The following is a 144,179-nucleotide window of genomic DNA, read 5'->3' as shown; positions in this document are numbered from 1 at the left end:
TGAGTTAGACAAATTTTTGATCAGCAAGGGAGTCAAAGGATATGGGGAAAGGGCAGGAAAGTGGAGTTGAGGTAAAAATCAGATCAGTCATGATCTCATTAAATGGCAGAGCAGGCTCGAGGGGCCGAATGGCCTACTCCTGCTCCTATCTCTTATGGTCTTATGGTCTAGGTTTCTGCTTTTGACCCCGGTCCAGAAACTAGCCCTGAAAGAGTGGACATGGGATAAGGACATGACTAAGCACAACTGTAATGCCCTTGGTTAAATACCTTGCTAACATTCTCTGTCGAGGTGCACACATGAATAATGGCCATTTAGGTGAGGTACTGGAGAGTAACTGGTGCCCATGAAACCATACCCCAGTGAGGAGTTGATATCTGCAGCAGAGAAGGGGTATAAATCGTTGAGGGAAAAAAAACTTAAAGCAATCTTTTGTCTACTTCTCCAGTCTACCAATTGTGTCAATCCATTTTGCCTTTGAATAAAATCCTTTGTCGCTATCTATATCAATATTGCGTTGAACATGCATTTTATCCATCACACCACCCTTCAGCATCACACAGGTACATATGGAAATGTTTTGCAGTTGATTGCCTCAAATTTTGTATTTAAAAAATAATAACCAGTCAGAATTGACCAGGTGCAGATATACAAATCAATTCCAAGGAACGGGGATAGATAAACTATGAATGAGGAACTAACAAGGACATATGAAAATAATGAATCAAGCATGAACAGTCAGCAATACCTACAAAATTATGCTAAATATAATTTTTAAAAAAAATTTGTATGCCATTCTTTTGTATGCCATTTTGCTTCCTCTGCTAAGCTGAGCACTTACTATTGGAAATAAAGTTTGTAACATAAAGACACAAATTACAAAATTTATAAGAAACTTATTGAAGGTATTTTTACAATAGGATTTTCTGCATTTGGTATAATTGTAGCAATGTTTTCCATTAGAGGCCTGTGACGATGTCTTGAACTCATGCAACCTTTCAAACCCATCACTTAGTTATAGGAGGGTAAAGCTACCAAATTCTAGATTTTTTTTATGATCGACAACAAGATTGCCGATTCAAAGAGCATGCCAGGACTTAGTAATTTTCCATTGGAGAAGGCAGAATTTATAAGAAGTAACCCCTCAAAGAAACCATTTTAAGACAGAAAGTAAGTGTGCCTTTTTTTAAATTCCTGACAAAAAATAAATTACTATACTCAAGCAGTTGTTTACAATGCATTCTGAACAGTTAGACCAGCTGTCATTTGTCTCTATTGAGAACTTAAACAATGATTTTTCATATAAGCAGATACCAATTTGTGGAAGGACTAGACAAATATTCAAGTTTGGAGGGAATTCTGAATAAAAGTTCTGAATTTAAAATGTTTTACTAACAGGCTCTAATTTATTTGGTAAAAAAGGAGAAATACAAATAAAAGATTAAATTAAAGTTCTATATATTTCTTGACCTTCCCCATAGAAAGGCACACCCTAAACAGGTGCCCAATAAAGGGCTGCTCCCGCATATTATGTGCAGACATTTATTTAAGTAACTGATATTTATATCTTTGTATACATGCAGACCATTTTTTAAAAAAAAACTTATTTCATTGCCTCTGAGAAGGTCTCTTATGATTTACTTTCTAAATTCTTTTAGTCAAGATGTGCACCCCTCCCATACTTCCACATCCCAGAACATTTCCTTGTAATCCCCATTTCACCATGTGCAATGTCATGTGAGATCTTTCAATATATTAAAAGGGTATTGAAAGAAATAGGTGATGAAATTGTAGTTGCATTAGTCATAATTTTCCAAAGCTCTCCCAATTTGGGAATTGTGCCTATGGAGTGGAAAATTGCTAATGTCACTCCATTATTTAAAAAGGAAGGATGGGCAATACTAGGTAATTACAGACCTGTCAGTTTAACATCAATTATGGGGAAGTTAAACTGGAATCTGTCATCAGAGACAGAGTGACTGAGCACTTGGATCAAAGAGTCAGCATGGATTTGTGAATTGTAGGTCATGTCTGACTAATCTAGTTGAATTTTCAGAGGCGGGCACGAGCGTGTGGATAGGGGAATGTCCATATGGACTTCCAGAAGGCATTTGATAAGGTTCTGCACAGAGATTTTCAAAAATGAGAGTGCACGGAATTGGAGGTAACCTTGTGACATGGATCAGTAATTAGGAGGTAGGCAATGAGAGTAGGGATAAAGAGTTTGTTCTCTGTTTGGCCTTGGTCAGATCCTATCTGGAGTACTGCATAGAGTTTTGGGCACTGAACCACAGGAAATATATAATGGCAGTGGAGGGGGTACAGCACAGTCACCTGAATGATACCAAGGCTTAAAGTGTTAAATTACGAGGACAGGTTTCATAAATTTGGCTTGTATTCCCTTGAATTTAGTAGGTTAAGGGGTGATCTAATCAAGGTGTTTAAATTATAAATGAATTCGATAGGGTAGATACAGAGAAGCTATTTCCTCTGGTTGGGGGAATCCAGAACAAGAGGGCATAATCTTAAAATTAGAGCTAGGCCATTTAGGAGTGAAGTCGGGAAGTACTTTTTCACACAAAGGGTAGCAGAAATCTGGAATCTCTCCCCCAAAAGGCTATGGATGCTGAGCCAATTGAAACTTTCAAGACTGAAATCGATAGATTTTTATTAGGTAAGGGTATCGAGGGATATGGAACAAATGCAGGTAAATGGAGCTATCATAAGAAATAGGAACAGAAGTAGGCCATACAGCCCCTGGAACCTGATCCGCCATTCAATAAGATCATGGCGATCTACCTTAACTCCACTTTCCCGCCCTATCCCTATATCCCATTATCTATTGATCATGTTCGAGGGGCTGAATGGCCTACTCTTCCTATATTAAAAAAAATGGAATCTGTCACACTTATGGTGTCAGGCTTCAGAGTGTCAAAAGTATATTAAAGAGAAAACAAAATAGTCATTTGATGCTGGTTTCTTATGACCTGGAGCTGAGAATTTACAAGCACCTGCCAATCTGCAAACTTCTCTCACCAACAGCAATTAACCATGGGATTCCTATTTGCAGCAATTAGATTTTGAAGCCTTAAAGACAAGTCCAGTTCAACACAGATCTACCTTAGCAGCAGAATAAAACATTTTGTATACCATCTGACAAACTGTGAATAATGCCAGAGAAATTCTGCTCATGAAAATTCAAGAATTTCTGTATTTTTGTGTGCAGTTGCAAATGATCTTTTAAAATATCTTAGGCCCTTTATGGACTATTCAGATGGAGAAAAATCAATGGTTGCTTAATGATTTTTTAACACTAATTTTTCGCCACCAATTTTCTCTCTTCCCTATCTGAAGATATTGTCTCTCTCCTGGGTTATGCTTGACTCAATTTGTAGCACTCTCACTTCTGAGTCAGAAAGTTATGGGTTTAGTCTCCCACTCTAGAATTTGACACCAATGTAGTACTGAGGTATCATGTGATGAAATATGAGCTTTGTCGTTATCTCAGACAGGAAAAATTCTGTATTTTATATGACTTTGACAGTGTAATTTGAATTAAAAATTGGCTTCAATAAGCTATATCTTTAAAAGAGAATTCCTTGCCTTTGTTCAGTGGGTGGGCAATCCACCAGACCTTTAAGATATTTGTTCTTTTATGAATGTCATTTGGCCAAACTGGTTTTCCTTGTTTGATGTTGGTTCCTGTATCCAGGAATAAATTGCATTGGAAGATTGCTTGATGTTTCAAGATGCTAATGAGAGTTTGCAAACTAATAGAAATAATTCATTATTGCTATTCTGTCCCATCAGGACACATTTTGCAAGAGAGACAATTGGATGTCTTAAATTTAACACCTGTACAATGTTAATTGCCTGCCCTTTGAGAAGAATTTATTTGATTTTCAAATGTGCCTGCTTAGGCTTCAAAGAAAAGATAGGGGTATATCTGAGTTAGTTCCCTGCTTTGCACAGCCTATTCCATGTATGACAGTTAAAGACTGGGTCACACTCTGTAATGTTTCATTAGAAACTTGGTTAAAATTTACTGAAAAGAACTACTAAATTTTTGGATTTTTCATTGCTTTGGAACAAATTATGTATCTTGATCTGTTCTTGTGCTTCTGTGTAATTATCTTTCTTGTAAATAAATATGGCTATTTGTTTTAGCCTGAATGTATTAGTTTGACAGAATGGTATTTTCTGCCTTTTGGAGTGGACAGCACATTATGTTGGACAGCCAACGTGGTCACCAATGCATAATCCTGTGGCAAAATTGGAATTGCTTGTCCTATGGCATTCTGTCCTATTGTGTCATCCATAAAGGTCCAAATTTCAGTTCGGATGAGATGCAGAACTGCTTATGAAAACTGCCTTTTTGTTGTTAAACAAGTTAAAAATGTGAGAGCGCTTAAATAATAGCAATACCATATTTTGGATGAGGCATTAAAATGAAGCCCCAACTACTCATTCAATAGTTCAGGTCATGTTAAAGATCCTATCACATTACTTTGTAAAACACTGGTTCGGCCACAACTGGAGTAATGTGTCTAATTCTGGACACCGCACTTTAGGAAGGATGTGAAGGCCCTAGAGAGGGTGCAGAAAAGATTCACTAGAATGGTTCCAGGGATGAGGGACTTCAGTTACGTGGTTAGACTGGAGAAGCTGGGGTTGTTCTCCTTAGAGCAGAGAAGGTTAAGAGGAGATTTGATAGAAGTGGTCAAAATCATGAAGTGTTTAGATAAAGTAAATAAGGAGAAACTGTTCCCACTGGTGGAAGGGTCGAGAACCAGAGGACATGGAATTAAGGTGATTGGCAAAAGAATCAAAGGCGACATGAGGCAAAACGTTTTTACGCAGCGAGCGGTTATGATCTGAAATGCACTGCCTGAAAGGTTGGTGGAAGCAGATCCAATCTTGGCTTTCAAAAAGGAATTGGATAAGTACTTGAAAGGAAAAAAATTGCAGGACTATGGGGAAAGAGTGGGAAATGGGACTAACTGGATTGCTGTTACAAAGCGCCGACACGGACTCGATGGGCCGAATGGCCTCCTTCTGCACTGCAACCATTCTATGATTCTATGATTATTTGAAGAGCAGAAGGTTCTCCTGGTATCTTAGACAATATTCCTCTCTCAACTAACACCACCAAAAAACACAGGTTAGATGATTATACACAAATGGGGGAGATTGTGGGATGTTACTTGGGATGAGGATCCCCTTTCAGTACACGGCCGGTGGGGAGGTCCACACCCTTGGTGTCACCTGCCTTTTTGTTCCACCACACTCCCAAGCCACTGGACCCTTTTCTGCTTTGCCAGATTTTCCATGCTTCCATCCCCCTCTACTATCCTGCTTTAACTACAAACACATTTTCTGAGTCTCATATACATCTTTTATTTCTCTAATTTCTCTCATTATTGTTTCCTTTTATCTGGCACCATTATCACTTCTGTCATTTAATCATCTGTTTTCTACCTAATCACAAGCCATTTTTTCTCCCCAACCCCTTTCCCTAGCTCTGTTCTTCCTTATAAGCTGTTCATCTGCAACATCTCCCGGTTCTGACAAAGGGTCATTGACTTGAAACATTAACCCTACCTTCCTCTCTCCACACATGCTTGACTGACATGCTGAGTGTTTCCAGTATTTTCTGTTTTTATTTCAGATTTCGAGCATCTGCAGTATTTTGCTTTTTATAGTCTCCCTACTCCTGGCCTGCCTGAGTTTAGCTGATGCAGCACAGACTGGGGGTCAATACTCAGATTACCTCGTCTGCATGACCAAACTTTGATCATCTTTACCGAACCCACATCCCAAAAAGAAACTTCAAGCGCCTATTTTTTAATGTACTTAGAGATTCATGTAGCCATTACCTTTAACTGTAACTATTTTACTCTCTGGCTGAAGAAATACCAAAAAATGAATGGTGAAAAAAGCATTTATGCTTGTGGAAACACCATGCATGTGATAATTATTCAGCCAATCTGCTGAGTCGCCAGAGGAAATAGGGGAGAACTGTGTGGGAATGTGAAAGCAGTTAGAAAAAATGACTGCTATTTTTTTTCAAAGTGTGCAAGATTTGGGTGATGTGTACACACATTTGTTTTCCTCATATCACTCAGAATTGGTTCAGACCTCGGACGTAAGGCTAAGATAGGATCTGAGCCAATTTGGAATTTGGGAAATTCCATAGCTTAGTTTACAAAATCCAGTGTCTATTTTGTAAATAAAACAACTCATAAGCTTTTCATTCATGGACCTCTTTCTAGTCCAAAGTCAACAGTTAAAAAGAAAATCTGTGTCTCCTACTGTCCATTGTAATGGACATGATAATTAACTGCCTGTTTTAATATTTTTACTTGTTCTCAGGATGTGGGCTATGCTGGAAAGGCACATTTATTGCCCATTCCTAGTTGCTCTGAAAAGGTGTTGGGGGTCACTTAAAAGGGCCTTTAGAGTCAACCACCTATTGTCGGATACGTAATAACTACCGACTAACCCACCTACCACGTTCTTGCTTGCTATTTATTTAGATAGCTTCACTTATACGGAGTATGATTATCTCACAATCATGGAAGGGATATGCCCTCCTGGAGTCACATGTAGGCCAGGCTGGTTAGCAGTGACAGGTTCCCTTCCATGAAAGACATTAGTGAACCAGTTGGGTTTTTTCAACAAAACAGCAACTTTTCTTGGTTATTCTTTTGGTACTAGCCCAAAAGTTACCAGGTTTATTGAATTCAGTTTCACAACTTGCCATGGTGGGATTTTGAACTCATGGCCTCTAGGTTACTAGTCCAGTGTTATAACTACGAGGCTATTCCACCCTAATATTGTTCTATTGGCAATGTTATAGTCCTGAGAATGATAATGTAGAATTAAGCATGAATTGGGTAATAGAATTAAGAATAAACTAGTTTTTTTGCTTTGATGCTCAACCTCAACTGCAAGGGATTAAAATAAATCTTCAATGATATACATATATGTATTCTGTTCAAATTCATGTAATTGTTCCAACAATGATAAATCAATTTAGATTATTATACTAATTTGGTAAAATGTGAGCAAAACTTTAAGAATAACTTGCATCACACTGTCAAGGAACAGGGTGATTTCTTTTCTGATGAGTTATATTTTTTAAATGTGGAAAACTGAATATAAAACTGTTAAAGAATAAGGTTTTCGTATCTTGAATGCTTTAATACCTATATATTTCAAATGACCAACTCTTCTGAATAATTGAAAAGTGCTTCAATAAAATGGTTTCTTTAACCACATTTACTTCATAGGCCACGTGTTGTGAACCCTTTCTGCACAGTATTATTTTGCAGAATGCGTTCTAATGTGTGTGCTCTAGTTTTACTCTGTTCAAAGTATGAACGCTGATGAATAGCAAAAGTAGATTCATTTCTTTAACACCCCCACCTCCCCCCCACCACCAAGAATTTTCTGCAAGAGCCTCACTGGCATAACCCATTCCCACCTAAACTGTTAAGTTAGAAGGGTTTAGAGGGTGTGAATACAACAAATTATAGGAATCTGCAGCATTATTTATGAAGATGGATTCAAAATAATGTGCTGAGTGTGGTTTATATCTCTAGTTCCTGTTTAACAAAACTCACAATGCCAATATCTGTAGGCCAAATTTAGCAGGTATTTTGCAGAATATAATAAAATGCTAGTTAAACATTGCTGGTATTTTTTGCAAGCACTGGACATTAAAATATTACTTTTATGTTTGATGAACTGCCTGATTGTTTTCTCCTTCACATTATCACTGTCCTGCATTGATATTACTGAATGAATGTAGTATTGATGTGTGGTAAATTATTTAAGTTGTCCTCTAGAGTAATTGAAGATATAATTTATGCAACTTTCTCAAAGTTTGTGAAACAACTGATGTCCTTTTTTAGGATATGAATTCCCTCAGTGTATCCATCGCCTGCAGCTGTAAGGATGAGTGGCAACTTGCTCCCAAGCATCTGTCTTCGGTGGTCTGAGCAACCTTCTTGGAGAAGAGTAAGAATAGTACAAGCATAATTCTCTCTGAAATGTTTTCACTTTCCCTTCCTGAGATGACAATAGGCCTTCTGGAGGAAAGTTCATAGTATTGTGTTATCATATTTTAGTATAACAGATATTTTATTAGTAGTAATTTTAATATTGTGTTACATGGCAGTTACTCAGAGTGGTTGTAAATATCAAATCAATTTAGTAACCACAAACATACTACCAATTTATCAGCATTACACCTGATATAAGTAGAGGATATATCATTTCCACCATTGTGAGATAATCATAAAAGTGATACTATCTAGATAAATTGCAAGCATGAACATGGTAGGTGGGTTAGTCAGTAGTTATTAACCATAGCTTATTGCTGGATACCACACATTTTAACCATAACACAAACATTTTCAACAACAATTTAAGTGCTAGCTTGGTTCAGTTTGTAGCACTATTATCTCTCAGTCAGGTTGTGGGTTCAAACCCTGCTCCAGGACTTGAGCATGTTATCAAGGTCGACACTTAAGCATAGTACTAAGGGAGTGCTGTATTGTTGGAGGTGTTATATTTTGGATGAGATGTCAATCCAAGGCTCCATCTGTCTATTTAGGTGGACATTAAAGATCCCGTTGTACTACTCAGAGAACATCCTCCCTCAATTAACACCACCAAAAACACAATAATTAGTTATTCACCTCTTTTGCTGTTTTGCAGATCTTGCTGTGTGCAAATTGACTGCTATATTTTCTTACATAACAACGGTAACTACACTTCAAAAATAATTGTACATGAAGTGCTTTGGGATGTCCTGAGGAGGTGATAAGGTGTTATATAAATGCAAGTTCTTCCTGACAGAAACAATACTACTTATTTAACCCAAGTCACTGTGGTAATAGGACAATATAACTGACCTAAAACTTTGAAGTCTTACCTCATTGTTTACAAACGTTTATAGAGGAAATAAATTACCCGGTTACATATTTACTAGCTCTGTATGAAAAAATCATTTTAAAATACGATGTGTAAAGCATTAAATTAATGTGGTTCTTTAAAATACAATATTATATATTACCATCTCACTAGCATTCTGATTGTGAGGGTCTCTCAGGACTGACAAATAGAAAATAGCCTCGATCTCCAGAACTCTCAATATTATATTAATGATATGTGAACGTTGAATAGCAACCATTGATTCATTTAACATTATGTTAATAACGTTTAATTTATTACTACATTCAAATTGCAATATATCCTTTTCCATGTTCAGTCATTACAAAGGAAGTTACTATTAATTATTTAATAAACGTATTAAGCCGAGGTACAATGTAGTATATAGAACTGTTCAAAACTGAAAGAAATCCTGCAGAAGTACAACTAAAAATGAAATACGCGCCGTCAATAGATTTGTAAAATGTACACACTGAACATATTTTAAATGAGCTAAACTCACGTAAATTATATGGTAAGCTAATGAAAATACGTTTATCGACAATTTACTACTGATACTGAGCAAACCTTATTCCAGGAAAAATATTATATTAGATGCAGTAGTAAATCTCCAACTCCAAATGATATATCATTATGTAGAATATGAGAAAGTATATTTCACTTGCTACTATCTTTGCAAAGGAGAGTAGGCTCAAAATCCTAGAGCTATTTTATCCACACTTCATGCGGATACGGTAATTCGAAAATCATCTGGAAACCAACCGTGATCACAAACTAATGTGCTAGTAAATCCTGTATGCACTCTTAAGAAAGTCACAATTTTGGGTATTTCACGCCCGATTTGAGACGGTGAAGTACCTATTTGTTAGTTGGGGTCCCTTTTCAAGGGAACAATTTTCCTTAAAAGTATGCATTGGTTTCTAACCTGAATTTAGCAATAATATATGGAGCACTAACGAAATGTGTGATGGTGTCACAATAGGATGTTATAGCTCAGCCTTAATCTAACACGTGGAAACTGAGCGAGTACCGGCAACTGCTGGCTTTTCGAACTCAAACTGTTGGCAGAACTATCACTGTTGTAACACAATTTGCAGGTTTGAAGATTGTAAGATTTATTACCCCCATAATGGGAATTTCTTAACATTAATGTCAGGGAGAGACAAGTACCAGCACATTTCGGCGAATGAATGGACTTAGTTGCACAAACCGTGAAAAGTCTTTGCCGAACGTTTTCTATTTAACAGAACTTTAAATTCTTGAAATGTCTTTAATCGTTTGAGGCATAGATTGTATTAGTAACATAAAGACAATGATATAATCATAAGTAACCTGTTTGGTGCTAGAGTGGAGTTTATGTTCAAAGGAATCTCGCGGTTTTACTCATTAAAATCGAGTTGTTGCTTATTTTATAACACGAATGTCCCCTTCAGGTTTTATCAATAAACGTCTAATTATCGAAAGCAGAACAACGTTCTTGGGATTTATCCTTAGTCTCGTGTATAAAACGGAATCGTGAAAGAGAGTAGGATCCTGCAGATTTAAATTATTCGTTTTTCTCTAACGAATAAATTATAAGATAAATCCGCAGTTCAGAGATATAGCTTGAAATGTTGGAAAGTGCTAATCCTTCAAAACTGCAACAAAGTAGTCTCTGGGTTAAATCATCAAACCTAAATGAAGTCTAATGTATCGGCATGTTCCGGCGTTAACCTTCGAGTCATCCATCGCGTTTTATGTATTATTTTAATGATAGTAGTGTTTTATTTCTATTAAGTTAACGGCGGACAGCTATTTAGCTAGGGATGAACAACCTGGTAAAAGTTGGGGCAACATAGGGCAAAATCTGACGTGCTCTATCGGGTTCATTGCCCCTTCAACCGTAGAGCACGAACTTTGATCCGATCAGTTTGGATTCGTTCGGTGTTCTACGGTATACGGCAAATTTGTTGCCAGCATATTCGCATCTTTTTTTTAGCATCTCTGGTGAATTTTAAAAATCAGTTTAAAAAAACTGTTTACATAACATACGTCGTTATAAGGTTTCTTTCAAAAAGCTTCCAGTTGTTAAAAACGGTATTTAATTATTGTCACAGAACACTTAGAAATGTCATATTCTGTATATAACTATTGCGCCAAGGTCATTTGGGCTGTTTATCATATAAAGTGTATTGACGCTTAAGCAACAGAACTGAAGTAATTTTGTCCATTTGTCGGCGGAAATCAAGCTGATTTCCCAGGTTTATCAATCGGACTTCGTCATAAAACATAAAAGCCCTGAATGGTTTAATATAAAAATGAATTAGAACCACAGTATATAAAATCTGTCGTGATAAATAATGCCCGTCCCCATACATTAGCTTCATTATGTTTTATTTAACACTTATTTCGCTTAGTCACAATTGTGATAATATTTGGTGGTGAAAGTAATACAGTACATAGGAAGTTAACTGATTAATGTACAAGAATAGGAATTATATTCGGGTATGTCGTGTACCTAATGCCAAAGAGTACCCTTATCCCAGTCCATTGTCAATTGGGTTACTATGTTATTGATTGAAAACATTAATGTGACACCAAACATTTTAAGGCTTATTATTATGTTAACATTTCGTACAGATTGCCACACATATTCCACAGTTCCATCGTAAGGATCGAGGAAAGCGGCTTGTAAGTTATTATTAGTATATTGTCAATACTCGCACCTTATTATTTACTGAGAGGAATTTGAGCACAATCAGAAGCTAGTTTTTCTGCCTATTTCTCATGATGGTAGGAATACGAGGAATGGAGCACTGAATCCTTCTGTTGTGTTGAATGTAAGTTTCCTCAGGAGTCCCATTTTCCCGCGTCCTCTCAGTATGGTTGGTGGTAACCATAGAAGCAAAGCTTGTTTGCAAGGTTTTCTTTTTTTGAGGCGGTACAATGAGAGATGGAGGTAGAGACAAAAAATGGAATCGGGAGAAGCAGCAGGCTGATTACGAGGTGTCAAAATTGCCAGGAGCAAGAAGGTGATAGCAATCAGGAGCTACAGCGGGGTGAGAAGACTGCGGCATTCGTGCGGGCAACTAATTATACATCTCATTTATCGACTCGATCAGCAGAGCTGGGGAATAGTGACAGATTGGTGAGGCAGGATCGGGAGGTGTTAAAACAATGGGGCCGGCTCGGCTTCATTACGGCATGCTAATCAGTGCGGGCTGCGTCTGTGAGAGAGCCTAGATATGTGTATCTAGATAGAGAGAAAGAGATGGATGGATCTGTGCTGTTCAGAGCTGCCTGTTCCTCGGGTGGCGCGTCGCCAACAGGCGCTTCCCGCGCAATCAGCTGGGCGCCAAATACTGTAGGAGAACTTTTATCACGATCAGTAGAAACTAAAATAAAATATACCCTACCTGAGATCTGATCATCTGCTACAGCAATAATTCTCCGATTCATCATTAAGCTTTAGTGGCTTTTAAGTATTTAAACTGGCAGAGGTACCACATCCTGCATTAGTATGGAGAACGTTTTTAATTGATTTTTCACTTTCACTATTAGACTTTCAACATTCAGATCTTAAAACATTTTCGTAGGGGTGCGGACAACACTCTGCAAACACCAATGTGTGTGACAACATAATTTAGTCTTAATACCAGAATGAATTCAATCAGCTGGATGTTTGAAATCATGTGCAGGAGTGGTAATTGCACGTTGCAAACAATAATCAAATATAGTTAAAATAATTATTCAGGATCCATGAGTTAGCATGACACTTCTGAATTTAAGTGATATATAGATAGATAGATGGATATGGTGTTGCTAAATATATACTAAATATATATATATAATTTTCACATTTTTACTGTATTCAATTGCTTTATATAAATTTATATTTTAATTATGTTTCCCATATACTCCGTCTATAAATGTATTTATATGCCTATACCATTACATTTAAGGCTGGCTGCATACTTATTTTTTAGACCATGCATACAGTAAAATCACGACAGAATTGATATGTAACCCTGGTACATTTTATGCAACATCTTAAGTCCAATGTTGTGTTGTGCATTTACTGAATGTATAATGTCATAATTATATGTCTATACATGGAGATATATATATATGAGCATATATATATATATATATATATTCACAATGAGTTCACTGCACCTTTAAAATCGTACACTGAAAACATGACTGCGAGGTAAAAATCGGCATTGCATGCTTATTATACATATAATATATGGAGTTTAGTTAAACTAGACTAAAATTAACATTTCGAAATTCAAATAATCTAACAAAAGGATTGCGTGATGCAAATATGATGATATATGATTGTCTGCGTTATAGATTCATTATCACATGTTTAGTTTTTTTCACTTAAAATAACAGATCTAGGCCGTCAATATAAACAACATTTTTTTTGCATTTCACTTAATTGTTTAGATAAAAATGCTTTCCCATCGTCACTACGACAATAGCGTAACCGCTTAGAATCAGGGATTTATCATTTATTCAATTGTCTTCAGATTCCAATTTATAAAATACAATATATAAGGAACTCTTTCATTCAATTAAGAATGCTAATATGCTCTGAACTAAAAAAAAATGCCGCACTAGCACTGTAGATGGATAATAAATGAAAACCGTCGTTTTGTGCACTAGCAAATCATATTTTAAATCTTAATTTATTTAAGGATAAACACTCTGTTGAAACAGCCGACAGGTGCCTGATGACATTCTGATCATGTTTGTTTTGAAGGTAGTTCTTTGCACTAGAAATGCACAGGTAGAATCGTGCAATTAATATATGTGTTAGATTGCTTTTAAAACAAAAATGATTAAGACTGGAAGTAGAATACACCCCACAAAAGGTCACAGTAGCAGTGGACTTTCTTTAGCCGTGTTTATTTCAGGCGTTTACGGTTCATGGGCCCATTCTCGTAGATTTTAACAGTTGAGACGTCCGACTGACATTGATTACCCACACAAACTGAAATATAAAACCCGAAAATACCTACAGATTATTCAATAAAGAATCGTCTGACAAAAATCGCACTTCGTTGTCGCCCTGTTATTAAATGTAATTTGATTTAGGCTTCTCAAATTTTCTAGCTCGCAGTAAACTAATTACATAACATTAGCATATTCAGACGCCTATGGACTATTTTGAATTAGGTGTTAAATAGACCTAAGTGAGCCAAACTGCCTTTAAAAGCACAGCATGACCATGTAATTCTTTTTCCAGTTTTCTGGAACGAAACGACAAAACTTCTTTCCAAGTAGCTATCACCCACATTTAGTGTGAAAAGTACTGTAATTGTAATTCACGCTGTCGGGTCTGTCAGATGTTCTCGAGTTGCTGAAGCTTTCTTTAAAATGGGAAAACTGCCAAATCCACTGTGATATCTCCATCAAGCATTCCAGAGTCAGGTTTGATCTAAGGTAGCATCTGCAAACGCATGTAAATTGCCAATTAATACATTAGCATCTCCCAAAATTTAAAAAAAATCAAAAAATCTGAGATTCCTAGTAGCAACCTTAACAACATAATGTGCCTCTTGCCTAAACAGACGAACACTAATTACACTCTGGGGATTTTTGAACACAACACGGGTTCGCTGAGTATTGTTTGTAAAATATGTACCTTTATGGATTTTCAAATTCGTTTTTTCAGGAATTTATTAACTGCAATGTTTCTTATTATCAAACATTTACTATTTTAGTAAACTACGTTATTGCTGAACCTTTCAACAGCCCGTATACTTTGTTAAATTAGTTTAATAAAATAGAACGATTAACTATATATACCATAACTTCAGAAAACTTTTTTTTAACACTATGTCTGCTAATTCGAGGGTGCAAATGTAAGTTATAGGGTTATATGGTTTCAAAGCGCTGCGCAACATGCGACATGCGTTGTTACATTAGTTTAATAAATAGTAGAATCATGAACTAGCAAATGCAAGAAAAACAGATGTTGCCCATTTCTGGGATCCAGATACAGTTTGTAGGGTCAAATTATTTTTAACGGCATTTGTTTGCCTAGTCCAATGTAAATATTTTAAAATATAAATGCTCCAACTGAAAATTAGGTATGTTACCGCTTTCAGGTTTTGTTTGAAGACCGCTGAGGAACTGTTTTCTCTTTGGGTAATTGGAATCGCTTTTTCGATCAAAACTTAGCACAGAACCTCAATAAGGGTTCCAATACCCTTAATATATGCATTTTATCAATTGTTTTAATCGGAAACGTGAAATGTTGTTTCGTTCCGATTTAATAATGCCATTAAATATATATCCCGTAGAGACAGCATTGTATGAGACATTCATTCCCATTTTTAGTTCTAAATACAATTTGTAAGCTATCAAAGTGCAACTTTTGGAAACACGACCTTTTTTAGTGCCTTTATACTTCGTGGTCAAGCACATACCCTCACCCCATGCTAAAAAATGTTGAACACTTTAAATCTTCATTTTCAATTTACTCTTCATGTGTAATCAGTGGTTGCTGCTACAGCGTTGATATAATTAAACCAACCATCTTGTTGCAGAGAAAAAAATATAAGAGCAAAACAGTTATCTTAAAGCCGTACTTATTTTGTACATATTAAGCTGGTCTTACTCAATGAAAGGTTGCACAAGAAGTACTGAGACTCAATTTTGCTTATTTATTTGGAATTTAAAGTGTAATACAAAAAATACATTTGTATTACTAGTTATTTACTTAAGTTGACGTGTGGTTACACAAACCGATTCAAGTGTTTGAGCTGTTCTGGTTATTTCTATGTACATTACAACTTTTTCTTCAAGTGGCTTTCAAAAGGTCCATGTTTATTCCGCAGAAAGAACGTTCGTTATTGAGGCAGACTTTGTGATAGTTCCGTTCAAAGCATTTTCTTATACTGTAGCTGATTACAGCACAAGCTTGTCACATATATATTCCCTTTAAAAATATGTTTTATACAACAGATGCAGAACAGCTACTCTAGGCAATGGGAATACATTTTTTGTACAAAAGCAGTACTAGTGGTTTACAAAGTAGAAATATATCTTAAAGCAGTTTATAATAACGTCGATAGAAATAAATAATATCAGATTAAATTGTAATTTTTAAATAACATAACATTTTTGTTAACCTGTTTAAATATCAATGCAATTCTTGATAAACATGTACCAGCTCCATCTCACAGCTTTCAACTGATGCTGTACTGTGTTATTGTGTAAAAGCTATTAAATATTATTTTTGCCTCTGAATTATTTGTCATAAAATCAATTTAACACGACCCAAAAATATGTATATGTTTATATTACAGGAAGACCGACGCATATCAGTATTGCACTTATTTCATTGTTCAAAGGCAGTTGGTGTTTCTAGTGAATAGAGAATGCAGACACATTGCAGTAATTAGTCCCAGGGTTCTGTCCAAGTTATGGGATAATTGCTTTTGGTGTAGTTGGTGACAGAGAATTGTGACCCAGTTAGCATTTTACAGGATACCTTCAATGTTCATATGAAGAGCATATCGGGCACTGGGGGCATGGATTTAGAGGCAAAAGGGCTATCTGGTGGACATAATTTACTTGAATTTTTGAAACGCACTCGATAAGGATCTGCACCTGAAGCTTTAAAGATGATGAAGGCTCAAGGAAGTAATGACAAATTAGCCAGCTGGATTGAAATGTGGATGCACAATGAAAAGCAGAAGGCAATGATACCCCACAAGGCTCTATGTGGAAAAAGGGGACATTATTCATGACTATTAAGTAAGGGGATACTTCTGGTAATGTTATAAAGTTTGCTGAAACATGTGCATATTTGCTGAAACAATATTTGGCTAGGTGAACAGAGATGGAGAAAGTGGGAACATTCAAAAGGATCTAGCCAAATGTACAAACAAATGGTAGGCATAATTTGAAGTGGATTACATATAAAGTAATCCATATTGGTACAGGAAACAGGCACATAATGGATATTGGCCCTATTTTGTGCCTCTTTTATTCAAGCAGTCTCCTGCCAAACTGTTGAACAAGCCTAACTCTGGGATCAGACACATCTAGAGTGGTATGGCAGTAGACAACTAATAAAGGAAGCAAAGAAGACTGGTATTCCTGACCATTTACTGAAAATATCCAGTTAATGAGCTGACTCCAACCAGCTAATCCTGTGTTTGAATACATTTTGAGGACTTTTGATTATGAGCTGAAACAGGTTATTTTATCTTATATAACATATCCGGAGAACCAATTTTTAATATTGTATGGAGTTTTGAGCATCTGACCTTCAAAAGTCATTGATGTTGTTCACAGGAAAGCAACAAAGATGATCTCCTGCCCTCTAACCTGTTTCACCTGAACACTACACTTAGTTTTGACTCCCCATGTGCAACATTACAATAAATCAATGTGTATATTGTAATCAGGTTATTCAGCTTAGGCTTTAAACACAGAACTAGAGGGTATTAGTATAAGATTTGCAAACCTCAAGCAAGACATAAAGGTTTCCCCTCCTCCCATAGCATAGTAGATATATGGAATGAACTCCAATTAGAAGCAACTAATCCTATGTGGATTAACTTTTTTAAGAAGGACATGGACAACTGCATGGTTAAGAACAGGACTGAAGGTTGTGAGGATAACTTTATGGATGTAATTGATCAAATAACCTATGCAACTCAACTATTCTAGCCCTGTATGAATTATAGGAACATCCTCAATTGAGTGCAACATATTAGGGATGAATAATATAGGGAGTAATGTTATGTCATATTGTGGCATTTCATGAGGTTACCTTTGGGGATCAAAGAGAAGTTTCAGCATTTTATTTTCTTGGAAGTTTGACCTGTAGTTATTCACTTCCCTTCAAGGATTAAATTAGTTGGAAAGGGTTTCTGGCAGTGCAGATTGTACATGGTGGAAGCAGTGGGTTTGTTAGAAAAGAGTCTGTTCTTATTTCATATTTTCTTTAGATCATACGACTTAAATCTTCTGAGTTGTTTCAGTTAACATTTTATAAGCAAATATTTCATGATAAAATTTGTACACACAGATGTTTCGATATAAGGCAGATTTTCCGATTGGCTGTACATGATTGATGCATGCAAGGTATGTGTCACTGATTAGAAAATGGGTGGAGATCTGTTCCACCAGATGTTTGCCATTTAGTGCTCTATTCAATTTTCTGGTTGGGTTTGATACCGGCACCAGAAGTGTCTATCCGTTTGCAGTTTGCAGTTAAAATTAGCCCCTAATGATATTACTTAGATGTCCATGCAATTTCCTGGTTTTTATGCCCGTATGGCACTCAGTCATTTACCAACCCATATAAAAAGGGCATCCAGGGCCTGTAACATTTTGGGACTTTTACCCATGTGGCCTGGAAGGAATTTTATTTTAATTTATATTGTATCATTGATATAAGGTCTGATTCACCTTAGAAAGAGTTAACTCTCAGAGATACACAACCAAATTAGAATATTGATCAGGATGGGATACCAGAAAGGCCAGCCATCATAAGCATCCAATTGTTTATTTTACATGTTATATAAGATTTGAGACAATGAAGGTCATTCAGGTCTGGTCCTAGGTATCTCTGGCCATTATGAAGGTTTTCATTCATTATGCCCGGCAGGGTGCTTAGCTGAACAGATGTACAGGTGCCACAAGCTTCGACACCAAGGGGACAGTTTTTCATTCAATGTGGTAACTTTTAGGTTGCTCTCTCAAGTAAACACAAAGTGCATAATCTTGGTGTCCTATTTGATTGAACTGAGCATCAAACCCCATAGTCTACCATCTCAAAGACTGCTGATTTCCACCCAAGTTAAATCTGCCACTTCCATCTGCACCTCACCCCCTTCACTGTTGAATCACTTATATATGCCTTTATCATCTCTAAATCTCTCCTCTGCCACCCCTACCCTAACCTGTACAAAGTCCAGCTTGCCTATTAACCCTGACCTCACCAACCTCCATTGGTTCACCATTCCCCAATTCATTGAATTTAAAATCGTCATTCTTGTTTACAAATCCCTTCATAGCCTTACTAATCCTTAACTCTGCCCTATGTGCCAGCGCAAGCCCTTTGCTCTTCTGATTCTGGCACCCTGTACTGCATTTCTCCTTTTACGTACCTTCAGTGACAGAGTATTCAGTCATCTTGGCTCTACACTCCAGAGCCCTCTCTAAACCCCTCTGTCTTAAATACCACACCTCCGATTTTCAAAAGACTCCTCAAAACCTATGGGTCTGAACTTCCACATGGTGAATTATGCCACATTTGCACCAATGCGAAATGAGTTGTGCCCACCGATGATTTGCCAAGCTGTCTGCACCAGAGTTTTGTGGGTCAGCTCATTTGCATATCCATTGGAGGATTTATTGATCTATATCCCATAAAAAATGGAAGTAATGTGCTGGGTGCTTGAACATTAGAGTGCAGCATTTAAAGAGCCAATTCTGGCTGAAAATTGCAGGAGCATGCTAGGGAGCAGCAAATAAGTGCCAAAATGCTGACTCACTGAGTTCATTGTCAGCTAGCTTGAGTGGATACCTCATGAGTGTTTTTGGACCACTTTTTAAGAATGTCTACCACTGAAACATCTGACAGAGACAGCCAAAGAAAGGAAGAGGGTGTGGCACAGAGGCATGAAAAAAAAGCCCACAATTTTATTGAGTTGAATCTGCAACCCTTCCTCAATGAAACCAAAGGAGACAGCCTGCTTGATCTCTATGGGAGGAAACCTCAAAAAATATTTCTTGTGCCATGTGAAGGGAGGTGGCATTGGTACTGACTGCCAAATCTCTCACCCACAGGACTACAGACCAGTGCTGGAAAAAGTTCAATGACCTGACCATGGCAGACAAGGTAACACACCATATATTCTCCCAATTCATACTTAGGTAGCCTGGGCACCAGTACAATTTTCACCCTCTAAAATGAACAGCTACGCAAATAACCCTTCATATTGATTAATGGGGGCACTAGCTTGGGATTTTACAGTATGGCTGCTCATCTCTCCAGCAGTAATTACATCCATGCACAACATTAAAACCCTTTCCACCTAACAGAGTGCTGCCACTACATCTCTTACTTCAGCTGTCCCATGTCACATAGCAGACGCTCCTTAATTGCTAGCCTTCACCTAATTCACTCAATCTTGTTGCCAGAGAAACTTTTGCATAATGCTTGTGAGAGGCAGGGGGCTGGAGGGGACATTTCCAACTTTAAAGTGTTCATTCCCTATGAAGAGCAGGACATGGAATTGATTTGGAGGCACTCTGCTCTTACCGTAGGAGATGGTAAGGTTGAGGGCGCAGAGTCAGCGCCAGGTTAGTGACACCTACACAGTTGCTGCAGCATCCCTGTGAAACACCACACAACCACAAGTTTCCATTCCCTTTGAGTCTCCTTAATCCCAAGGTGATAATACACACTCTATCTTAGCTTCTATCCTCCTTTCCTGCAGATACAACACAGCAATGGGGTCAGAAAAGATGATGATGATGATATGGAGGAAGAGCGATGGAACTTCTCCTTGTCAACTATAAGGATGTCAAAAACAAGGATGATGATCTGAGGAGGGAGAGGAAGTTAAGCTCATGTCCACCCATGAATCCCTGGACCAACATTCTCTGCCACAACCTCCTCAATCTCAACTCCTGAGTCACTTGCTTTTTCACTCTCATGCACCAGCTCAGATATTTTCACTTGGAGGGAATTAGATAGTGAAAGTCAGGCACTGGGTGATTCACATAGCACATGGGAGCTTGGGAAGTGGTTGAAGTCTTGTCACCTTCTCAGTGGAAGCAGAGCAGAACACTATGCATGGTTTTGGAGCCGTAGGATCCAGAACTGATGGTACTCACGGAAAAGAAGGAATTTCAATGAACATCACACTTATTTGCAGACGTTTCCGAAGATTTGGGGCAAGTGACAGCTGTAACTCTAGAGTCTACTGCCCTCATTTGCGACATCAGGAAAGTTTTTTCTTTGTTGCAGTAATCAATGGAGTATATGGCATTGTAATCTGCAGCAGACCCCCACCTAAGAAGTGACCTGGGATTAGCTGGTGCCTCCACCTCCACGAAAGCACAGGCTACTGCCCTTGTGGCAATAGTGTAGAAAGTACCCTGCAAACCTGCTTCCCAGAGGCCACCATGCATGCTGTCTTTCAGGGCTTTTAGGATCTGATAGCTACCTGTAGACCAGCCGCCCTGTTGATCAGTAGGGACACGGATCCAAGGCCCAGTGGAATAGAGATGGTTGGACTTGAGCTGCCTGATACTTTCTCAGGACAGAAGCACATGCCACGCCTTTAGCCACTCCCTCAGAGTACCACACTAGTGGCATGTAGGGGGTGAAACCAGGCTGCCCAGGAACAAGCTTCAGAGGTGCAGAAAGCAGCAGCTCCCTCCTAGGAGCAAGCTGTGATGAGAGGAAGGCCACCTCATTCCCATGAGCTTTATGCAGTGCAGGAGCTGCCAACCACCTCTTGTGATACTGACCCTCAGGTTGAACCTTGGCGAAACACTTGAATAGGAGATAAAAGGCCCCTTTAGTCACACAGGGAAAGCACAGTGGCAGGAAAGAGTATTTAGGCTTCTGTTCACTTTGGAGCTTGTTGCATCTAAAGTGGAATGCACACTTATGCCGTGCTTTGTATTCATGGAGATTAGAGTCATACTGGAAAGGGTGCACTTATTTTGTGCTGACTTATTCAATCAGGTGATTATTATTGGCATGTTCATGTAGGGGGCAAAGGGATCTGATGTGTTGTACAACAGTGACTACACTTCAAAAGTAATTAATTTGTTGTAAAGTGCTTTGGGATATCCTGAGGTTGTGAAATGTGCAATATAAATGCAAGTCCTTTTTTCTTTCTTCTGTATTAGTGCTCTTTCCTAAAACTGGAGTGCCACTGGTAGGTGATTTCACTCTGCTTTTTATTTTTGCATAGTTCTACTGCATGTACTCATGTCTTTGATCATTTTAATCTTCTCTATTATACTTTCACTCGCTTCCTCCTTCCAGTTAACTGTCCCTGTTTTATTTTCTCTGTGTGCTTTACCACTTTATTACTTTTCTCCTCCCTGCTGCTTCCACTTCCCACTCATTCCTTTCCTATGTTACTTGTGGTGAGGTGATCTTAACACATTGTTTCTCATCAAGCTGTTGCTGCTTTCTCTCTGGGGCTTTGTTCATCACTCGGATCATGTTGACTTCCCGTTTCTTAGCTTTGCACTGGTCCAGTATTCACCCAGTGCCACTGTCTTTGGAGATGTTTTCATTAAGTTCTGTGTTAGAGGAGCAGAGTGTGCATGCAGGGACATAGGCAGGAGTAGATCTTTAAGATAGGGCGGAGCGAGGTGACAGAGAGACTTGGAACACAACATGAGAACTTTGAAATCGAAATATAGGTTCACAGGGAACCAGTAGAACTTGGAGAGGACAGGAGTGAGGGAATTAGTGTGGGTGGGCACATGGGATGTGTTTTTTTGACTGAGTTGAAGCTTAGACTGGGAGTGGTAAGGCAAGGTGAGGAGTTGGTCTGGGAATGGCAAGATTAGATGCAGAGTTGGTCTGCCTTTTCTTTAGAAACCCATAAGGAGACGTTGGGTTGCCCCAGTGTCATCAAACCAAAAAAATCTAACAAAAGTGCCCTCTTTTTTTAGAGGGGCACAACTAATAGAAACCCAAATAATAAAAAACGGGAACTTATCAAATTAAATGATAATGTTGTCACCCGTGTCCAATATGCCCCCCAGTCCCAGCAGTGCCCACCAGTCACGGAAGGCCTCAAACCGTACTGGCGGACTCCGCATGCAGAGTTGGTCTGGGAGTGGTGAGGCTGGGTGGAAAGTTAGTCTGGGAATTGATGCCACTAAATTTAAAATGACAGGAGCAATGTTAGTAGCAATCAATAAAAAAAGTTTATCAAGGAATAGTGAGCAATGAAAAGAGGTTGCCAGGAGCAATAATGACGGAGATTTCAGTCATGTGGTTCTCATGCAGTAGCAGGCTTGTGATATTCAGATATGGCAGAGCGAATACTCAATTTTAAAAATATATACATGGAAATTGCCTGAGCCGTTGCCTGCAGTTAGTTGAGGAGTGTAATTTTTTTTATATGGAAGATTGCAACAGAATTGGGAGAGGGATTTCAGAAACTTGCTTTGCTTAGCCAACGAATAGCCAGAGCCTGCAACTATATGAAAATTGACATTACAAATTTGAATGGGAAATGTTGACATAACGATTTAGAGTGTGGAAGCATGACCAAAGATCATAACAACAGGAAGTAAGGTTTGTTTACAGGAAGTACGTACCTAGCGCAAGAGTTTTAATAATATATTAGTCAACCTGCTGGGTAGACTTCAGGTGAAGTGGGATTAGAGAATGGGGATAATTGGACAAGGGTGCACAGATGTAATTCAGTCCCCATTTTAAAGCCATTTATTCTGTCCTTATTTTATGTAACATTTTTATTATTTATACAATTAAATAGCAAAACTTATGGCAACTTGGGCAGCCAAGAAGTAGGGTTGGTTGGAGCTGGGGAGGCTAAGGTTACACATATTGGGTACGGTAGCATAGTGGTTATGTTACTGGGCTAGTAATCCAGAGACCTGAACTAAAATCCGGAGTTATGAGTTCAAATCCCGCCACGGCAGCTGGCGAATTTAAATTCAATTAATTAAATAAAAATCTGGAATTAAAATACTAGTATCAGTAATGATGGCCATGAAACTACCGGATTGTCGTAAAAACCCATCTGGTTCACTAATGTCCTTCAGGAAAGGAAGCCTGCCGCCCTTACCCGGTCTGGCCTATATGTGACTCCAGACCCACAGCAATGTGGTTGATTCTTAATTGCCCTCTGAAATGGCCGAGCAAGCCACTCAGTTGTAAAATCTCGCTACGAAAAGTCATAATAAGAATAAAACCGGACGGACCACCCGGCATCGGACCACTAGGCACCGGACACGACAACGGCAAAACACCAAGCCCAGTCGACCCTGCAAGGTCCTCCTTACTAACATCTGGGGACTTGTGCCAAAATTGGGAGAGCTGTCCCACAGACTAGTCAAGCAACAGCCTGACATAGCCATACTCACAGAATCATATCTTTCAGCCAACGTCCCAGACTCTTCCATCACCATCCCTGGGTATGTCCTGTCCCACCGGCAGGACAGACCCACCAGAGGTGGCGGTACAGTGATATACAGTCAGGAGGGAGTGGCCCTGGGAGTCCTCAACATTGACTCTGGACCCCATGAAATCTCATGGCATCAGGTCAAACATGGGCAAGGAAACCTCCTGCTGATTACCACCTACCATCCTCCCTCAGCTGATGAATCAGTCCTCCTTCATGTTGAACACCACTTGGAGGAAGCACTGAGGGTAGCAAGGGCACAGAATGTACTCTGGGTGGGGGACTTCAATGTCCATCACCAAGAGTGGCTCGGTAGCACCACGACTGACCGAGCTGGCCGAGTCCTGAAGGACATAGCTGCTGGACTGGGCCTGCGGCAGGTGGTGAGCGAACCAACACGAGGGAAAAACTTACTTGACCTTGTCCTCACCAATCTACCTGTCGCAAATGCATCTGTCCATGACAGTATTGGTAGGAGTGACCACCGCGCAGTCCTCGTGGAGATGAAATCCCGTCTTTGCACTGAGGACACCATCGTGTTGTGTGGCACTACCACTGTGCTAAATGGGATAGATTCAGAACAGATCTAGCAGCTCAAAATTGGGCATCCATGAGGCGCTGTGGGCCGTCAGCAGCAGCAGAATTGTATTCCAGCACAATCTGTAACCTCATGGCCCAGCATATTCCTCACTCTACCATTACCAACAAGCCAGGGGATCAACCCTGGTTCATATGAGGAGTGTAGAAGAGCATGCCAGGAGCAGCACCAGGCGTACTTAAAAATGAGGTGCCAACCTGGTGAAGCTACAACTCAGGACTACATGCATGCTAAACAGCGGAAGCAACATGCTATAGACAGAGCTAAGCGATTCCACAACCAACGGATCAGATCAAAGCTCTGCAGTCCTGCCACATCCAGTCGTGAATGGTGGTGGACAATTAAACAACTAACGGGAGGAGGAGGCTCTGCAAACATCCCCATTCTCAATGATGGCGGAGTCCAGCACGTGAGTGCAAAAGACAAGGCTGAAGCGTTTGCAACCATCTTCAGCCAGAAGTGCCGAGTGGATAATCCATCTCAGCCTCCTCCCGATATCCCCACCATCACGGAAGCCAGTCTTCAGCCAATTCGATTCACTCCACGTGATATCAAGAAACGGCTGAGTGCACTGGATACAGCAAAGTCTTTGGGCCCCGACAACATCCCAGCTGTAGTGCTGAAGACTTGTGCTCCAGAACTAGCTGCGCCTCTAGCCAAGCTGTTCCAGTACAGCTACAACACTGGCATCCACCCGACAATGTGGAAAATTGCCCAGGTATGTCCTGTCCACAAAAAGCAGGACAAATCCAATCCGGCCAATTACCGCCCCATCAGTCTACTCTCAATCATCAGCAAAGTGATGGAAGGTGTCGTCGACAGTGCTATCAAGCGGCACTTACTCACCAATAACCTGCTCACCGATGCTCAGTTTGGGTTCCGCCAGGACCACTCGGCTCCAGACCTCATTACAGCCTTGGTCCAAACATGGACAAAAGAGCTGAATTCCAGAGGTGAGGTGAGAGTGACTGCCCTTGACATTAAGGCAGCATTTGACCGAGTGTGGCACCAAGGAGCCCTAGTAAAATTGTAGTCAATGGGAATCAGGGGGAAAACTCTCCAGTGGCTGGAGTTATACCTAGCACAAAGGAAGATGGTAGTGGTTGTTGGAGGCCAATCATCTCAGCCCCAGGGCATTGCTGCAGGAAGTTCCTCAGGGCAGTGTCCTAGGCCCAACCATCTTCAGCTGCTTCATCAATGACCTTCCCTCCATCATAAGGTTAGAAATGGGGATGTTCGCTGATGACTGCACAGTGTTCAGTTCCATTCGCAACCCCTCAGATAATGAAGCAGTCCGAGCCTGCATGCAGCAAGACCTGGACAACATCCAGGCTTGGGCTGATAAGTGGCAAGTAACATTCGCGCCAGATAAGTGCCAGGCAATGACCATCTCCAACAAGAGAGATTCTAACCACCTCCCCTTGACATTCAATGGCATTACCATCGCCGAATCCCCCACCATCAACATCCTGGGGGTCACCATTGACCAGAAACTTAACTGGACCAGCCATATAAATACTGTGGCTACGAGAGCAGGTCAGAGGCTGGGTGTTCTGCGGCGAGTGACTCACCTCCTGACTCCCCAAAGCCTTTCCACCATCTACAAGGCACAAGTCAGGAGTGTGATGGAATACTCTCCACTTGCCTGGATGAGTGCAGCTCCAACAACACTCAAGAAGCTCGACACCATCCAAGATAAAGCAGCCCGCTTGATTGGCACCCCGTCCACCACCCTAAACATTCACTCCCTTCACCACCGGCGCACTGTGGCTGCAGTGTGCACCATCCACAGGATGCACTGCAGCAACTTGCCAAGGCTTCTTCGACAGCACCTCCCAAACCCGCGACCTCTACCACCTAGAAGGACAAGGGCAGCAGGCGCATGGGAACAACACCACCTGCACGTTCCCCTCCAAGTCACACACCATCCCGACTTGGAAATATATCGCCGTTCCTTCATTGTCGCTGGGTCAAAATCCTGGAACTCCCTTCCTAACAGCACTGTGGGAGAACCGTCACCACACGGACTGCAGCGGTTCAAGAAGGCGGCTCACCACCACCTTCTCGAGAGCAATTAGGGATGGGCAATAAATGCCGGCCTTGCCAGCGACGCCCACATCCCGTGAACGAATAAAAAAAAAACTGAGGTGTTATAGTATTACCATTGGTGGGAGGGTGTGATTACAGCATGATAAGTTTTCATAGGCAGTTGCCATTATAAATGTGGACATAGGAATTCAGGTTTTTAGTATATAGTTTATCATTTGTTATTCGAACATTTAGTCTGAAGATTTTAAAAATGCTGCATTTATGATACAGCAGTGCTGCCAATGGCAGCCCTGACTTTAGGTGCAGTGTTATGAGGTAAATAATGCAGTGCAGGTGTCGAAGGAGCTTTGCTCACAGACAAAGGAGCAAAGCTCCGAAAGCTTGTGATTTCAAATAAAGCTGTTGGACTATAACCTGGTGTTGTGCGACTCCTTACATTTGTCCACCCCAGTCCATCACCAGCATCTCCACATTATATCGATCAACTTCTTGATCACTGGCATTTACCCGATGGCCAAGTTATGCCCTTAAAATATCTGCAATTGATTTTAGTTGTTCCAGTGTCCAGCAATATTAATGGAGCTGATTCCACAGCACCATGTCTGAGGCATAACACAGACCCATTTCAAGAAACAAATATTTTTATTTACAGAAGTGTAAAGTTTTACTGTTAGGACAGATACCGTGACATTCTGGGCCACAGAAGTTGTTCAATGAGGCACACTCCAAATGTTAACTGGTCTGTTCTCTCAGATGCTGCCTGACCTGCTGAGTGTTTCCAGCATTTTGTGGTTTTCCTTTCACATTTTCAGCATTTACAGTTTGTTTGCTTTTTGTTCTCAGGGTTAATAACTTCATGACCTGCCAATGAAAGCGGATGTGATAACTTGACCCGGAACTGGAGCGAGCGGTGAGACCGGCTGATTCATTGGAGAGGCCCCGCTCAGCGCGCACGGTGAGTCTCGTTGTTTTTAAATTGTATTTAAATAAAAGGGCGGCGGCGGCGGCGGTGGTATCGGGTTCCGCGGGGTGACGGTCGGCAGAGCAGCAGGCGGCGGGCCTGGGTCGGTCGCTTGGTGCGGCGCCGGGTCCCGGGTGGGGGAGGGGAATGAGCAGGTACCCGAGAATCGGCGAACTGGTGTGGAAGTTGCCGGAAATGTAGTTCGGTCACTTGGCCGTGGCCAAGCGGCCGGGCCCGCAGTGAACAGGCCCTGAACACCAGGACTGCAGGCGGTGTCTGTCCCGCCTCGCAATACTGTACTCGGGGTAGTTCAACGTGAGTCAAGGCCTTGGGGCCCCATGTGAGTGTCATGAGGATGGTGCACAGCGATTCCCAAACACGGGATCTCGGTTAAAAAGAAATACCAATCAGTGCACATTAACATCAGCTTAAATTAACACCCCGCTCCTCGTGTGCGGGAAGATGGGGACACCGAGGATAGGAAAAGGGGAGGCTGATGGAGGAGAGGGGCGGGGTGGGGTGCGGTGCAAAGCACGGTTGCAGAGGGGGGTTTTGAAAGCGGCGAGGGAGTTGCCAGTGCGGAGGGGATCAGGTAGAGAATTTCAGAGGGTAGAAAGCGTAGCTGTGGAATCAGCAGCTCCTGTCAGGAGGGAGCGAGGAGTGGAGAGTGCACGTAGGCGGGAGGAGATCATTAAGGTAGGATGAAGCGGCGCTACAGCCAGACTTGGGAAAATAAGTATGACAGTTTTGAAATCAAATTATGGGTTCACAGAGAACCACTGCAGCATGTAGAGGACAGACATGGTTTGTGCTTTTTTTTTGGATGAGTGAAGTTTGTGGAGGGTTGGTGCAGTTAGGCGAGCTGTGTTGGAGAAATTGAGCCTTGAGGTGTTGACGGCCTGGAAAAGGGGCAGAAGGGGAAGAATAGGGTTATAAGAAAAGAACTTGTACTAACATAGCGGCTTCCATGACCTCAGGATGTCCCAAAGTGCTTTACGGCCAGTTAAGTACTTTTGAAGTGTAGTCACTGTTGTAATATAGGAAATGCAGTAGCAAATTTGCACATAACAAGCTCCCACAAACAGCAATGTGATGATCATGGTATCATAATACGATAGAGCACAGAAGGAGGCCATTTGGCCCATCGTGCCTGTGCCAGCTCTTGGGTGGAGCTATCCAATTTGTCCCACTCCCCTGCTCTTTCCCCATAGCCCTGTAAATGTTTTCCCTCCAAGTATTTATCCAATTCTGATTTGAAAGTTATTACTGAGGATGACCAGGTAATTTGTTTTAGTGATGTTGATTGAGGGATAAATATTGGCCAGGATACTGGAGCTAACTCCCCTGCTGTTCTTCGAAATAGTGCCAGGGGATCTTTTGCATCCACCTGAGAGGGCAGACGGTGCCTTGGTTTAATGTCTCATCCAAAAGATGACCTCCAACAGTGATGCACTCCCTCCGTACTGCACTGGAATGTCAGCCTAGATTTATGTGCTCTAGTGTCTGGAGTGGGAGTTGAACCCACAACCTTTTGACTCAGGTCGGAGGCGATAGTGCTACCCTCTGAGTCCTGGTTCACAAGCAGGCAGTATTGCAGAGGTAAAGGAAGTAGTATGGTAGGGGCGTGAATGTGGCAGACGAAGTTGAGTATGCTGCCAAGGTTCCATACTTACTCAGTTTGAATGGCAGCCAGGGACATTGATGGACTTGAAGCCAGAGGTTTGGAGGTGCTAATGGAAGCCTTCATTTTGCTGACGCTTAGCTAGAGGAAGTTTTCATCTGTCGAGGTCTTTACATTGGCTGTGCACTTTGTGAGGGTGATTGGAGGAGGCAGCAAGGATGATACTGTCGAGGGGTTACATGTAGATAGTGAAGAGGAGAGAGCCAAAGATAGACCTCTGGATAGGAACAGGTGTAGACCATTTAGCCCCTCAAGCATGTTCTGCCTTTCGATAAGATCATGGTTGATCTGTGACCTAACTCCATATACCTACCATAGCCCCATATCTCTTAATACCTTTGGTGAACAAAAATCTATCAATCTCAGATTTTAAATCTAACAATTGAGCGAGCATCAGCTGCTGTTTGTGGAAGAGAGTTCCAAACTTCTACTCCCTTTGCGTGTAGAAGTGTTTCCAAACTTCACTCCTGAAAGTCCTGGCTATGTCCCCTAGTCCTCTCTATCTACCCTATCAGTTCCCCTTAATTTTTTTAATACATTCGTTCGTGGGATGTGGGCATCGCTGGCAAGGCCAGCATTTATTGCCCATCCCTAATTGCCCTTGAGAAGGTGGTGAGCCGCCTTCTTGAACCACTGCAGTCCGTGTGGTGAAGTTTCTCCCACAGTGCTGTTAGGAAGGGAGTTCCAGGATTTTGACCCAGTAACAACGAATGAACAGTGATATATTTCCAAGTTTGGATGGTGTGTGACTTGGAGGGGAATGTGCAGATGGTGTTGTTCCCATGTGCTTGCTGCTCTTGTCCCAGGTGGTAGAGGTCGCGGGTTTGGGTGGTGCTGTAGAAGGAGCCTTGGCGAGTTGCTGCAGTGCATCCTGTGGATGGTACACGCTGCAGCCACAGTGCGCCGGTGGTGAAGGGAGTGAATGTTTAGGGTGGTGGATGGGGTGCCAATCAAGCGGGCTGCTTTGTCCTGGATGGTGTCGAGCTTCTTGAGTGTTGTTGGAGCTGCACTCATCCAGGCGAGTGGACAGACTGACCAGAGGTGGTGGTACAGTGATATACAGTCAGGAGGGAGTGGCCCTGGGAGTCCTCAACATTGACTCTGGACCCCATGAAATCTCATGGCATCAGGTCAAACATGGGTATGGAAACTTCCTGCTGATTACCACCTATGCCCTCCCTCAGCTGATGAATCAGTCCTCCATGTTGAACACCACTCAGAGGAAGCACAGAATGTACTCTGGGTGGGGGACTTCAATGTCCATCACCAAGAGTGGCTCGGTAGCACCACGACTGACCGAGCTGGCCGAGTCCTGAAGGACATAGCTGCTAGACTGGGCCTGCGGCAGGTGGTGAGCGAACCAACACAAGGGAAAAACTTACTTGACCTCGTCCTCACCAATCTACCTGTCGCAAATGCATCTGTCCATGACAATATTGGTAGGAGTGACCACCGCACAGTCCTCGTGGAGACGCAGTCCCATCTTCGCACTGAGGACACCATCCAACTGGGCTCAAAATTGGGCATCCGTGAGGCGCTGTGGCCCATCAGCAGCAGCAGAATTGTATTCCAGCACAATCTGTCACCTCATGGCCTGGCATATTCCTCACTCTACCATTACCAACAAGCCAGGGAATCAACCCTGGTTCAACGAGGAGTGTAGAAGAGCATGCAAGGAGCAGCACCAGGTGTACCTAAAAATGAGGTGCCAACCTGGTGAAGCTACAACTCAGTACTACATGCATGCTAAACAGCAGACGCAACATGCTATAGACAGCTAAGCGATTCCATAACCAACGGATCAGATCAAAGCTCTGCAGTCTTGCCACATCCAGTCGTGAATGCTGGTGGACAATTAAACAACTAACGGGAGGAGGAGGCTCTGCAAACATCGCCATCCTCAATGATGGCGGAGTCCAGCATGTGAGTGCAAAAGACAAGGCTGAAGCGTTTGCAACCATCTTCAGCTAGAAGTGCCGAGTGGATGATCCATCTCAGCCTCCTCCCGATATCCCAACCATCACAGAAGCCAGTCTTCAGCCAATTTGATTCACTTCATGCGATATCAAGAAACGGCTTAGTGCACTGGATACAGCAAAGGCTATGGGCCCCGACAACATCCCGGCTGTAATGCTGAAGACTTGTGCTCCAGAACTAGCTGCACCTATAGCCAAGCTGTTCCAGTACAGTGACAACACTGGCATCTACCCGACAATGTGGAAAATTGTCCAGGTACGTTCTGTTCACAAAAAGCAGGACAAATCCAATCCGGCCAATTACTGGCGCATCAGTCGACTCAATCATCAGCAAAGTGATGGAAGGTGTCGTCGACAGTGCTATCAAGCGGCACTTACTCACCAATAACCTGCTCACCGATGCTCAGTTTGAGTTCCGCCAGGACCACTCGGCTCCAGACCTCATTATAGCCTTGGTCCAAACATGGACAAAAGAGCTGAATTCCAGAGGTGAGGTGAGAGTGACCGCCTTTGACATCAAGGCAGCATTTGACCGAGTGTGGCACCAAGGAGCCCTAGTAAAATTGAAGCCAATGGAAATCGGGGAAAACTCTCCAGTGGCTGGAGTCATACCTAGCACAAAGGAAGATGGTAGTGGTTGTTGGAGGCCAATCATCTCAGCCCCAGGGCATTGCTGCAGGAGTTCCTCAGGGCAGTATACTTGGCCCAACCATCTTCAGCTGCTTCATCAATGACCTTCCCTCCATCATAAGGTCAGAAATGGGGATGTTTGTTGACGATTGCATAGTGTTCAGTTCCATTCACAACCCCTCAAATAATGAAGCAGACCGTGCCCGCATGCAGCAAGTCCTGGACAACATCCAGGCTTGGGCTGATAAGTGGCAAGTAACATTCGTGCCAGGCAATGACCATCTCCTACAAGAGAGAGTCTAACCACCTCCCTTGACGTTCAACGGCATTACCATCGCAGAATCCCCCACCAACAACATCCTGGGGGTCACTATTGACCAGAAACGTAACTGGACCAGCCATATAAATGCTGTGGCTACAAGAGCAGGTCAGAGACTGGGTATTCTGCGGCGAGTGACTCACCACCTGACTCCCCAAAGCCTTTCCACCATCTACAAGGCACAAGTCAGGAGTGCGATGAAATACTCTCCACTTGCCTGGATGAGTGCAGCTCCAACAACACTCAAGAAGCTCGACACCATCCAGGACAAAGCAGCCCGCTTGATTGGTACCCCATCCACCACCCTAAACATTCACTCCCTTCACCACTGACACACAGTGGCTGCAGTGTGTACCATCCACAGGATGCACTGCAGCAACTCACCAAGGCTTCTTCGACAGCACCTCCCAAACCCGCGACCTCTACCACCTAGAAGGACAAGAGCAGCAGGCACATGGGAACAGCACCACCTGCACGTTCCCCTCCAAGTCACACACCATCCCGACTTGGAAATATATCACCGTTCCTTCATCGTCGCTGGGTCAAAATCCTGGAACTCCCTTGCTAACGGTACTGTGGGAGAACCGTCACCACACGGACTGCAGCGGTTCAAGAAGGCGGCTCACCACCACCTTCTCAAGGGCAATTAGGGATGGGCAATAAATACCGGCCTTGCCAGCGACGCCCACATCCCATGAACGAATTTAAAAAAAAATCATACTTTTTAGTGAGATTGTGCAACTGAGTGGCTTGCTAGGTCATTTCAGAGGGCAGTTAAGAATCAACCACATTGCTGTGGGTCTGGAGTCACATATCGGCCAGACCAGGTAAGGACGGCAGGTTTCCTTCCCTAAAGGACATTAGTGAACCAGGTGGGTTTTTAAGGACAATCTGGTAGTTTCATGGCCACCATTACTGATACAAGTATTTTAATTCCAGATTTTATTTAATTAATTGAATTTAAATTCCCCAGCTGCTGTGGCGGAATTTGAACTCATGACTCCGAATTATTAGTCCAGGCCTCTGGATTACTAGTCCAATAACATAACCACTATGGTACTGTACCCTCTCAGATTTTAAATCTAACAATTGAGCTAGCATCAGCTGCTGTTTGCGGAAGAGAGTTCCAAACTTCTACTCCCTTTGCGTGTAGAAGTGTTTCCAAACTTCACTCCTGAAAGTCCTGGCTCTAATTTTTAGGCTAGTCCCCCTAATCCTCTCTCTCTACCCTATTAGTTCCCCTTAATATCTTGAAAACTTCGATCAAATCACCCCTTAATTTTTTAAATTCCAGGAATACAAGCCTAGTTTGTGTAATCTCTCCCCGTAATTTAACCCTTGGAGTCCAGGTATCATTCTAGTAAATCTATGCTACGTTCCCTCCAAGGTCAATATATCCTTCCTAAGGTGCAATGCCCAGAACTGAACACAGTACTCCAGGTGTGGTATCGCTTCAGCATAACTGCTAGCCTCTTGTATTCTGGTCCTTTGAATATAAGGACCAGCATTCCTTTAGCCTTTTTGATTATTTTCTATACCTGTCCATGACATTTTAATGATCTATGTACATGGACCCCTAATTCTCTTTGGACCTCTACTGTTTCGAGCTTTTCACCATTTAGAAATTACTCTGATTTAACCTTTTTCGGTCCAAAGTGGACGACCTCACACTTGCCTACATTGGGCAAAACTAGCAGATGGATTTCATTCACTTAATCTATTAATATCTCTTTGTAATTTTATGTTTCCATCTACACTGCTTACAGTGCTGCCTATCTTTGTGTCATCAGCAAAGTTGGATATGTGGCTCTTTATCCTGTCATCTAAGTCGTTAATAAATACAGTGAATAGTTGAGGCCCGAACACCGATTCCTGTGGGACACCACTAGTCACACCCTGCCAATTTGAGTACCTGCCCATTATCCTTGCTCTCTGTCTCCTGCCACTCAGCTATTTTCCTAACCAGGTCAATAATTTGCCCTCATTTCCATGAGCTTCAACTTTAGCTAACAGTATCTTATGAGGGACTTTATCGAATGCCTTCTGGAAGTCCATATAAACAAAATGCATCGACATTCCCATGTCCACTATTTTAGTCACCTCTTCAAAAAATGCAATCAGGTTCGTCAGGCATGACCTACCTTTTACAAATCCACGCTGGTGCTCTCTGATCAGCTGAAAATTTTCAAATGTTCAGTCACTCTATCCTTAATTATAGATAGACTCTAGTAATTTCCTGACAATAGATGTTAGGCTAATTATAATTCCCTGGTTTCCCCCTCTCACCTTTCTTAAATAGCGGAGTGACTTGTGCAATTTTCCAATCTGAAGGAACGGTTTCTGAATCGAGAGAACTTTGGAAGATTATAATTAGGGCTTCTGCAATGTTCTTACCTATTTGCTTTAAAACCCTGGGATGGAAACCATCTGGTCCTGGGAACTTGTCACTCTTTAGTGCTATTATTTTCTTCATTACTGTTGCTTACGTTATCGGAGGTTAACATGCAAGCTGGTGGGAGAGAAGAACAGCAGTTCCTTGGGGTAGACCTTGGAGGAGGCTGGAGTAGTCCATTGTGTTGAAGGCAGCAGCAAGGACATGAACAGATAGGGAGACATCAGATGCCATTGGTGGTTTTGACCAATGTAGTCTAGCTGCTGTGGTTCAGGTGAAAACCAGATTGAAGGGACTTGAATGAGGAGTGGTGAGAGGTAGGACTGTAGTTGCATAGCAGCAATACATTCCAGGAGGAGGAGAAGATAGATTTTTGTTAGGTAAGGGTATCAAGGAACATGGAGATGAGGTACAGATCAGCCGTGATCTAATTGAATGGCAGAGCAGGTTTGAATGGCCTACTCCTGTTCCTATGACCTCAGGGCAATTGCTGGAGAGCATGGAAGGATTTAGTGTGGTTTTCTTGAGAGCAGTGACAACAATGACAATGAAGGAGACTATGCTTAAGGAAGAGAGACAGGTTGATAATGTTGAGAAGCATAGAGATGAGAAAGTGATTAGTGGTCAGAGGGTTGAGGGAGCTGGTGGCAGGTTTTGTTATCTAAATAAGTGGGCTATGGAGGGGAAAGGACAGAGCTGGAAGACTGACAGCATAGTTAGGTGGAGTGCTGCAAGATTGGGGGAATGCAGTAGCCTGGGCAGAAAGCTTCCATTTTGTATACAGAAAAGTTGAGTTCCTTGCATTCTGAGTCCAAGATGAGGTAGGGGAAGGAGGTCTGAAAAGGCAGTTATTATTGGAGAAAAAGGATGATGTAGTAAATGGATTTGGCTATGGTGTCAGAATAACAGAACAACTTGAAGGAAGCCTGCCAGAGTTGGCAGTGGACAGAAAGATGAGATGAATGACAAATGCATTGAAGCTTATGGCCTTCTGATTAGCTGCTGCAGAATTGTCTGTTCGATCAGGGGAGTGGTGGGGCTTGGATATTGTATGAGGTAGAGGCTACAGTTACGGAGATATAATTGTTGTCGCGGGTGGTAGGAGAGAGGCAAGGGGGGTGGTGGTGAGAGTTGGTGAGGCCGTTAGAGAAAGAGTTTGGGGATAGTGTTTGAGACGTGGGAAGTGACGGCAGAGGTGCTGGGATGGGCAGAGCAGTGTGTAGATGAATAGTGATAGAGGTGATTGGATAGAGCTTAGTCAGCAATAGATATCATGGTGAGATGGCGTTGGTTGACTATATTGAGGAGGTAACCTTAAATGTGGGTCAGGCAGTTGATATTGAGAATAAGGCTGAACGTGGTGAGCAGGGTAAGGAAGTCAGTGGATCAATTGTGGGGGGTGCGGGAGTTAATTCAAGTGAAATCACTGAGGATGAGTTGTGCGTGCAAAGGCTGAGGTGGAATAGGAGTAAATTTCAGTGAGGAATCTGTCTGTGACCCTGGGGGAATCGTGACAGAGAGGAACAGGTTGATTTCGGGTGAGGTATTTGAATAAGGAAAAGCAAACAGCAGAATGGGGAAAAGTTGAGGTGGAATGTTGATGTGAGCACCAAGCTGCCACTGTGCTGATTTGGGACAGGGACAGGGAGTCATTACAATGGCTTGGTGACATCCTGAGCCTTCATGAATGATTTTAATGGTGTTGGGTCACACCTACATTGCTATAAAGTACTGTAAGTATAATTGATATAAATAATAGTGTAATAAAATGAGTTTTAGACCCCTGAAGGTTCAGATAATATTTATGTTCTTTCACTCAATACTATGTCATGTAGCAAAATATGTGTGCCATGTTCCAGTTGGAATTTGTTGTAGGAAATTTCCTATAGGTTACTATAAATGAAAAACTGAATTTATTTTTTCTTATGAGATTCATTTACGTTATACAGTTGGCATTATTTCAGCTTCATTTAGACAAGTTCCGTGTGGTGTCTTTCAGGTGGTGCTAGGAGATAGCATTGTCGCTTTTGCATTACATCAGTTAAGTACAACTGAAGTATACAATATAAGTCTGTAGTGAAATTTGAAAAGTTGGATCATTTGGAAACTTGTTCAACTTAAATTTTCACCTTTTCGATCTTAGAAACTGTCTTGTTGGACATCAGAGTATGGCATTTCATTTTCACTTATCCAAGATCAGTGTGGAGTTGACTGTATATCTCGTGACTGCCAGCTTTGCATTGCTCTAAACAGGTGTTGCCTCCAGCTGGCACTTGCAGTAGAAAGTTGTCCTTTGTCACTCCTGAGTTATGCATTCTACTTCATATGTTTAGAAATGTATTATACAAAGCATTTCCAATACTGACTTGTATAAGTAGCTTATTTTTATTGTAGTTAAGTTAGGATATAGAAAGTCTAAGAGAAAGTTTGAAGTTAAGCACCAACAATTTTGTTTCATTTTAATAAAGACAATTCATACTGTGTCCCAATGAGTTATTTTAAAATATAGTAAAGATGAAAATTCAATTTCTTGCATCTCATTAACGTTTCTGTCCACATATTTATGCTTGCAATTAGCTCATTTGAGTTGGACTAAATTTGATGCAGCATGACTGAGGTTGGATTGCATTATAACTTTTAAATTATGACTCAGCTTTATTTTATCGATCAGCGTTTGTACACACCTGAACATTATGGTTGCAATGATTTAATTTGAATTTGTTTTTATACTGTGGGACTACCTTCACCACATGGACAGCAGTTGTTCAAGAAGGCCCACCACTACCTCCTCAGGGCAACTAGGGATGGGCAATAATTTCTGGCCTTGTCAACAATGCCCATTTCCTGAACATGAATTAAAAACATTTTCCATGTGTATGTACTGTGTGTGTACTTATTCCCTCTTCCTCCTGCCCATTCTTTTAAAAAAAAAACATTTCTCTACCAATTTTTTCCTCTTCTCTCTTGAAGTCATTAACTCTTCGCTGAGGTATGGTTCGTCATTCAACAGGGGCCCTCCTAAACCTCATCCAAATAGCTTTAGTTATGTGTGAGCCTCAACGATGAGTACCAGCAGTCTAAAGTCCACACACGTACACAAACACGCTCCCTAACTCTGGGATCTTCAGGCCAGTTGTCGCCCCCTCACTGCTGCCTGATGTGAGATCAGCTAACTGAGCAAACGCATGACTACTGTACCAGATCAAAACTAGGACATTTCTAGTCTGTGGAGCTCAGTGGCTTTACTGCATTAACTCCCTGCGTTGGCCGCCAGAGCTGTTTGCCCTATGTTAACCTAGCTGTGTTACTGGCAGTCAAATGTAGGTTGTCACACCATTCCTAATTTACTCACATTCTGAAAAAACATGCTCACTTGATGCCTTGACTGCTGGCAGCATCAGGGATTTCTAAACTTCCTGGGATGGACATTTTTCTCAAAGTTTTCTTTTACACCCACCATGATGTTGAAACTATAACGTACATTTTTATAACAGCTTTAAGGTAATAAATCATACCGACATGCTTCACACATGAGAGAATGGACCAGGAAGTTGTAGAATTAGATTTGAAAGTGCATGTTCATAAAGCTTTACAGGCTTTTAAAGGCACAGAGAGAAGTAACAAGGTGGGTGTTTTGTGGAGGAAGTTCCAGAGGAGAGCACTAGAAGGCGGGGATGCACAGAAGGTTTGAGTCAGAGGATGGTTGGGTACCAGCTCCATTAAAAGGCTGGAGGAAATTGCAGAGTTAGGGTGGAACATGGATTTTGAAAGTGCATTAGGGAATAGGGAACCAGTGGTGGTCAGCGAGGTCAAGGGTGATGGATGAGTGGCACATGATACAGGTGGTTGAACTTCAGATGAGTTAGAATTGATGTAGGCTGCGGAAAGGAGGGTGTTGGAGAATCAAGTCTTGAGGTAGTGAAAGCACAGATAAGGGTTTTATTGACGAATCAGGTAGGAGTGGGGGTGGCAATTCAGGGAATCAGGTAAGAGTGGGGGTGGCAATATTGTGGAGGGGTAAGTAAAGTGGTCTTCGTGATAGGGCATATGGTTTTAAGTTCACTTCAGGGTTGAACAGGACAGCAAGGTTGCACACTGGTTCCACCTGAACAAGCAGACAGATGGAGCAGAGGGCAAGGGTGCAGAGTTTTTGCTTTAATTTTCTTGATCAATTTGAAGAATGGTCTGCCTCACCCTCAACTTGATGTTGGGTAGTTGGATAATGCAGAAATAGTTGTGGAATCAAGGATGGTGTAAATGTAGAGCTGAATGTCATCAGCATACAAATGCTGACTCCATGCCAGTAGTTAATGTCACCAATAAGCAGCTTGCAAACAAGGAACAGAGGAAGTCTAAGGGGGTACTGAGGAAGTGATGGGTGGAGGCAGAAGGAGAAACAATTGCTGGAGATTAAGACTCTATTTTAAGGAGTTGAACCAAGTGAGAAAGGAGCGATGGTGAAGGAGGATGGCACAGCTGACTGTAGTGAACTCTATGGACAGGGCAAGGAGGATAATGCGTCATGGTTGCAGTCACAAAGGATGTTGTTTGTGTCTTTGACTAGATCTTAATGCTGTTGACAAGACAGAAACCAGATTGAAGGGATTTGAAAGGGGAACTTTGGGCGAGGTGAGTCTGGAGCTGGGTGAAAACAAGCATTCAAGTACCTTGGAGAGGAAAGGGAGGTTAAATACGCATCAGCAGCTGGATAGGATAGAAGGTGGATGCTTTGAAGAGCAGGGTAATAGTGCCTGTGCAAAAGGGGGCATTTATGATTTTGGTGAGTATTGGGACAAGGTAAGAAGAGGCGGGTCTGAAAGAAACAAACCCGATGAGTGCTGGGGGAAGATGGAGGAGAAGTTGTTGAGTGATGTGGGGTCAGGGGACAGGCTAGGAGGAAACTGGGCGAAGAAGGAGATGTTGGCCACAACAGGTGTTCTCGATCTTTGAGACAAAGTCCAAAAGCTCCTCACGCTTGGTGTTGGAGTGAGGTTGGAGAGGGTGGAGGCGGGGAAGAACTGGGATTTATTTAGTCATTGCAGTTCTTGGTGTGTTCCAAAGTGCTTTCATGTACAATTAGGATTTGAAGTGCAGCCACTATTGCTGTGTGGATAAGGATCATTAAAATCAGTTTTTATAGCTTTGATTTTAAGGCATATTTCAGGTTTTACTTTCAATGTCAAAAATGGGGAGAAAATCAAAGGAAAAAGAATCCCAAATGCCTGGGCAAATTTGGAGAAAATGAGTAAATTTAAAAAGATCAGTTTTTATTTGGAATGTTGCTTTAAAAAAAATCAAGAAAACGAACAAGTGACTAAAATATACAGTTAAGCTAAATGACAATCCATGATTATTTATGCACATTTACAGGCCTTAATGGTAACCCTCCAGCATCTTGCTGAAGTGGCCATTCCTCAAGTGTGAGCCTTGACCGTAAGGGGCATCACAGTTGAGCTTGTTCTTGTTCCAAAGCAATGTCCACATGTGCAAATTTGCGGCAAGGTTCACAGGATATGATGGCTAAATTTGCCTCTTCCCCTCAGCCCAGGAATGCTGTGTCTATTTGTAATGCCCTTAATACTGAGCTGACATTGCTTCATTCATCACAAACGAGAGATCAAATTCAGGATCTTTCTGGTCTATACCATAATACCATAATGGTGCATTTGCCCATTGAGTCATTAGGGAAGCTATTAGTGTGGGGGTCGTGCAAATCTCTTCTCCAGAGGTTGAGGTGACTAGACTTCAAGAAGGACACAAGCAATTTGTAACAATTGTCTGGTTCCCAAGATGACATGGCTAGGAAGTCACTATCAGATATCCGTTTATTTATTACTATAAATGTGGAGTTGATGAGCATTGTATTTCATTTTTGCTCCTCTTGTTCCCCATTGGTGGAGGTGAAGGCATTCTAAATAAAATAAGCTAATCATTACAAATTTATCAAGTGTTAATCCGCTTGATTACCAGAAAATAGATCAATAATCAAGTGTCTGATTCCTGAAATGTTGAATAGAACTGCAGGCAAGTTAGTTGTGTTGATATTTATCGTACAGAGCAAAATAATTCTCCCTCATTGTAAGTCCTTTAGATTTTCTCCAGATAGCATAGTACAAATTGGAAGTACTTCTTTTTTCCTTGTGAGCAGACTTGAAGGGCAAAATGAAATAATGCAAGTGGCTGTTTGCATTGGTTGCTGAGCCCTGTAATGTTATAGCTCCATAATGTTCCAAGCCAACCATTCTTTTCACTTAATTTTGTTGAAACGTGCATGATGAATACTCCTAATGTATGTCATGATGTGGAGATGCCGGTGATGGATTGGGGTTGACAATTGTAAACAATTTTACAACACCAAGTTATAGTCCAGCAATTTTATTTTAAATTCACAAGCTTTCGGAGGCTTCCTCCTTCGTCAGGTGAACGATGTGAAAATGTATGTGTTCATTCCAGTCTGTCTATATAAAAGCTTTGATGTCATGCTTCAGAGTGTTAAAAAGCATTAAGAAAAAAGACAAAAAAGGTATGTTTTTTTTTTCCCTGACCTGGAGCTGAAAATTTGACCTGATCATCTGCAAACTTCCCTCACCCAAACAGAATTAAACTGACATCAGGATGTATTTAGAGCAGTTTCCCACATTAAGTACCTGATCAATGGCATGAAAGGGATAGGCCAGATTACCAACTAACCTAGTTTAGAACCCATATGACCTGTGAGCATCAGCCAGTATTGTGAAAAAAGACAAGCACTTAGCAAAACCATTGCAAATAAGTACTATTCCTTGACCGATTCTATAGAAAATAAACCTGGGCAGAATTATTTACTGTGTAAATTAATCTTTATTCAGTTGTGATGTCTCTTACCGATAATCCTCCCTGTCCTAGTTTGTACTCATGACTTGTTTATCCTGCAGCCTTGAATTCCAGAACCATATTATGATAAACAAGTCTGCACAATGGGATTTAGCCTTGATAAACTGGCAGCCTTGAATTCCAAATACAGCATGACACCTTCAGCATGGTGGCAGACATCTAGATTACTGTGTGAACTGGCTTTGACAAACCAGCAGTTTTGAAATTCCAACCACACACCACAAAGCACTCACTCACAAATTATTTTAGGTTTATAAATAGTGTCAGCAGCATATGAGAAAAGAGATTTACCACTCAATTGTCCATTTCTAAGATATTTCAAATGAAATTGTACACACAGAATTTTAATAATGGTGGAGCAATATTTCTGTTGTAGCTGTGATATTTACATAACACATTTTATTTCAGCCATCAGATAGCTAGGTGTAGGTTGTTTTTGTAACTTCAGTAATAGTGCCTTCTAAGTTGTAATCCAGCAATTTTATATGTTGACAACATTTATTCATAGCAAATCTCATGTTAAGATGTAGTAATTCTATAAATTACAAATGATTGCTTGAAGAACTATGAAATGTATTTTTTACTCCATGAGTTAGAAAGAAATGATAGTCTCACCTGTGAGGTTTTTTTTGTATTTTGTACAAATTATGCCATCATAAACTGATACTGAGGAAACTAATTCACATCAATTTGTTTTTAAAATTAGCATTTCAGTCTATCTTATTTTTAATTTTAATGCCTAATGTATGGCACAAATAGAAGACACAGTTTACATTCCACTTGTCACACTAACCATAACTCATTTAATTGATTTTGACTTCCAAGCTATCTGGTAAGCTTTTTGTGAGATGTAAATTGTATTTCATGGCTTGTCACAGTTTATCTTCTGTTTATACTTTGCAGGCTAGCCCAGGCTTTGCATCCCTCATCCCATACATGTCCCTCTGTCGTTTTTCCTGCCTTTTGCGCTGTTCCAATACTGAATACCCTTAGGCTCCAGTATCTAGCGTTCAGATGTTCTTGGAAGGGGTCTTGGGTCAAATAAAGGAGAAGGGCCTACACAAGTGTTTTGAGCACTGCCATGCCCATGACCCACCACGAAAAGTGACATTTCAGAATTTTGGAAAAATTATTTTTCTACAGGCTTCCTGTTTCTCCTGATGTGACAACCCCCGGTCACTCATGTATAGGAATTCCATGTTCACCCTTAATATAAGCAAAACATGCAGTAACTGGGTGATGCTGTGGATTAGCACATTGTCCAAGAAATTGTCGGCTTGGCTCCCTTGGTAGCACAGTTGCTTCGGAGTCAGAAGGTGGTGGGTTCAAGCACTGGGTTGACGTTTCAGTACGATACTGAGTGAATAATACATCTCCCTCATTTATAGAATCCCCGAAGAAGCGGTGCAATTGCTTGTGAAATGAGAGTCAACGAACAGGTGACAAAAGAAACAAAAATTCTCCATTACCCCCCCACCCACTAAGATTATTAACATCTCCACCTGTGACCTGGAACTCTTCTCTGCCCCCAATCCCCATCCCAGCTGCTCAGGAATTGTGGACCCCACACCAAATCACTAAATGGCTATCAATCCTTTCCCCCCTCCCCTCACCAACCCCACTGACTGCAGTTTCCCCATACATGGTGCCCCATCACTGCTTCATTTCCCCTTTTACATTTACGTATTCCTGACTGCGTTTCCCATCCAGAACCTCCCCCCAAATGGCTTTTATTCTCTCCTGTTAGCTGGTTGGCTGTCCCTTTATCTCCACTGATCTGAATTACCTTTCCTCCCTTTCAAAATCACCATTGTCACCCACTTTCTTCAAAAAACCTACCTTTGACCCCTCTGTCCTTGCACACAACTGCCACATCTCCACCCTCCCTTTACTCTCCATCCATGAACATGTTGTCGCCTCCCAACCCGTGCCCATTTCCCACAACACCCATGCTTGAATCTCCAATCAGATTTCTGTGCATTATCCTCCTTGACCTCTTCAGCTTTTGACGCGGTAGACCACACCATGCTCCTTCAATGCTTTTGCTCCGTTCTCCAGCTCAGTGGGATTGCCCTTGCTTTGTTCCACCCTTAGCTATCCGATTGTAACCAGAACATCTTCAGAAGTGGCTTCTCTTTCTGCACTGTTACCTCTGGAGTCCCCAAATATCTATTCTTGGTCCTTTCCTCTTCCTCATCTATGTTCTGCCCTTTGGTGACATCATCTGCACATACGTTCATTGATGACACCCAGCTCTACCTCCACCACCTCTCTTGACCCTCCATTGATTCTGTGTTATCAGATTACTTATCCAATATCTAGGCATGGAGAGCCACAATTTTTCCCAGTTAAACATTGGAAGGACTGAAGTCATAATCTTGAGCCACAGTCGCAAAGTACATATATTTGTCACCGATTCCATCCCCCACTCTGGCTATTGTCTCAAGTTGAACTAGATTGTTCGTAACGTTGGTGTTGTATTTAACCCCAAGCTGAGCTTCTGACCTCATATCCTCTCCGTCACAAAGACCACCTACGTCCACCTCCGTAACAGCCCATCTGCTGCTGAAACCCTCATCCATGCCTTTGTCACCTCCAGATTCACCATTGCAATGCTTTCTTGATCGGTTTGCCATCCTTCACCTTCTAAGCTTTAGCTAATTCAAAACTCTGCTGCCCCTTTCCTATCCCACACAGGTCCCACTTGCTTGCTGACCTACATTGGCTCCTCATCCCCCAATGCTTTCAATTTAAAGTTATCATCCTCATGTCCCTCCCTCGAACTCTCCATTCCTCTGATTTTGCCCATTTATGCATTCACTTCTTCCCACCATTGGAGGCTGTGCCTATCTGCCATCTAGGTTCCATGCTCTGGAATTCTCTCCCTAAAACACTCTGCCTCTCCACCTCCCTTTCCCACTTCAAGACCCTCTTTAAACCCCACCTCTTTGACTTAAGATTTTGGTCATCTCTACTAATAGCTCCTTCTTTAGCTCGCCATCCATTTTTGTATGATTATGCCTCAGTGAAGCGCCTTGGGACATTTTACTACATTAAAGTTGCTATATAAATGCAAATTGTTATCATCGGCATCCCAGAACAGAATCCTGTGGGACTCCGCTTCCCGCTTCCAACCACTCTGAGAAACTGCCGTGAACTCCTATTTTCTGATTCATTCCTTCTAACCAATTTTTAGTCCAATTGACTTTCTTCCCCCTAATTCCCCGCCCGTTGATCTTCCCAGAATCTCCTATGGTACCTTGTTAAAAAGACTTTCTGAAAATCTATATATACCACATCCACTGCACTTCCACTTGCCCCGCCCCCCCAATCCTCAATCCACATACCTATCAATCTCAAAGAAAAACTCAGTCACTGAACAGAATCCCTTTACCCCTCTTTCCTTTTTTTCCCTTTCTCTTTCCTCCTTCCACCTCTACCCCACTACTTCTCTCTTAGCCTCACACACATCTATTAGGTGTAGAGTCCCACTGGGCAGTTACTCCCGACAAGAATCTTGAGACTGTGTCCATTATTTTTTAAGATTAAACCGCCCCGGCGCCACAAGCAGGTGAGGTAATTTTCTGGCAGCATCTCCTCCTTTCCCTCCTCCCCTCCCCCCCCCCCCCCCCTCCCAACCACCCAAAGGGTTGGCCCTTGGCTGCCCATCTTTTTTTTCCCCCCAATCCCTCTCCCCACTCCACTCCTTCTTCATTCCCGTTCCTTGTCTTGAATCCTCCTCCCTCTATCCCGTACCCTTACCTCTCCCCAACCTGTTAATTAATCCTGGAGGGGATTAATTAACTTAATAAAAATGCTTTTCGATCCCATAGTAGCAGAATAAGAATTCATTTCTTCATCCCAGGGATATGCCTCTGGATCCTCCTATACAACACCTATCTGCTTCAACGTCCACTGGCGTATCAGGGTGGCTGACTCGTGAATAATCCTTACTGATGCCCCCCCACCCTTCCATTGACCATGAGGATTTATGACTGGGTTTGCAGTTTACCCCAATTTTATCTCAGTAACTGAAAATACTAATGTCCAAAATAAAATAAATTAAAGAAAATAAATTTAAAAAAATATTTCTTAATAGCGTGATTAAGTTGTCCCCTGTTTTTTAATACCTTCATTGAAGTTTTTAACGTGAAGACCGTAGTCTCTTTCATAAGCTTGCACTTGAAACTTTTGGCCATAGTGGTGACTTGGATAGTTCAAGGCAGATCTTCCAGTCTGAATATATGTAGTATTCTCAGATTCCCAGGATACATCAGTTAAGTTCAAGCTAGCCATATGTTTGTCAGTCTCTAATAAAATCTGTTTGTTTGTTTTCTCAAAATTATTTGGAAAAAAAAGCTAGAGGAAAAAAATTGAGTGCTTTTTGAAGTGGAGAAACTATAAGATAGAAGGAATAACAAAAAATGATTCCCTTGGTTAAATACTTGTAGGTCTAGTTGATCAAATTATAAATACCGTATAAACATTAAAAAGTGTATTCAACAGAGAAAGAGACACATGCACACACTGAGTGCCTAACCCCTAATTTGAGCTCTTAAGAAAAATTAGTTGAATTTTGAATGCAAACAGCCTTTTATTATCACTTGTTTTGTTGATGGTTAGAAAATGTAATCATTCTAATTATTGACACGTGTGTGTGTTTGAGAGAGAGAGAGAGAGACAGACAGACAGACGCACACTCCAGGAATCAATCACAAAACATCAAATTTAATGTTTGTCGAGGTTTGTTAGACAGTTATAAACCAGTACTGGCAGACCTGGGATGCCCCAATCTCCTCATCCCAAGTGCTTGCAGGTCTTCCCACTCTCCTCACTGCTGATGGGCACCAGAAATCCAGCAGAGAACCAAACCCCATATTTCATCATCCCCAATTCTGCCAAACTTCAGATTCCCCTCCACAGTTCCGCCACGCTTTACAATCACGCCAGACTGAGGGATCTCCCCATGCTGCCAAGCTCCATGACCATCCACCCAAGGCTGCCAGAGCCCAGGACTGTACCAGTGCTACCAAAGCAAAGGACCACACCCATTGCAGTTAAACATAACTGTTTCTATCCAGTATTACTAAATGCCAGATCTTTAACTCTAACTGCTACATCTTGCTGTGTTTTCTCAGCTTAAAAACTTAAATAGGTTTTATGTGTGTGTAGAAAATCTTATGCACGCATGTACTTCCTACCCACAAAATCTTACTTCATGTTCTGTTTTTGTCACACTTTTGTGTCAACTTTTTCGCATTTTAAATTCCTATCTTCACATTTATAATGGAAACTGCCTACGTATACTCGTCACAATGTAATTACACCCTCCCACTAGTGATGGTCCTGTAACTCCTCAACCTATACTGCAGAGAAATTTCTTTGCTCCAATCAACTTTGCTTCCCACATTACTGTAAGTTTTACTATTTAACATTGAATAATATAAAATCATAGTATTATATAAAATAAGGACAGAATGTATGACTTTAAAATAACGACCACATTAAGTCCTGCATGGCCTGCCCCATTTATCCCTTGCCCTCTTAACTCCGCTTCACCTGAAAAATAAACTTGATTCCTGGTGTGCAGTGCCATGGGAAATCTTCTAGTATTATTTGTGTGTGTGCATGTATTTAAAAGTGCTGTATACCAGAGCAAAATGCCAGGTTTACTTTTGTTTTCAGTATATATGCCTGATGTAGACCTGGGTAGAGGGAACACAATCTCAAAAATTTGTTGATGACATAAAAGTAGGAGGTTTGGTAAAAGACTTTGGGAGGATAAAGACAGGGTAACATAATGGAGAGACATGCATATGGAATGTAATATGGGTACAGTTGAGATGTTAAAAGGATTTGATAGGGTAGATACGGAGAAACTATTTCCTATGGTGGGGAAATCAAGAACGAGGGACCATAATCTTAAAATTCGAGGTAAGCCATTCAGGAGTGAAATCAATTCCTCATTGGTGGGGGTGGGGGGGGGGGGTCTCTGAGATTCTTGCTCGGTGTGTGGGGGGTGGGTGCATTTCTTTCTCTGCAGGTTTGGGGAGGCCCTTTCTTTCTTGCTGGTGTCGGGTGCAATTTTTGCTCAGTAGGGGGTGAGTCATGCTTTGGGATGAGGCGATGGTTGGCTTGATTTGATCCTCCTTTATTGCTCATTTTGCTTGTATGCCATTACTGATCTGGTTGCTTTAGGTCTTCCACATCAAAGATACTCATCATCTATTCTGACTTGGGGTATTCCATTCTTTTCTTGCACTAGATTTTAAAATTGGTCTGTTTTTGTTTTAGCTGCATTACCCTGGAGGTAGGAGGGATTGATTCAGCATATCTTGTTGAATGGGGGCAGGTTCTATTGTTGCCCAGGGTGGAAGGGGCAATTCCTACTCTGATAATGTGGGGGGGGGGGGTTGGGGGGCACCATTCCTACTCAGTGGTGGAATGAGGGATTGGGGTTCATCGTTTGTTCATCAGTTGGGGCGGTTTTTAATAGCAGCTCACCACTCGCTTTTAATTCCACTCGTTTCTAGCTTTGTTGCTACGAAGGCAAAGACTTCAGAGGTTGTCTTCTTGCATGGTTTTCCATTTCTCAGCTGCTGCTGAATTTTGCAGGCCCGTTGTTATTGTTTCTGGTTGAATGAGTCTGGATGGAATTTTCTGTTCGCTGTTTTTGGCTTTAAATTAATACTCTAGTGTCGCCATTAAGGAATTCTCGCGTGTACTTTTTTTAATAAACGGAAACTGATTTCTGAGCACAAATATTTAGTTAGGGTACTTTTTTTCTCTATTTAATTGCTCTTGGAAGGTCACAACCATTTTATATTTTAAGAAAGGAGTTCATGAGATCTGTTAGTTCCTGCCCCATTGTTTTCCATTTGTCCTGTAAGCGCCACTTACTGGTGCAGTACAATTGGAATTCTGAGACCACTTGCTATTTTTAATATAATCTATGAGAGACCTGAGGTACTAGGGCTATTTTCACTGGGGCAGAGAAGCCTAACAGGACATTTAACAGTGTTTTGAAGGGTTTTTGATAGTTATTAGATTTTTGGGGATTCAGTGGCAAGGGGCCATCAATTCAAAATGATTAATAAGAGGGCGAGGAGAAAAGCTAGGAGAAATTTCGTCAGTGTTTTTGAAGCATAGAACGCTTTACCACAGGGACTGGTTGAGGAAGAGATCATTGCATCTTTTAAGGGAATATTGGATAAAAATTTGGAGCAGAGGAAGTTGCAGGGCTGTTGGGTGGGGGAGGGAGAAGACAAAGGGGAGTGGGGTTAGTTTTGGATTGCTTTAGCAAAGAGCTGGCACAGACACAGTGGGCCGAATGGCCTCCTTCTGTGCTGTAAACTTCTATGATTTGTGGAATTCAATCCCTACAGCACCAATAAAAATCACGGTGGCCCTCATATCCCTTACATGCGATAACCAACCCCTATTGGTACGGGAGCATTGCTACGGGAGATGTGCTAGTTTATCAAATAAACTGTATGTCTTAAAATTTGAAGCAAAATAAAGAAATGGTTGAGGGAACGGAGATGCTTTTGTGCTGCAGGGATGCGTCAATAGAGCAATGCCAAAGCACTTGGCGTTACTGTCATTATTAGCTATATGCTGTAAAACTTTATCCTAGCAGTAGATGTGTGCAAATATAGCCGCTTGAATGCATATTGAAAGATAAACTGTTGAATCAAAAACCCAGATATTCCTGATTTGTATATTTCAAATATAAACTGCAGGTTCTGCACTGTCAAGTTAATTGTCTGCAAGGTATAAGGTGCTTTAAATATTTGCAAATGTATCACAGGAGGAGGATCTGAATGAATATGCATCAATTAAAAAGGTTTTCTGAAGTTAGCATAATTCCTATGCAACAGATGGATGCACCAGAAATTGGAAATTTAATTTTTGGTAGTTTTGTCTTGAAGAAAGTCATGTAACTCATCTTTTGTTGTATCAAAATGGCTATTTTGTGTAGGTTGGTACAAAAGTGCTGTTAATTGATACTAGAATATCAGTAGTATTTGGGTATAAGGTTGTTGAACTATTCATTCCACAAATTGCTTACTTTTATTTTTAAAATAGCAGCTAAAATATATACTCAACTGTCTTATCTGAAATACTTGAGTTAAACAGAGAATGTTTTCAGTGGAATCAGATATCCTCTCATTGATATGGGTGTATTTGTACTTATTTGATAAGCTGGTTTGAAAAGGCTACATTTGGGAATAATGGCAATATTTTATAAAGAAACAGATTTGCTTTATACTGTCTTCAGATTTTATATGCTCATTCTGGTGAAACTGAGGGGATTCAAAGTAGGTCAGAACTTGACGTTTGTCAGTGTAACATAGTCTTAATGTGTTTAGTAATATTTGTGTGAGTAGTAAAGGTGTTTCTTTTGATAAGGTATTTTTATAAAGAATCATCGAGAGAAATCTGTTTTACACAGTAAAAATTCCTTTAATGCCAGTTTGAAAGCTTTTGGACTTGTGTATCTTGAGACTCATATCTGATCACACCATCACTTGCACGCAATATTGATGATAACTGACAAGCTGTAAGTTAATTAGCACAGAACTTACTAATTAGATGTACAATTTTTAATTTGAAAGTGACGATTCCTATTTGTGCAGACTGTACAAGTTGCCGTAATACATTTAGTACTTGAAAGGAATGCATCAATTAGTGAAAGTCTGCCTTTTTAGTAACATGATTTAGCTACTACAGTCAAAAACCCAGATCTAATATTTGTGATAGCAAGAATAAAAATCATCTCTGCGTAAGAACTTTCAGAGGTGGATTTTGAGTTTGTGAAATACTGTTATGAAATTGGGGATAACCCAACAAAAAAACAAAAGCGGTGAAATTGGGTCTGTTAATTAGCAAGGAAGACAGGTTCTTGAATTAGTATGTGGTGCTAATTAACAGGAAATCTGATGTTGTGTTGTAATTACCACCAATATTTTTGACATAAGGAAAGATTGAAGGTGAATTATATAGATGATAATTGAGTTTAAAAAGTTTCATGGTTAATTACTTTTGTGTGTTTTTGTTTTCAGAAATATGGACAGACTTTTGCGACTAGGAGGTGGTATGCCTGGACTTGGACAGGTTGGTGAGCCTTTCCTCCCATTAATTAAAATTAACTTCTTAACTATGAAGAGTCATAGACCGTATCAGATCAATTTCTGCTGAAATATGCTGAAATGAGTTTGAATTTCTCGGACTAAAATTTTGCCAGAACACTTGAGCATGCACGTAAATCACTAGCGGTGTGCAAAGCTGAACCTTTCTGAAGTGGTATCTCAAAATGTATTTTTGACGTATTTTTGAAGTGGTATCTCAAAGTGTATTTTTGACATATATCTTTTGGATGAAGCTCATTTCATTTACTGACTAACACTTAACTTCAGGCCGCTTTGAAGTTCATGTTTATTCTGTGCATCCCAGCAACATGATTATTCACTGCATTGAATAATTAACGAATGCCTAAATCCAGAATACATTAAATACCTACAGCTGAATTGCCTGTGAATAAATAGAATTTTTCACCATTCATGATGTATTACTTTTGTTCTTTTACTTGCATGGAAGACTTTGATAAACTCACTTGTAGCCATTGTGTCACAAGAATTTTTGTGGTGCACGTGCTCAATGATGCCCATTATTTACTGACTGGACTTTTAAAAAGTAATCTTGGTTTGTAATGCATCATGATATTGGCTTGTTTAGATCCATAAAACAAAAACAACCAAAATATAGACTTTAATAGAGACAAAGAGTACGAAAGCAAGTAAGTCATGCTGAACCTTTATAAAATACTGGTTAGGCCTCAGCAGGAGTATTGTGTTCAATTCTGGGCACCGGGAAGGATGTCAAGGCCTTAGAGAGGGTGCAGAAGAGATTTACTAGAATGGTACCAGGGATGAGGGACTTCAGTTATGTGGAGAGACTGGAGAAGCTGGAGTTGTTCTCCTTAGAACAGAGAAGGTTAAGCGGAGATTTGATAGAGGTGTTCAAAATCATAAACGGTTTTGATAGAGTAAATAAGGAGAAACTGTTTCCAGTGGACCCAAATTTAAGGTGATCAGCAAAAGAGCAAGAGGCGACGTGAGGAAACATTTTTTTATGCAGCAAGTTGTAATGATCTGGAATGCATCATCTGAAAGGGTGGTGGAGCACATTCAATAGTAACTTTCAAAAGGGAATTAGATAGATATTTGAAGAGAAAAAAATTACAGGGCTATGAGGAAAGAGCAGGGGAATGGGATTAATTAGATAACTCTTTCAAAGAGCCAGCACAGGCATGATGGGCCGAATGGTCTTCTCCTGTGCTGAACCTACTATGATACTTGTCTGACCAGGTGACTGAGGGAGAGGCCATACCATTCAGTTCAGATACAAGTATCTAGTAGTGGGTTTTTTTGTGGACGGATTTGCTTAGCAGCTCTTTTTTGAGTTTGCATTGCATATTTAAGTTTCTGTAGCCCTGGTCAAATTTTGAAAAGCATTTTCAGTCTTCAAATTGAGTTTCTGTCTGTAACTACCAGAGAGGGAGAAGTATGCTCGGGGAGACTTGGTCAGCAACAAACTGACATAAAGGTTCATGTCCAGAAAGGTGTGTGGTCAGTTTATATTGCAGTTTAGCACAGTTATTTTGCTATTTTCTGAGGAGTGTTATTGCTTCTTCTCACTTCTCCATTTGCTGTTTAATAAATCTGTTTGGTAGTTTATAACTTAAATCACAGTTTGGTGAAGGATTTATTTTGCTGTTTTCCAAATCAAGGAACGTCACACACGGACACAAGATGTAACCATCTAGGATTTTCTGTTCAATTCCTGGGCTTGCTATAAATTCCCTAGATATTGGGCAGGTAAAAGCACACTCTAAGTCAAGGGGTGTAAGGGCTCACCTATGGGAGTTGTTTGAGATGCTTAATCGAGTAAAATATCCTAAGTAAAAATCCTAAAAATGTAACTGGAAGTTAATGATGCAAGAATTCAGTACAGTGAAGTACTGCAATCTACTTGAGGTACTAAAACTACATCTTGGCCAATAATTTTTCAGAAGCTAACCCATTTATTTTTCTACAGGGAAATGACCTGTTAATGTTTGTTTAAATGTTGGGATCGTAAGTTTTGTCGTTTATTAGGTGAGGTTCTCTGCTCTCCTTCCTTTCTCACTCACCGCCCACAAATATTCTCAGTTGCATACAGAATACAGTTAATCGTGCTCCTTATTTGCTTTATTTCAATACTCTACTTAATGGGTGATAATATAAAATATAAATATATTTGGTTTCTCAGCTGCCTAGTGGAAAACAAATTGAGTATTTAAGGGGTTAAGGCAGCCTGAAAGAATTCATTTCCACTTTAATGACCTAGCCTTGCTGGGCTAGGACGACAGGGAACATGCTCCTGACTTGTACAGCATTTGCCAATTAACACCTCCTATAACAGGTTGCCTCAGCTCATCATTGAACTAGGGACAGCAGAAGTAGTTTACATTCAGATGATATTAAGCCAGCCTGTTTTTCCGATTTTGATTTGCTGCACTAAATGGAGGTTTTAATGTTGATTTGTACCTAGCAGTAATGGTAGCGTTAAAATGCTTTTTAGAATCACATATCTTACTGCAAAAATTCCCATTTTTAAAAATTTGCTTATTGAACATTTAAAGGTACACTTAAATATCAGGTGAGACCTGGTTGGTTCTCAAAACTGCATCTCATAATGGTTTAAAATTGAAATCTGAGACACGTCACATTGAAACCAGTTGCAGTTACATGCATTAGTTTTGAGATATTCAAATTTGTTACATTAGATATAAATCCTAGGCTCCCTTTCTACATCTTACCCCTTGGATTATTCATGACATGCAATTCAGTGGTATTACATTGGGGATCATGTTTGTTAGCAAGAAGAATATCAGCAAAAAATAAAGGTATGGAAAATGTTGAAATTAAACTGCAATATTCACAAATTATTGTGAGTCAGTGCTTTCACTATTGATGTGCAGCAGACTGCAAAACTGAACAAAGCAAAGATTACAAACACCAAAATCTATAGTGTTGCTACATTAATACTACTGCTAGAATTACTGATCTACTGTAATATTAACAGATCTAACATTCCATTATTTAATGCATTAATAAGTTAAATTATAGAACTTCAAATTTGTCACTTAGTGAGTCAATATTGCAAGAGATGAGCATTGGCGTAGCTGTCATTGGACGTAAAATGGTTGCTTGTACCTTTCAAAGTCATCTTTAAATTGTGGAATATTCTGTACTGCCATGCTGAAATTAGCAATTTAAGGAAGCAATTAAGTGGATACTTTACAACATTAGAATAGAGGATAGGCGAAACATCTTTGCACAGAGAATTGTGAAACTGTTCAATTCACTTCCAGGGTTAGTGGTTGAGGCAGGAACTGTCAACATTCAAGTTTAGATTAAATGAATACAGTGTTAAGTAGATGTTTTAATACATTGTAGTAGATATCAACTGTGTCTCAGTAATCAATAGTGGCTATCGTTATGAACTTGCAGCCATTACATTGTTTCCATACTGAAGTATTCTTGACTACAATTATTCATCAATCATACAGAATGCACTGGCTGTAGGCAAGTGCTATGCTAGCTGTTAGTGGAAAACCAACTCAAAATAGAATAAATCACACGTTTATATATAATAAACACATAGCTGTAATTTGAGTTCAGATGACAGTTAAATTACTACTTATTAGTTATTGCTAGTTATTCATTATTCACTATTTATTAGAATTAGGATTGTGATAAACCTATGATCTCCCCTGCTGAAGGGCGGGGGGGGTGGTGGTGGGGGGGTGGTGGTTGAGAAGAGAATAACAGGGATCCAAGCTTTAAACACTGTTACATCAAAAATTCAGCCACCATAAAGTTATGGCTGGCGAGGTTCAAACATACGTTAGCAATTGAGAACATAAAGATGGAGTTTGCAGCTGGCAGGAATCCACTGAATGACAAGAAAGACAAGTTATGTAGCTTTGAACTTTGAAACAATGCTTCAATATTGTTCTAGTTAATGTTAAATTACCTTTACGTAGCAAAAGTTACATGCAGTCAAAACAGTAATGTGAACTTGTGTTTGTGTCGTTTACTGGTGATTTTAAATATACATAATCAATAAAGTGGTACAAAGTTTTTCATTGATGAAGTATGAATCCATTTTGGGTTTTCTTCCATAGAATTTAACTAGCAAATCCTGGTAAAGTTTTGGATGTCAGCCTTGGCTCAGTGGTAGCACTCTTGCCTCCGAGTCAGAAGGTTTTGGGTTCAAACCCCACTCCAGAAACTTGAGCGCATAATGTAGATTGACACTTCAGTGCAGTACTGAGGGAGTGCTGTACTGTTGGAGGTGCCATCTTTCGGATGAGATGTTAAATCGAGGCCACGACTGCCACCCCCCGGTGAATATAAAAGATCTCATGGCACTACTCGAAGAAGAGCGGGGCAATTCTCCTAGAGACCTGGCCAACATTTATCTATCAACCAACGTCAATAAAACAGATTGGTCATTAATCTCATTGCTTTTTGTGGGACTTTTCTGTTCGCAAATTGGCTGCTGAGTTTTCCTACATTACAACAGTGACTGCACTTCAAAAGTACTTTCTTGGCTGTGAGGTGCTTTCAGACGTCCTGAGGGCGTGAAAGGCAGTATATAAATGGAAGTTGCTTCTTTCTTTAAACGACTGGTACGTGAGGATTTGGCAAAGTTTTGCTTCTCCCTGATTTAATGATAACCTATAGCTGGTTTTGTTTCATGTTAGTTTGGTTATTGGCAGTTTTTCTTCTGCTTCCTGCTCATTCTGTTATACAGGGTTCTACTTGATTTCATTTGGGCTAACCACATTTAAATTTTGCCAGTGCATTTTAATACAGTAGTTATATAACACTGTAACTGTGATACAGGAATGCATTACTGTCTGTTATGATTTACACTGTCCTACTTCCATACAGAAATAAAAGGACTTCTACTAGTGCATACATTTTTTTTTCACAACTTCTGTCATCACAATCTTGCACCAGCTTCTGACTGTAGCATTTACTTAAGCTAAAATAAATAGTGTCAATGTACTGTGTAGCACAAAGTGACACTTTGGAATATGTTTAATCAGCAGGTATTTTATTAACATAGAATAGAATTGGCTAAATAATTGATACCGGTTCACACCATGGAAAAGGTGGAGTAATCTAACTAATAGTGTTAATAAATTTGCTAAAAGGACTGAGCAGCTAACACTTTGAGGTGTTAGCTTTATGCTGTTATAATGGCAAAAGCCTTTTTTAACACTTTGTCAACAAGAGCAGCCCAAGTGAAACTGGAGGTTTATATGGGTTCACATATTACTGTAACTGAAAGAGAGCTGATGCTTGTGCTTTTGTATACCTTAGGATACACAGAAAGCTAACTTTCTATAACAGCTATGAAATCATTTTGTTTCTGAATGTAGCAAGGTTTGTCGGGTTTCAAATCAGTAGTCTTAATTATGACATTGCCATATTAATACTCCATAATTGTGAGGGAGTTGATTTTCCCCCTAATGATGAAGGAAAGCCTAGAATCAACTATCTATCTGCTGTGGTATTATTGAATCGCCAGATCTGGACAGGGTTGAGATTGCCCTGCAGGCAGGTCAGTTCACTGACTAACAGTTTGTGACAGTGATATGTGTGTAGTCAGAAATGACTCAGCTTTACAAGCCATACAGTGATGTTTAAATGCCTTGCAGCTAGGCTAATTACTGGGAACAACCTAATTTACAAAATCATGTACTAAGCAGCTTGAACACTTTTTGGTAACCTGCAGTGCTTTGGGGGATGGGGGCGAACAAAACAAAAGGGACTACAGAGTTGGGTTTTATCGATGCATTCTTAATCCTGCTTTTGTGTAGTTAAGCAAGATGCTGCATATAGTTGAATTATTTTACGTATCTATACGAAATAGTGGTGGTGTGAATCACTAAATGAAAAACCATTTTATATTCAACATTAGTGTTTGAGAAATTCCATTTTATTGCACCTACATTTAAATAGTACTTGGATGCTAGATTTGTGTTTATGCAATTTTACATTTGAATTATGTAACTTTGTTGAATATCAACGTTAGTTTTCTGAGATGGGTCAATTAGAAGGCAAAATTTAGGATCTAAACTTTCAACACTACTTCATCCACTCTACTTAAGTCAATGAAGGATACTGCTTCCGAGTAATGTTTTTTTCACCCTTTTTTGAAGCTGATGTTTCCTACTGGGGTGCAGATCCACAATTACTGTCAGCCCTCCAGTACCGTACCCATGTGGCTATTCTTTAAATGTGGGCTTAGTGAATGGGTATCAGCAAAGTACACGGTTGTGCCTGGGGGAAAGGGAGTATGGGCAAAATCAAACCACAGCCCATAAAATCAAATCCCTGTTCTTGTTACCTGCACAGACATATTTTACAGTAGGGGCTACTGTGTAACAATCTGGAATGGAAACGCTGGCATGACTTTCCTTCTGCAAAAGCTTTAGGATGAATTGTGGTGTCCCACATTAAACCAGCTGAGAGCAGTTACTTCAATACAGACCAGAGATGCTACTAATCCTTATGGATTAGTAGCATGTCACACACTGCATTTTTCCATCGATTCATTATGTTAAGAGGATAATATTTTTTTTACAGATCAGTATTCTGTTAATTATTGGTGATTATACCACAATGAGATCAAACTCTAAATTTGCTGGTGGACCGGAGTGGCACAGTGGCATTAAACTACTTAAAGGGATAGTACTAATTGTGAAGTATCTGGAAAGAAAATGCAATGTTGCATTTGCATCGCTGCAGATTCATTTATTTTTAACCTGCTAAAATTGTATTGCAACTGCTAACGATCACAACACAAAGCTAGATGGGAAAGTAAGCTGTGAGGAGGACACAGAGTCTGCAAAGGGATATAGACAGGTTAAGTGAGTGGGCAAGAAGGTGGCAGATGGAATATAATGTGGGGAAATGTGAGGTTAGTCACTTTGGTAGGAAGAATAGAGAAACAGAATATTTTTTTAAATGATGAGAAACTATTAAATGTTGGTGTTCAGAAAGACTTGGGTGTCCTTGTACAAGAAACACAAAAAGTTAGTATGTAGGTAGAGCAAGCAATTAGGAAGCCAAATGGCAAGTTAGCCTTTATTGCAAGGGGGTTGGAGTACAAGAGTAAGGCAGTCTTGCTGCAATTGTACAGGGCTTTGGTGAGACCACATCTGGAGTACAGTGTACAGTTTTTCTCTCCTTACCTAAGAAAGGATATAGTTGCTTTTGAGCAGGTGCAACGAAGGTTCACTGGATTGATTCCTGGTATGAGAGGTTTGTCTTATGAAGAGAGGTTGAGTTGAATGGGCCTATACTCTCTGGAGTTTAGAAGGATGAGAGGTGATCTCATTGAAACGTATCAGATTCTGAGGGGGCTTGACAGGGTAGATGCTGAGAGACTGTTTCCCCTGGCTGGAGAGTCTAGAACTAGGGGACACAGTCACAGAATAAGGGGCCGGCCATTTAGGACTAAGATGAGGAATTTCTTCACTCAGAGGGTTGCGAATCTTTGGAATTCTCTACCCAGAAGTCTGTGGATGCTCAGCTGATGAGTATATTCAAGACTGAGATCAATAGATTTTTGGACTCTAAAGGAATCAAGTGGATATGGGGATCGGGCAGGAAAGTGGAGTTGAGATCGAAAATCAGCCATGATCTTATTGAATGGCGGAGCAGGTTCGAGGGGCTGTATGGCCTACACCTATTTCTTATGTTCTTATTACATGACATTGAAATTCTTGGAGGAAGATACAGTATTTGAAGGACAGTCATTGTGAATTAGAGGCTATTGATTTTCTCTTGGTGAAAAGATGCATATTCGTGTGAGATAACTAGAAGTTATGAGACTGCCAGTAATATTTAAAACTTTTTTGTGAATTTTTATGCTTAACAAGTTGCCAGTCCTGGAAAATGGAACATTTACTATTTTGTGCACCCAGCATCAGCATCAGCATCAAGTATTCTTAGGTTAGGCAGTGCAAAATAAATCTCCCTGTATTGTGCCCCAACAAATAGGGCCTCAGCCTTCAACTCGGAAGAGTGTGATATTTTTCCATTTGCCATACAGACCAACCAGATTATAATTAGTGCCCTTTTGGAATTGGATTCAGATTGTCTAAATTTCTTTTCATGTAAGATCCTTATAGCATTGGTTCGATTGGAACCCAAGTTTGAGATACAGTGTTTATCCCGCTGCATCATCCAAATTCCCTTCCTGTAGTATTTTGCAACAGCATTTGTGATATCGCTGGTACAAGGCAACAATGGGAATTTAAGAGTACATTAAAATTTTTATATAGAGACAGCTTGAGGACCGAGAGTGAACGTCTAACGGAGTGAAGTACTAACAGAGTGACGACTGTCAATTGGGAATTTGGTGAGTGTGGGAATTAAGTGCAGAGGGGGAAGGGGGCACTAAGTGATTTAAACCAAAGAACTATAGACTAAGATGAGCGGAACATAAAGGGAACCGTGCGAGGATTCAAAAATCAAGAAAAAGTCAAAAAGTGAGTCACAAAATGAGGAGCGCTGAGGGTAAATCGGTAACGATTTAGTTCATTGGTTAGTGTTTTTCGTGGTTATTGTGGTTATTGGGGATATAAGGAGCAGGACGCCCGAGAGCAGAAGGAGTGGGACCGGCGACCGAGAGCAGAGCACATAAAGCTGAGACCAACACAGGCAGAAATTTGAAAGAGTGGACAGCTGGTTGGTGAATAATATGTTTTTTTGTTCTCTAAGCCAGGGGAGTGGCTTAAACTAAGAACTAGGAACCTATAACTTACTAATACTTAATTAAATTAATTACTCAAACTAGATAAATTAATTCATTTAAACAAAAACTAAAAATAAACCAAGTGAATTAATTACATAAAACTTTAAGTAAATAATTAAAACAAGGTTAGATAGAGATGGAAGTGCAGGTGGTGTGCCGTAACTGCAGCATGTGGACATTTGTGGAGAGCAGCGTGATCCCAAGCAACCACATCTGCAGGACGTGTCTGCAACTCAAGGAACTTTGACTCAGAGTTGTTGAACAGGAGTCCAAGGTGCAGACATTGTGATGCATCAGGGAAGGGGAGAGATACCTGGACACTTTGACCCAGGAGGCAGTCACACAGTTTAGGTCGTGATTTAGATTTGGTTAGTGGTCAGGGACAGGAGGATGTTACTGCGAGTCTGGCAAGTAAGGGGACCCCAGAGGTGGAGGAGCCTCAGTCTTTACCCTTGTCCAACGGGTATGAGGTACTTGCTATATGTGTGGATGAGAACAAAGACTGCAGGGAGGATGAGCAAATTGACCACGACCCCGAAGCCGATGCTGCCTGTCTGGTGCCAGGGTTAAGGACATCTCCTCGTGGCTGGAGGAGAACTTGAAGCAGGAGGGGGAGGATCCAATTGTCGTGATCCATGTAGGAACCAAAGACATAGGTAGAACTAGGAATGAGGTTCTGCTGAGGGAGTTTGAGGAGCTAGGGTCCAAATTAGAAAGCAGAACCTCAAAGGTAATAATGTCTGGATTACTACCTGAGCCACACGCAAATTGGCATAAAGACAAACAGATTAGATGGTTAAATGCGTGGCTGAAAGAGTGGTGTGGGAAGTAAGGGTTTCAATTCATGGGGCACTGGCACCAGTGCTGGGGAAAGAGAGTTGTTCCGTTGGGACGGGCTCCATTTAAACCGGGCTGAGACCAGTGTCCTGGCGAATCGAATATCTAGGGTGGTAGATTGTGCTTCAAACTAATAAGTTGGGGGTGGGGGGTAAATTTATAAGTTTAAAGAGAAAAGTCAATGCTGTGGAGCAGAGTAGTGATTTGGGTAAAAGCAAGCAGAGTGTGGCAGGTAGGGACAGAGTTCAACAAAGGTAATATAGCATTAGTGACTAAGGTCACATCAGGGAAAAATAGTAAAAAGTTAAAATTAAAGGCGCTATATCTGAATGCACGAAGCATTCATAACAAGGTAGATGAATTAATGGAACAAATAGAGATAAATGGGTTTGATCTCGTTGTCATTACTGAGGCATGGTTGCAGGGTGACCAAGGTTGGGAACTAAATATTCCAGGGTACTTGACTTTTAGAAAAGATAGGCAAAATGGAAAAGGTGGGGGTAGCCCTGATAAAGGATGAGATAAAGGCAATAGTGAGAAAGGATCTCAGCTCAGAAAATCAGGATGTAGAATCAGTATGGGTGGAGCTAAGAAATAACAAGGGGCAGAAAACACTGGTGGGAGTAGTTTATAGGCCCCTTAACAGTGAAAGTGTTGGACAGAGTATTAATCAGGAAATTGTAACAAGGGTAATGCCATAATCATTGGGGACTTTAATCTTCCTATAGACAGGGCAAACCAAATTGGCAAAAGTAGTTTGGAGGTAGAGTTCATGGTATGCATTTGAGACAGTTTTCTAGAACAATGTCAAGGAACCAACTAGGGAACAGGCTATTTTAGAACTAGTATTGTGTAATGAGACAGGGTTAATTAGTAATCTTATAGTTAAGGACCCTTTTGGGTAGAGTGATCGTAATATGATAGAATTTCATATTGAGTTTGAGAGTGATGTGGTTAAGTCCGAAACTGGGGTCTTAAATTTAAACAAAGCTAATTACGTAGGTATGAGGGGCGAGTTGGCTACAGTAAATTGGGAAATTAGATTAAAAGATAAGCAATGGTGAACATTTAAAGAAATAATTCATGATTCTCACCGAACATACATTCCCTTGAAGAATAAAAACTCAGTGGGAAAAGTGATCCAACCATGGCTAACTAGAGAAGTTGAGGATAGTATTAGATTAAAAGAAGAGGCTTACAATGTTGCCAAAAACAGTAGTAAGCCTGAGGATTGGGTGAGTTTTAGAAATCAGCAGAAGACCAAGAAATTGATAGAGGGAGAAAATTGAATATGAGAGTAAACTAGCAAGAAATATAAAAACAGATTGTAAGAGCTTCTACGAGTATGTAAAAAGGAAGAGATTAGTGAAAGTAAACATGGGTTCCTTGGAGGCAAAGATGAGAAATTATAATAGGGAATAAGGAAATGACAGAGACATTAAACAATTATTTTGTATTTATCTTCACAATAGAAGACACAAAAAACATACCGGAAATAGTAGGGAGCCAAGGTTCTAATGAGAGTGAGGAACTTAAAGTAATTAAGATTAGTAGAGAAAAAGTATTGGAGAAATTAAGGAGACTAAAAGCCAACAAATCCCCCTGACCTGATGGCCCAAATCCTAGGGTTTTAAGTGGTGGCTGCAGAGATAATGGATGCATTGGTTTTGATCTTCCAGAATTCCCTAGATTCTAGAGCAGTCCCCATGGATTGGAAGGTTGCAAATGTAACCAAGTTATTCGTTATTCAAGAAAGGAGGGAGAGAGAAAACAGAAAACTATAGGCCGGTTAGCCTGACATCAATTGTAGGGAGAGAGAAAACTATAGGCCAGTTAGCCTGACATCAATTGTAGGGAAAATGCTAGAATCTATTATTAAGGACGTAGTAACAGGGCACTTAAAAAATCATAATATGATTAGGCACAGTCAACATGGTTTTATGAATGGGAAATCGTGTTTGACAAATCTATCAGAATTTTTTGAGGGTGTAACTAGCAGGGTAGATAAGGGGGAACCAGTGGATGTAGTATATTTGGATTTTCAAAAGGCATTCGATAAGGTGCCACGCGAGAAGTTGTTACACACGATTGGGACTCATGGAATTGGGGGTAATATATTAGCATGGATTTGAGGATTGGTTAATGGATAGAAAACAGAGTAGGAATAAACATGCCATTTTTGGGTTGGCAGCTGTAACTAGTGTGGCGCTGCAAGGATCAGTGCTTGGGCATCAGCTGTTTACGATATATATCAATGACTTAGATGAGGGGACTGAGTGTAATGTATCCAAGTTTGCTGATGATACAAAGCCAGGTGGGAAAGTAAGGAGGACACAAAGAGGTTGCAAAGGGATATGGACATGTTAAGTGAGTGGGCAAGAAGGTGGCAGATGGAGTATAATGTGGGGAAATGTGAAATTATCCACATTGGTAGGAAGAATAGAAAAGCAGAATATTTTTTAAACGGTGAGAGCCTAAGAAATGTTGATAGTCAGAGGAGTTGGGTGTCCTTGTACATCAATTGCAGAAAGTTAACAAGCAATTAGGAAGGCAAGTGGTATGATGACCTTTATTGCAAGGGGATTGGAGTATAAGAGTAAGGAGGTCTTGCTGCAATTAAATAGGGCTTTGATGAGACCACACCTAGAATACTGTGTACAGTTTTGGTCTCCTTACCTAAGGGAGGATATACTTGCCTTAGAGGGGGCGCAACAAAGGTTCACTAGATTGATTCCTGGGATGAAAGCATTGTCCTGTGAGGACATATTAGGTTGAATGGGCCTATACTCTCTGGAGTTTAGAAGAATGAGAGGTGATCTCATTGAAATGTATAAAATTCTTAGAGGGCTTGACAGAGTAGATGCTGAGAGGCTGTTTCCCCTGGCCGGAGAGTCTAGAATTAGGGGACGTAGTTTCAGAATAAGGGGTCAGCCATTTAGGACTGAGATGAGGAGAAATTTCTTCACTCAGAAGGTTGTGAATCTTTGGAATTCTCTACTCCAGAGGGCTGTAGATGCTCAGTCGTTGAGTATATTCAAGACTGAGATTGATAGATTTTTGGACACTAAGGGAATCAAGTGATATGGGGATAGGGTGGGAAAGTGGAATTGAGGTAGAAGATCAGTTATGATCTTATTGAACGGCGGAGCAGGCTCGAGGGGCCATGTGGCCTACTCCTCCTATTTCTGATGTTATGCTACTGTTAGAAAGTAATCTTAAAGCAGAAATAAGTTTTAAAATTTATCAAAGTATTATTGCAACTATTCTGTGTCCATTTCAGACTAAGCTTACAATGTAGGGAGGAACTGAAACACACAGACCTAAGATAGTAGAATTTGAGTGCAATACTCTCAGCAGTGGTCTAATATTTGGATTAGACTGTTGCATCATCAGGATTAGGCATAAATGGAGCTGAAAAGCAATGAGGAAAAACCTGAAGCTGTGTGGTGTGTTGGACAAGGAGTTTGCAAGCTTTTTGACTTCATGGGTAGCTTAGATGCATGTTTTGATTATGGACCTATCCATCAGAGTCATCCATGTTAAATACAACCCTTTCCAAACCTCCAGGCCCACACAATTAACTACAAATGAGTGAGTAAGAAATAAGGGTGCAAATAGAACTGAATTGTCAGAGCTTGGCAGACTACATATGACCCAGGAGTGTAGTTTGGACACTTAAAGTGTTAAAGAAGCATCATTGGCTGGTGCCATTGAGTGGTGGTGCACTTTAGTTTTACTCAGTCTGAGAGTTTCTGCTTTTTTTATTTGTATGAGATGAAAGAAATTGTAAAATTCCTGCTTATTACTTTATCCCAACAAAATTTAGTAATGGAATCAGTGTTTTTCAGTTCATTCACTGATAGATTTAATATGTGACACAATAAGTTGGTCTGATTTCATTAAGGTTTTGTTGTGAAGATTGTCTTTGCAGTGACAGACTGAGCTGTTATTAAATAGTAAATCAATTTAAGAATTGTTACACTATATATAGATTTTAAATACTCTTCCTTTTTCCTTGAGTTATAATGGTACATACAGCGTCAGTTTAATCAGGTATCTGTATCAGATGAGTCCCATTATGTGGATGTCTATGAAATATGAACAGATGAGAGCTTTTTGAAAAGCCCATGTACGATGTATAGTGCGTGACATGTTGTTGAAGCAGAAATTCTTTAGAGCTTGATGGTTCTTAAAATTCTTAGCTGTTCAAGTCTTGCAGTCATGTCTGATCTTGAAGGATTCCATGCCAGGTTACATTTTAAATTATAAATTTGATCCTCATCTAGGAAGGCATTCTGTGTTCTTTTGAATCTTGTTTTCTATGCATAACATTTGTATTTAGATTAAAGTTTAAATTAGTTTTGAACTGATTTCTCTGCCATTACACCTAAAATTTCATTTAAACCCAATGGATAATAAATACTAAGTGAGCAGATATACTTGTTTTCCAGTTTGAACTGTTAAATATCCCAAAACAATTGGTTGATTAGAAATGATAGATAAACCCTCTCTAACAAATTAATATTTCTAGTGTTTGATTTCTAATGATAGATGTTGCATAATTTTGATCTAGTAATCAGTTTGTAACACCAAAAAGATTGAAGATGTTGAACTGGGCTGCTGGTGAGCAAGTCAGAATTTTTCTGCAGCCTAATGTATCTTTTGGCAATCCTGGTTCAGCAAATTGCACTGGGGCTCTGCATTTGAACTTCTGCATACATGGGACAGAATTCTAGGCAATGATGTTGACTGCTGGTCTTAGAGATTTTTGCTGTACAGTTGAATAGGTGACTGGTAATGGGTTGATTTGATTGATGCTTTGCAAAAGCTCCTTATATGCTGTGGTTTCTGTGAACTTGGACATGATGAGCAAAAAAGGTAGAGGTGAGTAGTTGATCCCACTTTCATCATTTCTAGCAGATAAACATTCTACTTCCTACACTCCATTTGAATTGAACAATGGTGGTTGACGAGAGATAATTGAAATAGATGAACTAAGCTAACATCAGACAATGCTTTGACAACTGGCGCATATATGCCATCGGGGCTGGAGGCATTTCTTGCTTTTGGGGAGGAGATGTCTAACTTTCTTGTGCCTGATCTTCATTTCACTAATTGGATTGCTACCCTTCAATGGAATGTTTGGTACTTGATCTTTTGTTTTCCGGAAATACTCTTCAACAATTCAACATCGTTAATGGGTGTGTGGCATGTGACTGCCCTCCTTGAGATGGAAGGAGCTCTATGCTGAAAGCAGATTAGACTATCTTTCATCAGCTGTCAGTTTCACAGCAGTAATTCAGTTAAATTTGTATTATAACCCTGGGCTTGGATTACAGTTTTTACTGCTATGTTTTTGTTAGTTTACATAACTGTGATGCTTGTGCATTGTTTTTGTTTTTAGGGTGGTACGGTAGTAAAGGGTCTAGACCCAGTGCTATCAAAATGGATGCTCATTCCCTAAGGTTTTAGTTGATGCTGATAATTGTTACAGTACCTTTTATAGCTGTATATGATAACATGATAGAACCATTCGTGTTAGTTTTTATCATTGCTGGTTTGTAAACTATGCAACCTACATCGTGGCACTGCACATTTTTGCAAATCAAATCAAAATACTTGTAAGTTTTTAAAAATATCCTTTTTTGTTTGAGTTAACCCCGGCTCCCCCCTCTTTGCCCTGAACCTGTTTCGATATTTTCCTTCATACCTCCTCCGAGCTCATCTTGTCCATGAGACCCACATCCTGCTCTTGTGATCCCATTCCCACTAAACTACTGACCATCCAACTTCCGGCCCCCATGCTAACTGACATTGTAAATGGTTTCTTTTCCTCAGGTATTGTCCCTCTCCCTTTCAAAACCACTGTCATCACAACCCCTCATAAATCTCTGCCCTGACCCCTTACTCCTTGCAAACTACGGCCCCATCTCAAGCTTCCCTTTCCTCTCCAAAGCCCTTGAATCCATGTCCATGTTTCCCACAGCTCCATATTTGAATCTCTCCAATCAGGTTTCCGTCTCTGCCACAGCACTGAAACGGCTCTAACCAAAGTCACAAATGACATCTGCTGAGATTGTGGTGCATTATCTCTTCTTGTCCTCTTAGGCTTTTCTGCAGTCTTTGACATGGTCAACCACACCATCCTCCTCCAACGCCACTCCTCCGCTGTCCAGCTTAGCAGGATAGCCTTTGCTTGGCTCTACCTTTACCTATCTGATCATGACTAGAGCATCTCCAGCAATGGCTTCTCTTCCCATCCCCACACTGTTGCCTCCGGAATCCTCCAAGCATCTATCTTTTGCTCCCTCCTCTTCCTCATCTACATGCTGCGTCTTGATGACATTATACACGCGTATGTACGCTGATTACTTTGGGGGCTACTTTTTCATACTTCTGTGTTGTCAGACTGCTCGTCCAACATCCAGTATTGGATCAGCCACAATTTCGTCCAGTTAAACACTGAGAAGACCAAAGCCATCGTCTTCAGACCTTGCCACAAACTCCGTACCCTTACCATCGATTGCATGCCCTTCTCCAGCTACTGTCTAAGGCTGAAATAGACTTGGCAATCTCGGTGTCCTATTTGATCCTGAGCTGAGCTTCTGATCCCATATTCTCTCCTCCACGAAGACTGCGTACTTTCACCTCTAACATCACCTGCATCTGCCCATATCTCAGCCTATCTGCTGCTGAAACCCTCGTCCATGCCTTTGTCATCTCCAGACTCGACTATAACATTGCTTCCCTGGCTACCCTCCCATCATCCATAAAAATCAGGTCATATCCTATCCTGTTCTAAGTCCTGCTCGCTCGTTATCCCCGTCCTTGCTAACCTACATTATTGTGAGATGTACATCTAATGACATCATGTTCTCTGGATGTTCCAAAGTGCTTTACAACCACTGGATTACTTTTGAAATGTAGTCATTGTTGTTATGTAGCTAAATATAGCAGCCAATTTGCACACAGCACGACCCCACAAAAACAGCAAATTAATGAATGACCAGATAATCAGTCTTTGGTGTCGACTGAGGAAAGAATGTTGGTCAGGACACTGGGAGAACTCCCTACTTTTCTTATGAATAGTGCCATTTGATCTTTTATGTGCACTCGAACAGGAGGACAGGGTCTTGGTTTAATGTCTGACCTAAAAGTTGTCACCACTGTCAATGCAACACTACCTCAACATTGCAGTGAAGTGTCGGCCTATGTTCTGTGCTCAAGTTCTGCATTGAGACCCACAACCTACTGACTTAGAAATGAGTGTGCTGACAACTGAGATAAGCTGATACGAATGTATTTTTCTTTTGAGACTGTAAGTATCAGCCTACACCTGATAGCTGATTACTGAGCAGTCTATAGACCAGATTATCATGTACTGCATGAAAGAGGAAGTGCAAAAGTTGTAGTGGGGATTTAAAATGTAGGACATAGAATCCAATTATATTTACAGAATGTTGCCCACGGTTCCAGGTGATTTATTTCAGATATGAAGGCAGGTCTACACCCTCCTTCTGACAGACTTGGACGCAAGAGCTGAATGCCAGAGGACAGGTGAGAGTTGTTGCTCTTGACATCAAGGAAAAATTCGACTGGGTATGGCACCAACGATCTATCCTCAGCCTCCGTCTCTTCCTCATCTACATGCTTCCCCATGGCGACATCACCGACGACATGGGGTCATCTTCCACATGTACACTGACGTCACCCAGCTTTATTCCTCCACCACCTGTGCCAACCCCTCCACTGTCAGTGTTGTCAACTGGTTGCCTGACGTGCAGTCTTGGATCAGCTGCAATTTCCTCCAATTAAACATTGAGAGCACCAAAAACCATCATCTTCACTCCCTGCCACAAGCTCTGTACTCTGGCCACCAATTCTATTCCCCATCCTGGCCACTGTCTTAGTTTGAACCAGACTGTTCGCAATCTCAGTGTTCTATTCGACCCTGAGTTAAGCTTCCAATCCCATATGCTCTCCATCACAAAGACTGCCTACTCCCACCTTTAGTAACTGCCCACCTCCACTCCTATCTCAGTCCATCTGCTGCTGAAACTCTCATCCATGCCTGAATTACCTCCAGACTCAGCTATTCCAAAGCTTTCCTGGTTGGCTTCCCAACCTTCACCCCCTGTAAAGTTAAGCTTATCCAAAATTTTACTGCTTGTATACTATCCTGCACCAATACTTGCTCAGCCATCATTCCTGTCCTTGCTGACCTATGTTGCCCAATTTAAAATTCTCATCCTTATGTTTAAATTCCTGCATGGCCTTGCCCCTCCCTATCTCTAACCTCATCCAGCTCTATACCTCCTCCCTCAGAGCTCTTGTGTTTTTCCGACTGTGGTCTCTTGCACATTGCCCCACCACTGCCAGTTGTGCTTTCAGTGCTCTAGACCTTATGCTCTGGAATTCTCTCCTAAACCTCTGCCTCTCCTTAAAACCCACTTCTTTGACCAAGCTTTAGTCATCTCTCCTAATATCCTCTCCTTTGGCTTGGCATCTATTTTTGTCTGACTACGCTTCTGTGAAGCACATTGGGATAAGGTGCTATATAAATGCAAGTTGTTGTTAAGTGGAGGTAACATTTGTGCCACATAAGTATCAGGTAATGAACAAGCCCAAACCCAGCCATCCTCCCCTGACCTTCAGCGGCACCATCATCACTGAGTCTTCCACCATTAACATCTCGGGAGTCACAGTTGATCAGAAGCTTAACTGGACTAGCCGGATGAACACATGGCAGCAAGGACAGGGCAGAAACTGAGTACTCTGACAAGTGGCTCACATCCTGACCCCTAGAAGTCTCTCCACCATCTACAGCGTTCACTTCGGTAATGTAGTGGAATACTCACCACTCACCTGAATTGGTGCAGCTGCAACAACACTTGTAGATCAACATCATCCAGGATGGAGCAGTACACTGGGTCAACTCCATACCACTTGACTCTATATCCAACACTGTCGCATCATGACTGCAGTCTGTATGATCTACAGGATGCACTTCAGCAATTCACCAACATTAATTCAACAGCACCTCCCTCTCCTGCGACTTCTATCACTAGGAAGGACAAGAGCAGCAGTATAGTGGAAACACCATCCCTTCTAAGTTCCCTTTCAAGTCTCACATCATCCTGACTTGGACCTATAACGCTGTTTGTTCATTATTGCTGGGCCGCTATCCTGGAGCTCCCTACTTAACGTCATGAATGGAGCACCATCACTGCAAGAACTGCAGCAGTTCAAGTTCCACGAACACAGTCTCAGGGCAACTAGGGATAGGTAATAAATGTGGCCTTGCCAGCATCATCCACGCCCTGGGAACAACATTAAAACAGAGGACATTAAACCAGAGAATGTATCTTTGACATGTCAAAACTTCGGACAGATTATTTCCCTGTAATTAATCCTGTTTATCCATTATGTTCTCAAATCATTTTTAAAAAATTAATTTTTAAAATAAACCAAAGGAACACATTTAAATAAAACACAAAGGAGCACTTCTGATATTCTGCAGAGCCCACTGTTGTGAACTGTGCCAACTCTGAGAGCTGGAGTGGCAGCTGTGCCTTCTACCCCGCCTGTAGCCTGAACCGTTTCAATGGCAGTTGGTGATACAGGGACAGATGTGTTGGACTCACTGCATCTATCAGCTTAGCAACCCCAAACAACACTGATACAAATTAAATTTCTATTTCTGAAAAATAAATTGGAATAGCTCTTTGTAAAACTCCTTCTTGCACCATTGTTATTGTAAAAGTCAACTAAAAGAAGGCTGGTTGGGAGATGGTGGGGGGCGGTGGTGGAGCAGAGAGAGAGTTGCTATTCAGATTCATCCTCTTCTGCAGTTATATTTTGTGTTCATCGAGGTAAAGGATGTTTGTATTGCCAATTTGAACTTTTTTCTACTTGAGATACCCAGTTAGCATCAAGCATTCACAAATCAACTGTAGCACGGTCAGATCAAGAGCAAACCTCCCTTTGCTGTCCTCTATCTCAATAATGTTCTCAAATTAAGATGAACACTTTCCAATGCAATAGTGTGATGTTTTCCATTTCTACATCAACCAACATTTATGGTGTACCTAAAAGCGAGGTTGTCCATATTTGGGCACAAATTGGCAGTTAAATGCTGAGACTCATTTCATGTGGGATCCTTACTGGTGGCAAAGAGGAGAGTTTCATTTATTCAGCCTGTGCTGGATTGAAACCCAGATCCCAAAGACAATGTGTTAACCCACTTCATCATCCAATCCCTACTGTTTTGAAATTGTAGTGAATTAATGTGTTCCTTAATAAAGCTGTTTATCATTGTTAGAACTCCCACCTGCTGAGTTCTTGATCTTTGTCAAGGAGTTGACAACAGAGGAAAGGCAGGAGTTAGAAAAATCAGAGTTATTATGGACCCACTCTTGTGCATCTCCTAGTGTTTAGCTGAAGGTGGACAAAGTAGTAGGTTGTCTATTTGTCATGTCAACTGGGAAATGGTAAATGCCACTTGGGAAGGGGAAAATAAAGGGGGAGGGGAAATTGGTTTTAAGAAAACTATTGTTAAGAGTCTGGATGCTATGGGCTGTAGGAGCTGCTGGTGAAAATAATTGTTCCGCGGCTCTCTTCCTGGTTCGATGCGTAAAACACATCAGAGATAGGCAGTCGCATTTATGGTGGAACCATGTCAGTTATCCCAGTCTGGGTTTTCAGTTGGCTTTAAAATTGGCTTTTAACTTTTTGCTGCTACATCCAAAATAAACAAAGGAAATCATGAAAAAAAAAGCATGCTAAGTAAAGTGTTTAAAACTTCTTGTTAGGAAATATAAGGTACATTAGATTAGGTAGAAAAAAGTGAAATACAAATTCAAAAAGACAACAAAGGGTAAGAGGAGAGAATGAGAAGAACAGATGACTACCATTATTTTTGTTGAAGATTTTATTTTAAGTTGCATTTTAGTTGCATAAGTTTAACATAGAAATGTAGGTTATTCTTATTCTTCTGTGGTGCTGCTCACTGGTAGTCTGGAGCGTGATTGTGTTGGTTCCCTTCCAAACCGAAAAGCAGCAAACAGTGGAAAGCAGGGTACAGAATTTTAAAATTAAAAGCTTTGGAGTCCGAGAGATGTAGGGGCTTACCTGTTTAATTGCACAGGAGATGTTGGAAACTGTAATCGCAGCTATTTGGAGAGATTTTTTGTTTCCTGAATCTGATTTCCAATTAGCAGGTGTTTTCAAATGATCAGAATTGTTTTTAATGCTTGGCCGTTAGCAAAGCGTGCCAAAGTTCCCTGTTTGTAAATCCCTTTCCTCTACTACGTTAGACTGAGGGGAAAGGGACATCTTAGGAGTTATCTATCAGAGAGACACACAAATAGTGTTGCAATCTGGGAATCCCATGCTTGGTTGAGCCTCTTCACTTGGAAGGCCTGGGTATACAATGGAATCTTGGGAAAACAGCAGAACTGAAGCCTCTGGCTTCAGAGAGAGGCAAGCATGAAAAGGGAGATGTCTTGGATGCATTTCAAACATTAATGTTTCATGTTTTTCCCCCAGAATTATTGTTTAATTTATGTATTATGTTATGTATATAGCAAGGTCAAATTTATGACTATTTAGAGATGCATGGGATAATCGAGGCCAGCCAGCATGGATTTCATAAAGGCAAGTTATGCTTGAAAATTTATAATGAAGAAGTGGCTTATTGAACAGATAAAGGGAATGCACTACATATAGTGTATATGGAATTTTAGAATGCGTTTGGCAAGTACAAAATGGCTATTTGCTCTGTTTGAGGAATGAGTGACAAAGAGTGATCAATTTCAGATTGTCACAGTGAGGAGAGAGGTTATAAATTTCTTTATGCAGGGAATTCATAAAGCATGGAATGCTTTGCTAGAGGAAGTGGTTGAAGCGGAGACCTTTGCATCTCTTTAGCGAAAAGTGGATAAAGATTTGAAACAGAGGTAGATTCAGGGCTACGAGGAGAGAGCAGATAAGTGCTATTAGTTTTAAATTGCTCTCGCAAAGAGCTGGCACAGACATGATTGGCCAAATGGCCTCCTGTGCTTTAAACTTCTTTGGTTCTATAATTCAGCTACAAAAAAAGTAAGATTGTAGCTGAAAAAAAATTGGTTCACCATGTTAGCTACTGATGCCAAGTTAATACCTTTAGAAAACAATTGTGACATTGAATTGTTTGGTTTTGTGGAGGTCCTCATTCCTTAATTGGTAATTTTCTTTATCTGTATTTGAGCAAATTGGTATGGTTACCATAGCAGGTTAGTTGAGCAAATCAGAAAAGTCTGACACTTGAATTTTATTGTGCTATGAACAGATTTAATCTGCCACCCTACGCATTTAATGTGTGATGCACTGTATGTTAGACTTCTAATTATACAGGTAGATGTTTGATGTTTACTTTGTGTTTGAACTGAAAATGAACAAACCAGTTGGCCCAGACATTATTTTTTCCTCCTGTCTAAGGGTTAATTCACATTAATTTGAAATCAGATTTAAATGGCAGACTTAGGTTTGTGAGTACTGTTGAATTTTACAATAAAAGTGGTGAATGCAGCTTTAATGCAACAAATGCTGGCAGCAGCATTTTGCACAGAAGTGTGTTCCAGCATGAAAATCACCCTTGCAGTGTAATAAAAAAGCCTCTTATGTTTGTTTAAAGTAAAACAAAATTCATAAAATTGGTATTTGTGATAAATGAACATTTAATAATAAATGCTTTAAAATACGTGAACTGAGCTTTATTGTTTGAATGGCCCATAAGGCATCTTGTGGTATATATATTTTGTTCACAGCTGTTATACCCAGGGAATGTTGTTGCATTTTCTCCAGCTGTAACTCAGGCTGTTACCTGTAAAGTGCTCCCACATCCTTCATCTGGTTGTCTTTTAGCTTGTAACTGCAGAGGCTGAAGGAAATTGCTGTTTGCTGCAGTACAGATTAATCATGCTAGTCCAGTGGTGTTTACATTCACACTATTATTTGAACCATACAGGTAATTGCCAGATCATACTTTGACAGTTGTGACAGGGTACCATTATGTGGCTTTCTTTGTGAGCACTCAACCAGGTGTTTATTAAGGAGATCAGATACCTACTTTTACCTTATTTATTTGTCATTAGTGGCATTTGTGTTCACAAAAATGCAGCTAATGACGTCTGTAATATTTGTATACCGTATTGAGAGAATGATTGCGGTTTCTTCACATGATATAAAAAATATTAATATTTCTTCTGCATTCAGCTTTAAGTAATTTGTTTAATTGGTACAAAATAAATTGCTTTTTCAGAATATGCTTTCTTTATATACAATACTATCCAGGTATTCAAGTGAGGTTATCAATTAAACTTTAGTACTAAATGAAATGTTTATTAATATTTGTAGTGAAGGTTTAATCTGAATTTTAGGTTGAAGTTTTGATACTGAATATAAAATCTGGCTTAAAATTTGAATATCCCAGTGTTTGCCAGACTATCTACCTAAGATATATCAGCTGTGGCAATGTAAAAATGAGCCATCTAAGCAAGTAATGAAATGAGCTTGTCTTAATAAAACTAATATGTGCTTAGAAAGTATGTCATCAGTATCTTTTGTGTTTTTTTAGGGCCCACCAACTGATGCCCCAGCAGTGGATACAGCAGAACAGGTTTACATATCTTCACTTGCTCTGCTGAAGGTATGTTTGTTGGCTCTTTGATCACATTAATTACATATTGTAGTTTAGAATATAATGACCCAAAGCAAGTAAAATATAATCTATTTAAAATTCCACGTCTTAGTACCATTTCTAGGCCTCCGTATTAATTTTTTTGTCTTTTTAACAAAATGTTTTGCCTCCTTTTGTATTTTAAATACTTAGTTTCCCACTTAAAATGCATAACTGCATGTTCTTTGTCTTCATAATGGAGCACAGTGATCTTAATGATACAAAGCACATCAGAATATGCAAAAACTAAACTGAGGAAAAACAAACTTGTTAAACTATGAAGACTTATTATAACATGATAGTATTTCACACATTTTAAAGAAGGTTGTTTCCTCTTTCTGGGTTGATCTGTTTTTTTGGTGTGCATTTTGGTAATGTGCAGATGTTGAAACATGGACGGGCTGGCGTTCCCATGGAAGTGATGGGCCTGATGCTGGGTGAATTTGTTGATGACTATACTGTCCGTGTTATCGATGTATTTGCTATGCCTCAGTCAGGCACGGTGAGCTGTATTTTTGTTACTTTTGCTTGAAAACGAATTGACTCTAATATAATTTTTCTGTTCTTGATTTTGTGCTAAGTTTAATTTTAAACAATTGTTTTTCAAAGCTAAATAATTTGCTTGTTTTTTTCTTTCCACAGGGTGTTAGTGTTGAAGCAGTTGACCCTGTTTTTCAAGCCAAAATGCTGGACATGTTGAAACAGACAGGCAGGTAGGATATAAAATATCCTTGTATGGTAAAAGTAAGGTCACCAGAAATCCATATCATCAGAACTTGCAATTTCATTTATGCAATTGAATTATTTTTATTTGCAATTAATATACAAATATTACAAATTGTTTAAATTCCTGAAGTTGATTGCTATTTTATTTTGTATCTCTTTGCAGTTTCATTTCATACCTATCAACAGTTGTCACATGCTTGTTCAAATACCTTTACTGTGAAATAAGCTTAAAAATTAATGTTAACAAAAGGCTCAGCAGCACTGCAGAATAGTGTAAATTGCTTCTTGACTGAGTTCCTGGTCCCACTGCTGCTTTAATTGATATTTGAAGGGTGGATATTTACACTCAAGTGCTGAAAGGGTAAAAACTGGCTCAGGGAAGGTGTGGTAACAGGGTGAAAAATTGAAAGCATGATCTACCACCGCTAATGCACATCTTTTTAATGATAGCGCTCCTATGACACACTTTCTTCACTTCCACACCATCAGAAATGTATGTTGAATGATTTCCCATTTTTCATACTTTATAGTATTATCATGCTTGTGTGGTTCTATTGTTAAACTCCATTTATATTTTTTTGCTTTCCTTGCACAAAGTAGTATTTTGCCTTTTATTTTCAAAATAAAAACACTTAGCCACTTGCTCTGTTTTAGGCCTGAAATGGTTGTTGGCTGGTACCATAGTCACCCTGGCTTTGGATGCTGGCTTTCAGGAGTTGACATCAACACTCAGCAGAGCTTTGAAGCCCTGTCGGAGCGAGCTGTTGCCGTAGTAGTGGATCCTATTCAGAGTGTAAAAGGGAAGGTATGATCAGATTCTTAATAAATGAGTTACTCATTTAACATTAAACCTCTTGATCCTCAAATGTGCACAATTCATACTAATTCTTTAAGTACTGAAAACCCTCTGTAGCTTTCAATATTTTCATTATATTCTTAGGAAGAATGATAAATGTTGGTTAAATGTTTGAAGTAGAATTAGACATGAGCTGAGCCATACATTAATTGATGATTTTCCTTGAACTTTCACATCACAAATATATGTTAAATGTTTTCCCATTTTTATACTTTACAGTATTTTTGTGCTTGTGTGGTTATATTGCTCAGCTCCATTTGTATTTTTTGCTTTCCTTGTCCAAAGGAGTATTCAACCTCTTATTTTTTTTAAAAAAGCACCACTTAGTCATTTTAAATGTTTGCTATTTATTGTCCTGATTTTTAAAAAAAATTGGTGCAAACCAACTTTGATCCTGTAGAGGCTTAAAATAGAACTCTGGACACATGATAAAATATACCTCCTAAGCTCAAAGTGAAAAGCTTCGCTTTTTAAAAAAAAAACTGTTGCAGTGAAGGTTGGATTTAAAATGGTAAGTATTCTTTATTAATCAGTAAGCCAGCCATAAATGAGGCCCATTATATCAGTGGCTTTTAATTGTTCATATATGTAGAAAAAAAATGCCATGTTTACCAGTGTACCGTGTGTACCATTAAATTTTTAATGTTGATTTTTGTTGATCAAATGGCTGCTGATTAACAGGTGTAAAGCACAGTTGAAAAGAATTGTTTTTGGAGCCTGATGTAAACTTAATATAAACTGAGCAAACAGACTATATTTTAAAATGGATGGCACCCCATTTAATCAAAATAACTACAATGCAAGTACATTATATTTTATTACGCTCATTTCACTGGTCGCTTTCTAAAATGTAAAGATTGTCTTCAGCTTTGACAATTGCACTTTGTGAAGATTTGAGTGCCTATACATTTCACACTGCAGTGGTTTGATTGCTAAACTAATGTACTGCATTTGTTAATTCTTACCAAATAATGAAGAATTTCAATAGTGAAATATTAACTTGCTGAATGTAATAGGAATATGCAGCTGATAGAATCTGATGAATGAATTAACAATTTATTAATTCTAATTTGTACAAGAAAGTTAAATGATTTTGTAACCGTTTCCAATAATCTGCAAGTTACTTTAATGTACTCAGAAGTTAGATAATTGGAAGTATTTAACATTGTCAGGGAGACAGTTAAATTACAGTTTGGGTTGCTATTCACCTTTGTTGTAGTCTGTTTTTGCTGCTGTTGTTCAGTTCCTTTCTTTTTTATTCTCTTCTGGCCCCATATGCCATTTTCCTATTTCCTGCCTCATGACAGCAGGGAGCAGGTCTATTATCACCTTCACAGAGCTGTCTGCAAATGTGAGAGGCAATTCGATTTTGCTCTACCGCAGGGAGGGTATATTATAAAGAGTGCAGAACATAAAGAAATTGACTAGGTGGTTTACTGGCTTAAACTACTGCTGAGGTGTCTTGTTGCAGCATGTATTGCCATTCTGATGTGGAAGTTAATGAAATCGTTAACTGAAAAGACAAATCATTACTTTAATATTTGAGATAGATGTGTATATTGCATTCTGTGACTGGTTCCATAATGGCACGATAGTCATTAATCATATATTAGATGCATGTTTGTGAAATTTTAAAAGGCCAAGTGTGCAAGGTAAGTTAGGTGGTTAATAAGAGCTTTTACTTTGAAAGGTAGCTGCGTTCTTGAATTTTTTTCAGAACAAAAGTCTTTGATACCACATTATTAGAAGATATGTTAGTACCACATGAGTCATTATCTGCTAAACTAAATTGCATCATGTCATTTATCTGTTAACATTAATACACTTATAACAATGTACATTATTCATTAGTGGGAGTCATTTTTTTTGCTTTTTTTGTTTTGTGATGAACAAGCTTTTTGCAAAAAAAACACCCCCCCCCCCCCCCCACAACATGGAAATAGGGTTTGTTCCCGTATACTAATATTCAGAAATATATATTCAGAATTTGAGTTCATATTGTGGTTATTATGATGCAAAACGTTGTCAGCTGTGCAGATTGCAATTAGCCTTCAGATTGGTTAATTGGATATTGCGCACATGTGCTTGTGGATTTCCAGTGTAATTTTAAAATATGCAATTCAGTTATATTAGGGCATTGTTGATTCAGAATTGGTATTTTAGATTAGAGATTTGTCTTTCAGGGAGAAGTATACATTTAAAAATCAAACTTTTTTTTCATTTTGGGAAGTGATGAGGGCAGGGTCCATTAGTTTGGCCTGTAGCACGCAGGAAGAACTGCTTGTTGAACTGATTGTCCTGGTAACATTAATATTTTGATTGTGGTATACTGCATAAGAATTGATGGGTATTTATAAAGCCTGTGCAAATACAAGATGTTAGACAAATTAATACTGGTTTGTGTCCAAACAGTCATCCCTGCTGTAATTTATGTATCATATACCCTGGCTACAGCACACACAGGCCATATAGCACCAAATCTGAATAAATTGTAAACTTTCATCCAGTATGTATTTTATTTACTTTATGTATATTGAACTAAACTGTCTCATTTTATACAAATTGTCTTTACCACTGGTTTGCCTATATTGATTTCATTTAACTTCTTTGATCATTTCATTTAGTTAATTTAAAAAAAAAATCTTATCTCAGTATGGAAAAGCCAGAATTATAACCAGTTTTACTGTGGGTTCAGATTTAGTAGTCCCTGTTATAAAGTAACATACACAAGATGTGCACAGTTACCACTTGACAGCACAGAATGGTCTCTAGTGGAAGAAAGTCCTGTGCTGTAATACCAGCTGACAATTATAAAAATTCTCATTGAGGAAGTATTCGGCATATAAATGTTCTGTTTTGATTTTAAACTTTATATTGATTTTGTTTTTGGATTCAAAGTTATTTATAGATGTTTGGTAAAGTAATATTTTGTAAGAGAGTATGCATTTTATTCTATTCAGTCTCCAAATTAGTAGTTTCCTTGATATTAAATTCAGTTATAATTTTGTCCTAATGGTTTGGCAATTATATCTGATTTATGCTAATCCACCCAGAAGGTACCAGGTTCAATCCCTGGTCTGCTGATCTCAGCCAGTGCAACAGTTGGGGTGCTACAATTGCCCATAGTGCTCCTTGGCTGTGGTGGGGGAAAAACAGTCAGTGTTCTGGCTTCCTATTGCTTTTCAGTTGCCTCCTGCTGGAAAGTGTGTGTGTGTGGACGTCAGGTGAGAACATGATCAGGCTCAGCTGTGATGCCCTCCACAAATGAATAGCCTGCTGGTACACTCTAAGCGCATGCATGAAGAATGGTCACTTGGGTGACATATTAGATGGCAGCTGGTGACTGTGGAACCGTATCCAATTCTGCATCACTAACCTCTTTTAGAAGTGGTAACAAGATCTCTGTAGTTTATTTTTAAAATTACAATGCTGAAGGAGGCCATATGACCTATTATGCCACTGCTAATGCTGGATCTTTAACTGGAGCTATTTGCTCTAACCCCATTTCTCTATCTCCATATCCTTTTATATTTTTCCTTTTCAAATGTTTACTCAATTCCCTTTTAAATGACATAGGCTCTGCTTCAATAGTCACTTGTGATAAAGTGATCCATGTTCTAATAACCCTCTGCGTGAAAACATTTCTTCCAATATTCCTGTTTTTCTTTACTGATCATCCTGGTTTAAGCTCCCTTGTTACTGATTCTCCAACCAGTGGAAGTAATCTTTCACTATTTACTCTCTATGTAAACCTCTATTAGGTAACCTCTTAACATTCTTTGTTCTGGTGATAAAAACTTTACTTCTTTTCACTTTTTCTTTGCTAAAATGTACTCCTTCAGATTTCTTTGTGTCTCCCCAGTCTGCTAACCTATCTGTGTTCTTGAAATTTCTTGCATTCTTCCTCACAGTTGGCCATTCTCCCTAATTTGGTACCAGCAGCAATTTCAATATCATTCCTCTTGTGCTTATTTATATAAATGAAAAACAAAAAAAAATCTCAGCACAGATTCTTGGAGCACACCACTACCAACATCCCGCCAATCTGAAAAACACATATTTACCCCTACTGTTTGCCTTTTGTCCCCAGCCATCTCTCTATCCATGTGGCTACATTCCCCTTTATATCATGTGGCTTAATCTTTGTAACAAGTCTCTCATGGCACTTTAACACATGCCTTCAGAAAATCCACCTTTAAAACATCCACTGTGTTATCTGTACACTCTGATTTCTTATATAAAAAAAGTTAAATTAATCAAGTATGACCTGCCCTTTACAAAGCATGCTGACTATCTCTGATTAGCCTACTTCTTTCTAAGTGTTAACTAATTTAATTCCTTTTTATGGAGTTTAGAAGTTTACTCAATCATAAGACTAGTTGTCCTAGAATTTCCTGGTTTCTTCTTTTTTCCCCTTTCCAGTACAGGGTGTAATATTTGCCATCCTTAAGTCTTTGGGAACAATTCCCATTCTAAAGATTTATGGAAAATTATGGTTAGTGTCTGTTATCTCTTGCTGAATTTTCTTCTGTATTCTGGGTCTGGTGATTTTTCTGTTTTTAGTTCCATTGACTTTTTTAATAGTTATGTAATAAAATATGGAAATTATAAATGGGGCGTTTCCATAGAACTTGGGCAAGCAAAAACAAAAAACCTCAGTGGGCCCCATTGTATGGCATGCTACGGTGCAACCAACAAACTTAGTAATGTGCTATAGCACTACTGCATTTCTTACTGAATATATGCTTGTTATTGTCCATGAAAGTTAAGTGCCTATAAATTATGTTTTTCTCTCTTTTCTAAAAACACACAAAACTGCTGACATTTTTTGGCATTCTCGCACATATGCAATATAGAAAATAGTTTTGGGTGTGTTGTGTTCTGAACTGGTGACTTGACCATTATAATACAGATGACTTTTCTTTGTATGTTATGCCATTAAAAGCAACTGTAGAGTATTTTAATCTTTCCACTAAACAACTGCAAATATGGGACAAATTTATCAGTTGTGCATTTTCTTTCTCAAGTTTTGTAATTATAGGTTAACTTTCAGAACTCTTTGAAAGCAAAGCTTTAGTCCTCAGTTAAAAAGGAAAACTAATAAATATATATGACTTTGTATATAGAGCTAATGTGATTTATTTTTAAATTGTCTTCAGCTAGCATCCAATATACGAAACTGACCAGATGCATGATGCTTTCACTGAGAGTCAGTTAGCCTTTGTTAGTACCACCGATTTGTACTCAAACTGATTTTTAAAACTTCATTCTCAGGTTGTGGACGTCGCTGGCAAAGCCGGCATTTATTGCCCATCCCTAGTTGCTCCTGAGAAGGCGGTGGTGAGCCGCCTTCTAGAACTGCTGCAGTCCGTGTGGTGAAGTTATTCCCACAATGCTGTTAGGTAGGGTGTTCCAGGATTTTGACCCAGTGCCGATGAAGGAACAGCGATATATTTCCAAGTCAGGATGGTGTGTGACTTGGAGAGGAACCTGGAGGTGATGATGTTCCTATGCGCGCTGCCCTTGTCCTTCTAGGTGGTGGAGGTCGCAGGTTTGGGAGATGCTGTCGAAGAGGTCTTGGCGAGTTGCTGCAGTGCATCCTATAAGTAGTACACACTGTAGCCACGGTCCGCCGGTAGTGGAGGGAGTGGATGTTTGAGGTGGTGGTAGGGCTGCCAATCAAGCAGGCTGCTTTGTCCTAGATGGTGTTGAGCTGCTTCTGTGTTGTTATAGCTGCACTTATCCAGGCAAGTGGAGAGTATTCCAGCACACTCCTGACTTGTGCCTTGTAGGTGGTAGAGAGACTTTGGGGAGTCAGAAATTGAGTCACTCACAGCAGAATACCCAGTCTCTGACCTGCTTTAGTAGCCATGGCATTTATGTGGCTAGTCCAGTTGAGTTTCTGGTCAATGGTGACTTCCTCCCCCATAGATTTTGATCGTGGGGGATTTGACTATGGTAATGCCATTGAATCTATGCCATTTAATGTATTAATTCTTGTTGAACATAATGGTATGATTGTGTGGTGTTTATCACCTTTTGGTGGAAGTTGACTGAACAACACAGTGAGCATCCCAACTAATCTCCATTGTGTTTTACTGTAATTAAGGGGTAATTGTTAGTCGCGTGGCATGCTGTCCAATTGGCACATATAAAAGGTGCAGGCTTTGGTTCATGGGAGATTTGGTCTGCTTATGGAAACTGCCTGTTTGCTATGAGCAGTAGATAAGTGTTAGCAAAAAGCCCAAACCATAATACCATTATGAAAATTTATCGTTCAAATCCTGTGGAACTTGGTTGTGCCGGAAAATAACAGTTAACTCATTATGCAGATGACAAAGTTAAATTTTTGAAGAAAGAAAGACGTAATCTGTTTAATTCCTCTTTTCATACTAAATTCTGCACGTATTAATTGTAATGCAAAATTACAGATATTTAAAAACTGTATTGTGATTGATGTTTTTGAAGAGATCCTACTTGAGACATTTCAGGAGTCTGATTTTAAAAAGTGCAACATAATGTTTTATTGTTCATTCTGTTAAGAACATTCTTTAAAAATTGGTAATGACAGAGACTATTATGAATGTAAGTATACTCAATAGTGTTTGAGACATAATGTTGAAAGGATAACAGAGGCTCTGTAACTATTAGGTCCTTTATTTTAATCACGCTCAATATTCCCATTTTAGGGGAAAATATGTTTGATCTATCTTCTGATTTAACAAGATCTATTGATAATGTGCTTTCACTTGCACAAATGTGAATAACAGTAGAGTATTTTAACCTTCCCAATGAAACCTCTTGCATCAAATGCTGAATCTGGATGATTATTCCCACCCCACTATCCACTCTTTTAAAGATTATAGTAATGGGGACAAGAAGCAAAGAAGTCTCTAAGGAAAATACAAGAAAATGCACACACTGTTACTCTTAGGAATCTCTTTTCCTAAGCTAAAATTGATGTTTTATAAATAATTTCACTGTTTCAAACTCCAAGCTCACAATCACAGTGATTCAGTGATATTCATTTGGCATAAGTCAGTTTCATTTCTGTGTGCTTTTCATCAGAAATGGCTTGAAAAGAAAGATTTATCTGAATTTTTTATGCTGTGGGCTTACTGGGGACAGAGGATGATGTTTTTCACTTCTGGATGCTTGACAGTGCATTGCAGCATAAATAACCAAATGGCCACAAAACCTAGCTACACTCTCAAGGTCACACGTTTCACTTAATTTTTAAAGAAAGCAGCAACAAACTGAGTAGTCGATAACCGGTCGGTTGCGGGTGATAAAATAAATTTTAGATGGGGCATTAATATTTTTACCAGCTTGACAGATTCACATAATGCCTTTTTGTTACTTTATGCACTAATGTTTCATTTTTTGTTTTTGTTTACATGGATTTTCCTTATGTGGAATTGGAAGAGCTTTGTTCTGGTTTTTGTTTTCTTTTAGCTTTTAATTTTACAACTTTTGAAAGTGTCACTATGAATGTAAGCAAAGAATATAGTTTTCGGTATTGCCCAGTAATGCTGAATGTAGGATTTTGAAAAGCTTATTTTTGCAAAAGGTACTATTTTTATTTTGAAGTGTAAGAAAGCAAAAAATAAAAAACATTTTTAATTATGACTGACACGCAGCATCTGCTTCCAATAATGACAATTTGTGATGAATAAATCTAACTTGCTACAGGCTAATTTGCAGGGTCAAAGAGAGTGCATACTTTCTGCAAAATATAGGGTTACATAAATATGATTCAGCCTTTTCTTTGGACATTACATTGCAATTTATTGATCTTAGTTACAAAATTTCTCTCATAACAGAAAATCGTGTATGCTTATGTTTATCTTGCTACCAGTAAATTCACAGCAATCACTTCCAAACATCTCTCCAATAAAGATGTGTTAATTACAAATCAGACAAGGTCTTCCATTATATTAAAGCTACTAACAAGAAGACAGCAGGAATCACACATGTAAATAGAATCATCAGCCCCCACTTAGTCCTATGTTTTGATCTGTGGGTGCTGCTTAGACTAAAGGTGCCATTAAAGTCTAGTTCTATGAAATAGACAGCAGCATAAGAATCAAATTTATTCAACAATGAAACAGACCTTTAACATGAATTTAGCAAACCTGAGAAATAAAAATCTATTGGTCTGCCCAGCTACACACAGTGATAATCAGCAAAAAAGGCAAAATGAGTTCCTTCCCCGAGCTAACAGAACTGATAATGGTTCTGTTAAAATCAGGTTTGTGTAGTTATGACTTCTGAAAAACTTCCAGGTAATTATGTAAAAATAGAATTTCAGGTTTGTCAACATTCAGTTTTTGAACAAAATAGGTAACATTAAACACATGTTTAAATCTCCATCACATGTGTATAGCCACAAGTTATTCATGTTTGTAAAGTTAGTGAAAGATGAGTTCAGCTTGATTTTAATTTGTGCAACTTAAGCTGTGTTTCTGTGGAACTGTTAGCTCCAATTTTTGTTGCCACACCAAGATGGAGAACTTGTGTCTATAGAGAGTATTGTTGAAGAAAGACAGACTAAGGGACATTCCATAGTTTTGGAGACTGAGAAAAGAATGAGTTGGAATAGCAGACTGTACAGAGTCTTGATTTAATAGTAGTGAAGGTGCAGGGAGGAGGAAGAGCATGTAGATGCCAAATTTGCAGCTTAGGAGGAAGATGACTTTCTTCAGTTTAGCACTCGGTGTATGCAATATGAAATTGGTACTTCTAAATCCTACTGCAGTGTGTACCACTTACGGATTCACACGTGTACAGTTTTTCTAAAGCTAAAATGTCTTTTTTTAGCTCAGTAGTATTGTAAGTATATGACAAGAAGGGTAACTTTAATTTGAGAGCATAGTTTTGCAGTCCCATTCTCACCATCATTCTAAGTGCAGACCTGTTAAGCAAACTTGATCTTAATAAAGTTAAAACTCCCTTTTTTTATAACTAATAAAATATAGCCCATATGAATTTCTGTCACTAAACTCTAATTCTAAATTGCACTGATCACAAATGCAAAGTATTTTCGCAAATCATTATTTTGTAGCCTTTTTTGTAATCAAATGTTTTAGCAGTAGCTAGGCACAACATTTGTAGGCAATTGATTGTACAGTCAACAATAGTGATGTCATTGTATATTTGTAAGATGACTTAAAATACAAACTGTAAAGTGCCACAACTGGTATTTTACACCATACGGTGCGCTGTATATCCTCATTATCAATTGTGTCAGTATTGCCATTTATCTCACTTAATCTCAGTTATAAGTTGCATTATATTTTAAGACCTATTGGTAAGGTGACTAATTTGCTGTTTACATTACAGTTCCCTCCAAAACATACTGAAAGAGTCCATAGGTGGGTTATTCATGGTTAAAATGAGTTCCACCAGTGCTATTTCTGAAGCTCACTGCAGTGTAATTAACACCTCACTTACCTTGTGCTCATTAACATGCTGGACATTAATGAGTCTATTATATTAATATGCCCTACTTAAGGGGGGTGATTGCTTGAGGAAGAATGGAATCATTCTTCTACCAAAAAAACAATTACAATACAACTTCTCTATGAACTGCTAGTCTTGAATGGTTTGTGTTTATCTGTTTTCTTTCTTTAGGTGTAATTTCATGTAGGTGGTTATTTATGTGCTATTTGCCTCGGAGGACTCGCTAAAGTGATTGGGTCAATTTGCATTAAATGCTTCTATCCCTGAATGTGTTTCAAGTGAATTCATCTGTTCAGATTTTTAAGATTGAAGAGTTCAGTTATTGAGAAACATTTTTAGTTCACAGTTTAACAATATTATTGACAAAGATTGTACTGGGAAATAGTGGTCGCATATCTGTGACCAATTTTGAAGATTCTTTATACATTTCACACATTGCATTACACAAAGTGAATTTATTGAATTGCCCTGTAGTTCAGTTTTATTGCTGCTTTACATACAAAAACCTTAACAACTGACCTCAAAAGTAGGCCTGAATAATTGTTTTTAACATTAAGTGTGAATTCTTATCATTACTGCCCTTTCTGAACAGGTAGTGTAGTTGGTCACAAAATGTAAAAGGTTTAATTATAATATCGCAACCCTGATTTCACTCAGCGCCAAAAATACTTTTGTGGGGAACCTCACCGTTGGTGGCTTTGATTTTTTTAAAATGGCAAATACTAAAATATCTTTAAAAATGTTAACATTAATATAATTTTTCTTCATCTAAAGTTACATAATTTTACATTGAAAAATAGACCCAAAACAGGGTTTTTTTTTATAAATAGCAATGACTTGTTGAATTGATTTGTCATGTAACCTGCTCAATTTTATATTGTAAAATGGGTCTTAAAATCTAGGCGCACATATGTGGAAAAAATCACTCATTTCCTGAAGCTGACAGTTATGAGGGAACTGAGTTAACATCCTTAGATACAGTCAGTGTTTTAGTGATATAATGATTAATTCAGGCTTTTCAGTATTAGCCTCAACTCTCTAAGCAAGTTTTCCACTGATGGCGCATGCACTTATTGCTAAACAAAAATGTGTAATCCTTGAAAATGAATGGCACATTATTTGACCATGGGAGCCATTACACATGTTTTCAAAATCCATACATGCACATGATAGCAGAGATATAGATCAGGAGCAGGATTCCTTTCCGACTTTCCTCTCCCTAACTCAAGCACATACCAGAGATTCAACCTGGGTCCGCCCTGATCTGTGTGGCTTAGTTACTGAATAAACTTGCTGAAACATCGGGGAGCTCATTTTGATATTTGTAGAAGTAACACAAAAGACAGGAAATTCACAGCAGATCAATCGATGTTGGAAAGATAAAGAAAAGTTGATGTTTTGCTGTTACGCTTGATCAAAACTCCACATTAAGCACAGTTATGGAACCTTCTCGAGCTTTCTGAAAATTTAAATATATAATAACTACATTTTACTTGTCCTTCATATCATTAATATATCTAAGACAAACACTAAGTTAAACATGACCTGCCATTTTCACTATCCTTTTAACAAAGTTACATTTTTTGAACTATTCGCTTTGAACTAGATCCTTTAAAAAATCATTTCATTTTTTTTTATAACTGTAACTGGTAAGTTCATTGGTCTACAGTTTCCAGGTAGGTCTCTTGACCCCTTACAAATAATGAGTTATGCTAGCCACTTTTTAATCCTCTGGATTCTCTCTTAAATTTAGTGGGTGTACAAAGATATCAGTTCAAATTTCATTAATTTCCCAGTTCCGACCTCCTCCAAGACTAGATGGTGCATTTTTTCTATACCAAGAGGCTACAAAAACAGCATTTCAATTATAAAATGGAAGAATTTGATTCTGCCCTGTCTCGGCATGCAAATTACATTCCGGGAGTGGTTTTCAATTGCAAAGATGGTGACATCTGCTGAACACTGATGGAATATTGTTGGCACTTGGTTGCAGAATAACTACTACTAATTTTAAAATCTGCCAATGATAACTGGTTTTATAGAAATGATGAGTTGAAAGAAAGGCTTATTCTTAAGTTCCTGAAGATTTCTGCAATATCCAAATGATTTTATATCCTCTAAAGTTTGGTATGTTGTCCTGTGCATAGCCTCTTGTCCCTTTAGTGTAGTCATATTGAACAGATCTGTGAATTCTTTGAACGTATGAGCTGAGGTTAAGGAAGACAAATGTTGCTGCATTTAGAGCAAAATCAGTAGGTGCTTGAAGGTGGGGGGCGGGGTGGGTGAAGACTAGAAACTGGTTTATTTTTGAAGGAAAATATTAAAATCAATACATGGACTGTGAGCAGATTTAGGGAAACTCCTTTCTGTTTGCTCACTCACTGATGCTGAAATAAACAATATTACAGAAATAAAGCTACTTAAACATCAGGAATAGCTTTGTTATTGTAATAACTTTATACCTAAAACACTTTAAAACTTTATCTATGTTTGCCATCATCTCTTTTTCTTCTTTTATTTGTCTCTATTGTTTCTAAGTTTTACTCCATAATACCTTTTTGTTTTGGTATTTTAGCTTCAAAATCTTTTATTTGCCTTTCTTCTGCCTCCCTGCTTGCATTATTCATTTTGGTGGTGGGAGCAACTTTCTTAAAAAAAATGGATTTCATTGGCTGAAAACTAATTTCATAGGTTGATTTTCCAGCCATGAAAGCCTAGGTTCTGAAGATGGCCATGGTCGATGTGATCAGGTGATGAAAATTGCTTGAAAACTAGGACATGCTTGGAGCCCAAGAGTAAACTGTTTAGAAACCCCTGCAGGTGGGCGTTGCCTGAAAAAGTAAACTCATCAGCATGGAGCGTTAAATTACAACTGGTGAAATACAAATAAACTTGCTTAATAATGAATAAGTCTTAGCTGTATTTTAAGTGTCTCATTCAACTGGTTTAACATTTTCTGCAAACAGTGGATGGTATCAAAATATTTTTTCTGAACAACATTTAAAATGTTTTGATTCCGTTTGACCCAGAATTATTATTTATATTATCTTTCAGAAGGGGTGTTTACCCCATTTTTTTGACATGAAACACTCTACCCGGTAACATACAACACAGTGGAAGATAGCATTTTTTCCCGCTCACTCGAGATGGCAAAACAGGGGACAGAATAAATCAATAATTAGGACTGAATCATTGGACATTTTATGAATTTTGAAACAAAAGGACAGGAACTCATGGAAATAATTTTGAACTGCTGTAACAGTTTGTGTGGCCCATTTCATCTAAGTTTTATCAAGTAACTAATATCTGCTTACAGATAGTATGGGTTTGGTTTTATATTGCTGTATTAGTCCTAAGTAAAATGTTATTAAAAATGAGAATATTGTCCAATATCTGAAATACTAAGCTTCTGTAATAGTTAGTTGACTAAAACTACACCGTACTTCTTTCCTAATCTAATTAACTAATTCTGCTTCTAGATGTACTTGTGCCATTAATCCAGCATCTCCAATACATTTCTGTACTCGAATGCTATTTATTCCTGATCCACAGTGATCATTGTCAGGGTTAGTAAACTGAATTTGAACTGAATATTTCATATGCTTATCTTCACTATAAAAATGGAGGTTATGAAAATGTGATTTAAAAAAAATAACTGTGGAGAAAGGTAAACTGGATTCACCCGAGATGATGAGTACACATGTCTCGGGTAAAAGCAGCTAATAAGGGCTTAATGAGTGCAGTGATTGACCATGCATTTCTCTGTGGATGAGTAGTGTTCTTTCTTCCATAGCAGAAGCTGATTTGCTCCGACACTGGAAGTCTTGAGCTGGAAAAAGATTGCTTCCAGTGTCACCAGAGAGAAGTCTTGTCGTGGGCTAGGTATTTAGATGGAGACAGGGTAGAAACCCATAATTTTGTATAGTTGATGCATAAAAATGAAACTTTCTCAAATTTATTTTTATTTCAGATAGATTGCAAATATTGTGGCTCAAATGGAATATTTGGAATAAAACGTTCAAAGTTTATTTTTGTTATGTATGGATAGCATTGGGTAGTTTATTACTCTCTAATACTATAAATGTATCCATATTAATATTTTATTGATCCTGTAAAGCTAACTAGCTACAAAGTAACCTGTCGTGAATCACAGATGACCTTGCCATCAGTTTATCATGCTTTGTTTTTGTCCTGATTGTGACACTGATGAGGGACGTCTTAATCTATCAGACAAGGAACAGGCTCTTTACTTGGGCAGGATAAGCAAAGCCATATGACTAGAGTAGAATGCAAGAGGGAGTTCCTTGCTGGCTATAATTTTGTTGTCATTTCGAGTATTGTGATCATTTCATTGATGTGACAGGGCTGGGCTTTACATATAATCCCTTAGCCTGTGCTCACTTTCAGTCTTACTCACTCGCTGTCATTCATATTGATTAGATGGGATCTGGCTGGTAAATATATATATATATATGAAAGCAGACTAGTCAGCTATTGTATCAAGATCCAAAACATGTGGGTCATAAATAATTATTTGGATAACTAGGCTGTAAGATGAGCAAACACACTTTCATAACTATATATTCCCCCACTGATGCTGCATACAAATTATGTGTTTAATTGATGTCACCTTACATTACAAGTTATAAAGTGGTGTGCCGATGGCACAATCAGCAGGAAATTCCTTCTGTTTGGTTTTTCATTAAGTCTTTGTCTGGATAGGAGCCAAAGCCAGATGTGACACCAAGGTTTTACCATTCTCTTAAGCTAAAATGGAATTACTTTTCTTTCCTTCCTTCAAATAGGTTGTTATTGATGCCTTTAGACTGATCAATGCTAATATGATGGTGTTAGGACATGAGCCGAGGCAAACAACTTCAAATCTTGGTCATCTGAACAAGCCATCTATCCAGGTAAATATATCCAACTGTAAGTTAGCATTTCAGTTTATATGGTTAAAAGGAACAGTTTTCGAGAATGCAGATTTTATATTTTACCGTAGGAAGTATTTACTGAAGAGGAAAATTGGATCTTTCATGTTTTAAAAAGTCTCGTTTATATTATATCAGCCATACTCTTCAGTCCTACATATATTGCTCTAATATCATTCAGCCCTGGCCATTTCAGACTATTTTAGAACCCATATATCACTCTTTTTATCTGACTTCTTGATTTTCAAGCCCTAATTAATCACTATAATGAAAAAAGAGTATTAACGCTATTATAATATCAAGCATGAAGATCTGTGGGGGATCTCGACGTACTGTTTTAAGCTGTACTTTTATTGAAGTCTATAAAAAAATCTGTAAAAGATAATGAGCAGAAAATGTGCCAGGGGTTTTGACTGGGCACAGACAAGTCCATACATGCATGTTTCAGGAGAATAGTTCCCTGACCCTTTTATGGCTGTGTGGTAATGACCTCTCTCGTTAATTTCAAGACATTGTTCTGAATCATTCCTACAGGAATGGTATTCTATAGATACAGAGCTAAATCAATATGCAAGTAGAGTATTTTTGTGCCCTTTGATGGAACACATTTGTCTGCATCTGTTATTCAAGGAGGAATATCCATCTAAGGATAAGTGCATGCCATTTTTTGTTCCACAAAGACCAATTTTAAGAAAAACCTTGTTTTAAAATTATCCACAATTCAAGGATTTCTCCATAAAGTCCAGGTGACACCAATTTTAGGTAAGACGACATATTCTGGTAACATCAGACAAGAAATACAATGCAGTGAGTGAGTAGTCACCATCAGATTTTGTGGAGCACTTGTTTATTCAAACTGAAAGTTGTAGTTTTATTAATTCTAGGCCTGTTGTATTGTCTTTGTTAACCGATGGTAAAACTCAGCAGCAGTAAGGTTAGAAAAATAAAATGAAAAATTCCAAACAGCATATATAAACAAGAAGATTATAAATGTTGATGTTGGCTAGCAGACATATAAACTAATTAGCCTACATTGATCTTTAATAATGGAGAGGAACGGTCCTATTGTTAGAGGGAATCTTAAGAAGTACCTCTTAATGAAATTCAAAGAATTATGACTAACATTTTTCTTCATTTCTGTTGATTTTAAAATATACACACTTGTTAGCCAAGGGTTATATGGTTGATGGGAATAACTAAATCCAGGATTCAGCTTCACTTTTCAAGCTTCTAAGTCAAGTGAAACTTCAGCATACTACTGTGTAAGTTCAGTTAAACTCTCTTCGAGCCAGGGTAGACCTCACACTTTTGGCTTGTAAAGCTGCTATGGTGTCATCCAAAAGAATCAAACACCAAGGGACCTTAGTGATTGAAGCTTCTTTTGTTCTTTGGCATGAGGATTGGGTGAATCTTTGTTTCTGAGCCCCAAAATGGTTCTGATTATCTTGCTTTTATTCGTCTCTCCAGTCAAACAAGAAATTGTTATTTCACTGTTAACATTAAGAACACCACAACCTTCTTTAATATTTAGGAAGAACTAAAAATGATATAAGAAATAGGAGCAAGAGTAGGCCATACAGCCCCTGCTCTGCCATTCAGTAAGATTATTGCCAATCTTCTACCTCAACTCCACTTTGCCACCCTATCTCCATATCCCTTGACTCCCTTAGTGTCCAAAAATCTATTGATTTCAGTCTTGAATATACTCAATGACTGAACATCCACAGCTCTCTGGGGTAAAGAATTTAAAAGATTCACAACCCTCTGAGTGAAGAATTTTTTCCTCATCTCTGTCCTATCTCTTGAGACTATGACCCCGAGTTCTAGACTCTCTAGCCAAGGGAAACAGCCTCTCAGTATCTACCCTGTCAAGCCCTCTAAGAATTTTATATGTTTCAATGAGATCACCTCTCAATTCTTCTAAACTCCAGAGAATATAGACCCATTATATTCAATCTCTCCTCATAGGACAATGCTCTACATCTCTTCTTCACCCCCCCCCACTCCTCACCATTTCACCACCTATTAATCTAGACACTGGGTTCTCGATTTCCAATCAATACCTACCACACTGATTAGTAGACCACTGTGGGTTTTCATATATTGCCTGGGCATGCTCTAATCCACTGGAGCAGCAATGAGAAGGTATTTTTCATTTGTCCTTATCATTCTTGTAAGCAAAACAGTCAGTGGTGTAACCCTCACATTTCTACATGATGTTGGTCTATCGATCTTTTTGTTCAGTAATATGTGACTTGGCGAAGTTGTATTTGAACCTACTTTAAACCCAGGACCTACTTACCTGAAGTGTATTGTGGTAAAGGTAACCTGTATTATATGGAATATAATATACATAAAAACTATGCTGTCAGTAATCTTCCAATTCAAATTCTAATCTCAGTTAATCTTAGTTGTAATCATATATTTAATTGATACGTTTTGCTCAAGTACAGAAGTTTATGGTGACGAATTGTGAGGTGTACTGAAGGCTCCAGGGGCTCAGAGTTTGATTGACCTAGAAGGTCAATGAATGACTGTGTCAAGGCAGTGATTAATTGTAATTAAAATTGTAATCAACTTAAAATTCATACCTAGGTATTCTCTGTGTAACTTCTGTAAGTAATGTGCGTTAAAAATATTAATCTCCAAAAAAAGCTAATGCTTTAATTGCTCTTAAAAAGAAACAAATACCTTTTTTTAAGCATAGCATTGATCGTTGATAAAATTACAGTGTGCTAGCCTTCATACCCTGGACTATAGTTTCCTAATTCTGAAATGAATGGAATTGTTTTTTAGTGCATCATCTGAGTAGAATAGTCATTTTATAATGAAGGAACATCTATGTTTAATTCAAAAGCTATTTTTGTTTATAATGTACAGCTGGAGACGTTTATCCATCTTAAAGGAAATTAGTTTTTTTGGTCCATTTGGTGAACTTTGTCGCATATGTTCTGCAGTAAACTTAAGATTAGCCTTTTTAAACAGGAAAGAAGTAGGGAGGAGGTTATTGGATTAGTACAGGAGGGAATTATTGTAATTCTGGACAAAAATGTCAAAGAAGGCATAGTGATTTTCATAGGTGGATTCACAAGTTACTCATGGTATGTGGAGTATACTTTTTTAAAGAATATCCTAAAATTAATTAATTTTTAAAAAAATTATACATCATTATTTACAGATGGCTTGCTAGTGCTGTCAATGTCAATATTTTGACCTAGTTCCTGTGATTGAAACAACTAGGGTTGCAAGATAGATGTAGACAGCTGTACCATGTTATTTGTAAACAAAGGCATGCATGTGAATTATAAATCCCAGTTACAAAAATAAAATTTAATACAAAATGAGTTTAGATTTTTGAATTAATAATTTTAATTCAATAAAAAACAGATTGTATGAGAATATTGCTGCTCTTTTGCTCAATCCCCTCCTCAGTGGGTTTCTTCCCTCATTGGTCTTTTGTAGGCTATACACATTCTACAGCTAGGAACTCTTTGTACACACAAAACATTTTAAAAAGCATTGTATAAAGTGACTGGCCAGTTAACTGGTGCCATAATTTTCTCAGAGTTTCTGAGACTAGCTGCTGAGAAGAGTTATTTTCACTTTTTACTGGAGCACATTGGACCATATTGTGGAATAGTGGATTTGATTTCCCCCATTTCACTGAGCTCCTCATCTTGGCTACATTGCTGTGAGGAGGCACAAAGCTGAGGCCAGATGTTTCCTGTGACAAAGGAAAATTAGTGAGCAAGTTGTCCGAAAACTCCACTCATTCAACGTCTAACATTGATTCAGAGGAGTTATGAGTAAGAGGTGGGGGGGCGGTTGAGAAGGAGTTTGTCCCAAAAAAAATCAATAAAGTGATGTATTTTTCAGGTAAACCTTTGTAGACAAGATTGTTCTAAAATCTTATCTTGAAATTTTTCTTTTAAGTACGCTAATGAGTAGAGGAGATTGAATTTTTCTTTCAAATGAGTTTATGAATGAGTTCCACTTTGAGGATTATTTTCAAATCTGGTCATAATTGACTGTGATATTGTAAATTTGATGTGAGCAACACAAATTGTGTGTGCCTATAAAATGTGTTTGTACAGCAAATTGTTGCCAAGTACACCTTCTGTCAATTTTATTCTCGGCAAATAAATTGAAAGATTATGCAGGTTAGCTCAGTCGTGTAGTTGTGCCCATTCCTATTGTTCAACTATGATTTTTGTACTTTTTTTTTAGGCTTTGATTCATGGATTAAACAGACATTACTACTCTATCACCATCAATTACCGGAAGAATGAACTTGAGCAAAAGGCAAGTTAATTATTAACCTTAATTTTATGTTTTTTAAAATTATTTTTGATTTACAATTGTTTTACCATTAGTGTGACATGGTGCATTATATGTGTCATATCATAGATTGTCAAAACGTTAACTATGGATTATCCTTAATCACCCTTCACTTTTGCCATTATATAGCAACTGCTTCATAATATAATACAACTATTATAGTTGTCATAATGTGGTGAGCAGACTTTATGTATTATCATTGTTCTGACCAACTCCGAGGGACAACAGTTAGAAACTTGATAATTAATGTAGCATCGGTGGAACAGCCCAGTTGTACACTGTGGAGGAAAAATCTCAGCAACACTACGATTTTAAGATGTTTTCACGTACAACATAAATCGTATGAATCCATCCCCGAAAAAGATACAAGGCAAGATTGTTTTCTCTTGTTAGCTGCCGCTGTTTCACGACTTCAGTTGCACTACTATGTGGCAAAAGGTTCCCATGTTTCTCACTTGTACTTCGATTTTCATTCTTTTCTCAGCAACTGTTTCCTTTAATCTATAATTTTTGGGGGTTTTAATTATTTTCATTGTGCCACATATTGTGGTGTGAATTATCTGCATACTTTGAAGTCTTGTTCAGGTTATTCCCTGTGATTATTGCCTTCATTACCACCCCACAAGGTTTGGTGTTAAGACCTGAAATTATCATAGTTTTTCCTTTAGAGGAAGGTGAAGAATAAATTAAAAACTTAAACTAATCTTTTAAAGAGGAGGTTTTGAGTCTAGATCAACATGACTGTACTGATTGAACACAAAATGACCTAGGGACGATGGCCATCCTGCCCTTATGACAAAAATGGAAGCGTTCTAGGTCAGAGAGAGGCTCCATGTGAGCCATTGAGGAAATCAGAATTGAACAGATCCAAATCTGTGGCCAAGATGTCCATGTCACCTCCTGGAACAAGAGTGAAAGGATCGGTGTAACCTGACACAGCTGAAATCACCTAAACATCAATTCTCATCATCTCTACTGAGTCCTACATTACGGGGTTTGACTCATCACCTTGATTTCTCAGTTTTTTAAAAAGTTGGAATAATCCATCTTTGGTGCAGGATTAAAAGAAAAGATTGTCCAGCGGGATATTTGACACTTGGAAACCTACCAACATGCTTAAGAATCTCCAAATCAAATTACTAAAAATTCACACTAGTAGACTTTCCATTTGTATGCTATGGAACATGCTTTCTCCTTTATAGGAATGCACCCTATTCAGGTAAGCCTTGAGAACAGGTGCAAGTTGGCAAGAACCAAGTATAAGGGGTGTTTACTTGGGGTAAGTTTAGGGCTAGCTTCACCTAAAGTTCTGAATTAAAGTGGTACAATGCAAGTAACAGCTTTTGGATGTGGATTTAAAAAAAAAATGCTATGGAGAAGTTGAGGATGACAAAGAGGATAATGCAACACAGTTGCAGAGAATATCTTTGTGATTTTGGCCAGAGCATCCTTAATATTATAAGCATGGTAGAAGTCAGGCTGAAGGGATTTTAATGGAATTTCGGAAGAGGTGGGCGTGGAGCTGGGAGATGACGACAGGTTCGAGAACCTTACGAGGAAAGGGAGGTTAAAGATCGGCAGCAGTTGGAGGGGACAGAAGGACGGAGAGGGGAGATGATAGTAGATTCGAAATGGAGAAGGGTGATTCCTTAGCAAAAGGCGTAATTAACAACGTCAGCAAACGTGGGGCCCAGGAAAAGTAGTTGGGTGGGGATGGGATTGAGGGAGCAGGAGATGACCCCTACTCTCTGCTTCTGTTTGCATCAGCATAGCCTTCTCTCTGAGTTAATTTTTTTTTATTATTCATTCATGGGATGTGGGCGTCGCTGGCAAGGCCTATTTGCCCTTGAGAAGGTGGTGGTATGTCGCCTTCTTGAACCGCTGCAGCCCATTTGGTGAAGCTACTCCCACAGTGCTGTTAGGTGGGGAGTTCCATGATTTTGACCCAGTGATGATAAAGGAACGGCGATATATTTTCAAGTCAGGATGGTGTGTGACTTGGAGGGGAATGTGCAGGTGGTGGTGTTCCCATGCGCCTGCTGCCCTTGTCCTTCTAGGTGGTAGAGGTCACGGGTTTGGGAGGTGCTGTCGAAGAAGCTGTGGTGAGTTGCTGCAGTGCATCTTGTAGATAGTACACATTGCAGCCACAGTGCACTGGTGGTAGAGGGAATGAATGTTTTAGGTGGTGGATGGGGTACCAATCAAGTGGGCTGCTTTGTCCTGGATGAATCAACTCCACCGCGATGTGCCTGGGTCCTATTTTCTGGAGCTTGTTTCACCTGCAACCTGTTTTTAGCAGCACTTCCCTTCCGGGGAGAGGGGAGAAGAACTCTCCTGGTGGCAAACTCACAGCCTGGCATTCCACATTGTTTCAAAACAAACCATTAACAATAAATGCACTGTTCCAGCCTTAATAGTTCAATCATTGTTACATTAATAAAATATGCTAAAACCGCTAAACAATAACATTCTAAATAAATGGAGATGAACTAAATCGATGAAGCAAGGGGAAGTAACTGAAAACATTCATCATCCTTTTGCTTGTACGTTTAGGACTACCCTGTCTATTAGGGCATTGGTTTACGAGGTTATCTGGAGCTGAATAGGAAAAATTTCAGCCCTCAGTGATGGTTCTATGCCTCCTGGTTGTACCAATGAGTGGCACCTTAGAGTAATGTGAAACTACTTTGCTCAATTATTGGATTACTGGGTCTGCCCATCACCAGATTGGTTACCTTGGAGGCAATTCAACCCCAAAGTGCGCTCATTTACTTCCCTGCCCCCAAGGAGGATAGCCATTGGACAACTAATAAGCAAGGGCTTGACCATTGCTAAGTAGATGCCAGTAATTTCTTCTGAGCAGTGTGGTGAACACTACAACTTGCCTTAAATGTGTGATTGTATTGCCACCATTTGCCTGACCACACAAATGTCATCAAATGGTGATTTCACTAATTGGAGATGCAGACAGTACTCATCGCCAACTGGTTAATCCAGCTACAAGGTTAATAGGTGGAAGAATTCTGTCTTGAGTCAGCTGCTTGGTTATGTAATTGTGGATTTGAATTGGTACTCTTGCTGAACCAGCAGAGATCCATATTGAATAAATGAGCTCAATAGTAGACTATTTGGAAATTATATTGAACAATTCAAGGTCTAATGTGACATCTGAAATACAACATAACCTTAGTATTTGAATAAACACCTCCAAAAGGAAAAGTTCAAGATTCAACTTTGCCCAGATAATTCATACATGAGTGACAATGTACACTTTAAGGATTAATAATTTTGCACAGCCATTTAGCTGTAGCATTGGACATACATTAAACCTATGGTCCACTGACTATCTACCTCTCCCCATTTTTCTCAAAAAATTCTCGTAGTCTGTCAGGATATTAGTTCCTGTATAGCACCAAACAGTTTTGAAATTTAATGTAAATTCCATGATATGTACCTTGAGAGCTTTATCCTATTGCATAACTATGTATTTCTGCGAGTGGAAACAATCGATTCATTGTTTGCCTCTTATGGAGACAAATCATTAGATGAAGATTATGGTCATGGAACAACATTTAGCTAAATGGGTAGAATGCACTTTACTTGTGATTTGGGGTTTTTTACCCCAAATCACAAGTAAAGTGTCTTCAGATGAAATTTGAGGTAGTAGATAGAAAAACTGTTTCATTACTAGATCATTAGGTCTGTCATCTCATTCGATTTCATTTCTATCACATATCAGCAAACGCAAGTAGCCCAAATGCTCCCTGCACTTCTCAGTGCTGCATGCCCCTGGACCCATAGAGATTTCTAGGCCTTTTTCACCTGACTTTTTTTGGAAGATGGGGAAAATGATTTATGTCACCAGCTGGCTCGTTGTTTCCTCTTTCTTGATTCATTTAGCATTGTGTCATTGCTTTAGAAACTGTTTAAGTACTGGCTAATATACATGTTTTGTGCTAGGGTGAGAATGTCTTAAGAGATTACAAATGCTACTTTTTACCAAAACACGTGAAAACTTTTTAAGTGGTACATGAAAGTGTTTTCTGGCACAGTGGACATTTTGGAAAAGTTTCACCGTAGATCAAGATTGTTACCAAGCCTCCAAAAATGGAAATAAAAAATATGCTGTTGGCTGTTACACTGAGTACCAATGCTAGTTGGCCAGAAATGCATTCCTAAAGGAGTGAGGTTCTTATCTAAAGGATGGTGCTATGCTGCGGGCATTCCCTTAACATGTTGATCATCTAAAACTTAGAAGCCAAATATTGCTGAAAAGCTTTCACAATCAACCAGTGGGTCATTCTGTTGCAGGTCAGATAAGTCAATTCCATACTACTAGCTAATGTAGACGAAGAGGGAGGGTGAGACAATTTTGAAAATAGTGTCAAATATGAACACCTTTATTACCAAATATAAGTTGAAAGAACTTAGGGGCATGGTGTGTGTAGAAGACTAAGTGAAGACAATTTTTTTCAATGAATATGTGTATCCTCTATAAAAACATTTCCTGCACATACCTACTTTTCACCCTTCATCCTTGTATGTTGTGGTAAAAAGGAGGGTTTATACACACTGGACAAGAGGATTGTAGTATGTTAGGATATGAAATCCTATGGGGCAAATGTATGTTCACCTGTGAGATTTGACTCACGGTATATGGAAGTGGCCTTTTGAAAATAAAAATTTGTACATCTTTGAAATATCTACCAATACTAGGACTGCACTTATTTCTGCTTTTTAAAAAAACTGACTATGGACACTGTAAGGAGTTTAGTAAATTAAGTTATAGCAATGCAAATATTATCATCTGAAATGTAACCTGGAAGATTGAGTTGTTATTATTGGGTGATGCTGTCTGGGTGGTTTGTAGAGGATTTATGAGTGCCTTTCCAAGGCTCTTCCTTAGGCATGTTGGAATCATGGATAGAGAACAGCAGACCTAAATTAAAGCAGAATGCGCTGCAGAAATGTAATCTTCTTGGATTTAGCATCAATTTAATATACGAACGTCACAAACTTAACACTCTCCAAGTGACAAAGCTGTTCCAGACCTATCACTCAGACATTAATCATTGGAATTAATGGGGCACAATCTCTGTGACAAGTGGTTACCCACCTTATGATGGGGAGAGGGCAGTGTGAAGTGTTGGAGTACCATCATCTGATGGCATAGCTCTAGCCTACCACAGGATAGAATTTTAATTGTCACTTGTGCTAGATTTTCAAATGACTGTTGTAGTCCATTAATGTTTAAGATTCTAAGTTATGCTGAAATCCTGCTTCTGACTGTTCAGTAAATCAACATTTATCAGGTTTTATTCTCTACTGCAGATGTTGTTGAACTTGCATAAGAAAAGTTGGATGGAAGGTCTAACACTTCAGGACTACAGTGAGCATTGTAAACTTAATGAAACGGTTGTGAAAGAAATGCTGGAATTGGCCAAGAACTACAACAAGGTAAAGAACAATAATATTAAAGAACTATAACTCCTCTATACTAGTAAGACTATTGCATGCCAAAATTTGTGTTACTCCTTGCTTCTATTTTTTTAAAATCCCATAGTAAATTACCTTAAATGTTCTGGTGAGATGATGATAAACTGTGTACAATTCAATATTTATTTCCCTTACAGGCTGTAGAGGAGGAGGATAAAATGACTCCCGAACAACTGGCAATTAAAAATGTTGGGAAACAAGTGAGTATGGAATGTCTGAATAACCTGGAGCATGCTTTTCCCATAATCAATTTAATCATAAATTAATCGATGATCAGGATGAGTTGCGTTTATGTACAATCCTGAGTTCCTTTGGAAGCACTGTGAATAAGTGCATAAATCCTCATATAGATCTTCTTTGGCATTGCTCACAGGTAAGCTGGTTAGCCTCAAACTTAGTTAATCCTTTAAGCCCACTGCTCAGGTATCCCTTGGGGAACCATAGATGTTTTCAGCATAGAAGGCGGGCGTTGTGCCCATCGTATCTGTGCCGACTCTTTGCAAGAGCAATCCAATTGTCCTGCACTCTCCCAAATAGCTCTGCTTCAAATGTTTATTTGCTCTTTCCTCAATATATGCAAAGGTCTTTGCTTCAACCATTCCCTGTGACAAAGCATTTCATGCTGTAACAAATGCCTATGTAAGAAAAGTTCTCCTAACCTCTCTCCTCACAAAGTTAAATTGATGATCCCTCATCACTGACTTGCCAACCAGAGGAAACCGTCTTTCCCTATTTACCCCATCAACACCTGTCATAATTTAAAAATAAAATTGTACTAATTTCCTCTTGGGCTTCTCTGCTGCTGTGAAAGTAATCCCTGTATCACAAATCTCTTAAAACTATAGCTTCTCATCCTGATGAATCTACACTGTCTGCTATCTGTGGTTTTAGTGTCCTTTCTATGATTGGGCACCCAAAACTGCATGTGGTGTAACCATTGCTTTGTACACATTTCTCATAGTGTATTTGCTCTTGTACTCTGTATCGCTGTTTATAAAATCCAGAATGCTACTGGTCTTATTTTTAATGGCCTTCTCTTTCTGCACTTGCACTTTCAATGAATTATGTACTTACACCTCAAGGTGTCTATATTTGGCCACACCCTTCAGTATCATTCCATTTAGTGTAGACTCCCATTCTTTATTTTTCTTCCAAAATGTGTTACCTGACACTTCTTTGCTTAAATTGCATCTTCCACCTGTCTGCTCATTCCACTAACCTGCCTATGTATTTCCTATGTCTGTAAAAGTCCTCTTCACTGTTTGCCAAACCCCCTACTTTTATGTAGCCTGCAAATTTTGATATTGTGCTCCTACACTGATCCCTGTGATATGCCACTTCCACCCTTCTCCAAATTGAGCAACACCCATTAACCCTTTTGTTTCATGTCTGCCAACCAACTTTCTATCCATGTTGCTAAATTTCCTCATAAGCCATGTGTCTGAATATTTGTAACAGGCCTGTGAGACAACTTATCATATGCCTTCTGAAGATCTATATACACTATCTACTACATGCCGTTTATCTATGCAGTCACTTACTTCAAAAAAAAATTGTCAAACACGACTTGCCTACAACAAATCCATGTTGGCTGTTCTCAATTATCCTACAGATCTCTAAATGCTCACTAATTTGATTTTGATTTATGGAGTTGAAAAGCTAACCTACAACTGGCGTTAGACTAATTGGTCTACAGTCATCCAGTTTAATCTTCTTTCTTGAACAGATGTATTATTGACTCTCCTCCATTCTCCTGACACAATGTACGTGAAAAATTGTTGTCAGAGTCTCTGCTATCTCCTCTCTGACTTCCTTCAAGACCCCAGACTTGGTAACCTGACCCCTTTGAGTAATGCTAATTTTTTCAGAACCGATTCCTTTTCTACAGTTATTTCTAACAATTTTTCCACATCCTCCTCCAGTACATCTATATTCTCACTTCCACTATCGTTTTGTAACACTGATGCAAAATATGTATTTGGTAGCTCCATACCTCCAACCTCCACAACTAGATTACCCTTTCAACCCTTAGCACTCCTACCTTAATAATTATTTGACTTTTAATATATTAATAAAATCAGACTGTTTTCTTTTGTATGATCTGCTAGATATTTTTTCATATTCCTTTTAGCCCTTCTAATCTCCCTTTTTATTTGTCCACTAGATTTTCTATGTTCTGCATGAATTTCTTTTCTATTGTTATCCCTTTTAAGTTTGTTTAGTTTTAATCTTTATCCATGGAAATGTATACTTTGATGTGCTCTCCTCAACTTTTAGGAATGTATCTATTTTGTGCTTTTATTGATCTCATCTTTTAAGATCCCTTCCTATCTCACTGAACATTGCCTTTTTTCAGTCCAGCATTGATCCTTTTCTATCTTCAAATTTGGCCTAATAATGTTGTGGTCACTATTTCCCAGATTTTTTCCGATTCACGTCAGTTATTTGTCCCAGTCTACTTTTGGATAGTCAAATACCACTGGCTTATTGTTCTTGCATATCTCTCTGAACTTTCTACAAATCTCCCTTATATCTTAACTGCACTGTTTGGTGGCCTGTGATGCACACTGAAAATTGTACTATTTCCCTTCCTATCCCCAACTCTTTATGTGGATTTTGTCTTACTACAACACCCTAGAACACCCTTATATTCTAGCACTATGATAGTATCTTTTATTAATACTGCTACCTCCCTTTCCTTCCCCTATCTCTCCTGAAAATATTACCAGGAATAAGGTCCTCCGTCCTGTGCAAACCTAAGCCACATCTCCATTATACCTACTCCATCATACTGCTCCATAGATATTAATGCTCCAGACTCAGATTTTGTTTTGAATTTTTTGTTTATTCACAAATATCATTCAATCCTGACTCCAATTTTCTAGCAGTCTTACTCTCTAATTCCTCCTCCTTCTGATCTGATGTTTTACTTTGCTGTTTTTCTCTTTCCTACAACTCTTGCCCCTTTTGTTTTCTTTTCAGTTTCCTTATCTTGTTTTGACCCTCCCCTGTGCCATATTAATTTAAACTGTCCCTCACTAGTTATTCTCCTAGCGAGGATATTGGCCCCAGCCTTGTTCAGGTGAAGCTCATCCGTCATGTACAGGCTTTTAAAAAAAATTCGTTCATGGGATGTGGGTGTCGCTGGCGAGGCCGGCATTTATTGCCCATCCCTAATTGCCCTTGAGCCGCCTTCTTGAACCGCTGCAGTCCGTGTGGTGAAGGTTCTTCCATAGTGCTGTTAGGAAGGGAGTTCCAGGATTTTGACCCAGCGACGATGAAGGAACGGCGATATATTTCCAAGTCGGGATGGTGTGTGACTTGGAGGGGAACGTGCAGGTGGTGTTGTTCCCACGTGCCTGCTGCTCTTGTCCTTCTAGGAGGTAGAGGTCGCGGGTTTGGGAGGTGCTGTCGAAGAAGCCTTGGTGAGTTGCTGCAGTGCATCCTGTGGATGGTACACACTGCAGCCACAGTGCGCCAGTGGTGAAGGGAGTGAATGTTTAGGGTGGTGGATGGGGTGCCAATCAAGCGGGCTGCTTTATCTTGGATGTACAGGCTACTCCTGTCTCAACTGGTCCCAGTGTCCCAGGAACTTGAACCCTTCCCTACTACACTGTCTCTACAGCCATGCATTTATGTCCCTCCTCATGCTGTTCTTATAGTGATTATCACATGGCATTGGGAGTAATCGTGAGATTGCTACCCTTGAGAGGTCCTGCTCACAAAATTTTCTCCTAATTCCTAAAATTCCCCTTTCAGGACTTTAATTCTCTTCCTTCTATGTCATTGGTTCCAACGTAGAGGTGGTAATCCAGATTACTACATGAACCAAATGCTAATTGGCATGGGGATAAACAGATCAGGAAAGTGAATCTGTCCCTGAAAGAGCAATGTGAGAAGGAGGGGTTCCAGTTCATGGAACACTGGCACCAGTACTGGGACCCAACTGAAAGGGTAAATAGAACTGTAGAAAGGACTTCAAACTAATAAAAAGGAACCGGGAGGGTGGGGGTGGCATCAGGTGGATATAATGCTAAACTAACTATTAAAAAAGAAGGAATGACAGCAAAGGTCAGAGTACAAAAAGAGATCAAAAAATAACAAATACTTAGGGAACAGAAAAGGTTATGGCACGTAATAATAAAATACCTGATAAAAAAATAAAGCAGAAGTAATGAAAAATTAGAGCATATTAAATTCTCTGTATAGCAATGTACAGAGCATTGGCAATAAATAGAAGTGAGGAAATAGATGCAATAGGGATATTGGAAACATGGCTACAGACCGGAATGGATTGGCATTTAAATATTACTGGCTATAATATATTTAGAAATGATAGGGAAGGAAGAAGGGCTGGTGGATAGTTGTGTTAATCAGAAATAACATAATTATATCCTTTCCTGCTACTGCCATTAACAAAGAGAGAAGACAGAAGCCATGTCGATTGAGATAAATGATGGGATGGGATTGGTCACACTATTACTACAGACCACCAAATAGTGGAAAGGAAGTGGAGGGAGAATTATGTAGGCGAATATATGAAATGAGTATAAAACATGGGAGATTTCAATTATCCCCAAATAAACTGGCAGGGAGAAAAAGTGAAAGGGGAAAAGGGGATGGAATTTTTACTGTGTGTACAAGACTACTATCTGACCCAATATGTAAGAAGCCCAACGTGAGGAAGCACTGCTTAGAACTAGTAATGGGAAATGAACCAGAGCAGATAAGAGAAGTAAGCGTGGGAGAACATTTAGGAAGTGGTAATCACAATATAATATGGTTTAAGATAATGATTGAGAGATATAGATAGTACAAAGACAAAAGTAATAGGTTAGAAAAAAGCCAACTATGTGGGAATGAGGGTGGAGCTAAAGGAAGGTAACGGGAGAAAAATATTGAGAGGTAGGACAACTGTGGGCAATATTTAAGGGGGAAATTAATTGAGTTCCGAAGAAATATATTCCACTAAAAGTAATAAAACAAGCTAGCTAAGAATGAGATGCCATGGATAAATAAAGAGGTGAATATAAAATTGAATCTAAAGTATATGCAAAGTACATAAACAATAAACAGAAGATGACAAGGGAAAGTTTAGGAAAGAGGTAAAAAGACAATTAGGTAGGCAAAGAGTACACATAAAATGAATATATCTAAGAATATAAAAATAAATAATAAAATATTCTATAGGCACATAAGTATCAAAAGGAGAATTAGGATAGGGACACTAAGGGATGAGCAAGATAAACTCAAGTGTTGATACTGAAATCGTAGGGATACTGAGTAGATACCTTGTGTAAGTTTTCACTGACAGAGAAAATGACAATAGTAGAAGAAGTCAAGAGAGAAATTATACCAATTAAGATAGAAAGAAAGGAGATACTAGCCAAACTTACGGAAAGTAAAACTTTGGGTCCAGGTGGCTTTCACCCGTAGATGCTCAAAATAAACTAGGGAAGAGATAGCAGAGGCACTAGCATCCATATATAAAAATTTATTAGAAAAAGGAATAGTGTTAGAGGACTGGTGAACATCAAATGTAATTCCTATCTTCAAAAGGGGAGATATAACTAATCCAGGGAACTGTAGATCAGTTGGCTTAATGTCAGTGGTAGGAAAGATACTAGGATTTTACAAAACATCGAGAGATGAAGAATGTAATAAAAAAAAAAGTCAGCATGGATTTCTAAAAGGAGGATCATGTTTAACCTACCTTATTGAATTATTTGAAGAAGTAACAAAAGAGTAGACAAGGGCATCATATTGGATGTGGTATACATGGTCTACAGAGGGCTTTCAATAAGTTGCCACATAAGAAACATGACAGAGATCAGGGCATGTGAAGTCGGGCCAGGTAGCAGAATAAATTGAAAGATGGGTAAATTTTTTCAGACTGGCAGAAAGTGGGAAGTGGTGTCCCACAGGGAGCCGTGCTGGGACCAGTGTTGTTCACCATGTACGTAAATGATTTGGACTCAAATTCGAGGTATCGTGTTGAACTTTGCAGATGATACCAAATTGACAGGAAGACATAAACAGAATGAGTGGACAAATGGCAAATTAAATTCAATATAGTGAAGTGTGAGGAGGTTCATTTTGGTAGGAAGAATAAACACACCACTTATTCCTTGGAAGGTAAGAAACTAAACAGAGTAGAGGAGCAAAGAGATCTGGGAATACAGATACATAAATTGCTAAAAGTAGCAAATTGATATGGCCATAAAGAATGCAAACAAAGTACAGGGGTTCATTTCGACAGGAATAGAATGCAAAAGCAGGGAGGTAATGTTAAATTTATATAAAACCTTGGTTAAACCATACTTGGAGTTCTGGTCTCCATATGACAAAAAGGATATTGAAGCACTGGGGAATGTCCAGAAAAGATTTACAAGGATATTACCAGAATTGAAAGAATGCAAAATCATCAGGAACGAATGAGCAGGCTGGGGCTTTTTTTTCTGCAAAAGAGGAGACCTGAAAGAGGTCTTTAAAATTATGAAGGGGTTCGAGAGGATGGATGTGGGGAAAACTGTTTCCACTTGTAGGTGAGTCCAGAACATGGAGGCATAAATATAAGATCAAAATACAAGACCACTAACAGATCAAATAAAGAATTTAGGAGGATTTAAAAAAAAAAAATAAAAGAAAGACTTGCATTTGTATAGAATCTTTCATGACCTCAGGATGCCCCGAAGCGCTTTACAACTAATGAAGTACTTTTGAAGTTTAATCACTTCAGTAGTGCAGGAAATGTGACTGCCAATTTGCGAACAGCAAGGTCCCACAAACAGCAATGAGATAATGATCAGATAATCTGTTTTTTACTGATGTTAGTTGAGGGATAAATATTGGCCAGGACACTGGGAAGAACTCCCCTGCCCTTCAAATAGTGTCATGGGATCCTTTACGTCCGCCTGAAGGCAGAAGGGGTCTCGGTTTAACATCCCATCCAAAAGAAGGCACCTCTGACACTGCAGCACTTGAGTGTCGGCCTTCAATATGTGCTCAAGTCTTTGGAATGGGACGAACCCACAACCTTCTGACTGAGGTGAGAGTGCTACCACTGAGCCAAGGCTGGCACCCAAGGCACAGAGTGGTGAGAATGTGGAACTCGCTGCCACATGAAGTGGTTGAAGCAGATAACATTGATGCATTTAAGGGGCGGCTTAGTGCATACATGAGGGAGAATGGAATTTTATTTATTTATTTATTTTTTTTATTCGTTCACGGGATGTGGGCGTCGCTGGCAAGGCCAGCATTTATTGCCCATCCCTAATTGCCCTTGAGAAGGTGGTGGTGAGCCGCCTTCGTGAACCGCTGCAGTCCGTGTGGTGACGGTTCTCCCACAGTGCTGTTAGGAAGGGAGTTCCAGGATTTTGACCCAGCGACAATGAAGGAACGGCGATATATTTCCAAGTCGGGATGGTGTGTGACTTGGAGGGGAACGTGCAGGTGGTGTTGTTCCCATGCGCCTGCTGCCCTTGTCCTTCTAGGTGGTAGAGGTCGCGGGTTTGGGAGGTGCTGTCGAAGAAGCCTTGGCGAGTTGCTGCAGTGCATCCTGTGGATGGTGCATACTGCAGCCACAGTGCGCCGGTGGTGAAGGGAGTGAATGTTTAGGGTGGTGGATGGGGTGCCAATCAAGCGGGCTGCTTTATCTTGGATGGTGTCGAGCTTCTTGAGTGTTGTTGGAGCTGCACTCATCCAGGCAAGTGGAGAGTATTCCATCACACTCCTGACTTGTGCCTTGTAGATGGTGGAAAGGCTTTGGGGAGTCAGGAGGTGAGTCACTCGCCGCAGAATACCCAGCCTCTGACCTGCTCTCGTAGCCACAGTATTTATAAAATGCTGGTCCAGTTAAGTTTCTGGTCAATCGTGACCCCCAGGATGTTGATGGTGGGGGATTCGGCGATGGTAATGCCGTTGAATGTCAAGGGGAGGTGGTTAGACTCTCTCTTGTTGGAGATGGTCATTCCCTGGCACTTATCTGGCGCGAATGTTACTTGCCACTTATGAGCCCAAGCCTGGATGTTGTCCAGGTCTTGCTGCATGCAGGCTCGGACTGCTTCATTATCTGAGGGGTTGCGAATGGAACTGAACACTGTGCAGTCATCAGCGAACATCCCCATTTCTGACCTTATGATGGAGGGAAGGTCATTGATGAAGCAGCTGAAGATGGTTGGGCCTAGGACACTGCCCTGAGGAACTCCTGCAGCAATGCCCTGGGGCTGAGATGATTGGCCTCCAACAACCACTACCATCTTCCTTTGTGCTAGGTATGACTCCAGCCACTGGAGAGTTTTCCCCCTGATTCCCATTGACTTCAATTTTACGAGGGCTCCTTGGTGCCACACTCGGTCAAATGCTGCCTTGATGTCAAGGGCAGTCACTCTCACCTCACCTCTGGAATTCAGCTCTTTTGTCCATGTTTGGACCAAGGCTGTAATGAGGTCTGGAGCAGAGTGGTCCTGGCGGAACCCAAACTGAGCATCGGTGAGCAGGTTATTGGTGAGTAAGTGCCGCTTGATAGCACTGTCGACGACACCTTCCATCACTTTGCTGATGATTGAGAGTAGACTGATGGGGCGGTAATTGGCCGGATTGGATTTGTCCTGCTTTTTGTGGACAGGACATACCTGGGCAATTTTCCACATTGTCGGGTGGATGCCAGTGTTGTAGCTGTACTGGAACAGCTTGGCTGGAGGCGCAGCTAGTTCTGGAGCACAAGTCTTCAGCACTACAGCTGGGATGTTGTCAGGGCCCATAGCCTTTGCTGTATCCAGTGCACTCAGCCGTTTCTTGATATCACGTGGAGTGAATCGAATTGGCCGAAGACTGGCTTCCGTGATGGTGGGGATATCGGGAGGAGGCTGAGATGGATTATCCACTCGGCACTTCTGGCTGAAGATGGTTGCAAACGCTTCAGCCTTGTCTTTTGCACTCACATGCTGGACTCCGCCATCATTGAGAATGGGGATGTTTGCAGAGCCTCCTCCTCCCGTTAGTTGTTTAATTGTCCACCACCATTCACGACTGGATGTGGCAGGACTGCAGAGCTTTGATCTGATCCGTTGGTTGTGGAGTCGCTTAGCTCTGTCTATAGCATGTTGCTTCCGCTGTTTAGCATGCATGTAGTCCTGAGTTGGAGCTTCACCAGGTTGGCACCTCATTTTTAGGTACGCCTGGTGCTGCTCCTGGCATGCTCTTCTACACTCCTCATTGAACCAGGGTTGATCCCCTGGCTTGTTGGTAATGGTAGAGTGAGGAATATGCCGGGCCATGAGGTTACAGATTGTGCTGGAATACAATTCTGCTGCTGATGGCCCACAGCGCCTCATGGATGCCCAGTTTTGAGCTGCTAGATCTGTTCTGAATCTATCCCATTTAGCACGGGTGGTTGTGCCACACAACACGTTGGATGGTGTCCTCAGTGCGAAGACGGGATTTCATCTCCACGAGGACTGTGCGGTGGTCACTCCTACCAATACTGTCATGGACAGATGCATTTGCGACAGGTAGATTGGTGAGGACGAGGTCACCACCTGCCGCAGGCCCAGTCTAGCAGCTGTGTCCTTCAGGACTCGGCCAGCTCGGTCAGTCGTGGTGCTACCGAGCCACTCTTGGTGATGGACATTGAAGTCCCCCACCCAGAGTACATTCTGTGCCCTTGCTACCCTCAGTGCTTCCTCCAAGTGGTGTTCAACATGAAGGAGGACTGATTCATCAGCTGAGGGAGGATGGTAGGTGGTAATCAGCAGGAGGTTTCCTTGCCCATGTTTGACCTGATGCCATGAGATTTCATGGGGTCCAGAGTCAATGTTGAGGACTCCCAGGGCCACTCCCTCCTGACTGTATATCACTGTACCGCCACCTCTGGTGGGTCTGTCCTGCCGGTGGGACAGGACATACCCAGGGATGGTGATGGAAGAGTCTGGGACGTTGGCTGAAAGATATGATTCTGTGAGTATGGCTATGTCAGGCTGTTGCTTGACTAGTCTGTGGGACAGCTCTCCCAATTTTGGCACAAGTCCCCAGATGTTAGTAAGGAGGACCTTGCAGGGTCGACTGGGCTTGGTGTTTTGCCGTTGTCGTGTCCGGTGCCGGGTGGTCCGTCCGGTTTTATTCTTATTATGACTTTTCGTAGCGAGATTTTACAACTGAGTGGCTTGCTCGGCCATTTCAGAGGGCAATTAAGAATCAACCACATTGCTGTGGGTCTGGAGTCACATGTAGGCCAGACCGGGTAAGGGCGGCAGGCTTCCTTCCCTGAAGGACATTAGTGAACCAGATGGGTTTTTACGACAATCCGGTAGTTTCATGGCCATCATTACTGATACTAGTATTTTAATTCCAGATTTTTTATTTAATTAATTGAATTTAAATTCGCCAGCTGCCGTGGCGGGATTTGAACTCATGACTCTGGATTTTAGTCCAGGCCTCTGGATTACTAGCCCAGTAACATAACCACTATGCTACCGTACCCCATGGAGGCAGGCAGAAAGAGGTAATTAAAGTGGGAGGAGGCTCATATGGAGCATAAACACCGACATAGATCCGTTGGGCTGAGTGGCCTGTTTTTGTGCTGTAGATTCTAAGTAATTCTATGAAACATGACGTCTGGCTGTTCTCTTTTCAACACCAAATTTTTTTGCACTAGCTCTTTGGTGTTGTGGTTTTTTTTATGGTTGCACTTCTCCGAGTTATCATCGCCACAGGTATTCAGTACTGAATTTTCAGCTTTCGGGATCCCTACACTGTTTTCTGTTTCGTCGTCTGACCCTGATGGATGGTCACCCGCTTCCCTTCCTGACTAACTCATTATGCCTGTGAGGTGACCATCTCATGGAATGTGCATTCTAAGAACCCTTCAACCTCCTGGGTTGTCAGAGTGTCGTCAGCTGCTGCTGAAGCTCAGAAACCTTGAGCTTGAGTGCAAACAGTCAGGGAGACTTTCTGCACGTGTGGTCATCCGGGACAGCAGAAAAATCCAGGACCTCCCTTATCGTTCAGGCACCACACAATACAGGTTTCAACTGTTTCCTTCCAACTTTCCTTACCAAACTATTTTTTTCTCAAATTTTAGAAATGTACACACCAATTCATATACTTGAACCCCTCAAATATGATTTTAGACAAACTGTACCTCAAGGCTGAACTCCCATTGAGGCAAAACTCCACACTCAAATGCCCTTTGACAGTCCATTAATCTGTCACTAGTAATCTCAAATTTATACTGTGATAACTTGCACAATAGCCCAATTACCACAGGAAAAATCAGTAAATCAGAATAGCTCGTCACACCAGCCCACAGGTAAGGTACCAAATGAACAAATTTAAACAGTTCCTATTATTGAGCAGCTAAAATGAAGTTAATTAAAGTCAAAATACAATAAAATAAATAAGATTTCAGTACATATGTTCCAGAACATTAATAGCTGATACCCTTTAGTGAATTCTAAACTGTATTCCAGTCTGAGAATTCTGGTGACTATTGTTTGAATCCCTCCTCTGGGCTACTGTTTGAGATGTATTCTGTAGTCTTTAGGTATGAACACTATGCAGAAATTATTTCCTTTTCTAATTAGGAATGTTCAAGTTAAAGGGCCTTAATTTTTATGCAGAAATTATTTCCTTTTCTAATCGGGAAAGTTCAAGTTAAAGGGCCTTAATTTTCATACTTTGTAATTGCTTTGTTTTTAAAAGCTGTAAATCATTTTCACAGCTACATTGTATAAAGCTGGACTGCTAACTGAAAAATGTTACTGGAAAATATAGGCATTATAATGGTCAGTTATAGATGTCATTATAAATAGAGTACTTAAAAATGTGAATGTTACAAAAAAAAGTGAGAATCTAGATAAAATATATTTTCACAAAATTATTGCTTTGCTTGGAAAGTGACCTCCTTGTTAATAGCTTGTATCCTGATTGTTTCACAGGATCCAAAACGCCATTTGGAAGAGCACGTGGATGTTGTGATGACTTCAAATATTGTGCAGTGCCTAGCAGCCATGTTGGATACAGTTGTATTTAAATAGTGAACTGTAATACTATAAAGTATTAATGCATTCTATTATATTTTCTTTTTTGGATTGTGTAGTTAACATTCGATGACTTGTAATGCTACGGCTGCTAAAGACTTTACCTACCGAAAGCATAGACAGTCGACACCATTACAGTCTGAGCTGTGAGCAACACTACAGTACCTGTCATTGTTGCCTCTTTTGAATCAGTTGTTAAGAACAGATGGATTCAGATCTATTTCAGTCTTATTTTTCCTTTTTAAAGAACGAAGTTTAAAGCAGTGTCCAAGTTTGAATTTGGTATTTTTTATTAATGTGATTTTCCTTTGATAGATCTCAAACTATTAATAAAATAAAAAGTCAGCTGTCAATTTATTTGTACGGTAACTGTTCAATATCACGAAAATCAGATTTACGCTGTCTAAAACGGTTTCTGACCTTTATGAAGACTTCAAACTGATGTGTTGCAGGGTTTTTAAAAGCACAAAACCTCAACTAGACACACAAAAGCAGTTATACGTTTCTCTGATCCTTCCTTGTTTATTAAGAGCTGTTCATCGCTGCAGAGGTAGCACATGTCTAACACCTCTAGGGTCGTAGCTGTGAATATGGCAGATGCTAAGGTCAAACTAGAATCTCGTCTGTACGGAATGACATTTCTCAACCAACTGCTTGGCACAGAAAACGTTAAGGTACATTAACCCACTAATTCATGAATAAGAGGCGCACAAGATTTTTTTTAGAAGAATGTTCTCTGTTGTGATTAACCTTGATACAATCCAGCCATAACTTGCAATGATTGGCAATTTAGAATTACAATACTCCAAAGTGATTACAGATAATCGTTATAATTGATTGTACCGCCTATTTGTAACAGGTTGGTGGATTTACATTTTCAGGAACAAATTTGCTAGAGAAAGACTCCTTTTTAAATTTATCTTTGAGTTACGAGTCTCACACACTTAGTATGGATTGCATTCCTGTATTATTTGAACACTTAATTATTCCGATCTTTATATTAACCTTATTATTTCGTCTTGGAACAAGGAAAAAATCTAGCGATCTGTAATTGAAATGTAACTCCAGAAAGGATGTAGACAATTATTTATTATATAGTGCGCTCGATATCGCCACACCAGCCATAGTATATTGTTGGAGGTTTTTTACTGGAGTAAAAGCCACAAGTCGGAGGTAAAATTACCCAACTTCAGTAAAGATGCAATTTTGCGTATTGTATAATGATCCATTCGTGACAGTTCTGGGTGACTCGGTGGTGCTTTCAACATTGAAAATCTATATGGTCTTGTTTCTAAAAGTAGTTACACGAAAATTGACTATTTGACTCCACTGTTTGAAGAATTGTTTTCAAAAATCTTGTAATAAAATCCTGAAATACAGCCTACTATTTTTGGATGAGGACTTCGTCGTTTTAGCCTCTTAAGTTTTTCAGTAATCAAGAAAAGAATATTCAGTCTTCAACTCTCCTGCTGGTGGGTTTTTTCCGATACTGATAGGGAGCTCAGCAGCATTGCTGCTTCTTGCTGATAGCGTTCTGAACATAGGCTGGGAACCGCAATAATAGATCTTCATGCCGTATTATAGAGTTGTTGAAAAATCAATGGACCATATTCTAGATTTTTGGTGAGATTTCAGATCTTGAAAATAAAAGGCTGCACATTTTAAGTAAACAAAACCCTACAGTCGTTTTAATTGCGTCTCTTTAGTTATTTGTAATGATTGTATATGCTTTGATATAAACCTAAACTCCCAAAGACATGGTCTTACACTTATCTCTCTCGCATATTGTAATACAAAAATGTAACTAGTACCATGAGCCAAGTAGGCAAATGGCAACAAATCCTACTTGTAGAAATTCTCAAATTCGCGTGAACCCATTTGTTCTTCCCTGACTGGTAGGTGTGCTAAACTGTTTTTAATCACTCGGGTTTAAGTTGCAATTTGTGTAATGTGAACATTTTAAAAGCCAAAACAAAACGATAATTGACAAGAAATCACGTTAAATCAATCCGTTGGTGATTTACTGGAGTAAGGTATCCTCCACTTTTTATTTCAAAATGGTGAGGGGTAACTGACGAAGTCTACGGGACAACAAATATGGTGGGTTTCTGAGATATAGTGAGCCTGAACAAAGTTACTTTTCAACTCCACTCTGACGTGAATTTATTGCCAGAGGAATTATGACGGCGATCCTAAACAAATTTGCTCAAATATGGAACTTCGAGTGGTATTGATATAGGATCACCAGCACGGCCCTGCGGTTGTGTAGGAATACTTAGTTTCTGAATAAAAACCCTAAATATTGAATTTAGGCTGTGTCGACCATTGATTGCATCATTTAGTCACTTTTTTAATCTTTGCAGCTGCTTTTCCTCATCTTAGAAATAAGATGTGACTTGCATAGTTACTAATTTAACAATGCTAAGTGCTTGTAAATACTACATTTTCACTCGAGTAGGAGAATAAAGCTCACAGTGGAGCTAGTGAACCTCGAATGCAATTTAAAGTACCATTATAGTCGAGCAATTTTAGCGATAAAAACTGTCAGTGTCCACCATATCACGGGCTCTTTCACACAGAAAAATAATTGGTCCTTTTCAAGCTGTGGTGCGGAACATCACAGGGGAATTCTGTTATTCGCGAGGAATAATTATAAAAAGGCCATTTTCATTGACTGCAAGGCATCCCGACTCACATTTTGTACATAAGGGCGGAAAACGCATATGCAAATTGGAGCAATAATATTTAGTAAAACAGCAATGTGAAATTGTGTCGCTGATTACATTCACCTTATCTTATAAAAAAGCTGATATGCACCAGATCATCTTTATACCTGCCTTGTATATTTTACATGAATTCAGTTTATGTAATTTATAAATAGATAATGTGTTACTGTCGATATAAAATCTCACACCAATGATACTTTATAATAAGGTTAATTGAAGTCGTGTGGTGGCTGACAGTTTATAAGTGGAGTATAAATGGGACATACTTAAAACATCCTAAATCCCTCATATGTAAATTAGACTAGTGATTTGCCAGGTGTAATTATGTATACGTTTTGCCAGTCACTATTGATAACGTACCGCCATGTGCAAGTGCTATTCTAAACTACTTTAGCGACGTGTGTTCAAAAACACCGTGAAAGCGTAACGTTTCTTTTATTTTAACCATGTAACTCTTAAGTAGCCGTCTCGAGGATGCAGCAGGCATAACAACTTTATTCCCAGTGCTTTCCCCAGGTCATTAGATAGGAAATGAACCGAGCACACTTGTAAAATGTCTTTAGTTCTTTACATTTAAGCCTTCTTTTGTAACTTCACAGTTGCTTAATATTTAAAAGATCAGAATGTTCTCCTTGTACTGAAAACCGTGATTCATTAATATTACATTTTGGCTCAAAATCTCTTACGATTTGTTCACATTATGCTGTTTGATATAACTTTTTGAAGTGCGAATTTAAAAAGAGATAAATGTTTTAGAAAACAGTAAAATTGCGCTTTGTTCTAGTCTTTTGTTATATTGTTACGCTTCACAAAAACGCGGAATTTAAAAAAAAATCTATCACTACCACTAAAAAAATACCCCAAAGACATCAAGATGCTTTGTGCAAGTCCTAAATATTTGAAAGGCGACCTCCTGAAATACGCACTGGCTAATGTATTGAAGTAATATCGTAAACTATTGTACACAAGTACAAAAATACTGTTTAAACATCGGATCACAAAAAGGACACGACTGTGACATTCTTGAATTGCGAGAGCACCACACTTCAAATAAGTGACGCGAGATAATTGTTCCCCTATTTATAGTTGAATACTTTTTCCTGCAACTGGCCTGTCTCACTTAACCAGTTTTTGTTATCGGATCTTTAAATAATCAGTGTTTTAGCAATACAGATGTGTAAAAGCAAACACCGGAACAATTTAAGGGATCCTTATTCTTTACAATTTAACCCAATTGTATCCAGAGACGCTTCCTGGCTGCAACACTGTCCAAAAACAGGGGGAGGGAAGGTTCCTTGTTAGTAACACGCAGATTGTCTTTCTAAAATGAGATCATCTTGCAATTTGCCATCATTGCCATTAGGACTCAGGTGATTATCCTAATTAATGTCTGTCTAATTAAATTACTGTCAGCAGTTAACCAATAGCAAGAGCCGTTTCATTAGCTGTGCAACCGGGAAGATCAAAAGTGAGTCCTTCGTTACTACTGCAAAGTGTCAATTGGCCAATCGCTTTTGGGGGAAAAAAAACTAGTACAAGCCTTTGTGAGAGTGTTTAAAGAATTGCTTTCAAGCGGGTTGGGTTTTTGCATCTGCTGTTGAGGGTTTCTATAGGGTGAAGTGCCTGCTTATTAAGCTATGCAGTTGGAGCACTGCTTATCTTCATCTATAATGCTCTCTAAGAAATTCCTGAATGTGAATAGCACTTATCCCAACAGTGAGCTCGCTTTGCACGATCCCATCATCTCGGCCAGTGACAACCTCGAAAGAAGTTCACCTCTGAAAAAAATTACCAGGGGGATGACGAATCAATCAGAGGCAGACAATTTTCCTGACTCCAAGGACGCGTCGGGGGACGTCCAGAGAAGCAAGCTCTCTCCTGTTTTGGACGGGGTCTCTGAAATTCGTCATAATTTCGATGGATCAGCGGCAGACAGATATCTCCTGTCACAATCGAGCCAACCACAGCAACCGACTGCTGCTCCCAGTGCTATGTTTCCTTACACTGGCCAGCATGGACCAACACATCCTGCTTTTTCTATTAGCAGTCCGAGCAGGTATATGGCTCACCATCCTGTGATCACAAATGGAGCCTACAATAGCATTCTGTCCAATTCTTCTCCCCAAGGCTATCCAGCCACTGGTTACCCTTACCCTCAACAGTATGGACACAGCTACCAGGGAGGACCTTTCTATCAATTCTCTTCTGGACAGCCAGGACTGGTTCCCGGTAAAGCCCAGGTGTACTTGTGTAATAGGCCGCTGTGGCTTAAATTCCACAGACATCAAACGGAAATGATCATCACTAAGCAAGGCAGGTAAGTGGACCTTTTTTGTTCTCAAAGCTACGTACTTTCACTGTTCTAGGTAAGGTGGAAGAGAGAATGCTCACCAACTGCAAAGTGGCAAGAATTAAATCAAAAGGCTGGATGTTTAGGAGAAATAACACCACGTCTACGTCTTTGGGTTAATAGAAATGTCAAATCCAGTTTCGAACGAGGTTCTAAAGGCCGGATATCTTTGATTGGAGTGAAAATTGTGATAGAATATAAGCAGATAATTTGTAAACACAAACTAAGAGAAAGGCTCCACAGTTTCTAAGAGGTCTAAAATCCGTTCTTATTCAAATAGTTATATGTATCTGTTCATAGAACAATACAATTTAAAAAGGAAATTTGTATTGTAGCAAAGTTAGAACAGGGATTTTATTCTGGCATCTCATTTCACTTAATACTTTCATATGCTTTTCTTAAAAGTTTAAAATTTTAAGAAATTGGACTACACAGTAAAATGCAGTGAGTGAATTGACAGTACATACCCTGACACAAACAAGCCTAAAAGCATCCGTATTTTAATGTCTCTGATTTATTTCTCTTGAATGAGTTAATATCCTTCTGTTTCAGACGGATGTTTCCATTTTTGAGTTTTAACATCTCTGGTCTGGACCCGACGGCACATTACAACATCTTTGTTGACATAATTTTGGCCGATCCCAATCACTGGCGATTCCAGGGAGGGAAATGGGTTCCTTGCGGAAAAGCGGATACAAATGTACAAGGCAAGTTTTTCAGCAATCTGTCCTCCCTTTAGTTCAGTGATTGGGACTATTTAATTGTTGAATCACACTATTTCGGTAAGTGCTTTCCAGAGTTGTCCTGTTTTTCTCAATTATCTTAAAAAATCAAACCTGCTGCGTTTTAGGTGTTCATTGTTTTGCGATATAGTGTTCCAGATTAGAGGTGGCATTATATTAACGGATTGTATCTCTGGATGTCTTCTGTAGGCAATAGGATCTACATGCACCCAGATTCGCCAAACACAGGTGCTCACTGGATGAGACAAGAAATTTCCTTTGGAAAATTAAAACTAACCAATAACAAGGGAGCAGCAAACAACAACGGCCAGGTAATGGGCATTTTTTTTTGCAATTCCGATTTTTTTTTAGTGCGTGTTTTAATGAACCCCGGTGATTAAGGGTTTTTAAAAAATATTGAAATCAATTAACCGGGGAGTTTAGAGTCCTTGTTACGTGAGCGGTTTTGACAAGATGTGTGACATCTTAATGGCTAAAATATATAGAAAGTGAGTCTGCTTATCTGGCTGTGGGTTTAATAAGGCAGAGAAAAATAAAGCATTTCCATGTTGTTTTCACGACAGATGGTGGTTCTACAGTCTCTACATAAATACCAGCCTCGACTACATGTAGTTGAAGTGAATGAGGATGGAGCTGAGGATTCGAACCAGCCCGGCAGGGTTCAGACATTCACCTTCCCAGAGACTCAGTTCATAGCAGTTACAGCATATCAGAATACAGATGTAAGGAGTTAACTGGGAATGAAAGTATAGGATGTAATTGTTCAGCTGTGTCTTAATGATGGTGTACAATTCCTACATTTTTCACTGAATGGAACATTTTAGTGAGACCTCCTCCCTTTTTAATACACAATTATAATAAACCTTTCATCAAAAGGCATCGAACACTAAGTGTATGAACTACATTTAATACTGTAGCATCGAATGTTGCATGGACTTCTCGATGTACTTTTTTTAAAGACAGCTTCTGGAAATCAGATCTGCGAAGTTTTACATTTCTGGTCATTCATAAAACATGTCATATAAATACTACATTCATCGTCACAGTTTGAGTTACGGCATAGAATACAGCTCGAAACAAAGCCTGTCCTACAAACTTGGTAGCCCCACTGCACTCCACAAATGTAACTTTTTTTTTTATAAAGGAATGACTTTCTCGACGCGATTTACATTAATATTTTAAGAAGCTGTCTTCACATTGTTTGTTTCATAAGAAACAGGTGACATGGCTTAAAACAAACATTTTGCGATGCATTTCTCTATTGAAATCGGGTTTCTTTTTTTAAAAAACAGATCACACAGTTGAAAATAGACCACAATCCCTTTGCCAAAGGATTTAGAGATAACTATGATACGTAAGTTTTTCACTTTTTAAACTTGTAAGAAAACTGCTGAATGGACGGAGTAGCGTTGTGCTCACCTAAGTTTTAAATGCTGTAATGAATTCTTAAATCGGATATTAGTTTTCCAGTTATGTCAAGGTGTTTTAAACCTGGGGCTCTTTTAATGTGTCACCAATTAAAATTGCAGTTGATGCTTTTGATATAGTGATCATGTATTTTTTTTTAAACAACCTAGTATTTTGCATAACGTTAGGTATGTCTAAGTTGAAGTTCCAAGAAGGCAGATATTACAATGTGTTTTGAATTTATTGCGTGGTTTCCTAGAGTACGTGAATAGCCAACACTATCTGGTATAGGAATGCATAAGTAGGATGATAACTCATTATATCAAAGTGTGTCTGGGACGCTTTCCAGGTGACCACAGCACAAACCAACTGGGCGCTGACTTATGAACTAAAAATCTGTTGTGTTTACATCGTGATTCGGCTGTGTGGCTCTGTTAGTAACTTTTAGTCTCATGTACGCTTTTGACCAGGGCGGTAAATCCCATGCGAATCAGTAAATCTTGTGGGTTACTATGATGATCAAATTGGTTTTGGTGCCTGTGGGCTGAACTGTTCTCTCCTCTCATTCAAGTCTCTTTCTTTCCTCGCCCTGTAGGATCTACACGGGCTGCGAGGTTGACCGGCTCACCCCGTCCCCGAGTGACTCCCCCCGCTCTCAGATCGTGCCCGGTACCCGCTACGCCGTCACCCAGTCCTTCCTGCAGGAGCAGTTCGTCAACAACTACGCCAAGGCGCGCTTCCACCACGGCGGCCCCGGGGGCGGCGGCGAGCGGAGCGTCCCCCACAGCAATGGCCTGCTGTCCCCGCAGCAGGCCGAGGAGCCGGCCGCGCCCTCCCCTCAGCGCTGGTTCGTCACCCCGCTGCAGCAGCCCGCCAACAACCGCCTCGACTTCTCGGCCTACGACACCGACTTCGCCGGTAACGCCATCCTGTCGTACGGGGTGGGGGTGAAGGCGCTGCCGCTGCAGGCCGGCACCCGGCCCCTCGGCTACTACCCCGACCCGTCGGGCTGGGGGGCTCGCAGTCCGCAGTACTCGTGTAAATCGAGCTCGGTGCTGCCCTGGGCCCGCGGCGCCTCCACTAACTCGTACCTGGAAGAGGCGGCGGCGGCGGCGGCGGCGGCTGCCGCCGAGGGGTTGGGCCCGGGCTCTGACCGCTCGCCTCTGGCGGCCGCACCCGAGGACAGTAAAGCGAAGGAGCTGCCGGACTCGGCCTGGAGCGAGACGCCGTCTTCCATCAAGTCCATCGACTCCGGCGACTCGGGCATTTACGAACAGGCCAAGAGGAGGCGCATCTCGGCGGACGCACCGCCGGGCCCGGCTCCGGCCCCCGAGAGCTCGTCTCCCCTCAAGAGCGAGGCGCTGACCCCGAGAGACTGCGAGAAAAACTGCGCCAAGGAGATGGCCTTTTACGGCTTCTACTCTCACACCTAAAAACCCTCCTCCCGGGCCTGCGGGGGCGGACGGAAAACACCCGCCTGGCTTTCAAATTTATCGCCTCCCTCGAAAGTGCCAAAACCTGCTCCGAGGTCTTTGATCAGCAAACCTGGTGCCAAAATGGAAAGATAAAGTTTGTTGCACAAAGATGCCCCCTTTCTCTCTGGTTGTGGTGATGCCTGTGATCACTGGTAATCCCGGGCTCGGATGCACAGGCCGGTGTTTTGTAAACCCTGTCAGTGTTTTAATGTGATGATGATTATAAAACAGTGAAGTTAAAAGCCGTGCGTTCACCTGTTCACCTGTACAGACACCCCCATCCTCCTCGTGTATTTCAGTTGAAATTTTGGGTATGTAAATCGTGTCTGTACAGGAAACTACTTCTTTTCAATTCCTATTTGGCCAACTTTACTACAGTTGGAGTAAGCCAGTTCTATCTAATCACATGTACAGATTATTTTAAACGGTAGATCAGTGGCATTTTGCGTTATTTGCCCTCGGATGGCTCGGATTATAGAGTAAGGTTTTAATGCATTCGTTTTGTAGAAACGTAGAATTTTAGCAGTTTAATTCCTCAAGTTGCTGTCACGTTGTTCAAGTGACAGAGATGCTCCAAGAGAAGTATATTATGGTCTGTTTGCAATAGGGGCTGGGGGCTATGACGCTTTTCAGGGTTGATATGTAAATTTTGTCTATTCTGTAAAGATATTAATTATCGTGCTTGTATATGGATATACTTTCATTCCGTTCCAGTCTGTGAAGTGAGTGTCACAGATCCTGTTTGTTTTTTGCCAGTTTGTATACATTCATGTGTAAAATGAAATAATAAAAGTATGGAATCTTTGTGCAGTCTTGTAAATATTTTATTCCTTCCTATATTTTACCATTGTTGTGGGTTCTAATTCCATTTACAGAATCTCATAAATTTTATCTTTGATTAGCGGTTGTGAGTTTTTAGATCACATATAAGTTATTAAATGCAGTTGGGTAGGAGTGGATTTTCTATGCTTACGAATGAAATTCCCTTATTTAGCTTATGGAAGTTAAAATCCAAATTGTAATAAATAAATGAAAAGGGCGTTTACGCGCTGCCATGTGAGTTACATTTTTAATGGGTATTTACTGTATTGTGTAAGATTACTCTTATACCGTCAAGTTCTTTTAAACCCATAGAGTACCAGATACATTTGTAGCCCAAATTTCGCCTTGTTAAAATTAATAAATTGCACTATATAAATATTTCTCATACATTTTACACTTTTTATTTGGCACAAATACTGTGCCAGTTTTTGATGCCCACATTCGTGATGAGTTGAAGATGTAAGTGTGCACTTTTGAAAGGGTAATTGCGTTTTTTTTTGCTAACGAATTTTAATGCTTCTATCCTTTTTTGGAACTGTAATCAACGATTCACCAATTGATTTGCTTGTAGGATGTGTTCATTTCTCCGATCCGCTATTTCCGCGAATGAATTATTTTACTTCCACTATCCGGGCTCTCATATCTTCAAATCAACAATAATTCCTATAATTTATATATCACCTAGAGATCATTATTCGTTAAATTCCTATAATTTGCACGTTTCCGACGCCCTCTTTATGACTTTAATCCCGTTGAGGGCTGCGGTAGCTTTTCATGTTCAAAATTGGATTTAAATTAACTGCAATTTCTGGCTTATTACGAATGAAAATCTTTATCTTGTTTTTCTCCCGTTTTCGGTTCCACTCATTCTTATCTAATGGACGATGCTAACTAATATTTAACCTATTAATAACGAAATATTTAGGTAGGAGAGGAAATTGACTCACATTTGTGTACGGCAATTGGATGTTAAATGGTCGAATTAATGTAAATCAAATATCTTTGTAGGAGTCTGTTACAAGATAAATCGGATTTCCATATATTAGTATTACCTGCATTAGGTTTTTGTGTTTGAGTATTCTAAAATAAAATATTAATTTTTGTTCCAGTTAATATATCTCAGGACACGAACATACATAGCTTTAAATATCAAGTATAACATTTAACAGAATATGGTCATTCTATTTTTAAATAATGTGACTGGATAGGGTTGTGTAGAGATAAAAGAAATCAAAAATAGAAAAGACTTACTTTGTTATGAGGATTTTAGCTTCTTGGTCCACGCATTTTTTGGTATTCCTATATACCAAGTGAAACAGATTACAGACTTTACCTGGTTGCTTATTTTGTGCATTCTATTTAACCCTTGCGTACTTAATTGTGTTTGAAGATTTGGTAGGTATTTTCCGGTCTGCAAGTCTCTGGGTGGAAAATGTTGCCACTTCAGAGTGCTAACAAAACGGCAGTTTGAGGTAATTCGTTTGTGGTTTTTATTTTGTATTTGCTGTCTCATGTCCTTTTATTACTATTTTTGTAAATACATTAATTAGTTTAGGTACCATCTAGTAATTTTAACTTCACATGGTACCATTAAACTTTGATTCGATTGAACTAAAAAACCAACGAAAAGATGCTGAGTACCTTCTGCTAACCCGGGATTGTTGACTAGAAGCAGTAATTGTTGATTTATAATTCATTGTGAATTACAGCATCTTAAAATAACCATGTCCCCTCTCCCCTCCCCCCAAAACACCGACAAAATAAATGGATGAATGCAACAAGAATACGACACAAGGGCCATAACTGGCTGGAAAAAAATCACTTAACACGCGTTTTGTTGTGCTCATTAAAGCCCTTAATGTAAATCTAGGTGGTGTCAGATACGGCATTCATTGGTTACTTCCTTACTGATATGGCGTGCCTATAATATGACAAATACCCATCTACGTTTTCACAAGTTGTTATTCATACGCTAAATTATATGTTTTAAGCAAATAAGTGTTTAACAGCTCTAACGTGTCATGTGGTATTTCTATGTTTCGAATCGGTAATGCTGTTACTCGGTAACAAACATTAATTCTGTGAATTTTGAACAGTAGCTAATGAGTGTACAGTATTCTGAGAAATGCGTTGATAGACAAATAAATATAGATAATCCTCAAATAGTATAATTACATAATAGTCAATTTTCTTAAATCTATATCACTTCGGATGCAATGTCTAAATGTTGAGAATAAAACAATAAATTCGGTGAGTAAGACTGCTCACTAATTGTTCAAATAACTTTCCTGCAGTTTTTCTTTAATTTTAAGGAACTTAGAAGTGAATAAATCTTTGAAAGGCCGCAGCCAGTCTTCATTGATGCTGCAACCTTGATTTTTCAGCTGTTCCACTTTATGTTTAATCATCTTCATAAAGACTGGGACTCCGTCAACACTGGCACAATTTTTTACAAGCGAAAAATACCCGTCAAATCAAACAGATGAGCTTTCGTTGGAGAAACTTGACATTTCAACCCTGAAAGGGCTTATTAGAGATTTTTAATGTAACTGTCAATCTGCAAAAAGAACGAAATCCACACACATCTGTAAAAAGGAAGTTACAGGGAATGGGATGTCTGGGAAAAGGAAATGCTGACCATGATTTGTGTCAGTTTCATCAGACTACAGCGTAGTTCGCCTTTTGGAGATTTCGATTTACTGTTCTAGATGAGATTAGTTGCTTACTGCTGGATAACATTTCTAGGTCTTTGGAAGTGGCAGAAATAGTCTCACCCTGACACCTACAAACACACAGAATGTAGGTCAGACAGTGACATTCCACATCCCATGCCTATGTTATATGCTTGTAATATATACGCTATCTCGTGGCGTGAAACAAGGAATTTGAATAACTGCCTATATCTTTATTAGGATATTTGTAAAAAGGTTGGGCTGACCATCTTACTTCTCCGATTCCTACATTTAGTGTTCCAAAATTTGTTGCATCCTGACATCTCGCAGTCCATTGTTAGACCGTTTCTAAGTAATAGTACATTCGATGCTAAATTAGGAATGTTCATATTAAACTTGATGATTATATTCATAGCTTGTTGTCTCAAGACAGAAGCTAGTGACCTCATCATGGGAATCAATTCCCTTGAAAACGTATTAGCAAGACCATTAGCTGCAAGTACCTTATTAGGTTTGTTTTCTCCATTTAAAATATAATAGTCTCCCATGATACGAAGAGATTGGGTTACGAAGAGAGCCAACCAGGCGAGAAAATTTCTTCTAAAAACCTTTGCAAACTTTGGAAATTGTCCAGTTTAAATGTAGTTTTGAATATGGTAAATATATAACGTCATCGGAGAAATGGTGACTGTTTTGGTGTTAATCTCCCCTCTGTAATTACCAATTATAGTTAGATCGTGTCCAGTGTTATAATAATAAATATACACTTATGTGTGACAAATAATTGATTTTAACATCTCCAGTTGATTTAAATCAGTACATTGGCTCGCCACCGCCATCCCCAAACATGAAGTCAGCGTTATTCCTAACTAGCCAGTCCAACTACATGATACATATTACTATTTTTGGTCAACTGATTCTAACAAGCACCGGAAACCCATCACCATATTTGAGCGACATCAAATCAAACTACTGAGAAATCTACCTCTATCTGCAGGATTTTTTGCCTCATACGAAGTGCACAATCTGCATAGGGAAACATCACATTTACTCAAATCCAGAGAGTTTAGGCGCACAGTTGGCAGAGTAGAGATTTAGGGACCCCACCGGTGTGCAGGGGTACTGCTGGAGTTTAGCTAAAACCATGCACCTTACCAGAACTGCTTCCTGATGCTTGTCCAGCCAGTACCACCCTACCTGTTAGGGAATTGGCTTGCAGGATTATCTAGAACCGAAGGGGAAGAATTCCATCCGCCGTCCATGTCTATCCTTCAAGATTCTGATAGTGATCCTGACTGGTGATCGATCGTTAACAGTGGCTGGAGTACTGTTGACCTCTCTGGTTCAGGTATCAGATTACTGAGTCTGCCACAGAGGATTGACTTTGTTCCAAACTTTTATCACCAGTTGTGTTATCTTGGAACCACCTTGACCCCAAGAAGATTCTGCTCCCCTCCCAGGACCAGCGTCACTAATTGGTCATCAGATAACTGACAAGTGTTGGTTGGAGTCCTGAGTAGGTGGTCAGTAAGGACCAGGAATTTCTCATGAATGGCACAGTGAGCAGCACAATTTACCATAAAATGTGTGAGTGTGTTGCCACCATTCTTTTGATCACAGTATGGAAGCATACTGTACCCCTGCAGCTGCTTACATTCCTACAACCCAGTCACGGTGGGAACTAAGCCCTGGATATATGCACATATGTTCTTACACCTGGATTTCAGGTAATACTTTCTGGCTGCTGTCACCCCAAGTCTCAATGTTTCTTCATTAGTTATACGATTGTCATCTGCTCTCAGCGTGGTGGAAGGACCTACACAAGGCAGCTTGTGTCATAACAGCCACGTCTATGTATTAGACGTCTAAAGTGTATATCACAAATATATAATTAATACCTGTATGTGCATGTTAGAAGCCCTCTTTGTGCTTTATTGGAAGAATCAAGGTACATTTCTGTCTGAAAATAACGTATTGACCAAGTATATCTGAGCTTATTATTACATTACTTTCGATAATGCACCTTCAAAAATATTTAAGCTTTATTTTGCAAATTCTCCAAACAATGATTGAAGTTTGAAACTGGGGACCGACTGCACAGTTCCCAAACCAATTTATTTGAATGATTTGTCACAGAGCAGTGCAGCAAATCGACATAACACACGGGTGCTCCAATTCACAGACAGCAACTTTCCCGTCTCAATTATATTGCTGTGCGGAGTTGCTGAGCAGTAGCCTGGTGCTTTCCAACAAGGAGGAAGGGAAAACTGAACGGCTAATTAGCTTCTAACGGCCACCATAAAGTGGTGTAAATATACACTTGGGAGTAGGTTCCTAGTCTATCTTAGCTAAGGAAGAAAGGATTTTGAATTATGAGCTGTATGACATATTGGAATTATGAGTATATATAGTTTTTTGTTAAACAATACAGCTTTACTACAGGATATCTGTGAAAAGGACTGGATTCAACAATCCACAGCCTGGAACATGTTTAAAGCCGTTGTACAATACTTTCACGGGGTGGGGTTGTGATAAAGGAAAACAGTCACAGTCCACACTGTTGAGTAAATTGTGAAAATTTAAAAAAAAACAATACTCCGTATCACCATATTTGTAGTATATATTCATGTATCTATATATAAGGATCGATTCTGCAGTGGTGCACTCAGGCAATATGTACAGCCGGCGGGGTCAGGAGGGTAGGACTCAGCACACTTCGCGCTGAACTGATGCCATGGGAGAAAGGGTATTTTAAAAAGCATTTGTGTGTGAATTAGCCTAATTGCAGAAGATAAATGAATGGAAATAAATGTAAGTTGCTCCCACTTCAGATCCCCCTTGTATTTTTGGAGCACAGCTCTTAATTTGCTGAACACCTGTATAGGTTGGCTGCTGAGAGACTTGCCAGCTATTTGTTGAAGATCTCCACTAATGTTAGTTTTCCACATTATTGAGATTTGCTGCTGCTTTTGACCTGACTAAGAAAATTTTAAGCATTAGCACTAGTATTTTTTTCTCTGTTGCCTGCTGCTGATTTCCTTCAATTCAGTATTCTCTTGGTGCACACCTCTCAAAGTTTCATTCCACAGTGCCACAGTGTATTTTGTGGGTCTCTCAAGTACGACTATTAAGTTTGGGATAAAAGGATGTTCTCTAATTTTGAGGACAGAACTGCGATATGTTTTTTTTCAGTGTGGGCTCTAGGTCGCAATATATCATCGATATCAGCAACTTGTAAGTAAATAAAAGCGGAATTACTTCTATGTATGAAAGTAACTGCCCATTTTGCGCTGCTTACAGCATTTGTGGATTATTTGAAGCCCCCCCTTAAAGGAATCAATACTGTATCCAGTGGTTCACCACTGAGCATAATTGCTACAGAATGTGATCTGAGAACCTTGAGTGTATTTTTCATATCTCTACAACTGTGGAAACTGGGACCACTTTACAAGTATTGGGGTGCATTTACACGCCAGCTTCAGCGTTGCAGTGAAGTACTTTTGCTGCGTTGCAAGATTCAAGTTGCTGTGTAGAAAGGAATTGAGGCGAGTGATCTCAGAGTGGATCACACTGGTGCTGCTTAAGTGAAACCCACAGGAGCTGATGGTTACACACCTGAGCTGCAGATCCCAGACAGTTGTGTAAACATGGTCTTCTGTAGTTCGGCTTAAAGCGCGCAGAGTGGAGCAACGGCATGACTTGAACTTTGCCAGCAAGGCAGGTAAAATTACAAACTTAAGGGATAATCTTAAGTCAGGAGGGATTGCTTATCCCTCCTGACGATAATGTATAAATGTTTATCATTTCTCGTAAATTTAACTATCATGTACACGTGCATTGTGACGTTATCATACACAGCATGGGGTGTAATATTAACAGTTTTCAGAGCAACTTAAAACTCAGGAAGTAAGATTGAGTTTTGGAATGATCAGTATAAATTGGCTCTACAATTTAGAAGCAAACTCTAATGTGATTTGCACTCACTTCACGTGGTAGAGTATAAATGCACCCTTAAAGATCTTATAATCCCACCAATACAACTTTCATTTATATAGCACCTTTAACGTTGGAAAACGTCCCACAAGAGCGTAATCAGACAAAAATTGACAGGGAGCCAAAGAAGGAGACATCAGGACAGGTGACCAAAACCTTGGTCGAAAAGATAGGTTTTAAGGAGCCTCTTAAAGGAGGAGAGAGAGGCAGATAGGTTTAGGGAGGGAATTCCAGAGCTTAGGGCCTATATGGCTGGGGCTAAGGAAGTGGGAGATGCACAAGAAACTAGAGTTGGAGCAACACAGAGTTCTTGGATAGTTGTAGGGATAGAAGAGGTTACACAGATAGGGAAGAGTGGGGCTATAGAAGGATTTGAACACGAGAATGAGAATTTTAAAATCAAGACATCGCTGGTCCAGGAGCCAAGGTAGGTCAGCCAGCATAGGGATGATGAGTGAATGATGAGTGAATTGATGAGGGTAGTGCAGTGGATGTTGTCTACGTGGATTTTAGTAAGTCATTTGACAAGGTCCCACATAGCAGACTGGTCAGAAAGGTAAAAGCCCATGGGATACAGGGAAATGTGGTGAATTGGATCCAAAATTGGCTCAGTAACAGGAAACAAAGGGTAAAAGTCAATGGATGTCTTTGCGAATGGAAATCCATTTCCAGTGGTGTGCCACAGGGCTCAGCGTTGGGTCTCTTGCTGTTTGTGGTATATATTAATGATTTGGACTTGAATGTAGGGGGCATAATTGGCAAATTTGCAGATGACACAAAATTGGCCGTGTAGTTGATAGTGAAGAGGATAGCTGTAGACTCCGAGAAAATATCAATGGGTTGGTGGAGTGGGCAGAAAAGTGGCAAATGGAGTTCAACCCGGAGAAGTGTGAGGTAATGCAGTTAGGGAGGGCAAACAGTAAACGGGAATACGCAGTAAACGGGAATATATTGAGAGGGGTAGAGGAAATGAGAGACCTTGGAGTGCATGTGCACAGGTCCCTGAAGGTGGCAGTACAGGTAGATAAGGTTGTGAAGAAGGCATACGGAATGCTCTCCGTTATTAGCCGAGGTATAGAATACTAAAGCAGGGATGTAATGATGAAACTGTATAAAACGCTGGTAATGCCACAACTGGAGTATTGTGCGCAGTTCTGGTCACCACATTACAGGATGAACGTAATTGCTCTGGAGAGAGTGCAGAGAAGATTTAGAAGAATGTTGCTCGGGCTTGAAAATTGCAGTTACGAGGAGAGATTAGATAGGCTGGGGTTGTTTTCCTTGGAGCAGAGGAGGCTGAGGGGTGACTTGATTGAGTTGTACAAAATTATGAGGGGCCCAGATAAAGTAGAAAGGAAGTACCTGTTTCCCTAGTGGAGAGTTCAAGAACTAGATGACATAGACTTAAGCTGATTGGCAGAAGGATTAGAGGGGACATGAGAAAAAAGTTTTTTTACCCAGAGGGTGGTGGGTGTATGGAATTCGCTGCCCAAATTGATGGTAGAGCAGGGACCCTCAACTTTTTAAAAAAGTACCTGGACCTGCACTTAAAGTGCTGTAAGCTGCAGGGCTACGGACTGGGTGCTGGAAGATGGGATAAGAATGGACACCTGGTTGCTCTTCGAGCCGGCGTGGACACGATGGGCTGAATGGCCCCCTTCTGTGCTGTATCTTTTCTATGGTTCTATGATTCTAATGGAACTTGGCGAAAGTTAGGGTATGGACAGCAGAGTTTCGGATGAGCTTAAGTTCATGGAGGGTGGAAGATGGGAGGTTGGCCATGAGAGCATTGAAATAGTCAAGTGTGGAGGTAACAAAAGCATGGATGAGGGTTTCAGCATCAGATGGGTTGAGGCAGGGGCAGAGACGGGCAATATTATGGAGGTAGAGGTAGGCGGGTCTTGGTGATGGAGAGGATATGGGGTCGGAAGCTCAACTTGAGGTTAAATAGGATGCCGAGGTTGCCAACAATCTGGTTTAGCTTGAGACAGTGGCCATGGAGGGGGATGGAATTGGTTGTTAGGGAACGGAGTTTGTGGCGGGGACCGAAGACAATGGCTTTAGTTATTTGAGGTCAGACAAGCAGTTTGACAAGACAGAGGCGGTGAAAGGGTCGAGAGAGGTGGCAGTGAATGGGTCGAGAGATGTGGCAGTGAATGGGTCGAGAGATGTGGCAGTGAATGGGTTGAGAGATGTGGTGGTGAAGTGGAGCTGGGTGTCATTAGCGTACATGTGGAACCTGAAGTTGTGTTTTCAGTTGATGTTGTCGAGGGGCAGCATGTAGATGAAAAATAGAAGTGGGCCAATACCAGGCAAATATAATCATTTATAAATTTTAAATTGACAAGATCTTCAATATCAACACTAAGTCACCCATCAAAAAATTGTCTCAAAGTAATAAATTATGAATAATATTCAATATATTTTAATCATTTGTCTCTTTAAATTCACAGTGTAATTATTGATTCCAAGTATTCATTTATCCATTTAATTAAAAACTATGGGGCAGAAATTACTCACTTCAGGACCATGTCCCTCAATGGTGTCCTCTCTCTCCACTGGCGAATCGATGAAGCACATGCACACTAAAACCCAGAAATCGTGAACTTGCTCCAATTGGTTCGCCAGCGGTTTGACAGCTGCAAATTAAAGGGCATACTACACTACAATCACTGAAATCATTCAAAAATCGTAATCTTACCCATCTGCCCAACTGGAACAAAAATACTTACGCCACCAAAAGGTATGCTGAAAAATACCAGGTCGACAATACTCCTTAAAAGTGCAATGACTAATAATCATCTCGAAACAACTAAAAATTAAATTTTAAAAATGTGGAATGTCATATTACTTCTTATTGTAATATTTTTTGATCATTTCATTAAAAAGTTTTTTTAAATTAAGGAGTTAAATTTTTTTTTTACTTTTAACTTCTGTCTCTTTAATTACATTCAATTATTTGCTTGGCTTTTTATAAAAAAAGTTACATTTTTACTTACACTGACATAGAAGTTTACTTTAAATGGATGAAGTCTGCTTGCCTGCTTGTAGGCGTGACTTCTCTTCCTGACAGATTCTGTGGGCGTGGCTTCCATTCCCACAGTCTGTCCCATACTTATGTTGATTTGACAACGCACAGCTTGAGAAAACTTCAAGATGGAGAAAGTTGACATCATGGACTCCGCAGTAAGTAGATTCGTTCCTTTTTCTCACACGATGTGCGGAGAGCGTTGCCATGCCGTTGTGCCCATTGAGTTTGGGTCCTCTTCTGGATTTTAGTGTAATCTGTTTAGTTTTATGTTATCTCTCACCTCTTTTGTCGACCATGGATGTTTTATTTGGTAAGTAGAGCTCTTGCCCCTGAGGGTACATACTGGTCCTGTATTAAGCTAAATTCATTTTTGAACACCTCCCACTGTTCATCTGTAGTTTTACCTAATAACAGGTTTGACAGTTTACTGTCATCGGTCTCTGTCTCATCCCATTAAAGTTAGCCTTACCAAAATCTAGAATCTTAATAACTGTGTTATGATTTTCCTTTTCAAACCTAACATTGAATTCGATCATATTATGACCACTGTTAGATAAATGTTCCCTTACTTTTAGATTATTAACTAACTAACTCTAGCTTCGGTAACAGGTGCTGTATTGCTAAATTTAAATGTCACAAGCTGGGATTCGTGACACTAGCATCAGTATTGTCGTGTTAGCTAACTAATGCCTTTTTTTGTAACTTTACTTGACTGTGTGGTGGTTTAATCGCCTGCTCACAATCAAAGTCTGGTTTCACACATTAGCACTGGCTATTTAGGTGGGATACCTTCAGGAGTTAATGTAGTAATGGGGGAATATTGAAAGAAAAGTATTTTTGCTTAAAGAGACTGAGGGTAAATTTTTATTGGGGGGTGGGGTTCTCCTGCTTGTCTGATGTGACTTCAGCGGAAGAGCCACATCAACCCTGGAAAAACAACATCAGCATGCTCCAAACATCACATTTTATCACAGATGAAAAACAATTCTAAAATATTGGGCACTTCCGACCAACACTTCTAATCTCCGGTGTGAAACTGACAAGTACATTCCAATCTGCAAAGTTCCCTAAAGATAATTAAACTTCTGAATGACCTGAATTAGACTTTGTGGCCTTAGAGAACACAGCTCTACTTTAGCAAACTAATACATTGGGTATTACATGGTGCAGCATTCCTGTCCTTATAAAACAGCAAGTCATCCAAATTACCATCAGCAATGCTACAAGGGACCATTAAAATAGTGGCCCTGAATATGCTTACCATTTTGTGCAAGTTTATAGCTAAAACATGCATACCAGCATTTCTGGAGTTGGATTTTGGGGTAAGACCTGTTTCCATTGGGTTTCTGCCCTGTAATAGCAATGTTGCAATTTCCATTGTGATCTGGTTCCCTCCAATGCTGCTAAGAGCTCATTAGCATGTATTAAATGAGATGGGGTATTTTTCCCCCCACCCACAATAAAAGATTCTGAGCACCAGGTATAGGATTCCCAATGGGCACTCCATTGCTTAACTTTTTAATAAAGGACGAGGAGGAGCAGCACAGAATAGAGGAAAGGATAGTGAGGCAGAAAATGAGGAGGAAGCACCATATAAGATAGTACCCACCCCCAAAAGATTTTACAAGCAATAGGAGAGTGACGTCTGCTACTGCATGAAGTCCTACAGCCAAGATCATCTGCTTGGACAGCTCTGCCTGTGGCTGTAAATTTTTAAGCAGCCTGAGTGATCTGTGCAATATCACCCAAGCATGTATTCATCAGGTAATTGAAACTTTTGGGAAGCTGAGGAATCCATCCAGTTTGGCACAACAGCAAGGCAGCAGCATGATAGGGTCATCCAACATTATGGTGTTGCTGGGATCTCCAGAGTGCCGGGTGCAATAGATGGCATGCATATAGCATTGCAGGCTCCTACTGTTAACCATCTTAACATTCTTAATAGGAAGGAGTACCACTTGCTGAATGTCCAAAGTGCATGTAACCAGATGCAAAGTCTCCTTCATGTCAAAGCTACATTTGCTGGAAGTTGCAATGATGCACTCATCCTCAGGAATTCTGACCTCCTGGAACTCTTCCATGAAGATAATGAAATGAACGGATGGCTTGTGGGTGACAAGGCATACCTCTTGCTGCCATGGATAATGACTCCTCTAATTATGATTGGCAACAAGACTAACACTCATAGAGTGTGCAACAATTAGCTTTTTGTAAATCCTACTCCTCACCTCTTGCCTTCCAAAGTGATGGAAAACTACTGACAGAACAAAGACAGGAAAAGATTTTGGAATGTTGAAGATAAATATAGATTTTGTTTGTTATAAAGACATGAAAACAGTATAAAGCATGAACTTTTGTGAGGTCATTTTCCAATGTCAGGAAAAATATATATTCATAGAGTTGTTTATTTGTGCAATTTATGTTTATTAAGTATTTATTTACTTTTTCAGAGTTTCCTGCAACTCCACTATTCATTCTCTTTAACCCCTCTCAGGAATGCTAATCTGGTTTGGTTTTTATTCCCAATATGCAGGTCTGTGTTTTGGTACTTTTTGGCCTGTCTGCTTGTTCATCTGCCCCAAATACTTACAACTCATATGCTCCCTTGCCCAACTCGGGTACTTCCTGATGTAGGAAGAGCATTCATGTTCCTCCTGCTGCCCCCCCCAAAAAAAAAATCCTGCAGAAGCTGTTTTCTGGCCTTGTCTGAGCACCTTCTAGCAATCCCTTTAAAAGCAGCTGGTATAGTTGCTTCCTGTTTAGTGTGAGTGGGCGGAATATCAAAATTGCGTTGGGGTCCTATGTACCTCATAGGACCCTGATTTAAATATATCAATGAGGCTCTCGTCTGTTTCACCAACTATTTCAAGGTCCCCTCCAAAATTGCTGTGGGCATGAAGTCAGTGCGAAGTTTTTATTTCCAATTTTTTTCTTGTTACCACACCGTTCCTGCCAAAAAACGTGGCGGTAGCGAGCGGAAAATTGGGCCCCATAACTTGACTCTGCATTTCAGTGTAGCCTTCAGCAGTATCTCGTAGATCAGCTAGTATTAAATGTAATTATTGCATTGGGTGATACAGCACATTGGAACAGAGGTGGGCTGTGCTAAAAATGGTTCAAAATGAGTTTGCTCCCATGATTCATCACAAAGAGTTGGTGTTGACTGAGGGTCACAGAAGGTCGCTCATAGAAAGTAATGGGAAATCAAAGCATCAGTCACACATAGATTCTTCCTACTGGCCAGTCATAAAGTGGCATTGACAGAGATCGATGCTAGTTACTTGCTCACCCTCTCAGCCAGAGATAGGGCATGGCATGGGGAGAACAAAGTGGAGAAAACTTTATACATGTAGGAACATCATACTAGTGTGATAATTAATGCTGGCTTCCAAAAGAAAAAAGATAAATTTCACACAATAAACTCATGTAGTATAATAGCTATCATAGACTGGCAGACCCGCTGAGTGTACTTTGCAAAAGTGGCTCCCACACAATCACAAATTACTTGGCATATGGTCTCATTGTTTATTCAGTGTGCAGGAGCTATTTATTGCTTTGTAAACTTGGCTGCATAAACATATATCACTTAAGTATATGGTAGCATCACAATTGGCATTGTAAACAATAATTGTAAGAAAAAGGTAATTATTTTTTAAAATGATATGTATTCATTTAGTAATTTTTTGTTAGAAGTGTGAACTCTATAGCCTAGAAATTTATGTTGGTGATATTTGTAGACAAACACTTAACACATTCCTTTTCCTGCTATTTTAACACAGGAGTTAATTTATTTAATTGAAATGGGTTAATGCCTCCACTAAAATATTGGACAGAAGAATATTTTACAAGTGCACTAATCATTTGTTTGTTGATATCACTAGCAGCAGTTTTTTAGACTTACATGGAAACAGTATCCTACCCAGTATTAAAATGACTTCTTTCACCGTTGACTTTATAGGGGCAGTTTTGGACAAGGGTTGGATCATGCCTAGAGGCAACCTTTCTTGGAACATCTCTGAAATGTATCCTTAAATGGTACAAAGTAGTTCATTTTCACTGCAATTTTCTTAATTATTCATAATAATTGCCTCTTATAACTGCAATTTGAATCATCATTTCAATTGCCATAATTAACCATATGTTTTTATCGGTCAGCTTGGAGTCTGACATATGCAGAAACACATCACCATGTTTGAGTCTCCAAATCAGGCTACTGAAAAATCTACATCTGTAGAACTTCTGTTTGCCCAAATTGGAGGGCACACTCTCTCCTTATAGGGTAGCTAGAATTGTGTAAGGCACTTTCACATTCTAGATGTACAATCCAATGCCTCGCATCAGGCTTATTACCTAAACCTAACCTAAAACAGCATTGAGATGAAAGACCAGTTAATGTATTTTTGGTGGCGTTGGTTGGGGGAGGAATGTTGGCCAGGACACTGGGAGAATTCCCTGTTGTTTTTCAAATAGTGCCAAGGGATATTTAACATCTATCTAAAACACCAGAAATGCAGATGAACCTTAGTTTAATGTTTCATCCAAAGTATGGTACGCAGCCAATGCAACACTTCCTCTGTACTTAAACAGAGTATCAATCTAGATTAAGCTTGGTGGTAATAATGAAGTCATGCAGTTGGTGATGTTCCTGCTTTGCTTTGTTATGTTGAGGATGAAAGGCTATTGGTATCAGTTGTAATTCAAATATTTACATATCTAAACTGAGAAAAAGGATCTTATTTATCAAAGCCACCATACTGAGGTTGGTAGCTGAATAACTGCAGCCTGATGAGATTGGTTTACTAAATTAGTTTATGTCTTTGAAATAGAGCAAAAAAATTAGCAACTGTCACATCAGATGGCTGATCACAGCTATTGCATCAACTTTGAAAATTCATTAAAGGATGTTCTTGAGACACCTAATCTAGATATGTGAGATTCAGCACTTCCGAAACAGCAGTTAAGCCACCCAAACAAAAGAACCAGGATGTAGTGCCTGAAGAGGTGGGAGAAGTAATTTGCTTTCATGAAGTCTGTAAACTTTGCCACTTTCAGAAGTTTATATCTGTGCCTGGCTGATTCATGGCAAATCCATTTCACAGAAATCAGAGAGGAGGTTGAGGCAGATTGTCCCAGTCTTTCAGCTGGGATGAAACGTGTTGGTAGAGTCCCTAAATGAGGAGAAAGTGTAAAGAGAATTAAATCTAAAATGTCTCCATGTCCAGAAGCACCAGGCATACTAGATACAAATGTATGCATTTCTCCCCCTTTAGGCACCAAATCAGCTACTGCAGTGTGAGTTTGTTCTAAAACAAATGATTTACTACCCCAAGACTCTTTACTACCAGATCTTTCTTCATCAAACAGAGCTATAATGAGGCATAGCTCTACATTCTGTAGATCAGTGATTCTCAACCCCCGGAAGAGATTGCCTTCGCTTCAGTCCCTGATGCCTTCCTTACTGCCAATCCCTGTTCCCAGCTAAACCTGTTACTTTGCTGAAAAATTGGACATTCTAACATGCATTTCAAGGGGAGGGGAGAGAGAAGGAGAAATTCCTGATCTTACCATAGTTTTTACCAGATAAGGAATTCCTGCCTGCAGTAAGCAAGAGTCTGGTTCTAAAGTGAAGTGGCAGTGTCAGTTAGGAGGTGGAACTGGCAGTTAGTGGAGCATTACAGCATGGAGAGTGACTTTGTGAATTTTGATGGGGAGAGGTGGAGGGAAGAGTTCCTCTGTGAGAGGGAAGACACAGGAGAGAAAGGAGGAGGGTCAAAGAAAAGTATGGGGCAAGCTGGTGAAGATCTGAAAATCTGACAGTAATAAGGAACTGGCTTTGTAATTTATATGCAATTAATACATTTCTCAGTTCCATTTGATGTTTGGGTAGCTTTTGGGGAAGTGACGATCAGCTTGATTTGTTGAATACAGATAAATCCAATAGTCTATTTTTCCAATAGTATTTTTTAGATTAAAAATCTATTAATTCTGAAGTAAAAAAAAATCACATTTAACCTGAATCCACCATTTATAATCTAAATTTCAAAATATTCTGGGAGAGCGCGTCCATAAATTTTCTTAGAAGTCCATACAAGAGGGATGAAGACAGCATTTGGAAGCAATGCATGAATATCTGGCCAGAGGGTGACAGCTGGTGCAGCACATTGAGGTACCTATGTGGTATCCTTCAGAATGCTTGAATGTGGGTTCATCTTTATAGCCCTTAACTGAACTGGACTTTAAATGAAAGATACTAAGTGGAAATGAGAGTTTTGCTCCAAGGGAGAAAGCCAAAGTTAGAGGACAAGACAGACCAGAATGCTTTTGTATACTTCCTCATGTCTGAGGGGAAGCTAGATAAACACATGAGGGAGAAAGGAATAGAAGGATATGCTGATAGGGTTAGGTGAAGTAGGGAGGGAGGAGGCTTGTGTGGAGCATAAATACTGGCATGGACCTGTTGGGCTGAATGGCATGTTTCTGTGCTGTACATTCTATGTAATTCCACGTAATTCTATGATTACAGCAGAACAGTATTGGCAAAGACATGAGGGCAGATCACCTGTATGGCATATTGGTTGGGGGATGGTGTGTGATGTGGGAACTTAAAAGATGGATTAGCAACAGAAAATAAGGGCTCTGTTGGCATCAGACCAGCAATCAGAACACGATCCCATAGAATTTGGTATTTAGCAGATTTAGATTTGTCAAAAAATGCATCACTGCCAAGAGTTTTCTCAGCATCCTGTGAAAGTCTAGAAACAGTCAAAACAAATCTGATACCAGGGACTGAGTTACCAGGGTTTTTAGGATTTCTCTCCTTTTTGCTCAACTTTGCCCTTCTGTTATCTTCTCTCTCCATTGCTACTTTGGTGCTAACTTTCTTTAGGTTAATTCTTTCCTTCTGAAGCTTTTTCTCTCACTTCCCTTTTGAACTGCTCTGTGAGCTTTATGTATAGTCAATTTGCCTTTTCCCTTCCTGGTTTGACAGTGCTACTTTTGGGCAGTGGTTTAAATGGGAACCCATGAAGGAGCTGGAAGGGGGGGATTAAAAAACCTGGGATGGCGTGGGTGAAGCTGGTTGAGATAGGGTGCTGTTAAGACTCACAAATTTCCACTGGCTTTTTCCTAGTATTCCCTTGTCCCACAGTGTTGTCCCAGAGTCCCTTGTAGTACTCCTATGTATGCACTGCCATAAATTTTCATTCCCCAGCACTGTATCTGCTATAGGTCCCCCACCTCCTCCTGTGTTCATCACCTTTCCTTTCCCCTGAAATTCTGAGTAACTTCCCAGTTCTCTTACTGGATGCTGGATAGTGAGAAGAGGCTGGCCTATGCTCTGCCACTGCAACTGGCCCCGCTCAGTTGGAGGACCTCTCAGCATTTTGGCTACTGCAAGTTCTTTCTTTTTGAATGGCTTTCATTGCCTCGCTGAGATGATCCTTTACATTAACAATTTCCTGCTTTCCTTTAAACAAGTTTCAGGTCATTTAATTCATTAACTTTCTCTCTGTGATGAGATTGAATTTCTCTGCAAAATCATAACAATCCAATAGTTAGGTTCCTAAGTAGGGGATGGAGCAGAATGAGTAGAAATTGTAGAATTGGGACTAGAGGAACCAAATAGTAATTTGAAACATGACATACGGTAAGTGTAACATGCTTGGGAGGAATAGGTATCTTTGGACCTATGGTTCCGAAAGCTCCCCATCACTAGGGTTTTCCTTGCATCTTGTCTGGGTCTGGTCTGTTGTAGAGTAATTGATGGGAGCTTGATTGCTATAATTAGTCAGTAACTCCATTGTCGTTGTGTTATGTGACTACCTGGATGGTAGAAGGTGAACTAGATGGACCTTGGTCTTTTTTCGTTTAGCAATTCCTATGTTCCTAAAAGTGTACTCCAATTGCTTACAATGCCTTGTCTCATGGAATAGGGTCAAGCATTGAATATGGTATGGAAGTGAATTAAATGTACTCTAAAGCCAGGCTGCATTGATAAGAGATTAACTCCATTTTGGGAGACATCACCAAAAATAATTTATTGTAATAGATATTATAAATATGGGCTTGGAATTTTTTCAGAGCTGCTCCTGTTCTGCTGCCGTAACTTTGCTGGAAGTGTGGAGGTTTCTGCCGCACCTCCGGCGAAGTTATGGCAGCAGAGCGGGAGAAGCTCTGAGGAAATTCCTGACCTTGGACATTGAGCAATTAACAACTGGCAATTAGATAGTAACGGTATATGACAAACTGAAATCCCGATAGCTTTGGATGGAAGCAGGAAGGAGATTTAAAAATATATATTTTGTAAATTACATGATTCAGATGGCTGCCCTGTAACACAATCAAGTTGAAGTTTAAGCAAAAACAAAAATGATGGAAATACATTGGAGGTCAGCGTTGGGACCATTGTTCTTCTCAATATATATAAATGATGCGAACTTGGGTGTAGGGAGCACAATTTCAAAATTTGCACACAACATTATATAATAGGGAGCATGATTAATTACAATGGGGACTGCAAGGGACTTCAAGAGAACAAAATCAGGTTAGTAAATTTTACAGATTTATGTCAGGTGAAATTTATTGTGGAGAAATGATTAGGTTGCGGTTAAAACACTGCATCCAGTTTTGGCTGCCTTACTTTAGGAAGGATGTCAAGGTCATTGAGAGGGTGTGGAAGAGATTTAATTTTGATGGTCTGAGGAATGTTATACTTTAGTCATGAGGATAGACTAGAGAAATTGGGGTTCCTTTCATTAGAACAAAGAAAGTTAAAAGGAATCTACTAGGTGTGTTCATAATTATGAGAGGTTATATTAAAGCAAATTGGAAAAACAATTTCTGCTGGTTGGTGAGTCAATAAATAAAGAGCATAAATTTATCACTGAAAGAACAAAGGGAGAGGTTTAGGAGCATTCTTGTTACATGGAGGGTTGTTAGGACATTGAATGCCCTACCAGAAACAATGGTGGAAGCAGAGTTTATGATAGCTTTTAAAAGGGAAGTGGATAAATATTTGAAAAAGAAAAATTTAAATAGTATTGGAAATAGGATTAATGGATAGCTTTTTCAGAGAGGTGGCACAGATGTGATGGGCTGAATGGCCTCCTTCTGTGCTGTAAAATTTAATGATTCTAAAAGTCCATTGGCAACTACCATCACTATTCAGTGACTTTTGCTGCAAAGTATGCGTGAATCAGATAAGAACTAGATCAAGCTCGGTTATGAAGCCCTGCATAGCTGGCTGAGACTGTCTGGACTCACGCATGAAGCTCTACAACAAGGTGGGGTGTGTACATGATGCATGTGAGCGAAGGAGCATTGGAGATGCTGGGCAGCATGCTCCTTTGCATCTCCAAGGCAGCCATTGGAGATGCCAAAGTCTTTCAGGAGCACCTTCAACAAATTTAGAATTTTGGGGCTGATTTTCCTGCCTCCACCTGCCCTGGCACTGGACAGGCACATCACTCCCAAAGAGTGCTGTGCCTGTCCAGTCTAATTCTGGACAATTTTACTGCACCAGGGTGTTAATATGGCCTAGTTGCATCTCTAGTGCAAATCCACCCTCTGGCAGGGCCTTACATTGGCAAATGGGTGCAGTACAAGGAGCACAGTTGCAGGCCTGCCTGCCAGCCTCAGGGTTTTCTGGCTGTTGTGAGCCCAAAGGCCTAAAGATTGGTGGGTACAAAATTTTTGCAGCTACCCATTGGGGTCCTCTTCAGCTTGCTGCTGGCCTCCTCAGACACTCTGATCTGAGAATGGTGCCAGTACAACTTCTTGTGTTCTTGTGCCCCTGATCAACGACGAGAGAAAATTGAGACAGGAAGGTGAGAACACCCCCTCCTGCCTTAACATCTGAAAGCCGGGCCTGTACCTACTACATGCAGGTGGAGCTCCAATCCTCAGGGGAAACCCTGGGGCAAAGTAAAGGCGGCGGATACCTCGTGTAATGGGTCTCCGCTCCCTTTTTCTTGACCTTTGCGCGCAGGAAATACATGTTCCTCCAGAGCAAAGGTCAGGAAAATCAGCCCATATAGTTTTATATTGGATTTGTAAATAAATACCAAGTTTGTTACAAAGTTTTACTGAAACTGTTTCTGTGATTCTTCTGCCATGCCTTCTGTTCTCATATCTATGTTTTAATGTAGCAGTAATTAAAACAACTCGATTTTGATCGATGGACGATAAAGCTTAAACTACCTCAGGCAGTTTTACTTTTAGAAGACTTCTACTCTTACTTCTACTCTTAGAAACCATCACTCTCATAGATTTATAAACATCTTCACTGCCACAAACAAATCAATAAAAGCTATATAATTAAGTCTTGCATCTAGCTATGGTGATCTAGATTGAAATGGATGTTATTCTTTTCCCAAGTTTAAAATGGAAGACCACATGCAGTCTGTCTTCGAGAATACAGGGTCACATGTTAAGATAAAGGCTTCTTTGATTTGGGCTGTGATTGGAATAGTGGAGATCACAAGATATCAGCACCTGTGCTGACATCTTGTGATCTTCATTATTTCAACCAAAAGTTACACCTCAGCACTGTATAGCAGATGCTTAACACCATTGTATTTTAAAAAGGATCACCACATTAGCTGTCGTCAGCAGCTGCTTCCTATTATATCATATGAAGGAATAGTAAGAGAGTCTGTCCTTTTGTTATGTGTTGTTTGATCATGATTGATTGGCAGTCCACGCTTCAAAAAGAATTTGGCTTTATAAACTGGGAGACTTTGTTGCTGAAGAGTATAATTAAAAGTTCATCTGAGAGCCCCTGGAAGAGTCCAAGAAATTCAGGTTCTGCACCAGAGGATGTTTGGGAGAATTGTTTTTCTTAAAACCTAAAGGGACATTACTGCTGAGAGCAGTCACTTAAACTGGATAAAATTAACCCTGTGTACAAACAGCATTGTTTTTTACATGAGAAAAGTTGGACGAGCAACTGTCTTTCTAAGAGGAGGTGACCACACTCTCCAGGGTAGGCTGCAGAATGCTGTTGCCATACAAAATGACACCACACAGGCTGGAAGAGGACTTCTCCACATGTTCAGCCATAGTACTGAACCTCCTTGGCATGCCTTTCAATACATTGTGTAACTGCTTGTGTGAGACCAATAGTTTTCTTTTCATGTCTGGGTCTCTGAAGTCCTCATCTCTCTCCTGCTCCATAGTGCTGTGAGAGGACCTTTCCCTCCAGCGAGCTCTCTCATGGGCTGTCCCTGCCACAAGGAACCTGCTGCTGCTCCCTCGTGTTTGGTGTCTGCCTCACGATCTAGCCTATGCGGAGTGCCAATATCTGTGCTGGTGCTTGGGACGGATGAAGATTCCTCTGTGGTGTCTTCTAAAGGAGCCTCTTGCTGCTGAGAAAGATCTGGATAAAAGAGAAATGGGACAAGAGTTAGGATGGCACTGAGAAGCTGGACATTACAGGTGACAGTTTTGAGAATGCAGCTTGCTGCATATTTGCTGAGGTTAATGAAGGGTTACAAATAATATGCAGATACTCTGTTCAGATAAGCCACCAATCTCGCCTTCCCCAATGCTCATGGCTCTGCCTGGGCCACTAATCTTCAGGGCTTCTTGATCTGCTTGGGTGAGGGCTATAATGTTAGGTACTCCTCCCCAGTCTTGGTCCACTCTCTCGCATTATGCGCTGTCTTGTCCTGCAGAAAGAGAGGGTGAGAATTTGCGAGTGGCTGTTGAAATGTATATAATGTGCAGTGAACAAGGAGTACTGGGAGGCGTTGATGGTTGTGCAAGTGCTAGGACGTGAGAAGAGAATATTGTTAGTGTGTGGTGCGAAGAGAGCAAAGGAAGATGTGAGTGTGTATGGAATGAGAAAGAGAGGTGTTGCAGTTTGCCTTTGTGTTTGTTTGCAGAAGGATGTGATGGAGGGGAGGGAATTGTTGAGAATAGTGGTGGAGGGGTGAAAGGAGTGTTGTCAGGTGTGGTTGAAAGACGTGGAAAGGTGAAGAGCTGAAGAGTTGTACTTACCCTTGCCGCACTTGTGAGGTCTTTGAATCTCTTCCTACATTGAAGCCAGGTCCTGGGGGTGATGCTGATGGCACTGACCCTGCCAGCCACTTCTGTCCAGGCCTATACAGATATAGCTGCTGGGAGACAGCACCTCCCTCCTTGCCCTGACCACCTCTGCTAGAATCATAGAATTATAGAATCTTACAGCGCAGAAGGAGGCTATTTGGCCCGTCGTGCCTGTGCTGGCTCTTTGAAAGAGCTGTCTAATTTAGCCCCACACCCCAGCTTTTTCTCCATAACCTTGCAAATTAGTCCTCTTCAAGTACATGTCCAATTGCCTTTTGACAGTTCCTATGGAATCTGCTTCCACTACCCTTTCAGGTAATGCGTTCCAGATCTTAACAATCCTCTGTGTGAAAAAATTTCCCCTCATTTCCCCCTCTAATTCTTTTGCCAATTATTTTAAATCTATAACCTCCAGTTACCAGTGGAAACAGTTGCTCCCTATTTTCACTATCAAAACCCCTCATAGTTTTGAATACCTCTATTAGGTCTTCCCTTAACCTTCTCTGCTCTAAGGAGAACAATCCTAGCTTCTCAAATCTCTCCACATAACTGAAGTCTCTCATCCCTGGTATCATCCTGGTAAACCTCCTCTGTACCCTCTCCAGGACCTTGACACCTTCCTAAAGTGTGGTGCCCAGAATTGTATGCAGTACTCCAGCTGAGGTCTAACCAGTGATTTGTAAAGGTTTAGCATGACTTCCTTGTTTTTGTATTCAATGCCCCTTTTTACAAAGCCAAGTATCCCATATGCTTCCTTAACCACCTTATCAACTTCCCCTGCCATCTTCGAACTTTTGTGCACATGCATCCCTAGGTCCCCCTGCTCTCGCACTCCCCTCAAAATAGAAGCATTTAGATTATACTGCCTCTCCATGTTGTTTCTCCCAATGTGTATCACTTCACACTTAGCCACTTTAAATTGCATCTGCCATGTGTCTGCCCATTTCACCAGTCTGTCTGTGTCCTCCTGAAGTCTGCTACTATCTTCATCACTATTTACTACGTTACCAAGTTTTGTATCATCCGCAAACTTTGAAATTGTACTACCTAT

At 39.9% G+C, this 144,179-nt stretch overlaps 3 protein-coding genes across 7 annotated transcripts in view; all 3 read left to right on the top strand.

Annotated features, from left to right (window-relative positions):
* Positions 1-309, top strand: part of tank (TRAF family member-associated NFKB activator) — a 96,304-nt gene extending 95,995 nt beyond the window's left edge. For all 4 annotated transcript variants that reach the window (XM_067987382.1, XM_067987380.1, XM_067987381.1 and 1 more), the window contains one exon: positions 1-309. This exon is cut by the window's left edge and continues 4,332 nt beyond it. The gene's annotated coding sequence lies outside the window, so the exon portion shown is untranslated.
* Positions 310-27,616: 27,307 nt separating this feature from the next.
* Positions 27,617-113,243, top strand: psmd14 (proteasome 26S subunit, non-ATPase 14). Of its 2 annotated transcripts, none has more exons than XM_067987377.1 (11): positions 27,617-27,700; positions 50,643-50,694; positions 73,916-73,987; positions 74,400-74,519; positions 74,660-74,730; positions 75,398-75,548; positions 89,867-89,974; positions 94,220-94,294; positions 99,662-99,787; positions 99,964-100,026; positions 111,763-113,243. In XM_067987377.1, the coding sequence occupies exons 2-11, from the start codon at positions 50,647-50,649 to the stop codon at positions 111,859-111,861; spliced, it is 933 nt and encodes a 310-aa protein (XP_067843478.1). In that variant the 5' UTR covers positions 27,617-27,700; positions 50,643-50,646; the 3' UTR covers positions 111,862-113,243. The 2 variants fall into 2 exon arrangements, with proteins under 2 accessions (XP_067843478.1, XP_067843479.1); XM_067987378.1 differs by lacking the exon at positions 27,617-27,700 and adding an exon at positions 27,945-28,046.
* A 2,954-nt stretch (positions 113,244-116,197) lies between these two features.
* tbr1b (T-box brain transcription factor 1b) lies at positions 116,198-121,369 on the top strand. Its single transcript, XM_067987379.1, has 6 exons — positions 116,198-116,907; positions 117,493-117,647; positions 117,873-117,994; positions 118,247-118,405; positions 118,976-119,037; positions 119,686-121,369. Exons 1-6 carry the CDS (start codon positions 116,228-116,230, stop codon positions 120,521-120,523), a joined length of 2,016 nt encoding a protein of 671 aa, XP_067843480.1. The 5' UTR covers positions 116,198-116,227; the 3' UTR covers positions 120,524-121,369.
* The last annotated feature ends 22,810 nt before the right edge of the window (positions 121,370-144,179 follow it).

This window comes from Heptranchias perlo, chromosome 7 (genome assembly GCF_035084215.1).
Source record: "Heptranchias perlo isolate sHepPer1 chromosome 7, sHepPer1.hap1, whole genome shotgun sequence".
In the NCBI taxonomy this organism is placed as follows: domain Eukaryota; kingdom Metazoa; phylum Chordata; class Chondrichthyes; order Hexanchiformes; family Hexanchidae; genus Heptranchias; species Heptranchias perlo.
This window is presented reverse-complemented; position numbering and strand designations above follow the sequence as displayed.

Bases quoted from the DNA above. Each gene is read 5' to 3' on its own strand.
- psmd14 (XM_067987377.1), top strand. From the start codon at position 50,647: ATGGACAGACTTTTGCGACTAGGAGGTGGTATGCCTGGACTTGGACAG. The intron at 75,549-89,866 runs GTATGATCAGAT...TCCTTCAAATAG, and splicing joins TTCAGAGTGTAAAAGGGAAG to GTTGTTATTGATGCCTTTAG. The intron at 99,788-99,963 runs GTAAAGAACAAT...TTTCCCTTACAG, and splicing joins TGGCCAAGAACTACAACAAG to GCTGTAGAGGAGGAGGATAA.
- tbr1b (XM_067987379.1), top strand. From the start codon at position 116,228: ATGCAGTTGGAGCACTGCTTATCTTCATCTATAATGCTCTCTAAGAAA. The intron at 117,995-118,246 runs GTAATGGGCATT...TTTTCACGACAG, and splicing joins CAGCAAACAACAACGGCCAG to ATGGTGGTTCTACAGTCTCT. The intron at 118,406-118,975 runs GTAAGGAGTTAA...TTTAAAAAACAG, and splicing joins CAGCATATCAGAATACAGAT to ATCACACAGTTGAAAATAGA.